This window comes from Mastigoproctus giganteus, chromosome 3, assembly GCF_048544385.1.
Source record: "Mastigoproctus giganteus isolate SK-2022 chromosome 3, ASM4854438v1, whole genome shotgun sequence".
In the NCBI taxonomy this organism is placed as follows: domain Eukaryota; kingdom Metazoa; phylum Arthropoda; class Arachnida; order Uropygi; family Thelyphonidae; genus Mastigoproctus; species Mastigoproctus giganteus.
In genome coordinates, this window is record NC_143577.1 from 86,646,047 (window position 1) to 86,790,225 (window position 144,179).

At 37.6% G+C, this 144,179-nt stretch overlaps 2 protein-coding genes across 2 annotated transcripts; one reads left to right on the forward strand and one right to left on the reverse strand.

The window, feature by feature from the left end:
• Positions 1 to 27,767: 27,767 nt before the first annotated feature.
• On the forward strand, positions 27,768 to 58,454 carry LOC150088131 (stearoyl-CoA desaturase 5-like). Its single transcript, XM_090370583.1, has 5 exons — positions 27,768 to 27,867; positions 31,855 to 32,047; positions 37,063 to 37,193; positions 42,254 to 42,459; positions 57,768 to 58,454. The coding sequence occupies exons 2-5, from the start codon at positions 31,870 to 31,872 to the stop codon at positions 58,195 to 58,197; spliced, it is 945 nt and encodes a 314-aa protein (XP_090226709.1). The 5' UTR covers positions 27,768 to 27,867; positions 31,855 to 31,869; the 3' UTR covers positions 58,198 to 58,454.
• Positions 58,455 to 75,405: 16,951 nt separating this feature from the next.
• LOC150088132 (acyl-CoA desaturase-like) lies at positions 75,406 to 98,460 on the reverse strand. The gene is made up of 5 exons (XM_090369344.1): positions 97,836 to 98,460; positions 93,211 to 93,386; positions 89,840 to 89,970; positions 87,165 to 87,370; positions 75,406 to 76,416 (listed from the first exon to the last, which is right to left on the reverse strand). Exons 2-5 carry the CDS (start codon positions 93,380 to 93,382, stop codon positions 75,993 to 75,995), a joined length of 933 nt encoding a protein of 310 aa, XP_090225470.1. The 5' UTR covers positions 93,383 to 93,386; positions 97,836 to 98,460; the 3' UTR covers positions 75,406 to 75,992.
• Positions 98,461 to 144,179: the final 45,719 nt, after the last annotated feature.

Consider the following 144,179-nt stretch of genomic DNA (forward strand, 5'->3'; position numbering starts at 1 on the left):
TGTAATGCTCACTGGGTTCCAGCCAGATCTCTGTGAAGCAAAGCATATCAAACTCTTTAGATAACAAAATTTTGTCAATGGTTTCAATTGTATTCCTTAAACTGCGGACGTTCTGATAAAGTAGTGTGACCGGGGTGGTCAAAGGAACTCTTTTAATTGTCCGTACTCTCGCCGTTTGGTCCTTTTGAGGGCGGGCTATTTGCCTTAATGTGATTTTGGTAGTGATAGGCATCTTAGTTTGGTGGATTATGTTTTGATGTTGTCGCTCAAGAGGATCTACAGGGAGGCAACTAGGATGTCAAGGTGGCAGGTGAGCATGTACTGAAGCATCTACCTTTGGAATGGATTGATCACTACTGAAGCTATAAGCGAGTCAGCTGTCTTTCCTTCTGGGGACCTTTGCGTTTCTCAGCATGTCATTATGGCGTGCTGCGCTCCTGTAAAAGGGGCGTATAATGGTTCCAACTGGCCACATAGATGGACTTTTGACGTTGCAATGCTGTTCTGAGTCGCATTCAAGCTTGAAGGAGTCATAGCTCCAGTGTTTTGCTGGGAGTTGTTCCACTGCGACATCAATTTGCCACTCATGTGTCAAAGCCGTCGCGATTTGATCGGTTGCGGTCTGAGGGGAGAGTCAAGAGAAGTGTATGCTGCTTTGCGCCCTTCCCGTAGTGCTTACTGCTCTGAGCTGTGAGGTTATGGATGTTCCTATAGAATAGGAGCGGCTTGCTCTTTGTCTGGGAGGGGAGCTGTGTTTTGGCTGATTATTTTCTGTCGAATTTATTCCAGTTGTCGACTGTGTCGTCAAGATCTGGGCCCACGTAATAGACTGATATTGCACCGGTGGTCTGGCAATTGGCATAGTGAGGGTGTTGCCACATTTCTTTGACTAGGGGCCCTGTGGGTTGAGCAGGTGGTCTATTCAGTTTGGGCTGATCAATGGATGAGCTGTGGGCAGGCTGCAATTGTGTTGCATCTTTCTCAGCTACATGAATAAGCTGCATGCTTGTTGTATTGCTCGGATTCGGTTGACTAGACTTAGGCTGATTTTCAGTGGGGACTTCTTTTCCATCTAACTGACAATCTGTATGACTGAGGTTTGAAGAGGAACCTTGAATGCTCATTAGGTGCACAGATTTATATTGTGACCTTTCATTAGGTATCTCAGTTGAGGAATGAAGTGTACGACATTCAGGGCAGCTGTTGCTGCTCTGAGAGGGATGGGAGGCGGTTGTCAGAGAGCGCAATTCCTTCATTTTCTTTTCAATAGTTTGGATTATAGATGATTTAAAGATGACGACTATCGCATGCAATTGGGCTGTCCACTCGGCATCTTGCACTTCAGATAGCTGTGGATGTCCGGCGGTATGGCAGGATACGGGTTCATAGCTGTACCGGTTTGCGACTTGCAGAGAGGTACCCGGTCAATGTTTATGCATACTAGGTATTTATCTGCTTATTCGAATTTATTATGTTATTAATTTTTGCTATTCAAAACCCCACAGCAAAATTTCAAATTCAAACTTCCCCAACCCACATTCTGTTCCATCTCTTTTCGCTTCCAAATCAAATAATATAACCAGCAAACCTGTCTTTATCTAAATTATGGGTGATATCATCAATAGAAATTCTTCACCAGCCTCTCTCCGTTTCCATCGTTTTATTCAGCAACAACAAATTGGTTTACATCATCAGTTTCCTTTCATCTGTCAGCCGTTGCTTTCATTCGCAGTAGCATTCGCATTATAGCGCGCCAATGGAGAAAGTTGATCAAATTCTCCAACCTAAGGTGATACACCTAGTGACTCGTGCATATTAAGTTTATGTTCTCGATAAAATTTAAATGCTTTTGTACCCGTCTGTTTAAAGGTAATACTATTGTCTGACTGGTGGTTAATTTTAATTTGTTTATTATTATTTTTTTCCAACTTTATATCACATGTAACTGTCAAATTTTCAGTTAAGGTAAGCATCATTCGTTTATTCCGTTTTAATTAATTAATTTATTTATTTATTAGGTATAGTTGCATTAAAGTTATAAACAATAATTCACAGCTACGCATAAATACCGCAAAAGATAAGAATCTAGCATTTAAAGTTCCGTCTCCTGTGGTTTTAAATTAATTTAAACCATATCATAATTACCTGTTTATTTTTAATGCCTAACTTTGCCTATTACCTGTTTTCGTGGTTATTTTAAATGTATGCATGCTGTAGATGAACTTTTAAATAACACTGACGATGGGATTAAGCCTGCTTTCATTTACAAAAATTTCTGTAACTATTTCAATTATATAATTCCTTGCATGTCCTTTTGCACAAAACGTGTTGTTTCATCTACTTAAGAAAGCGATCTACATCTATTTATTTAGTTATATCGACTTGTACCTTATATCTGCGGTAAGCGATGTGGTTTAAATTTCATATAAATTAAATGTGGACTTTATTAAGAGTAAATTTTAAATAAACCTAAAGCCCAACTGAAGTTTTGCCTTGAAATTATTACCCACAGCAAGCCGAACATCAACATCATCTGAGAAACTATACTTCTAGCTGTTTATCGAAGTCACCAACTAAGTAGATATCTTTGGGAGCTAGGGCCTGAAAATTCAGTTCTTCAAATCCGTATTCCCTGAGAGCAGCGTAAACTTCAGGCGATTAAATATGCAGAGCGATTAGATGTCATTATTATTTTTAAGAAGAATATGAGTAACTTTGTGTCCTGTAAAACGATTAGGTGTCATTATTGTCTTCAGGAAGAATAATAGCATCTTTGTATCCTGTAGAAACGATTAGACGTCAATATTGAAGACAATATTGACGTCTAATCGTTCACAATTTTTTTTTAATTTCTACGGTATTCTGTTATAGTTTGGATAACACATTTTACGTTATCTAGGCAAGAATAGGAATGGAGTTCTGTTTCAATAGATTATTCCACAATTTGGTTGTTCTGAACCCATTTTCCCTAGAAACAATGTATAAATGTTGGTCATTTAGCCAGAGTAGTCCGCAAAAGCCTATTAAATTTATAATGCAGGAAAAAAAATAATATTGATTTAAAATGAAAAAAAAACTAAACTAATAAAAGTAGAAACCTATACTACTACAATTAATACAACATGAATTCATAAAAATGAATAAGAAACATAAGCAGTTATAAACACAGCTCTTTTGTTTTCCTTGAGTGCGTGATCAGTGATTTGATTGAGCAACCGTAAAACTTATCATTGTTTCTTGCTCCAGGTCTGTCAATTCTTGTTCCATCCGTGATGTTATGATAATATTTTGTTAGAATTCTGGATGGGATATCCATGTAGGTCACTGAAACAGCCAGTGGTGCTCTAAAAGTGCTAGGCAAAAAGTTAGACCAATCTATAAATATTCGCTTTGCCCACAATAAAATCATCAGAAGAATCGATTAACATCATCATAATTAAATCGTCATTTTTCAAATAACATAAACACACAGAGAAGAAAAATAATCAATAAAATGTCTTAATTGAGCATATGTGTGGAGAAGGTAGTATCTCTTTGTCAGCCTTGATTGCAACCAGAACGCTTATCTTTAAAACTCCAGTTATCTGAACTTCGCATCCTTTTTCGGTTCTGTTTAGTTTTCCAGTTCATTTTCACTAGTAATTGTTTTTGTTTTAGCGATTCCACTAGTCCACAGCAATAAGAACAATAGAGCACACATAGAGCAATAAGAATGATAATAGTCACCATCTCATCTGGAATCCATATTAGCTGCTCTCGTGGATAGCGCAGTTGGCAGAATCGCCGTCCTCCCCGCCCTGGCTGGAAAAGACACCAGTCCGAGTCTCGTCGATAACGTGAGGAATTTTTATGAGGCTTTTCACAAGGTGGCTGAGTTAGTCAGTCTCAGCCGAGGGTAGCATGGATTTTTCTACCAGAAACTCCGGTTTTTCGTCCAGCAAAACAGAAAACCGACTACAGACACACGCAATTTATAGACAGTACATACGGAGTAATATGGCCTTAGTCGCTGATGCTCCTGAAACCCCTACTACTACTACTACCATCATAGCTGGCATTAACGTAGCGTTTCAGATGAAAGACTTCCTGTCTCACTAAGATCACAAGAAAAGTAGCAATGAAATTATAAAATGCAGCATCAATCATTATTATATTTTCATTCGCATAAAACTAAATGAATTTCTACGCAACAAAAAGGCGATTCTCAACAAAAAAAAAAAAAGAAAAAAGTTTACAAAATGAGATGTGTGAATACCTCCTAAATTACACCCGATAGTCATTTAAATATTACAGCTCATTTCACGACGTGTTACCAACCGTGAAATGGACGTCATGAGATCACAAACCAGATTCATAGATATGAATCACTCTGTTCTCAGCATAACTTTCCACAAATGCAATGCCCTCGACTGTAGGAGATTTACACATTATGGAGTCAATTGGACTTTGTCTAATATTTTTAGATCGCATTCAAAACGAGCGTTTTGAATGCGATCTAAAAAATTGGATGGACGCGAATGAAACAAAGTGAAGTCCAGAATATTGTGCTAACCATGCTGCATACATCTGACCGAGTGTCTTGGGGCACTGTTCTGTTGAATGTTGCTATAGTTCGGAGGGAACAACAGAAAATTTATGAGTGTTATTTTTAATTTATATTTTATTTTCTTTCACATAACAGTAATTATTATCACTGACTTTTTTTTTCGCGTTTGAGGAAAAAATAGCTGTGAGCTCGGGCTGTATTCCGTATTGATGGAACAAAAACATGCTGATTAACAAAATTGCGGAGTCCACCATAAGTTCAGTTTGCCTTACTCAACTGGAGCAACGTGTATTAAAATCTGAGCGTGCATGCTGTTATGAATTCGAGTAGTATTGCCAAACGCATAAGGCTTAATAATGTGTTAAGCCACTGTTTTGATTTTAAAAAAGTAAGTAAATATTTTTCATTGGAATCGCTTGTGAAATTAGCTCGCGAATTTCACTGAGAAGCCCGGCATAGGATTTCTCTCCATGGCAGTGAAGTAATATTGAACAAATAAAGTAATTTATTTCAGATGGTATAAGTGAAAACTATGCCTGAATCATCGAATGCCATTACAAGTGCAATTCTTGCAAATCCCATGGGCAAATACAGTATTTCTAATATTCCTCAACAAATTTACCAGTTAATTTCTTATTTCAAACGTTTAATTAAAATTTTATTTATACAGTCAAGAAGTTACCAGAACTTTCATAACCATGTTAACATTTAATAATATAAATTGTAACTATGGTACAGGTAGCGATCGGTACCAACAGAAATCAATATCTACCTTTCACAGTATTTTTTTTTTAAATTGAAAAGATCAGAGAAAGGAGCATTTTAAGACCATATCGCACCAATCTGTTTGCATACACCGATTTCCATGCGGGCGGAAAATATCCGTAATAATGGGAAGAAACCCAACCCCCACCACTCGAGACTGGCAAACTAGAGTGGAACACTGTAGTTCCACTTTTCTCCGCAACTGACACAGTTGTGATTGAGAATATTTTCAAATCAACTCTGGCAAATTTCCCATAATTAGCGCTGGTTTTTTTGTTGACTCATAAAGATGCAACAACAACTTAATTATAAAATAAACTTCAGCAAAACCCGTATGCATTTCCGGTACTTTAGAATGACAAACAAGGAGAAAAAGAAAAGTGGAGTCATTCTTGGGGTCTTAGATCTTTTATACGTTGTTTGATAAGTTGGACAATCCAGAATATCGCAGCATCGCAGCACGTGGAGAGCAACTTTATCTAACCCCATTGCCCGTAGTATCTCGTACCCTGCTTTGTAATTAGCACCCTCCTGACACTTTGCCATCCCGGGGTGGTTTCCTTTTGTGAAATAAACAAATAATAATAATATATAGCGAGGTATGACTACATTCGAAGTACCACTGTCGAATGACACGGATTCTATCATCCGAAAAATTTAGGTGGCATGGTGTTTTGAATTTAGAAGCCAGGCGGTTGAATTTTACTCAACATTTGATCAGTTGTATCACCTCAGGTAATTTTGTGATTCTGCGATGCTGAACTTCTCTCTAAGTAACACATCATTCACCCCCGCTGAGATAAATTTTAATCTAAATAACATTAACAGTCTAAGAAGCAGCTTGGGATAAAAAGAATTGGATGGAATGAAAATTAATTACTATAATTAATAACCACTCTTATACCACGTGAAATTAATAATATAGTAGATTAAACTTATAGCAAAATCCTTACATTTAAGGTGACGTCTCAGGCATCTTACAGATACCCATCATCAGAACATGCTGCTGTCAGACTCCTAACTGTCCATACTCTTACATGACTGCTACTAATCCCTTCACTGAAACTGAAGTTAATTTTGCTGTTTTCAAAATGAATAGCTCCAGCTACCCTGGTTTAGACCAGGAATTTTTATTAAAAAGTTTCATACATTTTCGTCCGACCGCTTTACCAACATTATATAATAAATGTTTAACAATGAAGGTCTATTTCATTTAATTTCGAAATTTTAATTTCTAAAATGAATACCTAAATTATCTGATGCAACAGTAATGAAATCATTTAGATTAGTAATGAAATCATTTAGTAATGAAATCTTTTCGTCGACAAATCACTTATCTCTGTCGATCATTACGGCTTTCGCCCATTGCGTGGCACTAAAGAAGCTCTGGATGAGTTTCTCTCACGTGTCCAAGATTATGTCTCCAAATAATCCTTTGCCATGAAAGACTTCCTGTCTCACTAAGATCACAAGAAAAGTAGCAATGAAATCATGAAAGAAACGATGCAGCATCAATCATTATTATATTTTAATTCACATAAAACTAAATGAATTTCTACACAACAAAAAGGCGATCCTCAACGGAAAAAAAAGTTTTTTTGATGCAATGTGTGAATACGCCCTAAATTACATCCGATAGTCATTTAAATATTACAGTTAATTTCATGAGGTGTTGAGTCTCCCCATAAAGAATAATGATTTGTTACCAACCGTGACATGGACGTTATGAGATCACGAAACAGATTCATAGATATGAATTACTCTGTTCTCAGCATAACTTCCCACAAATGCAATGTCCTCGCCTGTAGGAGATCTACCCTACTTCAACTACGCCTTTGATCAACTTTGGTGGCCCAGTTTGTTTGCTCGGTTCGGTTGCGTCAAGCATCTTGTCCATTATCCTAATATAATCTGACTAAAAGCTACTTTGAAGACCGATCTGTTATTGTTCTCTCAGGCTGCAACTCTATCATTAGGTCTGTCAGTCGTAGTTGTCCACAAGTTTTGGTGTTAGGGCTACTCGTCTGGAACCTTGTTCTGGATGAGTGGCTCCTTAGGACTGCTCGTAACATCTCTAAACTGGCGTACGCCGATCATCTCGCCCTGCTTGTAAAAGGATCTCGTTGAATCTGATGCAATTGCTATTATGACCGATTTATCTCAATCGTGTACCGTCAACAAGTTGTCGCTTTTATCAACCAGGATGGTGATGCTAAAGAATCGCGTGATCCTTCCCGCCCTCTGGTAGTTAAACTTTCAAATAAATCATTGTTTTTGGTGACCTTTTATAAATTTCTCGTTTTGATCATCGAGTTCCAAACTCAAATTTATTAAAAATTTGGCATATCTTCGTGAAAAAATTAAAAATTATACATCCCTGCTGATCAGCATTTCCAAAGAGTCTTGGGGTTTGAATCATTGCTCTCTTCATCGCGTGTGTAAAGTTGTATTCGACGACATTTGACTATGGCGCTTGTACCTGGTTTTGGCATGCTCGTGAAGTCAGTATGCAGAATAAGCTGTCTTCTATCGAGCGGTGAACGCTTATGGCGATGTGTCGTGCCTGCAGTACTGTAGCAACCCCTTCCCTGCAGGTCCTTAACGGTTATTTGACCTTTGGTTTACTGTTTATTTTCCGTAGTATTAGTTTTAATATAAGACATGGGACTTCAACTGAATTTTTGAGGCGCCTCCGTAGCCAGGTGGGCAGGAGCAGCAGTGCATAGCACACGCTTCTTGATTAGACCCGGGTTCGAGCCCGTGACCACCAAATACGGAGAATGCGGAAAGATCAGGGAATGCCCACCACATATCCCAGGAGCAATATGGCCCTAGTTGCTAATGCTCCTAAAAACCAAATAAAAAACAAACTGCATTTTTGGATTTTACAGTTACCATTGCAACTGATCCCAAGGTACAAAAGTCAGGTGGCTGGGAGCTTTGATTCGGCGGTGGCAAGATAACTGGAATAACTCCTCTAAGGGACGGACAACTTACAAATTCATTCCAAATGCTCTGTTTGCATCTGTGGAAAATAATTTATTCCAAACTTATTTACGTTATTTCTCATGCCTGACAGAATTTCAGTTATCGGTTGATTCAACTACTGCTCATCTCAGATGCCCAAATTATTCTCTGAATGATTCCTTTCGCCTCAAAGGTGGTACTTGTGCATATGTCCGTTCTGATATTCCCTGTCAGAGACTTGGCAATTCAGAATCTTCTCCCTTTTATCTTCTCTGGCTTAAAATCTCTCTACCTCATTGTGTCAAATTCATCTGTTGTCTCGGCCGATCTCCCAACTCCACTAATCACTTGAAGCTCTTTGACTTCCTCTCTTTGCAACTTGACTTTCTCCAGTCCAACTTTCCTAACAGTGAGGTAATTTTCCTTAGTGATTTGAATGTTCACAACTCCAGCAGCTGGCTTCCGTTTTCTAGTCACACCGACCCAGCAGGTCGAGATGCTGAGGCTTTTGCAATTACTAATGACCTAGCACAGATTGTTCATTTACCTACAAGAATACCGCACAATCCTAATCATACAACCAATACGCTTGATCTTTTTTCTCACAAACAACCCTTCTAAGTACACGGTCGAAGTGAGAGGTCCTTTACGCACTTCAGATCACTACTTGGTGATTGTCTCTTCTCCAATGGAACCTATATCTCATGGCTATTCCCAACCTCGTGTTGTTTGGCATTACAAGAATGCAAAATGCGATGACCTGCGAGACTTCTTTTCTTCTTTTCCTTGGACGGATTACTGTTTCAAAACTTCTGATGTCAACGTTTACTCAGATCGTGTCAGTGAAATTATTCTTGCAGGAATGGAATCCTTTATCCCACACTTCACTTTAAAATCTCGTTCTTTATCTAAACCTTGGTTTTCCAATAAATGTGCTAAGGCTGTTCAAGAGAAGAATGTTGTATATCGTAATTGGCTTGTTTCTAATTCACCAGTTTCATTTTCTGCCTACACCAAAGCTCGCAACAATTGTAAAGCAGTTATTAATCAGTCCAAACTAGAGTTTGAATAGGCTAAGAGTAGAAAACTTGCTTCTTGCCGTAATTGTAGCCTAGCATTCTGGTCTCTTGCCAAAGCTATTGGCCGCAACTTTTGCCCATCTCTGCTCCCACGTCTGTCCAAACCAGATGGTTCTGTTGTCACTTCAGCCAAGGATAAAGCTGACCTGCTAGCATCCCATTTTTCTTCCAGCTCATGTATTAATGATCTTGGTAAAACACCTCCCGCCATTCCCAGCACGCTCCATTCAATGCCTCCTGTGGTCTTCCGTCAAAAGGATATCAGAAGGATTTTGATGAATCTTGATGCTAAGAAAGCTCCAGGTCCTGATGGTATTTCTCCACTTGTTCTCAAAACCTGTGCTCCTGAACTTACTCCTATTCTTTGCTGCCTTTTTTCACTTTCTTATTCCAAAGGTGTTTTTCCTTATGCTTGGAAATTTGCTCATATCCAGCCAGTTCCTAAAAAAGGGTGACAAATCCCTCCCATCCAATTATCGTCCCATTGCAATTACTTCTACTCTTTCTAAAGTAATGGAGAAATCAATTAACCGCCAACTCTTAAACTACCTAGAAACCTTCTGTCTGATCAACGATCGCCCGTATGGATTCCGTCAGTGTCGATCCACTGGTGATATATTGGCTTATATTACCCATTTACGGACAAATCAATAGAAACGTTCGGTGAAACACAAGCAGTTGCTTTTGACATCTCAAAGGTTTTCGATCGTGTTTGACGTAAAGATCTTCTAAACAAGCTTCCATCTTATGATATGCCAACTGTTTTTAGTAATTGGTTATCCAGTTTTCTCTCTGATCGCTCACTGAGGGTGATGGTAGATGGCTATCTGTCTTCTAACTTCTCCACTAATGTCGGTGTCCCCCAAGGTTCAGTTCTTTCCCCCACTCTTTTCCTCTTGTATATCAATGACCTTCTTCCATTGACTGTAAATCCTATCCATAGTTTTGCCGATGATAGCACATTGCATTCAACTTTCCATTTTGAGAAACCTTATCCAGCTCAATCAGCTTCAAGTTCTCGAAAATCTGCTGCCAATTCCTTAAATGCCGATCTTCAGGTAATTCTCCAGTGGGGCAAAGACAACTTAGTTGATTTCAACCCTTCTAAAACTCGGTCTTGTCTTATATCTCGCAAAAAGGATTCTTCTGCTCCTATGCTTATCTTTAGTGACACTCCGATTTCTAGGCAAAATGATATATCTCTTTTGGGGATTACCCTGACTTCTAATCTCTCTTGGCACAAGCACATTACAAATATTGCTTCCTCTGCATCTAAAAAACTTGGTTTTCTCTTTCGCTCTCGGCGTTACTTTTCTTCCAAATAGCTGCTCACTCTGTATAAATCGCAAATCGGCCCTACCATGGAATATTGTTCCCAAAACTGGGGTGGTGCCCCCAAAACCTCTCTCAGGCTTCATGATTCCGTTCAGAAGAGGGCAGTTAGGTTATTAATGATTCATCTCTAACAGAGTCTGTCCACTCGCTGTCTCATAGATGCACTGTTTCTGCTGCATGCCTCTTCTACAGATATTTCCATGGTCACTGTTCTTCTGAATTGGCTTCTATAATTCCCACTCTCTCTTTCAAAACAGTCGGAACACGTGCCACCACCAGCCAACATCCATTTACTGTCCAACTTTAAACCCACAGAACCAACTTTTCATCTTCCTCATTTATTCATTCAACTGCCGTTTTCTGGAACAACCTTCCTTCATACGTTTTTCCTGAAAATTACAGTCTACAGAAGTTCAAGTCTAATGTCAACAAATATCTTCTTTCGTCTTCTCAACCTCCAACCCAAGCACGGTACTAAGTACTATAGGTTCTAATACCTCTCGTGTTTGGGGTTCACATAAAAAAAAAAAAAAAAAAAAAAAAAAAAAAAAATGGGTCAGTAAAAGCCTAACTGGCCGAATTCCGTACAGTACCTCTGTGGATTTGTAGCGATATTGAATATTGGGAACACGTTCTTTTCCATTTTCACCTGTATCCGGATTTACGGCTACCTATTACGTACCTTAATCCTCGTCAGGAAGAAACTCTGTAAAGCTCTAAGGATAACTTTCTACTTCTTCAAGACTTTTCTGCTAAGGTTTTCTTTCACCGCCGGAAACAACTACTGGTCAATGTTGATGCTTTGATTCAACTCAAACCTAATTAACCCTCGTTCGCAGATAATGATGTTGCTGACACTGAGATTATCTACCGAAATATTCGCTTTTTCCCCTTTCCCTCTCCCGAACCTCCCCACCCCCTTTTTTTTTTTTTTTCTTGGCCTTGTACTTGAGGCGGAATTTTCTTGATGCTTGGGTTATGCTTCCTGGGCACGAGATTGTCATCTACTGGTCACGCACTCCACCAATGGATATCCCTTTTTTTAAATGACCTTCTTCCTATTTAGTTTATTTTACTTTTTCTTTTCTTTTTTTTTTTTTTTTTGTTTTTTTTTTTTTTTTTTATACACCCTTATGATATCTTTCAACTGGGTTTGGGCTCTCTGGACAAGAAATAGCTGCTATTCATGTCTTGCATTCAGCCAGTGGATACGGGACTCAGTTTATTTTTTTTTTTGTAATTTCTTTTCTTTTTATTTTATTTTATCATATTTCATGTGAATTTATTTATTTTATTATTATTTTTGAATGATCCCAAATTCGCTTTGAGCAAATCACCTCCTTTTCCCTACTAGCAAAATTCCTGTATATAATTGACAATACCCCATGACCTGCTCTGGCAGCCTGTCTGCACTGTCAGAAAATTTCATATCTGACTGAACAAGTATTCCCAAGTCTTCTTCATTTTCTACCTCCTTAAGTGTAGTACCACACGGTTGGTAAATTACTCTGGGGTTACTTCTACCCATATACAGTACTTTGCATTTCTCAATGTTAAACTTCAGTTGCCACCTCTCAGCCCATCTGCTCAACTTTTCAAGATCCTTTTGCAGTAGCGTACTGTCATCACTGTCATTAACAACTCTGTCATCTAAGTTATTCGTGGTAGATTTTTACGACTTTTATTTGAAATTAATATACATCGCTTTCATGTTGTTTTAAAATTTGAACTATTAAGTTTATATTTACTTTAAAACACCCTTGATCCGAAACTGCTCTTATTTTTTAATAATAGTATATATATATATATATATATATATATATATGGAACTAAGAAAACAACTACAAAACATTGGGCAGTTCCAATCTATTCAATTCGAAAAATTACAAGACTTAATGTACGTTATTCAATTAAAAATTTTGAAATAATAAAAACATAAAAAGGAGATAAAATGATTGTTCGCATAAATGAATTTAAATTATTTGACCAGAAAGATTCAACAGAAAAATAACCACCATTAAATATTGAAGATTACAATAAAATAAAAATTAAACTAATTTATAAAGGTATGGAAAAAGTAGGGAAAATAAAACTCATATAATTGATATCGAGCCATAAAATATGAAACCAAATAAATGTATTAAAAATGGAGACTGTTTAGTCACTTTTTTTGCTAAAACCCAAGTTATTTTCTTAAAAATATATAAATAATTTTAATTTTTCTGAATTTTGTATATTAATTTAGGAAAATAGACCAATTAAGGGAAGTGGTGTTTTTGCCTTTGTTAAAGTGTAGATTGTGCTAGAACCACCATTTTTATACTCACGTGCTAATAATTAGAGACGAAATTCTAGCTTTGAATAAATATCGCAATGTGCCACACCTTTAACTGTTACAACGAAGCAGGTTTTTAATACGTTAGCCATTTTTCCCTACAACGGGAGCAATTTCATTACTAACAGATGACCTTGGATCCTCACGTATATTCCTTGCGGCTATATGTATGTGTGTCATAATGGCATAACGCAAATGAAAATTACTACAACCTTGCAGTAATTTTTAATATAATAGTTTTCTGCCCTTCAGACGAAATTATCAAAGTTCCATCCAGAATGACCTTAGCACTTGTGATTAATATACATATATACAACATATAAATACCTAAATACATATAGACAAATGTATTTGATCAGTGTACTGAGTAGAGTTGCTGAGCTGTCAAGTGTAATTACAATGGAATAAATTAAGAATGCCTGCAAGGTAAAAGCAGATTACCTGGAATTAAATGAAATTAAGATTAACTTTTAAAAAAAAGCATAAAAATAATAAAAATGGTATCTAATGCTGTAGGTCCTAGGACTTTAACTACGTCTTCATATGGTTTGCAGTCAAAACCGTAGGAGCCACAGCAATAGGCAAGGCAGGAGCGGATTAAGGTCGGTTGAGGCCCCGGGAGCAGAAGAAAATATTGGGCCCCTTAAAAAAAAGAGAGAGACAGGGAAAATAAAAATACATGTTAACCATTTTTTTAAATAAATAAAAAATATTATGTACTATTAATGTTTTATTTCCAATAAAATTTGAATATAATATATGTATAATATAATTAATAATAGCATCATAATAATCACAAAGTTTTGAACTAATATGTTCAACTAATTTGTTGGGGTTTTGCGTGAGCACTTCTGAAGTCGGGGCCCAGGGCGCGCCCGCCGTTAAATCCGCCTCTGAGGCAAGGCTCTGTTTCTGTTATGATGTACCCGTACGAAACGTATACATCATAGCCGAACCGACAAAGACCAAAAATGAAGGAATAAAAAGAGTATAATTCAAAAATAAATAAATAAATGAATAAAAATAAAATGCTAAAATAAAACTGATAAATTCTGTCAAAGGAGAAATTGTTAAAAATAAGACCGATAAATTCTGTCAAAGAAAAAAGAGTGAAAGTATGAAAGGAGGCAAAATGCCCAGTTTGAAATTTAAACAAAGTAAACTAAAGATGAAAGAATAAAGTCAAGTTTATTTGACAACTTACTGTAGGATGAGGATCAGACCGGAGACGGTGAAATTAGCAGAATCCATTGTACATATATAAATAGACATATTTAGTACAGTATATAGATCCACTTAGTCTAGTCCAGTAGGTAATGTAGTCAATGATATTCCAATGAGTCCCAAAGACGCTCAGTAACTACAACCCCATTAGAGAAGAAGTTCACTAAATTTCTATGAATCCATCAATTAAAAAGTGCGCATTAATAAAGTTCGGGCTTAACGAAGATGCCACGAGAAAGAAGAATCCAAGTAGTTTAAAAATACTACAATACGATCTAAGCCAGAAGGCCGAGAAGCGATAACGAAGTAGTTTAATTAAATCAATGAAGTTCGAGCGAAATAATGGGTTCACCAAAGATGTGCTCACCATACGAGGTACATATTAGAATACTGTAAACACTATTAGCAGGAAGTCCAGGTAAACTAATTTAAGTCCACCCGTCATCAGCAGTCCATCCAATATATATGCTCACTAAATCAGAATAAAGACCAATTTGGGCGTCATTGTCCACACAGGGTAAGCTCCTACCTACAATTAGAACCGTACGACGCATCCTGGGCCTACCCTGTTAAAATATTGAAATACGTTCTTCTAATGATCAGTCAACCTGATTGTTTTCCAGTCAGCTACAAGATCTCATTACACGATGCCACACTTAATTTCCTTGCGCCTCTATCAGTAACAATATTAACCGTTTTCGAAATAACTGGACGGCAAACTCTTGAAAAGATTTGAAATCAGCCTCTGTTCCTACGAGATGTTGCTCACATCCAGAATTCAAATGCATGTAGACTCAGCGATGAAGTAGATTCAGGATTCAATGTATGTAGAGTCCGCGACGAAGTAGATTCAGGATTCAATGTATGTAGATACGATTATCCTTTTAATAGTCGAATTTTGTGAATATTTACTACCAAAGTGCTGCCTGTCTTAACCATGCTTGACTCTACTGGTCTAACTCTACAATAGCATCTAAGGCTGTTGTTGTTGTCGTCGTTGTAGAGTTTTAGGAGCATCAGCAAATTAGACCATAATGCGCCTATATATATATATTGTGTCTGTAATTTGAGTTATTCTGTGGTTGATTTGTCTGTTTGCTGGACAAAAAACCCGAGTTTCTGGGAGAAAAATTATGCTGTCCGCGCCTGAGACCGGCAAACTCAGCCAGGGTGTGAAAAAGGCCCTTAAAATTATTCACTTCATTGAAGAGTTTCGAACTCGGGTTTTTTCTTCTTGGGGAGGACACGTGGTTATTGAAACTCTGCTACCCACGAGGGCATAAATTATTGGGATGAATAAATTAACATTCTGGGCCACAGCTTTTAAAACAAAGTAAATTCGATGATCTCATGACGGATAAGAACTTTTAAGACTGAAATCCAAAAACATGCTAGCCCCAAGAATAGTCTCTTCATGTTATAGATATCGTGGAAAAGAATTGGTTTCATAAATGCAGGAATTTTTTTGCAGTGATATACTGCAACAACATTCTTGCAGTTATTTATTTATTTATTTATTTTTTTTTTTGGAACAAAATCCTCAAAGAAGTTCTTATTCATAATATAAAGAAGTCTGCATCTATTCCTGTAACCCATTCAGCACACTTAAAAGAAAACTACGAAAATGTTAATGTTCTTTGAAAAATATTCAACACAAATCATGGTAGTTTATCATGTGCAAATTCTAAAGTTATTTGTCTGCTACTTGCCAATAACTTAGTTATACAGATCTGGCGTTCTCTGCTAGTGAGACGGTTGAGCAAGAGTGAAAGAAAAGTGTGTCCACCGGGACACCTGATTCAAAGAACATTAAAGACGAACAATTAGATGATCAAAACAAAATACTATGACCTCTTCCTCTTATAAAGCTAGGTTTAAGAAAACGAAAGAAAGGAATTGTTTCACGTATGTTTCCATTAAATTCCCATCGCTTTCATACAACCAAAGGAATTTTTGTTGAATCTCCAAACTGCAAACCTGTTACGAGACTGTATTTGAGCCATGAACGAAACTGAAAGAGACGCTTGGACTGGCTGAAATGTAGTTCGCAATATTTGGGAAACAAGGAATACTATCCAGAGTATGAGAAGATCGTAGGTGACATGCTGGAGAAGCACCAACTCTTTTTGCACTCTAATCTCAATTATTTCTCAGAAAATTTAAGAACTTCAAGTGAAAAGCAGAGGTAATGATTGAATCAGGATATAAAAAGTATATTCCATCCCCTTGGTACCTTTTCCAAGGTACCAAGGGGATGGAATATCAGTATGAAGGCCGACTACTGCTGGATCCTAAAAAGAGGAACAACCACCGAAACTAGCTGCCTGAGGAAGTCAAATGTCTCAAGTTTAATCCTACTATTATGTATGAAATCCAGTTTATGGCCATTTATTCTTGACAGCACGATGCCTTTGATAGCTCTGTTTATATATTTAAACAAGAAGAACCTCTAATATTTTGGGTTTTTTTTTTTTTTTTTTGTATTTATGTGATGACATTGGTCTACATTTTAAATAAAGATCTCTGATGTTTGACACCAGATAAGAAACCTCCTTAGGTGATGGAGCAAATTTCAATTAACGTTTTCGAAATTTCCATTTAAAATTATAGTTGAGGTTTCTTATCTGGTGTCAAACTTAAAGAGATCTTTTTTTAAAATGTAGACCAATGTCATCATATAACGTGCTTAAAATCTTCCACACTTTCGTCAAGAAATGCTTATCGAAACCTCACCACCTGATGTTCGTGATGTTCTGGGTAGCTATGAGATGAGATTTGTGTTTTTTTTTTTTTGTTTTTTTTTGGGACGGAGGGGGTGCACTCTGAAGATATGAGATAATCTACTCCTACTGACATCATATTTGGTACAATGATATAAATCAATAGTCTAAAAATCTGCAGTTTTGAAAAGAATTTTTGAATAGGCCTAGATATATTCGGTCTGTTTAGAAACTCTTTTTCTTTTTCGAAACAACGAAAGTTATAGTATTAAAATCATTAAGATGTATTGCATCAGGGCGCCTCCGTAGCCAGGTGGGAAGGAGCAGCAGTGCGTGGCACATGCTTCTTGATTAGACCGGGGTTCGAGCCCGTCATCACCAAATACGGAGGATGCGGAAAGGTCAGGGAATGACCACCACATATTCCCGAAGCAATATGGCCTTAGTTGCTAATGCTCCTAAAAACCAAATAACAACACAACAAACACATGTATTGCATATATACGGAAAAACAAGATATTACACTATATCTTATTTCGAGAGTGTGGATTATAAATTCAACACACGATGTAATTGCTTTCGTGTATTATAACAACAACACGCTTTCATCAATTGTTATTGAATTGCATTATATTATCACGATTATTAAAAATATTAAGAATTCCATGTAATGGATAAGGAGGGGGAACATTCATAGGTATTCCCAAACGACAAACAACAAGCAGATTCTGGTTAATTAACTCGAATTTCCCTTGGAAGTTTTATGTTCATTACTTCATGAAAACAGTACTTTACGAAATTTGTCCTTCTATTGTTTTTGTAATGTTGGTCTATGAGATTCTAACGCATCAAAAAATAATAATAATAATAAATAAATAAAATAAACCAGAACTACCACCAATCATATCTTGAATATTTCCCATTGTCTTTCGCATAAAAAATTATTTTGATCTTCGTTTCCAATGCATCAAAATTCTATTAACAGAAATTTGGAACATGGTAAAGTAGCAATCCAGTCAGTTTATTTTGTCTTTTGATAGACCAAACGGCTGTGAGATGAAGGAACTATTTTCTTTTTGTTTACTATAATTAATGTGAAAGTACTTTGCTTTTCTAATTTCAAATAAATAAAAGGTTTACGCAGGCGATATGCAGAAAATGTACAGTACATTTTACGTTGCGTTTTAAACGATTATACAAAATTACTATTCACTATGCAGCACCATGTGGGTTCAGATAATTGCTGCGCTATTGAACAAATAAATCGCATAGAATTCAGATGACCGATGCCTGCTTTTCCACTGTAAGCTTCGGATTGCCAGCCGTGTAAAAATGCGTACATTTTTGGAGTTATTTATTGACTTATTTGTCTTTTGAAAGGCCAAAGATGAGTAATGGAGTGGGGAGAGAACCGAGCTGTAGGGAGAATGTTTCAGCACCATTCAGTAAAATCTTAGCATATTGAACATTTTAACAAACACTTTACTGAAGCAAAAACCCTTTCCTTTAACCCTGATGGTAATCACATTTTTAAGTAATTCCCACATCAGTACATTGTGATCACTGTGACCCAGTGGTTCCTTTATCTGCAAATTCTTAATGCACGAATGCTCACTGCTGATAACCAGATCAAGAGTATTACTTTCTCTGGTTGCTCTGTAACGTGTTGCTGTAGAAAATAATCATCCAGTAAAATCCACAAAAGTTTTGCTGGTGTGCCAGTGACCAACTCATCAGTTACAGCCAATATCTAAGACGTTAAAATCCTCAATTATAAAAAGCTAATAAAATTATTAGAAGGAATTGAAGAGAAAATAATGTATACTCAGCAATAACTAAAAGCAGTAATGCTTCATATTGCGCAATATTGTAACGTGCTGTTCAGATAATGGTTTTTACAACTTCCGGGAAATGATTGACAACAAAGGGAAATCCCTTAACTGTATGACTAATTCTTCCCTGAAATTTGCTGACTGCTAGCTAATAAAAAAATAAAGTAAATTTACTGTTCATAGCCACAGTGAGAGGATTTCACAAAATAGAGAGAACATACAAGGAATACCATTTTAATAGACAAGCGGCCTTGAAACAGTCACTCAAAGCACGTGTCCTTAATGTACCCTCGCGCCTTACTTTGCACGTGTATATTAAGTACATATGCAAAGCCTGTGCAACCAGTCGCCTACGCTGGGGTTATAGAAAACAAATAGGCTAATTAAATTTTATACAAGTTTTTACAGACAGAGCAATAAAAACAGAGCAAACTTTTAAATTGGGTGTTTATTTTATGTGCAAAATTATTGATTTTGGGTAGTAAATTAGTTGAATTAACACTTTTTTTCAGCTTTACAAGATCATCAATCAAAATAAGTTTCACTTAAATAACGAGAAAAATTATTAAAAAAAATCTTAATTACCTAAATTTAATATATCTCATCCATACTGTAATAAAACATGTGATACGAATATAAACTTAAAAAGTTAAATGAAAATAACAAAATCATTTTATAGGAATGCTGAAGAAAAATACAAGAGTTTATTTGAACAGACGGTGAAACTCAAATTTACATAAACACTAAGTGATCACTGAATTATCACCACTCATCTGTAATGGACTATGTCACATAGCTCGCAGTATAAAGACCGAACAACTTCCTACTCGCAGGCGGAGATTGCACGTTGGCTTAATGTGCAGTGTACTCTCGGAACTATGGAAGCAGCTTTTCTGTGTTGCCCGCCATCTATAGATATTGCTCCTCATCTACAGCTATTGCTCCTCATCTTCATTACTTAGAATCTGTACTTCATGCTATTAACCCAGAGCCTCTACCAGTTTTAATGGATGCAAATTCTAAATCTTCTCTATGGTACAGCAAATCTACAGATATAAGAGGACGCCTTTTAGAAGACCTAATTTTATTCCATCAACTGAATGTCATTAACCTTCCAGGCCAGCCTTATACCTTTTCCAACTCCTTAGAACAATCAAATACAGTCATTACATTGTTTGCTACAACCTACTCTCATTTATTCATAGCTGGGAGGTAAATACTGATCTGACTACATCTGACCATAGGATAATCTCTTTCGTATTAGAAAAACAGCTAAAGTTTCGAGGCAACCGCCAAGGAACCTTGTGAGATATTCGCTTCGTAATATTCGTTGGAGCAACTTTGAAATATGAATAATCCAGGATTTTCCTTCAGATGATATTAAAGCTACTTCTGACTATAATCCTGAGGAATTAGCACCTCTCATTCAAAAGAAGGTTCAAAAAACCATTTCTAGATCAACAAGGAAAAAGTTCTTGACCACCAAAACCATACCTTGGTGGTCACAGGAACTCACGATACTAAGACGTAAAGTTTACCGAACAAGAAAAATCTTTCAAAAAGCCCGAAGAAACAACAATATCTTACAATCAGAACTCTCAAGACTGCACCAAGAATTTAAAAATAATAAGAAACCATACGTCAAAACCATAAAAGAATAAGGTGGAATTCTGGAAAAATTTCGCAAAAACTGCTGATAACGAGGATCCATGGGGTTTGATTTACAAAATCTGCAAAAACAAAATAAATTCAGGAGATATCCTTAATACAGTTATAATAAATACTAAAAACTCTTTAAACCGGAACAATTCTGTCAATAAAAAACTAGACAGACTCTTCCCGAAGGTCGATCCAACTCTTGACTCCCCTGTGCAGGCTGAAATCAGAAATTGAAATGAATCGTTTTTCACCTCAGCTTCAAGGTTGCATTTCTCATTGGAGGAATTAAAATCTGCGGTTAATTCAATGAAAAACGACATATGTCCTGGATTTGATCTACTGGAATGTATTTTTCTTAAACGTTTCTATGAGCTACGACCAAATCGCATGCTTCTCTTTAATAAATGCTTAGAATTTTATCTGGAAATCAGCTTTACTGAAAATTTTGGTAAAATTTTCAGTAAAGCTGACTTCCTTCCAGAAAAAAAACCCCCTAAAACTTTACTTCCAAAATCTTACAGGTCAATTGCCTTGCTTTCCCACTTAGGAAAACTACTTGAACGCTTAACCGTTTCAAAATTAATTCACTGCTTGCGGAGATCAATCTAAATTCATCCCTTCAATATGGCTTTACACCAGGCCATGGCTGAAGATGCACTGTTTCAAATGTAAAGGCTCATAGATGAATCTACATGTGTACCATAATTTTATTTATAGACTTCGAAGGTGCTTGCGATACACTATAGTGAGGAAGTGTCCTTCGTTGTCTTAGAGTTGCAAATTGCCCTCCGTTATTATACGTTCTCGTGAAGGACTATTTTAGTAATCGCTCTGTCTTGATACAAACTAAACACCAATCTGTATCCAGACATATTACTCGAGGCTGCCCCCAGGGTCTATTCTTGGACTCGTGTTGTGAAACTTAGTCCTAACTGATTGGCTTCTCCTCAATGACGACTTGACAAATATATATACAATAGCTTACGTCGGTGGCTTATCCATTCTTGTCCACAGAAATTCCAGAATGGATCTAAAAACTTCTGCAAACAATATTCGCTCCAACTATCTAACTGGGCCACTCAAAAGAAGCTCACAGTTTCAGTGACAAAACAAAAACGATGATCTTTAAGGGAAGAATAAATTATGCTAGGCCTCCAGAAGTAAAATATCAAGGAAATTCGCTTCCTTTAGTCTAGCCTTCTCTTCACACTTACAGCATCTCTCTCTAAAAAGATCTATGCTTTTCAGAATTTCTAGGAAAGAATGGGGACTAAAAAACAATACTCTCCGTATCTTGTATGGTACTGTCTTTATCCCAATTGAATCATATGCTTCCTGTATTTGGTTTCAAATGGCCAGCCTTCCAACTGGAAACTGTACAAAGGTCTTTCCTCTTGGCATTGCTACGAACATGCCGTACAGTCTCCAAACCGGCGTTACAAGCTATCGCAGGCGCTTTACCCGCTGACCTTCATGATAATTATAAAGGTCTCTACTATTTGTATTACGAAAGCAAACCTATTACTTAATGACTGTCCATCTGCACCCTCCCAAAGGAAGAAAAAGATAAATGTCGGAACATTCTCACCAACTGTTGGTAATTCATGTAGTCCTTTTCTACTAAATGCATTCTTACTAAGTCATTTATACTTGTCATTTCATTTACCTGTTCCAACATTGTACAGAAATGGTTCTTCCCCATCTGCACATCATACTTAATAACAGGTAACGGACCACTGAATGCGAAGCTCCTGCTTAATCTCACCTCTACAGATTCTTGCTTATGCGGTGGCATCTAGGACTGGCAACAGGTGATTTAGTTTTGCCCAATTCACCAAGACCTTCGGAAACAAATCTCAACTCTTCTCCTGGAAATCAACACAATTTAATTACAAATAAGAAACTTGCGAAATCTTCCAAGAATTTGCAAAATAAATCTTTAACAGATGGCGCCAGCTAACCGGCTTCCCTGATATCCGTACCTTATAACTCAATTGTAATTTCTTATGATATAGTTTCTTGCTCCCCAACAGAACTTATTGATTAACGTTTGTGTTTTTTCCCTACATAGTAAAGAACCTACTATCGTTGACAATATATATTTTTCATTTCTTCATGTGATTCTGGCATCAGTCTGACTGAGTCTTCTGTTTTGACATGTGTCGCCTTTGCCAAGCAGGCTTTACCTTCTAATTTCTCCAACGACTAGACTGCTGATTGCAATCCCCTGACTGAGCTACATGAAGGTTGCTGAATACATTATTGTTTTGAAGCATACCTTGAGAAATGTAAGTCACTGTTTCTTCAATCCGGTCTTTTAACTCAATGGCGTTGTTGACTTTTTTTGAATACATATTGTCCTTTACGTAGCCCTGTTGGCTTATATGATATCTGTAGAAAAGGAGGTCATGGAGTGGGACTATCCTCGCAGCTCCATCGGTTATGAAATTTTTTATTGAGGAAATGGCGCACATACAAGCTCCAGTGTGGAGGTGCCTGATAGAACACATGAGACTATATATTTCAGCTGAGGTGCAGCATACAATTTGAGCATATCTAAATAATTTTCGGATTTCATAGTGTTTTTGTTGAAGAAAAATGGCTCAATCATCTAGTCGAAGGACGGTGCACACCGCATGGTTACCCGCGGCTATCACGTTCGTGTTAACGAACTGAATGGGGATTTTTAGATCCCCATATTTGACACCTGTGTCTGTTAACTTTACCAGACAGGTTGAATGCCTTTTCTTCACTGAAACGACGAGATCCCGGTAGCCATGTTAGCAAGAACGCAAGGTTGTACTGAGTGGAGTGTGCGGGGTTCGAGACCAGCTGTCGGTAGTCGTGGATTTCCTCCTCAGTATCTTGAGTTAGTCAGTCTCAAGGCCGGGTGCTATTAGCACGTTAAATCCAAGGATCCTGACTGTACACATCTTCGTCTATACGGTTGAGAATGCGAACAGCGAATTCCTCTCGTTGGGGTTTGTCGTGTGGCTTAATTTCCTAGACGATTTGTACCTTGCCAGCATAAAGTTTCAATCTCTTGTGAACCACCCTGTGCAACGTTGCTCGCGGTATTTGTAGCTGCAGGCTTACCCAGGGGATAGATCCTGAATTTCCGAAACTTTATCTGTAGATATACTAGACCTACCTGCTCCCTTCTTGTGCTGCACATTGCCAATTTCTTGAAATTGTTTCAACCATCGCCTCATTGATTGTTCCTTAGGTACAAATATCCACCTAAGGAACAATCAATGAGGCGATGAATGAATCAAATTGGCAAATATCTGGAATTCCGGTTGAAACGTCTCTTTATAGTCAAGAGGCGATATCCCACAGCTACAACACGCACATTGTCGCCATTTTAATGCTATACAGGACGTTCACTTTATTTGTGGGATAAAGGAACTGCCAATTGCACGAAAAAAGAACAACTCATTGAGTTGCTTTGATAACTGCAGCAAACCATTTTAAGATACTTATTACAATAAAATTTAAATCGGGCTTCATAATCAGGTGAATAATTTATACACCGTATATACTACTGTACGTATTATATGTAATATATGTAATTATACGACTTAAATAACAAAAAAATATATGTAATATTCAGCATGAACCATATATCAGCTTATGAGAATACATTGGAAATTGCATTTCTTCTCACAGACTGATATATCGATGATGCAAATTAATGCAAACAAAAAAGTAGTGATTGCGTGTAAGTAAGAAGTAATTAGTGATATATCGATGATAAAAATTACTGAACTAGATTCTGTAAATTACTCTACATAATTTGAAAAGTATATTTAAATATCATAAATGATATCATAATATAATATAACTTTAACCTTAATTAAAAAATATGACATGAAATGGAAATCGGGGTTTAAATTGTATAAATTTTCTCTTGGTGTATTTTCATACAATCTGTACGTGTAATAAGTTGCTTCACGGTTTTCGAAACAATCTAACAATCCCAATCTCTAAAAAAACCGGTACTGTTTCGCATGTGATGTGTCATATCTGACGTTTATTTAACCTTGAATATTTTCCACTCATCAGGTTCAGGAAAGCATCCTATTATTATCTTCCAGTTAGTGCAGCAGCGAGAAAAGGTAGTTAATTATTAAGCGAATTGGAGTACAGTACTGAGATTATTTAGTATATCAACTGTTGATATACTAAATTATTTAGTGCATCAACTGTAAATTTCAGTTATTATTATTAACGATTAAGTAATAATACCGTTTTATATTAAAATTTTTGAACGATTTTACTTAGCGTACTGTAAAACCAATCATATAAAGTCCCTTAGTAGCCATTAATTAACTACAATAGAATTCATGGAAGGCAAAGGTTTAGAAAGTTACGAAAAAATGTTTCCTTATAAACATCTAATATAGGTTCAATAATAGACTTTGTAATTTTGTAAAAACAAAATTTAATACATTTATTAAATTTAATGGATATCTCAATACTTAAAACTATTGCAATGATAGCGAAAAGCACTTCTCTTATGTTTTCCCAATCTTTCTTTTGTTGATAAATTAGTGAAGAATTTCTCATACACTACTAGGTTTCCCGTTTTTGCGAGGTTTCTGCAATTATCATAGTCCCTTTATTTCATCGTTGTTCTAAACACGTCTTCAATATGTGTTTGCTAGTTCTAATCTACTCTGGATCCGATACGCCAGCCTCCTCATTATTTTAAGACTTTCGCCTATCGAAATCTCTGCTTTAATCGGAAATTTTCTGATGTTTGGACAAGAAACAAATGCTTGTAAACTAATAATCCTTAAACCCAGTGTTCGTAACCTCTTCGAGCAGAAATTGCTGACGAGTTGAATAGACATTTCTCAACGATACCTACAGATGAAAGCAGTTCGAATCTCTGGGTAAGGAGTCAGATTGCTGTAAAATTACAGATATAATGATCTCGGTGAACACAGGAGATCACGGCTCCTGGGGAAGATGATATATAATCAGTTATAATTAAAAATGTGAGTGTACCACAGCATTGGAATGTTATTCAGAGTATCATTAGACTCTGTGAAGATCCTTTTGGACTGGAAATGTGCTCATATCTTCCACTCCTCAAAATGGTGCTAAAAAGGAGTTGGCTAACTATAAACCAGCGAGTCTGAATTCTGCAGTTAAGGATACGATTCAGTATCGACCCAACAAGAATGGTACCTTGAAGAAATCCCAACAGGGGTTCGATATGGGGGTCATCCCTGATCAACTGGTAAGTTACTATTATCTAGTGATTAAACAGTCGAATGCCGGTAGCAATTTTTATATTATTTTTGTAAAGCTTTTGATAGCGTCACACCGTCCCTGATGGAAGTCTGCTATATGAATCAGAACAAATTGGGATTTTTGGTAAGATCCTGCGTTGGATTTTACCAAAAGTTCTGGGTAAAGGATTTTTGGTGAGATCGGTGAAAGATAGAAGGCAGAATATTTTCATAAATAGTCAGAGTTCAGAGCGGGTTAAATGATATTGTCAAGGTTATCCAAGGAAGGTTTTCAAAGTTTGCAGATGATTTGAAGGCGATAAAGGTGGCTAACAATCCAAGCCAGACTGTGACGTTTCAAAAAGACTCGGATCAGCTGCACACATCTTCCAGTAAAATAGCAAATGTAACCTTCTTGTGGAAGAGCTAAAACTGGTTCAAGACAAAAAAAAAAAAAAAAAGACATGATATGATTCAGACTGATATGACAATTCCCATGCGTTGTAAACACGTGGCTAAGAAGTCACAAGGCGTCCTTCCTCTGATTTACAGGAACTGTGCCAGCAGGGACAAGGACGTCATTATCCCTATATGCAAGTATACAAGGCGATGATTAGACAGCATTCGAAAGACCGCACCTAAAAACTGTGGAACTTCTGGAGAAGGTTCAAAGAACGGAGACCGAATTAGTGATCAGTGCAAATCGATTCACTTATGAAAAAAGATTTAGAAGTCGTTGTATTGTTATTATTTTTTGGCTCATGCTGAAAAAATCCGCTTCCTTGCATTATTTGACCTTTTTAATGCGAGTATTAATAATAATGAAGAGCGAAATAACCGACATGTCTACGATACCATTCAAAAAACTATTCAAAACCTACCATTCAAAAAACAATGAAAAACGATACTTATGAAAAGAATAGGCCGATGCATACAACATTTATATTTATTATTAATGAAATCATTTCCGCAGTTTTGGATGGGTCAGTTGTAAATCTAGGCCCTCCACTGCTAGTCTGCTGGGTTTTTAATTATTGTGAAGGTCCATGGGTGGCTATGAGAAAATTTTACCAATGTTATTTTTCTAAAAGTATCAGGATCCCGGGATGGATTCGGGAAAAATGAAAGATACACGTCATCCAGATGCCAGGAACAGGTGTAAATTTATATTATATTATTAACTTCACTTATATTACTAACTCATCCATTAATAATTTTTTGCTGAAAAAAATAATTAATTTACATAACGTATAAGAGCACCTAAACTGAAAATTTATTTAGATATTTTATCACTATGCAGAAATTTCAGTTTCTTTTCAGTTTTATGATGTTTTATGCTTAAGAAAAAAATCGAAAAGAGTGCTTCATCAGTCTAAATCTCATCTCCATCCCTGTCACGGTGAGAAAAAATTTAAGTGGCTTTTTCTAACTGTGGCCAAATTTTTCAGTCTCGGGTGAGGGCTGCTGTCATATTTGTTCCTGGAACTCGAGTTTTATTTGCAGAAAAATTAAGTAGTGACAACAGAATACTAAAATTTGCGCCCTCTGTGGGAGCACAACCGTTGTAATCACTGTCCACGGGTCCGAATCTCGTCGGTGACGTGAGGAATTTTAATGGGCTCCTTTCTAAACATGGCTAAGTTAGTTAATCTCAGGCGAGGTTTACATCTCTCTCTCTCTCTCTCTCTCTCTCTCTCTCTCTCTCTCTCTCTCTCTCTCTCCACTCCGATAACTATGGTTTTGCCTCCAGGAAACAGCAAACAGCAATCGCTCTAGTTTATTTTGGCGCTTAACATACAACTAGCCACCACCGCACTGGCGAAAATAATGATGCGGATTAGCATAGGTGACTCAGCTCTCTTTAATGGGCTCCTTTCCAAACTGTTCGATCTTCCGAATCCCTAACGAATAAGATACTGTCACAAGTCACGTGTAATTCGTGACGCTTATTAACCTTGAACATTTTCCTCTCATTAGACTTTGGGCACATCCCATTTGCATTTCCCTGTTAACATTCTGGGAGCAACCAGAAGTATTTATAGGTTCGCATGATAAAACAGAACTTATTATCTAAGAGTACCCAAGTAAAGGAGTTACGGTATTTGATAGTTCCAGCATAGTCTACGTGTAATATCTACGAGCCAGATACGTTGAATAATTAGAAGGTAAGTATTAATGGTTACTGCAGTAAAAATGAATTCCTTCATATATTTATATTGTCCATTTATTATTTTTTCATTATTAGATTAATTTATAGTGGACATAGTGTTCTGAACGGGGTGCCAGTGGCTTCCTACAAAATCGCCAGAGAACCGCGAGATTAATTTATAATAAGACTACTGCTATCATAATAGCATTTAGTAATTTGATGAAGACACTTGCTTAACACATTCCAATGTCGTTTTTACAAAGGTCCCCAGAAGTTAACACTTTCCTGCGTTGGAATACATGAAGGTAAATGCGACGAAAATTGAGAAAAAACGTTTTGTCATCATCATCATCATGAACTTGGTCCGGCTTAGGTCTTTTAAGACCTGTTCCGTTGTAGCTCTTGGAGGTGGCCTTGATCTCGCCATCGTTGTCTTGGTCGATCAACATGTTTTGTTATCGATATAATTTCTTATTAATATCAGTTCATTAATAATATTTCTATTTTTATATTAAACACTTCATTAATAAGTTTATAATTTTAGGATCATAGTATGAGTATTTAGTTATCACAATGACAGTCCTTTCATTGCTGATAAATTACGGATAAATTACTACAGACCTACTCATATGATGGAAAATTTATTCTACTGGGTTTATCCGCTATTCATTTTCGCATGGTAACTTCTTTCATCATCATTAAAAACGTGTCTTCTGTATTCGCGTTTGTGCACTGACCACCTCGTTCTTTTTTTTTCTTCTTGTAATGTTTTTCCCTCTCTCTCTCTCTCGTTTCTTTCTCCTTAGCAAATTCCGTTAGTAATTAACAGTTGGAACATATGAAGGAAAATTAAGAACGTCGAAGTTTGTTTTTTTTTTCTCGGAAAACTGTATTCTTGTTCTTACAATACAATAAAACCTTCCGCAGAATGCACATAATTTGTAGACACAATTCACTGATACCACATAGGCACAGTTTCCATTAATAGTGGAAACTGTGCTTAACGTTCAAATTTTATTTGAATGTTAAGTTTTAGTACTTATTTTAGTAAATAGATATTCGAGTGAAAAGCAAAAACAGCAAAAGTAAACTTAGAGCCCAGACATAAAATACGCTGATACTTTAGCTCACAGTTAATCTTATTTACAAGCATAACAATTACACCAAACTCTTTGATAAGCTGGCCAGTCACTGAAGGAAATCGAGCTCGCGAAACACGTCTTGGACGAGTTCCTCTGTGGGGTACATTCCCTAGCTTTTGAGGACGATCTGGTGCTTGTCTTCCAGTCCAACACGACAGCTTTATTAGAAGAGAAAGCCAACGACGCACTGACTAAATTGCAGAACTGGGCCTCCGTCCATCGCCTCACCATCTCAGGCAAACGGCAAAAAAACGAAATCTATTCTGCTCAAGGGAAAGCTACAGCTCCGGAGACCACCTGTTATGAAAATCAGCAATACTATCATCTACCTGTATGAAGAGGTGAAATACCTGGGCTTATAACTGGATGCTAAGCTCATCTTCCACCCCCACCTGAAGTATCTAACCACCAAAATACAGAAATACTCTGCAATGAATAGGCGCAATAGCAGGGCTGACTGGGACTTGAAACACAGAGCTCGCTCACTAATATACAAAGCTATCTTTGTGCCCATCGTCCGCTATGGTCCTGTACCATTTTTTTGAGTATGCTGATCTATGTGAGGAATTGGTAGAATCAGCTAAATGAAGGTTATGAAATCTGGAGAGTCAGAGAGCAAGACAGCTTCTCTGCATTCCACAAGTTCTCCAGTGATCTGTTCAGAAGACAGGCTCTCTCTCTCTGCTATGAGGATATGAGGGCATCTTCACGAACAAGAAATTATGTTAAGTTAAAATGCTCAGAACATTTTTCTTAAACAAATACAAAGCAGAGCAGGCGCAGAGATGCGATACTTCACTCTGACGGGTTGCCTGCCTATTCATTAACTGTGAATTGATAGTGGAGTAATGTGAAATACTTAGCTGTGCCCCTAAACTGGTGTTGATAATGTTAGTTTTCCTGATTGGAAGTTGCTTGTTTTTATTTAGGGAAAATTCGGAGGTTTCCTGCAGCGAAATACGACACTGGAACGAGCAACAGACGGTGTGGACGACGAAAATTATCCACGTCTTACTAGGTTCTCACTCTATAAGCTTATCTTTGGATGGGTGCTTGTAATTTCTTCTGCCGCAGGCGTCACGTAAAACATTTGAAGCTCCTTGTGCCACTAATTACTTATGACTCCGTTTATCACTAGATGCTTGTTGATAAGTTGTTCATTGTGTAACAGGTGTAGCAGAGTTGGAGGGACCCCCTATGCCGCTTGACAATCAACTGGTCTTAGTCAATACTGTGGAGAAAAATTGGGGACTCATTATGCAATTACGTATAAACGCAATTCAATTTTTTTGTGAAGGAAATTTCCCTCTGCAGTATGTTTTTCGCATCATATCCAAGAGATATAAATGAGGAAATTAAAGAATAATGGAACAGAGTGTGCTTTTTCGTGTAAATGGACATGATGAGGTACTTGGTGGGTGTTCACCTCCGCATCTGCCAACAGCACAATAATTAGCTCACTGTGTTCAGTGATTTCTAGGTCGCAACTCTTTTTTCGTTTCACACTGGATTGGATTTATTTCCTAATGCGAAATTTGGAAATGAGAGCGCTGTTCTCTGTACAGTACATGCAATAGCTTCTGAGAAATGTTGAATACGGAATGCTAGGCTTTATGGCTCCAAGTTGTCCAGAATTGAATGTACCACTGTCTTGTGAACTGACTGATAACATCGCACTGTTGCAGGATTCAAGTGGATTTACACACTATGGGCTTTTCATAATACTTCTGATTGTCACCACAGTCAACCCTACCATGACAAACTCTAGAGTGATATCACTGATTTTCTCTTTGAGTGTTATATTCCTGAGCGGAATATAGTCATCACAGAAATATAATTTCTTTTCTTTTCCTTTCGCCGGCTTTTATATGTACGATGTTGTAAATAATTCAGGCCTTGAATGGGTTGAGCACGCTGAATTCTGATGGGATCCTTCCACTTGTTCAGATTACGAACCTAAGGGGGCATAAATTCAAATTAAGAAAAGACAGATGTAGAATAGATGTGCGGAAATTAGTCTTTAGCCAGCGGGTGGTTAATTGCTGGAACAAACTTCCATCTGTCGTTGTGGATGTTGATAAGTTAAATAAATTTGAGGAGGAACTGGACAGGCATTTGGAGGGAATGGTGTGATTTTTTTTTTTTTTTTTTTTTGGCTGATGCTGCATAAGCTCATACACTTGCTTGCTTGCATCACATGCCACTACTACTATATGGCGAAATTGGCTGGGACCATGAATATGACATCCGACAGTAACACTCGTCTTGAAATCGTTCAGCTCTCCTCTACATACCGTAACGAGAGCAACTAACTTGTGTGATTAATTCGGTTTCCATATATACCGATCAGAGTCACTTGTTTATCCAATAGATTATAAGGGCAGAGGAGTCCTGATACTTTTTTTGAGGGTATTCTCTATGTGATAGTAATTTTTGTATGCGTATTGCCCATCTTTCTGCACACCTTTAGCCCTTAATTTCAATTATAAGTTTTGGTAATTGTAAATACGTATTTTTGACTTATCTCAAAATGCATTTCAAACGTTAATTTTAAATTAACGTAATATGCCTGAATTTCATAGCAATTTTTTTCTCTTTGTCCTTGACATCTTTCGTTTTCGTGTGTGTGTACAGCTAATTTGATTCTTTAGTTTTATCGTACATTAAATAAAGATAATTTATTTATAACGCAAGTCGGTACAGATGTGGCATACTTTCTCTTTCATTATGTGATTTAATACTTCTCTTAATAATATTCTATAAGAAAAGGATTGATATTAGTAGTTAATAAATTTTCTTTTAGTAATTCACTACCTCCTTATGCCAATGTTACATTCGAACGTTTCTTTTATCATTTTCAGTAACCTCAGTGTACAATGACTATTCGCACATCAGTTAATCAAGAGGAAATGGAAAATGTTACCAAGGTTTCAAGGGATCAGAGGATCTTGTGGATCCATGTGTTTAAGTTTGTAGCACTCCACATTCTAGCTCTTTACTCAATATACAAGCTTTTTTCCTTCAGCTTCTGCTCATGGAAAACGATAGTATTTGGTGATTATTTTTTCTTTTATTTACTTTTTGTATATAAATGAGAATAAATAAGAATTTTTTGTAACTTTTATTATAATATGATGAGAATTTTTATGCCGAGATATCATTCCCCTTTAGTTATATCAAAGGCTTTTTATGAGCAAATATAAAAACAGCGCTAGCAGCTAAAATTTCCAGTAAGCTTTGCTGTACAACAATGTGTTGGAATCTTCAGGAACACCACTGGGTTATGAGAAACTCCAAATAAATAACAAGTCTGAGATCTGAAATGTATGACATCCGTTGGGATCACAAATTTACCTCGCTCAACTTAATAATCTCTAACGATCATTAATAATACGTACCTTCAAACAGTTTTCAATTTTAATTCTTCAACGTAGTACTTTTGAGTAAGCTTCTATGGAACATACGCTGCCTTATCATTAATATCCAGATACTTGCATACCTACAAAAAAAAAATTATACACAGTTGCTGAAACCTTTAACTTTTCCTTTAATCTCCTTGGAACACTCTCCCACAGTTTTTTTTTTAATATCCTCCAATGTTTTCTGAAATTCGACCTTCAAAGCGGCGACCAATTCAATTGTTTTTAGGCGGTCTTTCCTCAAACCCAGTCGACGCTCCATTTCATCCAGAGGTTCCTCTAGGATAGTGGTCAGGGCTCTGAGATGGCCAGTACTCCTTTTCGACGCACATTGTGTCCATAAGTGTAAATCTTTAACTGTTTAAATTAAAAATAAAAATCTACAATTTCTTAATTCTTTTATGTGTGCATACCTCAACTGTACATGGCCAGACCGTTCGGCAATCTCGCTGAAATAAGCCTGTTAGCTTTTGCTACAATTGCAGGGAAGTGGTATTAAAATCGCAGAGGAAGCCGCTGTCACAACTTGTGAGAAAAGCCTATGAACTCTATTTTCGATGTACAGTCGGAGATCAAGGTATGGACTGCAAAGATTTCGTGTAATTCATGTTCAAGATCATTAACAGGCTGGCTTACAGGCAGTCATAAATCGATGCAATTTGCTGTTCTGGTGATATGGCAGAAACTTCGAGACTACATAAACGATTGTTGCTTTTGCATGACCATATTTCTATTTTTTTGAGAAATCAAAGCATAAAGTAGAGTATTCCAATATACGGTCTGCTCTAAGGCCGGTTCCTCACGATGTTACAATACCAAGGGCACCAGAAACTTATGGACTTGACTATAATTCAGGATCGGGAAAGGGGTTTCCAGAAGCTACAGAACAAAGTGCAGATCCAGACTTTTCAGCTCTTGATACTGCAAAGCCACATCTAATCACTCAGGCAGAATTTGGTCAGAGATTTGGCTCAGTTACTAGGATCGCGTCTTTAGCAGCGGAATCGTCTTGAAAAGGGTGTCACCGTGTCTTTTTTTCTAAAATAGGAAGAGGAAATCTAATATAACGACCTATTACTCCATGGAGGGTGCTTTAGTTTATTATAACAATGTCCAGGAATTCACGAAAGAGTTACATCTGAAGCACATCCGCGAGCATTGAACGCTTTTCATTGATTTATTCAAGTTCAGTTTGCATTATAGAGTTTTACTCTATAATGCAAATATCCATCTATACCATTGGCCCATGCAATTCACATGAAGGAAACATACGAGAACCTATAGGTTCTTTTGCAGAAAATGTGCTATCAAAAATAAAAATTGAATACCTGTTCTAACCTAAAAAAATGACTGGGTTGCAAGGTGGATACACTAAATACTGTTGCTTTTTATGCGAATGGGACAGCCGAGAGAAGGATTACCATTACAGGATAAAAGGAATGGCCAGACCGTTCAGAAAATATACCAAGCCAGAAAAATGTAGCGCATCCTCCTTTGGTGGATAAGTCAGAAATATCTTTGCCTCCATTGCACATAAACTAGGTTTTATAAAAATATTTGTGAAAGTGATGAACAAAAAAGAGAAGAATTTTCCTGTTTGAGGCAAAAGTTTTCTCGAATCAGTGAGTCCAAGAAAAAACAGGGAAATTTTGTGGGTTCTCAAATCAAACTGCTATTCCAAGATAAGGAATTCACTAAAAATATTAATTACTACAGAAATAAGAGCCTAGAGGGCATTTGAAAACGTCTGACAGGACGTTTTAGGCAATGAGAAATCACAAAATTAAGTGAAATTGCGGATGAGATAATTTTAGCGTACGGAGAGTTGGATTGTAACATGTCGTTAAAGCTTCATTTTCTACGTTCCCATTTATACTTTTTTCCTGAAAACTTGGGAGTGATCTCCAATGAACACAGTGAAATGTTTTACCAAAATATTTTTCAAATGGAAAAAAGATACAAGGGAAAATCGAGTCCATATTTATGCACAGACTACTGTTCGAATGGACGATTATAAAAGGCAAAAAATTAAAATATAAATGTCATCACATAAACGTTTTTGTAAATAGAATAAGGTGAATAGATCGCCTGACCAATATTTAGTACTGTTTGTAACATTTTCTTAAAATATATGAAATCTTTTTACTAAAAACTTAATTTTTGACTTTAATCCCTTCTCCCCTAAAACTGGCGGTTGTTAGCGCAATATAGTTGCCATATTTAAATTCAGCAATGTCTACAGCAATCTACAAGAATCACCCTAAACTTCAACAGGGAGCGAAAAAAAAACTTTTTTTCGCTCCCTGTAAAAAAGTAAAAAGTAAAACTTTTTACTTTGTTGTATTTTAGTTTGATTAACGTTACTACGTTGTTTGTACCTGCAATCTTCTTTCTTTCTTTTTTTTTTTTTTTTTTTGCCCATCAGTGTAATGCGTTACTTATGTTCTGGTAGCACCAGAACTCCATGTATATTTTCTGTAAATTGCATGTGTTCTGTGGTCGATTTTTTTGTTTTGTTGGACCAAAAACCCGAGTTTCCGAGAGAAAAAACATGCTCCCCTCTCCTGACATCGAGTAACTCAGCCACGTTATGAAAGAGGCCCATAAAAATTCCTCGCATCATCGACGATGAGATTCGAACTCGGGTATTTTCTATCCTGTGTGGGGAGGAGGGCGATCCTACCAACTGTGCTGCTCACAAGGGCACCTATATCGGCAGAGCAATTCTCTATCTCATACTGCTAGCATTGTGACAAACTAGTTTTAGGACATGAGCATCGAAAATTGGACGAAACAGCCCATACTCTGATCGCAGTCCTACAGAGAACCTCCAGGACTGAATTGGATCATCTGGTGCGTGAGAAGAGAGACAGCCCAAAAAATAGAGCTGAACTGGTCGCTGCTTGAAGACCTAATAGCAGAATATATCACAGGAAGATTTACAAAAACCAGAGGAGCGTATTTCATGGAGATTAGAGGTTGTCATTAAGGTAAAGGTTTCGTCACAAATTTTTAGTTTTCGTTTAAATAAATGTTATTTATAAATGTGCAGGATCCGAATTTTAATGTTAAGCCAGTGTATATATCTGCATGAATTTCTTTAAAGACTGTATGCGATGCAGTTTACATGATAAGACAATGTTATCTGAAGCAACAGGCTGCACGTGCAATAAGTTAACGAAGAGGGCTAAACCACCAGAGATTGTAGTCACTGAGATCAATCATGTTCTAAATGAATAAAGCCACTACGTATAAAAGAGTCGCAGCTACTAAGCCATCAGGAAGCAATTGGAATTGGCATTCTCGTTGATCACATCTTGCAGAACACTTTCCTCATAGGTTTCTGCTTGCCACGGCTATGAAACATATGGACCAAGAACTTGTTAATTTTCGTTACAAAAGCTAGCGCAATTGTTGATGATTATCTTAGTTCCTGATCATAGTGTCCAAGAATGAAAAAAAACAAAACAAAACTGCCATATTAACGCCACCCAAAAACTAACTTATCTGCCCATGTATATTATATCCATAAATTGCGTGTGTCCTTCGGTTGATTTTTTGGTTTTTGCTGGATGAAAAACCCGATTTCCAAGGAAAAATATGTTCTATCTATGCCTGAGACTTACAACTCAACCACCACGGAGTGAAAAGAGCGCATAAAGGTTCCTGGCGTCATTGACGGGATTAGAACCCGGACCTTTTTCACCCGGTGTTTGGAGGACGGTGATTATAACAGCTGTGGTACCCGCGCAGACATATTCCAAGGACAGTCCGCTGCGGTCAGGTTTCAGGTGCCATTAATACAACACTTTACATCTCATGGACAGATAAGACCATCTGTACGATTTGATCAATTCTTCTTTGGCGAGTGAACACTAGCTTCTTTCTTCAAAGATTCACTTCATCTCTCAGTCAAAACACTGTCATTTCTCAGCTCTTCCTGACATAATGGTCCTATATCTTTGCCTCATCTTAGCAGTATTTATTTTCGTGTCCATCCGAAAGTTCCTGCCTATCATGGCCGTTCAACCTCCCTCATACAATTCTCCCATGCTAGGGGACTAAAAACCTGGTACGTAATATTTGATGATGTTGCAATGCTCATTGTCTTCTGACTGCAGTACTTTCTGGATAAAGAGTACTATATATTTAGTTAAATGGCCCTGGAGCACACTTTGAAACGCAATGGTGAAATCCTAGAGAAACAAAAAATCCCACGATAGTAAAACCTGAAACTTCTTCATTCCTAACTCCATCAATTAGTAACTTGCATACGAAAGCCTGAAACAAATGATTTCAGAGTGCAAAATTAGTTGAGATCTACCATGAAGTAGCCACTTTTTTTTATAATATCCCATACATATAAATTCAATCAATCGAGGATGTACTCCAGAGATATTTCTTTATGTATTCATTGTCCAGAAGTACTACATTCAATAGGTGATTGGGCATACACTTCACTTAGTAGGCTTTAGTCTTTTAGATAACAGCCAGTTTCAATCAATAAAACTACTTCATTTAATACCATTTTTAATATATCTTTGTTAATGCTATGCGGATATTGTTTTTAATCTAAAGAAGCTATGAATATTTAATTAAAAAGCTGCGCTGTATAAAAAGCAAACTCCTTAACACTTCCATTTTCTTTAGCTTTTATTTACGCTTTTGGAACGGGCGTTGCAGTTACTGGAGGATCGCACCGTTTATGGGCGCACCGTTCTTACAAAGCTCGTTGGCCATTGCGTCTCTTCTTCATATGCATGCAGAGTGGATCATTTCAAGTAAGTTGACCACCACTATTCTTTGGTGTACTTAAAATATTTTAAAATTTTAAACTAAAAGCGAATAATTTGGTAGATAAATAATTCAAAACACATAAAATGCGTAATTACATAATTATAAAATTAGTTCGGTGCTCTTTCAGTTCCAGATGACCATTCGTAGGCGATTCTTGCAAATTGTGTTTATTTATAATGGTGTATTCTCGCTTTTATCATGTCTGTCTGTCTGCACATAAAGCAATGATTTTCTGGTTGGACAGATTTGGCGGAATGTTTGTATTTGAGGTTTTTAATAATATTTATCATTACGAATTCAATTTTGGTTCACATTACTTCAGGGTTCTCAAACTGTAAGTAACGATCCCACGAGGAGTCGTATTCAACTCAGAGGAGGGTTGAATTTTTTTAAAAATGTTGACTTCTGTTTAAATTTGATTGTTTTTTTTTAAAGTATTTTCAAAGAAACAGTTTTATTTTATGAAGTCGAAAGGTTCTATCATTGTTTTAACTGATAAACAGATAAATATATAATAATTAAAAGTAAGTGGTATATTTATTGCTTGCCTATCATTTCATTTCATTTTTTTACAGATTCATATGATATATAGCATAATATGATATACAGATTCATATGATATATAGCATAATATGATATATAGCATAATATGATATACAGATTCATATGATATATGCAGATAATAAACAGATTCATATGATATGCAGATAATAAACAGATTCATATGATATGCAGATAATAAACAGATTCATATGATATACAGAAATATAAATTGCGGCTCAAGGAATCACAGGACATGCATATGGCACAATGAGCCATATGACATGAATAAGACCATATGTGACGCAAGGAGCCACTAATCTTTCGATATCAACAAGAGATGAAGACAAATAATAATATGGTCACAAGTAACTACATAAATTGCCAATAAGATTAGCCGGTTTACAAAGGAACACAATGATTATTAACTACCAGGTCAATTATACTGCTTATTTCAGCATCTTTTATTGTTACACAGAATTCATGTCAATAGTCTATAAGCCTTCTACTTTCCTCAAGTTCAAGCAGCACTAATCTTCTCTAAAATAATTTCTTGGAAAATTTTGGAAAAGCCTGAAAATCTTCCTCAGTCTTTATTAATTGAGTCTTATCGTCCACAGTCAGATGAGCAACATTAGGACTCGCGAATAAAAATTCATTTCTGAGATCCAAGTACTTGTGACAATAATACAAAACATGGTTCCATGTTTCCAGAGCTGTGCAGTGACACTGCGACCCTTCCGAAACACTAGCTGATTCAGCTTTGCTAAAAGTGAGCCATGACCGGTTAATAAAAACATAGTTTGTAAATTAGGCACAAACCATTTTTCGGGCTGAATATCAAAAATAGAGGGAAAGAACCTACGCGTTATTTCACCTTTATTTGAATTAGCGTTTCAGTTACGTTTGGTCTTATTCATATCATAAGGCTCGTTGTGCCATGTGTATGTCCTGTGATTCCTTCAGCCACAATTTATATTTCTGATTTATATTTCAGTTAGCCCATCTATGATTCCAAAAAGTTATCAAGATATCTAAGATTCGCTTGTCCTTATGCTTAGGATCATTAGCTAAATCCAACTCAAGATTACGAATAATAAAAGGAGTTCCACGCCGAATATTGAAAGTCATTACTCTGTAAATCAGAAAGAGGTCAATTGGCATTTTCCTTGTGACAATCTGTAGCGCATCAGTGGAGACAGTTCTACAAACTAGAGCCATCTTTAAGAGCATCATCCTCTGAATGGAATACAGTTTTCTTATACTGTATATCTATTTTGTTAAATGAACACAGTCTATCCAAGCTGAGATACCATAAGAAACAAAAGGAAGGAAACACAGTCTTAAAGAAGATATAGTGCCCTACCTCTAACACCCCAATCCTTCCTAGTAATTCTAACTATCATGTTAACAAACTTTGAAACCTTTTCAGATAGAAAATTGATAAGGGTGTTTAAAATATAAGACCTTTGTCAATGAAGACGCCAAGATATTTAATATTCTTAACGGATTTTAAATTTTCACAACTAATCAGCACCATGAGGTTCACTACGAACAGATAGGTTCCCCTTTAGCAATAATGTTTTTGTTTTTGACCTGGATATTGTTAATTTATGGCAGTCACACCAAGCATTCAGACCTTTTATTATTTCATTAGATCGTTGTTCAATTTGTAGCCTGAAACTAATATTACCAGGTCATCGGCATATGCAATCATATGAACATGACTATATTCCTTCCGTAACCAATCCTCTAATACCAATTTACACATTAGTGGCCCAAAAACAGATGCCTGCGGACATCCTCGAATAGCAGATCTAGTTACCGAATTCCAACTAAACTTAACTGTAAAAGATCTTTCCTTAAAATAATCCACTATGACGCTATAAAGCTGATGGGAGCATTTTGCGAGGCGAAGCATCAATAACACACTGTCCCAAGAGATATTATCAAAATCCCCTCCAAAATCAACGAAAATGCCAAGAACATATTTTGCATTTGAATCTCGATACAAATTAACCAAAAATATTTAAAGCATCCTCTGCACTACAACGAGAAGCATTTGTTGAAAATAAGAAGATGATTCTCAGGAAACAGCTCAAAGAAACGCTTAATAACTTCCCCTTCAATGAGGTCCATACCAGGACACATGTTATTACGAATTTTGTTAACAGCTGAATTAAGATCTTCCATTGAAAATAATTTCTCTTTAATATTGCTAACACAACCACAATCTAACCGATCAGTACTATCAGAATGCTTCACCTCATCCATATGATGATGAGATCCATTGACTAGGTGATAAAGTATAACATTAATGCTGCCAAGCCAACCAACAGTTTCAGAGTCTCCACAATGCATAATAGAACTTATCACATCCCCAAATGGCCTTAATTTGTGCAAACACAACACTAAACATTACCTCATGTATCCTCATTACCAGCTATTTGCACTAAATCCTAACCCACTCTACTGGTAATCATAGTCCTCTCTACCCACACCAACTAGTTTTTTTAAAGTTGTTCAATATCATAGATTACTTAACATGAATTTGTTTAATTCCTACAAATTTTCGTTAAGGTCCTGCAGAAACCGCCTAACAAACACCTTACTTCATTTGTCACCACAAGATTTTAATTTCAGTAGCACATTGCCAAATGCCGAACTCCTGAGCAACATAATGAACAGACATTTCTTCGTAAGATATCCAACTATTATTCTATCCTGAATACTGAATTGATGAGCGCTTGTAGGAAGATATTCACATGGATTTTTTTAAACTTCTGAGACAGGCTTGACTAATGTCCTATTCCATTATATCGGTAAACTTTCCGATTAACCACTTGCTCATTGTCCTGCATACACGTTTGAATATCTTTATCGTACAAATTATATATGCAATTTTACGTATATATATATATATATATATATATATATATATATATACACGTACAATTGCATATAAATATATACTCACTCGTATATGTATATATATATTGTATACTCACTCGTATATGTACTGTATATATATATATTGTATACTCACTCGTATATGTACTGTATATATATATTGTATACTCACTCGTATATGTATTTCATAGTGAGACGTTATTTCCTGCAATCACAGGAGTAAACTACCAGTATTTTTGAATTACACATTATATGTACTTGAGCTTCGCAGAGTGTCTACATTTTATGTCCCTATCTCTGCTAAAAATAGTGCATTCTGAAGAAGCTGAGTATTTCTCCAATCCAGGCACCCCGGATTTCTTGGAAAATATTGATTTCCAAGTCGTCCATAAATGCAGTTATGTAAATTGCACGAAAAATGTTAATTATATAAAGTATTGCTTAAATGTTTTTAAATATAGAAAACGTAGCCATCTTTCTGTACTTCTTCGGTGTAGTGGGGAATGCATGTCAGTTTATATTACATGCTTTATATATATAGGAGAGGCTGTTTTTACGAACAGATGCCCAGTTACTGTTTGCTACACGCGTGAATTATACTTGCATCTGACATTTAATGTACAAATCGGAAAAGTTCTGATCAAGCCATAAAACAATTGGCAATTGAAGTATGGCTGCTCTTCGTTATTAATAAACCTCATATTATAATTGGAACGTATTCTACAATCTTAGTTATATTTGTGCAAACATTTCTGGTACGCATTATTGCAGGCGGACAAGAAGCACACATATGAACCAATCAACAGGCACACAAAGACATATATTGACGCAGTTGTTATTAGATCAATATGTTGATATTAATCTAATATTGACTTTATATTGATTTCTTGCGACTTAGGTGTCTCAATGAGTCTGTTAAACAAGCCAAACAGTCCACTGAAATTGGTCTTACGGGTAATACAGTACTTCTAATCACTGTTCTTCCCGACCGAGGTGGAAAAAGTCTGTTTGAATCCAGTCAATGAAGCAATGAATTTTTATGGTGTTTTTTTCACAATGTCGTTGAGTTAGTGATCTCAGCTGAGAATTGCATAGTTTTTCTCCTGAAAACTTGCGCTTTTCGTCAAGCAAAGAGAAACAAGACCAAAGAAAACATGCAATTACAAACACAGTATACTGATGTTCATAGCCTTTGTTCTGATGCACCAGTTCTATTTCTATGACTGTTTTCATGGATTGGAGATATTCGACACAATCTTCGAAGACATGCATCCATATCCTTCTAGTATTTGAAACATTGCTAATGTTTTGAATATTACATATTCAAAACATTAGCAACAAGAATGAAATTAACACAATGTTATTAAAAAAATAAGTGAATGAATTATCAATGAAAAAAACAAAAATTATAATACAATCTAAATTATCAATAAATGCAATGCTTTTATAAAATCATTCCAATGGAAATGATGAACATTCCAATGGGAATTTTGAACAGCCTTTTTGTATTTTAAATATATGTTGATGTCATAAAAGTATTTAGTTTTCACATGCAAATACGTATATTGATTAATATATTTACTTTTGTTTATAGCGAGATATTTATGATTGGTGTAGAGACCACCGGGTCCATCATAAATATACCGAAACAGATGCTGATCCACACAACATTAATCGAGGTTTATTTTTTGCTCATATTGGCTGGCTAATGATGAATAAGCATCCAGAGGTAGTAAGGAAAGGAAAAAATATTGATCTGAGTGATCTCTTAAGTGATCCACTTATAAGATTTCAAAGAAGGTTAGTAAACTGTATTTAGGAAGTTTAGTTCATTTTTACTTTATTACCTTAATTTCTTTTTGTGAATATTAATTACTATATTTAATAATCATTCTTATACCACGTGAAATATAGCTTATTAAGCTTATAGCCCAAACCACTATACATTTAAGGTGATGTTTCAGTCATTTTACTGATACCCGTCATTAAACCATGCTGTTAGGGGTAGAAAAATAGAAAATGTCGCAATTTTAATCATATTACAATAATTATTAATTGTGAATTTTAAATCTAAAGTTTTGAAGGTTAAATTTCTGTTTTGGTTACACAGATATTAAAAATAAGTAAATGCATACGGATAAAAATACATAAAGATTCAATTCTTACCCGCTGACAGACTCCTGCTTGCCAATGCTACCAGAACCTGATGTGCATACTGGCAAGAGGTGCTGTCGACAGTTAATTTATAGGTGAGGAATTGTCTGTTAACTAATAGAAATATGCCAAGTTTTTCTATCCTGGAACCAGTGGTGCTTGTTGGAATGGAAGCCTAGGGATTCGTTCCCTCTTCTATTTTCTTGTTAATAAAGGTGGAAATATTGTGGGTTGAATTCGATTCCATGTTTTCTGTTAATTGGTGAGGCTCCGAACGTTTTTATTTTAGCTATTTATTTGAGCTTAATAAATTATATTATTAATTTCACTTGGTATAAGAGTGGGCATTAAATATAGTAATTAATATTCATGGAAAAGAACCAAGTAACGTCCTTCCCTAACTATATAATTTCTTTTCATTAATTGAAAAGAAAAGTCAAAACTTATGAGAATGTTAGTAAAAAGAGAGAGTAATTTAATAACTAATTTTTCACCGCATCCCATTCTTGATACCCTCTTTCGGACATAACACACCGAATTTGACTTCAATATTGATAAGAATTTCCTGTGGTTTTTATTAAATCCTCAGCACATCATTTAATCCCTTTACTTTGAACCTCACTCTCATAACTTGAAGAAGTGTACAGCGGGAAAGATGGAACAGCAGAACCTCTTCAAAAATTGATCATATGGAACTCTTCAAACTGAATGGGAAAAAGCATACGTGTATGTGAACCTAGTGTATTTTACATTTCAACCCAATTTTATATTGCTCCAAAAGGTTATAATTTTCTTATCACACACTCCTCTTAAACACTGAAATACTAAAAATTATTTTGCTGTATTGTTTTGTATTATTGAAGGAAGGTTTTTTGCTTTATATTTTTCCTATTTACGATCATGTGAAAATTCGTCATTTTAAAAGTAATAAACATGGCCATTAATGGTCAAGTAATAAACATGGTCATCTTAAGCGCATAAGAAAATAAATTTTGAAACTGTTATTATTGACAGGCATTTAGGATCAGCATGTTTAAAATTTATGCTTTGTATTTTTTTTTTTCGGACTATTTAACAAAAATTAATGCCTTCTGTGAATTCTATGCTACATAGCTGTTAATAGTTAAAGTTTTACCTGATGTTTATTAATAACTGTCTATTTGACTAATTGATATCTCTTACACGTATAATTATAGATGGCTAAATACAGTATTAACAAGTAAAAAAATTTGTAATCGAATAACAACTCTATGTAAATGAAGTCACCATGATTCACCAGTAATGCTAATTTTTACAGTCACTGAAGAAGTGGTACAGGAAATATCACGAAATATCTGAGTATAATCTGTAAATATTTAAGAAATTAAAGGCAGATTACACTCTACGCAACGTCACGTGCTCATTATTCTCTACGGATTAAATAAAATCCACAAGGGAACTTCGCAACGTTTTCCCTTCATAACCTGAACTGCCCCAGGAGAATTTAGTTTACTGTTTTCGAAGAGGTTAATAATTCTTATAGTGAATAGCCTTTGCCCTATAGAAAGATCAGAGAGAGTTACAAGAATACCGAAAATGTCCTCGTGGGTAGCACATTTGGTATAATCACCGTTCTCCCCACATGGTAGGAAAAAAAAAAAACATGAATTCGAATCCCATCAATGATGCAAGGAATATTTATGGATGTTTTTTATAATGTGGTAAGTCAGTCGGTCTCAGGCGATGGTAAGTAGGATGGTTATTTCTCCTGAAAACTCGAGTTTTTCGTCAAGTAAACAGCAAATCAACCACAGAACACACGCAATTTATCATCAGCAACTTGGGCCATATGGATGGCCTAAGTTGCTGATGAGCGTAAACCACGCAACAACATTTAAACAACAATACAAGGAAGAGTATTAATCACACAGACTTCAGATGATGGTAATGTCGAGATTCTTGTTTAATATAACGATGGCCAATTTGGGATCAGGAACGGAATCATGGACTCATCGAAAGAATGTTTTAAGAAATAGGCTCCTGTATGCACATTAATTCCAGATGGAATTCTTCAGTGACAATTCTTAAGCCCCCGTGACACTTTGATGTCCATGTATATTTAACTTGGATATTTCTATAGGATTTATAACTGTGTTGCCCGTTATATTCGTAAGGTTATTATTGGGAAAAGCTGATTTTACTCATAGTGTTTTCATACAAGTTCTCTCCAGAGCATATATGTATTTAGGGCACTGAGAATCACTGAGGAATGGTTGTGGGCTCTTTTTCTTCTTTTGAAATTAATGCATTTGGATGGTTCAACTTGGTGCCAGAAATTTGTTTTTTTTTTTTTTTTTGATTTGGTAGTTGTTGGCGCATCGGCTTCTGTGGCCATATTGCACATCCCAAGGTTTTTGCAGTATTTTGATCCAAGCCCGAGGCGAGAATCGAACCCGCGACCTTTGGGTTGCCGGGCAGGTACTTTACCCACTCGGCTAGCCCGGTCGGCCCAGAAATTTGTAACAGAAGTCTCATATTTTTGAGATTCACCGTTATTATGCTATATCACCATTTTACTTAAGTATATACATAATTCAATCACACTATTATGACCACTTCCCAATGCAGACATCACACACGACTAGCGAATCATACAGCGCACTTGTCAAGTTCACAAACCCCAAGCATATAAGCTCACCGGGCTAGCCGGGTGGGTAAAGTGCCTGCCTGGCAACCCAAAGGTCGCGGGTCGAATCCAGCCTCGGGCTTGGATCAAAGTACTGCAAAAACCTTTGGGAGGTGCATTATGGCCACAGAAGCCGATGTGCCAACAACTACCAAAAAAAAAAAAAAAAACATATAAGGCTTGATGTTCGGCTTCCTTGAACGCAGTAACAGCCTCTGTCATGGGCAAAGTACGGGACCTATCAGACCAGTAAAAAGGCATGATCATCAGCTATCGGGCTAGGGGCCCAAGCATTTCCGAAACAGTGGACTTTGTGAAATTCTCACATGCTGCAGTGGTGAAAGTGTATGAAGACTGGACGAATGGGACAGTTTTGACAACCTGACGTGCCAATTGTGGAGCCCCATGCGCCACTGATTCCAGAGGTAAACGTCGGCTGAAACGGTTGGTCGGGACCGATCGGCGCACTGCTATTGCTCAACTGGCCGTCCAAATGAACCGTGGGGCCACCAGAAAGGTCTCCAACACGACAAAAAATTAAGATAAATTATGATGGGTAGATGTAAATGATTACATCTACCCATCTACCCATCGGGTAGATGGGTAATGGGTAAACGGGTAGATGTAAATGATTACATCTACCCGTTTATTTATTTATCTGTAAATTGCGTGTGTTCTCTGGTCGATTTGCCTGTTTGCTGGACGAAAAACCCCCAATTTCTTTTTATTATGAACGCTTGGTGACAGCACCCATACTCACGGCCGTTCATCGCAAACAACGACGTCAGTTTGCACAGCAATAACGAGTGGCCGAGTGGCAACGGGTGGCCTTCTCCGATGAGTCACGGTTTCTACTCCACCGAGTGGATGGACGGTGGCGTTATGGTAAGTAAAGTGTAAAGTGTGTTGATGTCAAACGGCACCTGGGGTTTCCCCCATCTCCGCGTTGCCTTCATTGCAGGTGAACCAGTTCACTGGGAAGGCCAGAGATTTAAAAGTGTATGGATATTTTAAATATGTAATGTCCTGTACTGTTATTCTTCTGGCCATTTAGCCGCTGGACCCCTACTGAGGCCCAACGTTGCCCACACTTCGTCCCGTGGAGACAGACCAGGTACACCAGTATTTTAAGTAGGTACTCTGGCAGGTCCTGCTGCCTACTTTCCTGAGATTTCAGCGGCTAGGACCTAAATATATATATATATATATCGATTGCGTTGGGATGTCGCTTGAAATGAATAGACCGAGATTGGGCGAAACTGTAAATTTTGTCGAGTTTAGATTTAATGTGTGGTGCATTCGCCTGTGTGTGAAGATAGAATGGAGGGAAGGCAGAATAGTGGGGGGTAAAGGCAGAAGTATTGGGACGATAGAGAAGATGTCCCCAAATGATCAGTGGGGCATGCCCCTGGTGAGCGTTATAGTATAGTGTATGGTGTATAGTGTGTTTAGGGTCTAACGGCACCAGGGGTTTCCGCCATCTCCGTGTAGTATACATTGTGGAGTGATACAGAACACTGAAGAGGCCAGAGGTTTAAAAGTGTATGGATATTGTGGTGTGAAATGTTTTATACCGTTGTTCATCTGGTCATTTAGCCGTTGGGTCTCAAATGAGACCCATCGTTGCCCGCGCTATACCTCGTGGAGGCAGACCAGGTACACCAGTAGTTTAGAAATTTACTATTTACTCTGGCAGGTCCTGCCACCTAATTTCCTGCGATTTCAGTGGCTAGGACCTAAAAAAAAAAAAAAAAAAAAAGGTGGGGTGATGGACACTAGAAATTGGGTCAGGCCGAAAGAGATATAAGGTATGCGAGGTAGAGTTAATTTTTTTTTTTTTAGTGTCGGGCTTGTGCAATTTTGACAAGGGTGAAACGCTAGTTGCAAGATAGCTAGAGAGGGAAGGGAGACTGAAGACTGGAGGGTAAAAGACAGAAATATGGGGTCAATAGCGCAGATAACTCCAAAAGTCGGTGGGGCAGGCCCATGCCTCACCAGGTGAAGATAGGGGATTCCATTCCATTTCCGTTTATTTACACACACAATTTTATGTACATTCTCATGATATAAACAAACAATTTATATACAAGATTATATACAGTTTTATAGACATTATCATATATATATATATCCATTCTATATAATGGTAGTCAAGGTACTGTGTGTGTTTGCATGTGTGTTCTTATATCGGGGTGGCTCCTAGGCCTTAGCCCATCTCCACCTCTGTACTCTGTTATGGTGCAGAAACTCTGCATAATGGGCCTGAAAAGTGTCAGTGTATGTGTGTTGTTTTGTTGTGGTAGGCTATTATGCCACCAGGGTGCAGCCAAAGTATGGGCAGCTGCTGCCTGGTGCCCATCCCTAGCACCGGGCCTGGGTCAACAGTCCTCCTGTACCGGTGTTATTACCACCGAAAATCTCGCACCCGCCAGAGGGAGTGCAATACTGGCGAGTGCCTAATGTCCCGTCCGTCTGAGTGGTCAAGTCCAGATAATGACTCCAGTTTAAGCCAGCGGTCAGATCCAGGTTAAGTTAATGATTAGTCAGATTGTAGATTTTAGCTGTTAGATTTTTGTTTGGTTGACACATCTAAGGATCTTTATTCTGGATGACGAGTGGCCGGTTTGTAGGAAAATTTCTGCTAAGGTTGGGGGTATGTTCTTCTAGTAAAAAGATCCTGCGCAAACTGCGTTAAGGCTTTATAATTGTCCTCGCTTTCCAGGAGATATTGTACTTGGTTTATTGGGGAGAAACGTATTCTGGTTATTAAGAGGCAGTGGAGGTCTTCGTATAGTTGGCAGTGGTGCGTGAGGTGCTCCTACGTCTCTGGCTGTCCACAGTGGCAGAGAGGGGTGCACTCAAACCGAAACTGGAGAGTTTTGCTCTTATTGCGCCGTGTCCCGTGAGCAGGAAAGATGTCAGCAGTCCCGGTGAAAACCAGTTTGGGCTTTTGGGAACCACTAGTTGATTATCCGGTATGAATCTTCGCGTGACTTCCCCTTTTGTCGAAGTCTTCCAGCGGGTTTGCCAGGCCTGCTTTAGGTGGGTGAGAAGGCGTTTTTTTATCGAGTTTACGATCGTTCGACGGATCACTTGTGTAGTCTAGGCAGGGGATTGTTCTGCCTTTGGATAGTTGATAAAGCAACCCACAGCGGACGATCTCCAGGTCCAGGGGAAGAGCGCCCAAGAAGATCTGGAGGGCGTGGGTTCTTACAGTACAGCAGGCTCTCGAGATTGTCAGTAGGATTGAACGTTGAATGGTCTCTAGCTTCCTTTTGTTTACTGCTGTTATCGCCTTGTGGAACCAGACTCCTGATGCGTATATTATTGCTAGTAAGAAGACTGCCTTATAGAAGAGGGAAAGGGTCCTCTTCTTAAGGCCCCAGTCGCGACGAGTGACTCTAGCTATTAGTGCGGAGTATTTTTTGATTTTGCTTCGGAGGTAAGTAAGATGGGGTGTGAATGACAGATTTTTATCCAGCAGAATACCAAGATATTTAATTTCAGTGGAAAGCTTAATTGTTGTTTCCTGAATCTTTATCTGGGGAGACCCTCTGATCAATATTTACAAATGAAAAGCCTTTTGTGGCAAAGGGAAATTGTGGGAGCGAAGTTAAAAAATATGTAATTAATGATATTGAAATTTCGCAAGATTATTTAATGAAAAAACTTTCGAGCCTACAGACCAGTAAGGCTCCTGGAGTTGATGGAATATACCCTATAATCTTAAGAGAGGCAGCAAGCGAGTGCATTGAACCATTGAGGCTAATTATGCGAGCATCATTAGACTCTGGGGAGATTCCCTTGGATTGGAAAAGTGCAAATGTATCTCCCATACATAAGGGTGGCTCTAAAAGTGAAGTTGGAAATTATCGACCTGTCAGTCTGACTTCAGTAGTAGGGAAAATCATGGAGGCAATGATCAAGGGTGGAATTCAGGATCATTTGGATCGAATTGAAATTCTCAAGGATACTCAGCATGGTTTCGTAAAGGGAAAATCATGTTTAACAAATCTGGTTCGCTATTTCGAAAGGGTCACTCACGAGCTGGATTTAGGGAATAATTTCGACATTGTTTATTTAGATTTCAGCAAAGCTTTTGACTCAGTCCCACATGAGCGGTTGCTTTATAAGCTGGAACAGGTTGGAATCACTGGGAAAATCCTTAGATGGATAGAAGGATGGCTTCAGGGCAGGAGGCAGAGGGTTGTGATAAATGGTTATTCCTCAGATTGGGTTGATGTAAGAAGTGGGGTTCCCCAAGGATCAGTATTAGGACCACTGTTGTTTTTAATTTTCATAAACGACATTGATGAAGGGATAGAGGGCGTGATGTCTAAATTTGCAGATGATGTTAAAATTGGGAGAGTAGTTAATGATCACTGTCAAGCTGAGCTTCTTCAGAGAGACCTAGATAGACTTCAGGAATGGTCAGAAAAATGGCAGCTGTGCTTTAATCCAAAAAAGTGTAAGGTATTACACCTGGGAAACAGTAATCCCAAAAAAACTTATTCACTTGGTGGAGTTCAACTAAAGCCAGTACTGGAGGAAAGGGACTTGGGTGTTACGATACGGTCAGACATGAAATTCTCTGAGCATTGTAAACAGGTTGCAAGGAAGGCCCATGGTGTCCTATCGATGATCTATCGAACTTTTGCAAGTAGAGATAGGGACGTGATAATCCCATTATATAAGGCTTATGTTAGACCACACTTGGAATACTGTGTTCAAGTATGGAGACCGCACCTGAAGAAAGACATCGAGCTTCTTGAAAGGGTGCAAAGAAGGGTAACTCGCCTGGTGAGATCGGCAAAAGGGCGTCCTTATGAAGAAAGACTTCGAATATGTGGGTTGCAGAGTTTGGAAACTAGACACCTTAGAGGAGATTTGATTGAGGTGTTTAAGGCTCTGAGAGGCATCAGTAAAATGAATGAGGACAAAATTTTCAAGATTATAAATGATGCTAGAACTAGGGGACATAAATTCAAGTTACGGGGGGAAATGTTTAGATTGGATTGCAGGAAGTTCTATTTTAGCCAGCGAGTTATAAATTACTGGAATAAGTTGCCTTCATGGGTGGTAGAGGCCGACAGTTTGGGGAAATTCAAAGGTCATCTGGATAGTACTTTCGGGTAAGGGAAGCACATAGGATGATAGGTTTAATTTCCTTTTTATTTTATTTTTTTTATTTATTAATTATTATTATTTAGTTATTTATTTATTATTATTTTTTTTTTTTGTTTTTTCATTGTTTTGTTCGGATTTTTTTTTTTTTTTTTTTTTTTTGGCTGGTGCAGCATAAGCCATAGGCTTTCTTGCACCATGCGGCCGTTACTAATACTAATACTAATACTAATACTAATTGAGAGAACCTTTAAGTAGAATGGAGCAGGTTTTTGTTGGGGATATCTTTAAGTGGTTTTGGGTGGCCCACTCTTGTAGGATATTTATAGCACAGTTTCCAGAGATCTCTAGTTCTGCTCTTGAGTCTGCCGTCAGCATCAGGATCAGGTCATCCGCGTAGGCCTGTGACCTCACATCACCAAGGTCGAGGTTTAGAAAGCTGTCGAGCACCATGTTCCAGAGCAGAGTGGCAAGTACTGAGCCTTGTGGGCATCCTCTGTAGCAGTGGTTTTCAACCGGGGGGCCGCAACAACATTCCAAGGGTGCCGTATAATTTGGGTTTAAGTTACTTACAGTTTTTTTTAAAATTCATATGTTTATTTTATTATAAAAAGGTGTACAATATCTTTTTAATTTTGTGGTGATCTATAATTGATGTTCACTGAGTACCTCTATATAAAGAATAAAATTATATACTGTATATATATAATTTGTATTATGAAATGTAATTTTTATAATTATATTATTGTAATAACTATCATATAACATATATTTTTTTAATATTATATATATATACACACATACATACAGAGAGAGAATCGGATCTAACAGGCAGAAAATTGAGTAGAGGTGCCGCAAAACAAAATAAATTACTTAGGGGTGCCGTTATTAAAAAAATGGTTGAAAACCACTGCTCTATAGACTGGTCATGTGACTGAGCAATACGGAGCACTAACAGTTACTGTTCTGTTTGCGAGATAGGGTTTTATACAATTGAACAAATTAGCTGGTAGTTTTGCTTTCGGGAGTCTGCCGAGGACGCTTGGCCACCAGAGGGAGTCAAACGCCCCGGCAAAATCCACTGAAATGACAAAGAAGTATTTATGGCTGGTAGTGGTAGCTGCTTTGACGATATTCTCTAAGGCGTCCACCGTGGAGCATCCCCTTCTAACGCCGTATTGGTTGTCAGAGTGAAGGCCAGCCTTGGAGTAATGAATTTGTATTCTATTGCTTAGAAGATGTTCTAGGAGTTTGCTTAGTATGGATAGAAGAGCGATGGGCCGGTATGACTCCGGAAGGTCTTGTGGTTTTGTCGGATTCTTGAATAAGCCTTAATTTTGCAGTTCTCCATACTGCTGGGAAGTGGCCTGCTTCAAGGCAATGGTTGAAGAGGTTTAAGATCTCATTTGGGATGGTTTCAACAGCCTTCTTTAAGATCTCGGGCTCCAGCATATCTTCTCCTGGAGATTTCTTGATTTTTATTTTTGCTGCAGCGGTGTCTAGTTCTTCCTTGGTGAAGCAGCCTGTCACTTGGGCCGTGGTGTGTGTGCTGTTTTCCTCACATAGTAGTATTTGCTCTGGGGTGCTTGGTGGCATGTGTTGATGGAACATGGCGTCAAGGATGTTATTTATAGATTCGGACCATGTCTTTGTATACGTGCCTTGTGGCGTCTTGGTGGCTGGGATGACTTCTCCCCAGGGGAGTTTGTTTGTGATTACTGTACTCTGTAGGCCACTCCCCATGGAGCAGAATTTCCAACTGTGGAGACTAGGTGCTCCCAGGAGCGCTTCTTCCTTTGTTTAATCAGGGCTGTGTATTCGTTTCTTACCGTTCGGTACTGCTGCTTGAGATACTCTACTTCCGCTTCAGGCCATGTCAGTCTTGCGCGTTGAAACTTTTTCCGTCGGGTGTAAATCTCCAGTCGCAGTTGTTAGAGCTTTTGGCACCACCAAGGTACGGCTCCAAGAGAAGGTTTCTTCCTTTTAATAGAGTTAATTGAGCTTTCAGTGACTAGGTTTACAATTGCTTTTTGGTGCTGGTCCGTGTCCAGTCCAACTGTGCTGAGAGAGTGGGCGGCCATGATCAGTGAATCCTTAAATTACTGCCAGTTTGCCTTGTCAATTGCAAATCTATGTAGAGTTTGCCTTATAATTGGTTGTCGGCTTACTGATAGATGCAGTTGGAAAGTTATTACACGGTGGTCCGAAGTGGTCCAGCTTTCTCCAACTGTCCAGGATGAAAGGTGTCGTGCAACGGATCTTCTGGCCAGGGTGATATCAATTGTGGCTTCCCACATTGTACTAGAGAAATTCGGAAGGTTATTTGGTTAGTTGAGAATTGAGAAAGAACTGTTTGACAGATATTCTTCTAGTCTTTGTCCGTTGTTTGTGTCTCGTCTATCTTGAGTTTCACTGAACCACGCTGGCGACCTGAAGTTTACGTCTGCGGCAATGATGATTTTCGCAATTGGGAATTCCAGAGAGATGCTTTGTAAGTATCTAATAATCAGGAGAATATCCTCTCCCGGCCGAGAGTAAAGAGAAATTGCGTAAAATTCCTCCAAAGGGGTGATGATATGGGCACAGGCTGCCCAGGGAAGGCAGTAATGTGGTATTTTGGTGACAGTGAGATCAGGGTTGGTTTCTGACCAGAATAGCCGCCCATGGGGTCTCCCCGTCCACTTGAACGATCTTATAAGTCAACGGATACCCTCTGACTGCTTTAATATGCGAATATGGCTCTTGAAGGAAGAGGATATCGAGGTTCTCCTCATCTGCCTTTTTCCTCAACTGCGCTGCAACTGCTTTAGCTCGTTCGGCATTAATTTGTGCAAATTTTACAGTGATAGTATTAAATGGTTTAAGCTAAGTCTCCATAATCGAGACTTAGTTGGCATGTGCTCTTAGCTTTTGTGTAGACAGGGCATTTATTGTCCCGGATGGAATAATCTGCCTGCATTTTCATTGATTTGCAGTTTGCGCAAGTGGGTGGGACTTCTTTTTTAGGGCACGAGTTAAAGTCGTGACCTCTCTCAGCACAGTGTCCACATGTGGGTTGAGCTCGGGTACACATGTGTGCCGTGTGACCAAAACGACAGCACTTGTAGCATTTGAGGGGCAGCCACATGCTCCTTGAAGTGGTGACTGCCCCAATTTATGAACACTATTTTGTTGACTTATTGTTCTCCAGGCTGCGGGGTAAACCTCCACTATCCAGTTGGTAGAATTTCCCACTCTGGAATGTTTTTGAAATTTCTGGAAAACGAGGTCATTTGGTTCAACATTTTTGTCCTTTTCGGTCTCATAAATTATTATGCTGGGCCCCTTTCTTTTCTGGGGTGCAGCTTGTAGGCCAAGTGTTTGTATTTTGGGGTTACTAATGATTTTGTTAGCTTCTTCTTTCGTCTCAGTTTCAATGATGACACCAGTATTATGTGTCTTCCGCACAGATTTAATTTTTGTCATTTTCAGGTCTTCTGCTAAATTTGTGACCACTATATTTTTTACTTCCTCACTTGTGTGAAGAGCTTCTGTAAAAGTAGGTCTAACAATGACCAGATGTGGTTTTTGTAGAAGAGTTTTCCGTTTGGTTGAGTTTCCCGATTCAGTTGTTTGTTCAGCATTTCTGGGAATCCTCAGCGCGTCTGCATAGGTAGGGGCGCGCTGTTGCAATTGATTATCCCTACCGTCAAGATATGCCTCGAGTTTAGCCACTGCCTTCTCGCGTTCGAAGTGCGTTGCAAGTAAAATGGTTTCAAATTTCGTCCATAGGGAAACTATGTCTGCGCGCAGAGCTGTACTGACTCTGCTGTTGGTTGTCTCTAGTGCAGTTCTCAGGTAGAGAACGTGCTCTAAAACGGGACCCTCAGGTAGAGTGGGATCCAGTGGCGTCTCTTCATCATCATTTTCTCGTTGTTGGGAAGGTCACTCTTGTAGTTCCTTTCGTTCACTTTGGGATCTGGTTTCCATTTCTGATTTCGGAAATGATTTCTTATTACGCTTCTTGGAGGCTGGAATAGACCTGGAAACCTCCGTATCATCCCGTAGGCCTACAGTTTGGATAGTTTCAGGAGTAATTTCCTGGCATTCATCAATGGTATTATGGTCTGCAATGGACATAATTTTCGAAATATGGAAAACAGGGATTTCCAGATAATCGGGTCTCCGTTAGTATTCTCCTAAAAAGTAGCAAAATGATGGTTGAAACAAGTCTCTATGATAAATAGGAACCGAGCATTGGGCTGTAGTCTTCTGGTCACGTGGGAAAAATAGGAAAATCTCCAGAAAACACCAAAAAAAGTCTCACCAACGGAATCCTCTTCTAAACTTGTCTAGGGAGAACATAATCCCAGATGTATGAGGCACTTTAAGCACTTAAATTAAACAAAGTATCAGGAGCTCGAATTACCGCGTCTGCATCGGTCGCTGGATTGCGAGGTTCCCCAGTGGGCGTTATAGTCTGGGGAATGTTTTCATGGCATGGCTTGGGTCCGCTGTTCCTCTGGAGTGCACTCTGAACGCAAATGGTTACCTATCGATTGTCGCCGATCAGGTACACCCATACATGTTGACCGTGTTTCCTGGGGCGATGGTATCTATCAGCAAGACAATGCGCCACGCCATGTCGCCAGAATTGTCCCTGAGTGGTTTGAGGAGCACGACGAAGACTTCAAGCTACTCCCTTGGCCACCGAATTCCTCGGATCTTAACCCAATTGAAAGTCTATGGAACCACCTCGATTGACACATCAGACGGATGGATCCTCCACCAAGCAGTTTCCATCATTTGAAATGAGGTTGCAGTATCAAGAACAAGAAAACTGTCAAAAGTGTGTCAAAATCAAGTGTCCAATTAAAAAAAAAAAAAAAATCTCAGTAGTGAATACAGAAACATAGTTTCGCTGTTCTGGGGTGGGGTGGGGGGGGGGTTTCCAGTAAAATCCCACCAACCCGCTGAATGTCTCTGTCAGAAGCACTGCTAAGCCAGTCGTTGGTGCTTTGTTTAGGGTTTGTGTTTATGTTGTATGATCTGGCAACTTGTGAGAGACGTCAATCAGGTGACCTACATATACTTGAGAGAGAGAGGAGAGAGCAGTTCTAAGGATTAAATGACTAAAAGGCGCGTGAAGGAAGGAGAGTTGTAAAGTAACCTTGAACTTGGCCTTTTCTTTCATGCGGAAATATGATACTGTACTTATTCGTTATGGGAAAAAATATTCTAATATTCATCAAATGAAAATTTGCATGTGGAGCGGACTTCTTCATATTCAGCCCTTCACTAGAAGCCTTATAATGATAGTTTTTAAGAATTACTGAGGAAATACACAAACTGCGAGTGAAAAATACGCAGCCTATAGAATTGTGCTGCCTCACACGGGAAGCATCGTGAACAGCGTGATGTAATGTACTAGCCTCAACGCAGCTTCTATTAGAAGAATGTAGTACTTAAACGATCTTAGTTCCTTTTCATGAACACTTAAGCAATGGGATTTCGTCATTGTGTTCATTATCTAATATGTATTCTGTTAATGTATACGCAATTTGATTTGCAGAATGTCGAAGTGAGGATGTAGGATACCGCACGATCTGTCTCAATACTGAGGGAGTTGTTTTTCAAGGTTATCTTGCTGTCCCATCTGATGAGAATTTAAGATAAAAAACATGATATCAGAGGATAACGTGATCTCGTTAATAGCAATAAACTGGTATATGATCATTTGCAGAAACTTTGTTCGTCGTCGATTGCGTGGTACATATGCAGCCAGAAAATTAAGCAATTCTTTTTTGAAAGGTATTTGAAGTAAGAAGACAATATCTACTGTACTTCAAAGATAGAGAGATACTGTTGATTAGTCGAAGTAGGATAAGAAGGATAGAAACGAAGTAGGAATAAACACAGAAACGCGCTTCTTTTCTACTCTTCTTTGATAAGACTGTAATAAAGATCTTCCTTCTTTGTTCATTTAATCCGGTGTTGGTGAGGGCCCCATTTGTCTGGGGCCCTCACCAACACCGGGCCCCATTCAATAGGAAAACTAAAGAAACACATTAATCTGTGTTTCTTTAGTTTTCCTATTGAATAGACCGATAAAAAAACATGATATCAGATAAGTGTAGGAAATATTTCAAACTGGGTAAGAGCATATATTTCTGCTTATTACGTATATAAATCTTATTAAAAACATAATGTATATTTGATACTATAGTTACTTCCATTTTCAGGCTTATTTTGAAATTGATTTCAAATTTGGCGTGTTTTAGAGCTCGCGGTAAATTTGAAACTCTGTATATTGCTTCCTGCAGAATAGCATCCATTTTGAAATAATGCTGGGTTTTGTGTATCATATTTATGTTGTAAAAACGACTAGGATAACACGGTAGATGTTTATTGACCAAGGGGGAGAGGAAAAGACAAGTAACATGGAACAAACAGCGTCGGCGCTTGTCCGGAACCATGCCATTATTCAAGCAAAATACAAAGAGTTGCAAAAACGGTAGCGAGGAACCTGACAGGTCATCGGTTAAAATTTTTATAAGAAAACCGTAAGAAAATCACTTCAAAAACTGTTGTAGTAAAAGTTTGACTCTGCTTAGGAAGATAGAAAAAAAATCATTGATTTAATCATTGATTAACGGTTCACGCCGGACCATTATTTTTGAAAGGTGCCTGTGAGATGCCCCGCCAACGCTACGGGGTTGACTCAAGATAGAGTTTAATAAAAATTGATTGATTCACTGTATAGATTTTGTGCACCTCTTAAGCGCTTAAAAATAGGTTCTCAAATAATAAATAATTTCGTGATCTAAGAGACGAGGAGTTTCGAATGTATTCATGAAGAACAATGAAAGCAAACGGCATGTAAATAAAAAAACAAATGAAATGGCTAATGGAGTAATATTTTACTGCACAATTGTTTAATTTATGCCTTTATATTATCGAAAATTTTTTGGGTAGTAAATGGATGGCCATTGCACAAAACAGAAGGAACTGGAACGTTGCTTGAGAGGCCTTCATCCTGCAGTGGATTGAAAATGGATAATGATTATCGAAAATTTTTACTTGTTTAATATGTATTCTATACTTTTAACAATTGTTTCTAGCATTAATGTATGTAACATCATTTTACTCACTGTTCAACAATTTACAGATTATTGTTTTCTTGCAGATACTACGTGCCACTATCCTTAATATTTGGTATGATCGTGCCTGTTCTCATTCCTCGTTTTTTCTGGGGCGAAAGTATCGAAGCCAGTTTCCTAATTAATTTAGGAAGAATAATAGCCCTTCTGCACATCACGTGGCTTATAAACAGTGCTGCTCATTATTATGGATATCAGCCTTATGACAACAGCAACAACACTAAAGATGATTCTCTAGTGGCGCTTTTTGCCATTGGCGAAGGGTTTCATAACTACCATCATACTTTTCCTTACGATTATGCCACCAGCGAATTTGGGATGAAGGTAAACTTAACAACTGCTTTCATCAATATCATGGCCCTCTTTGGATTAGCATACGACAGGAAGACTGCTTCCTCAGAAGTAGTGGAAAGTGCGAAAAGGAGGATGAAAGAAATAAATGAAAAACAGGAGTGATTTTTTTTTAAAAAATCCATAAAAAAAAAAAAGCTCCAGTGTTTCTCAAACTGGTGATTTTGTAATAGGCGTTCCAATCTTCTTCAATATTCAAAATTGTTCACTACCGTAAGATCCTTGTTTAAGAATCATAATTTTGAAATTGGAAAAAGGACCCTAAAAATGTAAATAAGCGACGCCATTGTCAAACCTTATGATATATACATATCTAATAAACCACCAAATCCAAATGAATTAATGAGAAGTACTATATGTATCCCACGGTGACAAATTATAAATTTTGGAAACAGAAAAGTGCTTTTAAAGAAAATAATAATAAATAATTTTAAAATAACCAAATTTCTCAAAATAAATTGTGTATGGCTCATAAACATACAATGTACTTGTTATTTGATTATAAACTAATCTAATCTGTGTAATTAGACGTGTTGTAACGTTTATAGTTGTATCAACAAGCTTTTTCTGTATTTATGCTTAAATGTTGAAACACTTGTATTGAATATAAAAGTAAAATTCTGTTGAAATGTACGTTTAAAATTCCAGGTATTTAAACTTCACGATGAAGTTACAGCTTTCTTTAACTACCAGTGAAAATCTTGATATTTCACAAAATGTATAGCTTCATATAAAGTATTCCCAAAATGTATTTTCATAAAAATAATTCACAAAATGTATAGTTTCATAAAAATATTTATAAAACGTAGTTTGCATAAACTTATTCAAACATGCTTACTTTTCCTCGTAATGATTTTAATTTTAAAAGCTAAATAAAGAGAGTTGCAATGCAGGAAGGCAGTTTCATCTGACATGAGCAGTCCTATCAGATAAAGTTTCTGTAAACATTTTATGCTATATTTTCTTTTAAAATGATTCCTTCAAAGTGATCCGGCATCTCATACGCTGAAATTTTCCTTACCTTTATATTCATATACACACATGAATATCTTACCTCTGTATACAAGCACACCGCCGACCGGGCTAGCCGGGTGGGTAAAGTGCCTGCCTGGCAACCCAAAGGTCGCGGATTCGAATCCCGCAATGGCTTGGATCAAAGTACTGCAAAAAGCATGGGAGGTGCACTATGGCCACAGAAGCCGATGCGCCAACAACTACAAAAAAAAAAAAAAAAAAAAAAGACAAGCACACCACTGGAGTTCAAAGAATAAAAGAGTATTATCTTTATGTTTTTAAAATGCAAATACGTCGCCTTTACAGCGAGATGTCACAAGGAAATTATGCCAAGGCAGGCTTCGCATAATTTCAATAATTTATCTACGGATACAATAGTTTCAAAGAAACTGAATTTTAAGTCAAACTTCATTCGAGAAATCTCTGGAGAGGACACTATAAGAATCAAAACAGGATTTCTTCCGGTCCCGTCCCCTCCCCTACCTTTACAGAAGAGGCAGTGCGATTGGTTCTGAAATCTTTGGAGCCACGATCAATAGACTGATGCTCTCATTCCCATGAGAATCAGCCTAAACTGGTTTTTTCACTTGTTCTTATCTGTAAGAAACAAGAGCATGCTAGAATCCCGCTATTATCACAGAGGACCACTAATGTGGGAATAATATTATGGTCTAGGAGGCATTATGTTGAATGGTAGCACTGATCTCCACATTTCTGAGAGGGAGGGGAAAAGGAGGGACGAAGAGAGCAACACCTTGAGTGCTTCTAGATATAGAGACGAGCCATATGTGATTATTGGATCCTATGAGCAATTTTAGATGTAATATAAGCTCTGAATTCATTGATGATAATTCTCTTCCATACAGGGATCAGCTGGTATGTGAACTCCTTCAGAATGTGGTATTATTTCAATGGGAATTACTAGTCAAATATCTGTGCCTAAATCGGAATAAGCGCATCCACTATGGTTCAAGGAAACAAATTGGTGCATGTACGGTTCCATCCACAATCCTCCGTGTGCTACAGTGTGCAGGCTTATTTATAATTCTTGTAAACAGAGCAAGGATTGATTGTAAGAGTTATCTGCATAACTCCTACGTTTATGTCTTCTTGTAGATTGCCTTAATTATGCTGAACAGTTTTGCTTAGCATGATCTTGTTGTTTTGATACTAGGGAAAGAGAAGAGAGGGATATCTTTTCAAACTCAATATAATATTGTAACTTTTATTAATATTCAATAAATATTTATAGAATTTTACCATGTACGGCAGACCATAGTGAAGAGTGAGACTTGGGATTGCTTACTTGCCTTAAGTTTCTATGGCGAAAAAGAGGAGTCTGAGCAATGCACCATAAAGATGTGACTTATATTTTGAGCTTTGATCCCTTGGAAACTTGGATTTCTCGTACATCAAGCAATCAAACCCATCGAACAATACGCGCTTCCAGGTACACAATGTAACAGTGTCTCAACGCTGGCACAATTATGTGTAAAAAGTTATCCAGACATATCAGTTTCATATTCACATCATTTCCACTCATTTTAATACTCTCTCAAGTAAAATATGGGCAACAGTAAAAACAAAAACATGTTCCCACCAAATGTTGCCTAGCTTTGCCGCTTGGTGGTACAAGATTTCTATTACTTCATATAATATCATATTTTTCCTTCATACGTCATAGAATATCAACTTTGATTGCAGACACCGATGGTGCATGCATCTGAAAAATTAGGATACTGTGTCTCTTGCGGAGTTTCCGAAACCTTAAAATATTTCTCTGATGAAGCTCGTGAATAGCCCACAAAATTTTAAAAGATTTTTATCCAAACATTTTGTGCTTATACAGAAAAAAAATATTTAACGCTAGTGTCACCACGAATAGAAAACACTAATACGAATGGAAAAACAAGAATATGCAAATGAACATGGATGTATATATTGGGTTTTTTTTTTTTTTTTTTTAGTATTTTTGGTAGACTTGTGTGGTCAAGAGTGTGGTCAAAGATATAATAAATTTCATGTTTGAACTTATTTCTGTGATGGATTCCTTTTTCCCGGTGTTCATTATGCATATACAAAGAGTTATTAAACGTTTTGTGATACTAACGTTAGGAAATTGCAGAAAATTTTTAATTTTTTTTATATGCGTTTTGATAAAGTTGTTGTTGTAGCGTTTTAGGAATGTTAGCAACTCAGGCCATGTTGCTCCCAGTATTGGCTTTAAATCGCGTGTGCTCTGAGGTCGATTTTACCAGTGTTTTTGAGAGCAAAAATGCTACCCTCGCTTGAGACTGACTAACTCAGTCACGTTGTGAAACACGCCCATAAAAGTTCTTAACGTCAACGACGGAACTCGAATTCAGGTTATATATATATATATATATATATATATTCCTCTGGTTGCCAGTAGCGGGAATCGTGTCCTTGTACAATTCTATGAATAAAGAATTTTATTATTATATATACAGGGTGTCTCAAAAATACACGGCATAACTTCAGGAATGAGTTCCTCATATGTAGACAATAAAAATATTTTATATCAACATAGTTCTGGAAATGCTTGGTTCCCGATTTATTAACCGGAATGTTTTATCTCCCGCAGGTGATTTCCTTCATCACATGGTACTGACAGAATCTGGTGGTTTTCCATTCGGACCATGTACTCAAATCAGGAGCAATCGGTGGATAGGTAGAGGTGGACCAACTGCCTGGCCTCCACGCTCACTGATTTAAACCCACTAGATTTCTTCTTCTGGACCATTTAAAGTCATTGGTGTATTCGACTCCGGTAGCTGATGTGGAAACTCTCCGCAATCGAATTGTGGCAGGTTGTGAGACAATGCGAAACATGCCAGGAATTTGGCATCGTCTTCGCGAGTCCATGAGACGTCGATATGAGGCCTGTATTCAGGCAGAAGGTGGACATTTTGAACAATTACTATAAGGGTGATGTGAACAGTTAAATCTCATAGACAGACCTTCAAAACTCGGAAACCAAGCATTTCCGGAACTACGTTGATATAAAATATTTTTATTGTCTACATATGAGGAATTCATTCCCGAAGTTATGCTGTGTATTTTTGAGACACCCTTTATACTGTAAGGTTATAACTCATTGAATGAAGCTGTGTGTGTCAATTTTTATGTTTTCAATACACTTATTAGCACCCATACTGAAATTTCAAAACTTATCATATTTGGTTCTTATAATGCAATGAAAATGCTGAAAAATCTTTGAAGATTTTTTAAACATTATATAAAAATGTTTAAAAAATCGTTTTGAGTCTATTATTTGGTTCTGTGGATTTTCCACGGTTTTGTGAACATGACTGTTAGAAATTCAGTAATAGTAATAATTTCAACCTCTCACAGTATTATGAAAATAATGGAAATGATCTCCACCTGTAATCCTGATGATTGTACCACTGTCTTTCTTGGCTTTGAGTGTTGTCATCTCTATCATTCTAAGAAAGCATGCAAAGAACAACCGCAATATCTTTTGGAATAACAATCAACAGCAGCAGTTGGTATTACAGTGGATACCACTTATTTTGATCACTTTGGGATACAGATTAATTGATAAGAATAACTGATTGATAACAATAGTAAATTGATAACAAAAGTAAATTGATAACAAAAACCGATGAAACAACAATTCAGCTGTTCAGCATTGCTTATTACACTGAGTGGACAGAAATCATCGGATACCAACCTATTAACAGGTAGGCCCACCTTTCGCCCGGATAAGGGCAGTCACATGCCGTGGCATTGAGTCCACTATTTCACGAAAATGTTACACAGGTATTTCCATCCCTGGTTGCCCCACCACTATCCATATTTCCGTCTCATTCCTGGGTGGAGGATCCAAAGCTCGAAAGGACCTTTCCACAGCATCCCAAAGATGCTATTCCGGCAATGGCGTATTCCCCATATACTCTTGATACTGTCGAACGGGGATCTTGCAATTTATTACCACCCGATATCATCCTTCCTTCAAAAGTCAGGCATAATGGTGCCTGACTTTGAAAGAAGGTGGTTTTTATTATCATCCATTTTCGTTGTTTTATTACCATCCATGAGCCGGGCATCCACTATCATCCTTCTTTCAAAGTCGGTTAACTCACGACGTTTATCCGTACTGACATCGAATCACCGTCTACGTGAATACAGTGATGCAGTGTACCTATATACCTGCCAAGCGGTGGGTTTGTCCACTAGTGAGAGTGGTGACATCGTCGCCTTGACCTGGAACCAGGTATCCCATGAATTCTGTCTTTTTAGTGTAATGCAGAGCGGAAATATGTACATGAAAAGGTGAAAGTCAAGCACTTTAAAATACTTTCATTTGACTGTCCACTATTTCTTCGAGAAAGTCATCGTTAAAAGTGAAACTGTCATAATGGTTTTGGTAATCCACAAAAACCGTTAAAAACAAAAGAAGAAAACATTAAAATCAGCAATTAAAAAAAGGAGTTAATGCTCTACTACAAAAAACTAGGAATACAGTAGATACAGTACTTTCTTTCTCACACATTAAGAGCACAGAGAACTATTCAAACTGCCTGAAGAAACAGCAGTAATTGAGACACAGAACGTGTCGGAGTAGAATGTGTGTGTGTTTGTGGACATGTGTTGTGCCTTACGCAAGGCGGCCCCTGAACGTTAGTTCATCTCCGCCATTGTTCTCTGTGATGATATACAAAATTCTGTACAATGGCCAGAAATTAAATGTAGTGTTATGTTTGTGTAGCTGTGTTGTTTAGCTGTTTCTGGCCGCTTTGCTACCAGTAAGCAGCGATCACCAGGAAAGCTGCTTCCCAGTACCCATCCACGCCACGAAAAAGTGTGCCCAACTGCACATACTAAACTTTCCAGCACCCATAGGAATAAGCGTAAGTCCTATGGGTTCAGCAGTCTCCTATAATTATGTACGGTGGTGAATACCACAAAGAGTCTCCCATTCACTGGAGAAAGTGTAATAGCAATGGATCCCAGCAGTTCTCGTACCCAGGAAGCCCAATTCTGGGTACAAGCAGTTTAAAATCTCGTCTCTAATAAACTGGAGACCAGCGAATCCTGTCCCCTAAGAGACTAGCATAAAAAAAAAGAAAGAAAAACTGTTCCCAAGGGACCAGCATAATTAACAATTTTAGGAAAAAAACATTAATGGACAAAGTATTATTGTTTCAAAAAAATAAATAAACTAAATAAATAAGTAAAAATAAAAAAAACGAATACTAATAAATTTAATTAGATAAAATTTTGAAGTAATAAAATAAGAATTATTATTAAAGAAAAAGAAATTTAAAAAAAAAAATTAGCTTTGTTGAGCATAGAAGTCAGTTCAGTAATCCGCGTCGTCTGTTGAAAACCTATGTGGCAAATTCCTGTAGAGCTGAGAAGGCATTTTGATTTGCAGTAAGTTATCTTTCATTTCCAGGAGAGAAATTATGCACTGTACTAGATAATGTTTGTCTTAAATCTTGGTAAACTAGGTAGAAGAATAAGACATGACTCCAATCTTCGGAGGCGCCGCAGAAACAGGTATCTGACGTTGCTAGATTGAATTGAAGAAGACAAGAGTTCAATGAACCATGACCAATTAGAATGTATGATGTAAGAAAGCTTGAGTAGAACTAAAACTAATTACTTTTTGAGATAGTGAATTTAATATCAGGTATAAAACATCTGGTCACTGCTCCTTTGGTCGAGGAATTCCATCTCACTTGCCTTCTTTTATGAAGCTCAGTCCAACATTTCGCTTTTTCATTCTTTGGATCGGCAGTGGGATCATAGGTCAAATCGGAAAAGGTTAGAGGATATCCTTTACGAATACAGTAAACAAAGCCTTTGTACGTAAGATACAGATCCAGAGGTAATAAGCCTGCGATGGCTTGCAAAGATGAGGTTGAAATTGTTCTATAAGTTCTGAGGAGAACTAGCAAAAAGTTCTGTGAAATCATATGCTGGCTGCATATGTAACGATTGGAATAAACACTGTGTAGTATAGAATTCTGAGGTTTTCCTGTTTTAAACTCCAGTCCTGTCCAGAGATTTTGAAGAACATGGCTGTAAAAGTTTTCACTTTTTTGGAAAGATTCTGGATGTGTGGTAAGAATGACAATTTTTCATCAAAAATGATATCAAAATGCTCACGAGTGGCAGAGGTACTCCATTAAGCTTGACAACCGGAGGTCTCTTATGGTATAATTTTCCGTGAAATATCATCATCTTGGTTTTAGATGGTAACACTCTTAATTTATTTTTCAGAGTCCATTCCAGCAAGTTATCGACTACAGAGTTGGTCCGTTGTTCCAATTGGAACCTGGAGTTACCATGTACTAAGATGGAGAGATCGTCGGCAAAGATCTCTGACACGGTCGATGCGCAATCATTTGCGCATCGACCGTGTCAGAGACCGTGACAGCCAATCATCAAGGACGAGGCTCTACACAGGGGACCGAGAATGGACCCCCGGGGACACCCTCGAGAAATAGTTTTAGATAGCGACTGATGTTTGGTGTAGATGTAGACAGTACGTTCAGCAAAGTAACTTTTGAACAAAAGGAAGAGATGTCTAGAACAACGAGCGTCGGAGTAGAAAAACAAATTGGGATGTTATGAAATCGCTTCCACTGCACACGCATGAAGAGTGATAAGCTAAAAAATCGATAACATAAACCGAAGCGCTGATTACAATAAACGTCATGTTTTCTACCTAATCATTCCCATAGATGCATAATCAAAGGAAAGACATATTTTCGATGTTTCAAAAAATTTTTGGAAAATTAAACGGTCATCCTGGATTTTCGCATGTAATGCAGGTATTGAATTTCGACATAAAGGTTTTAGCAGATACCGAAAAATGTTTACTTCAAAGAAAGATTTAGTAAAAGTTTTATTTTCATTGCAAATATTATCTATATTTCAAAAATCAGGCACAAATTATGTAACTTTCTGATTTCATTGTCGAATAGATCTCCATAAACTCTTGATCTGATATTTCCTTTATGGGTGTCGGAAAAGTTATTTCTAATGAAAATAAAAATTAGTTGATCTAGTAACAACTGGAATTATTCGTATTCCTTTGCATTTGATAAAATATGGAAATGTTACCGATAAAACTGTTTGAAACATTCAACGTTTTTGTCAATTATTTGATTCTGTGATGCATTTGACAAGAATACTGGTAATTTCAATTATGTGAATTTAGTGAAAGTTTAAACTTTTTACATTGCAATGTGCCACTTCAACAATCCGGTGCAGTCAGTATGTATAGAACATACTGATAGTACCCAGTTATGAAGTTAATTACGCATTCATTTTTTTTTTCATTTATTGAGTAAAGCAGCCCCTAGCCAAAAAAACATCTGGCAAATCACTCATACATATAGAAATATTATAGTGCAGTATACAATTATTTACAATACAAATTTCACATTCACATTACAAATCAACTATACTGTGCAATGATCATCCCCTCAGCTACAGCACAACAACCTGGCAAGTAAGCTACAGCACAACAACCTGGCAAGTAAGCTACAGCAGAAACCGATGGAGAGACACTATCCACAAATGAGCACAAGCATCACATCCTAGAGATTGATCATCGCCGGTATTATCCAAAAGATAAAAGAGTTCAACGAACAGCCATCTACTAGCAGCCAGAGAGTTCAACAGAGGTTACTCATATTAACCAGCAAAACCAAGCTGGAAGAAGGTGTTATTATATGATCAAAACCAAGAAAAACAATTAAGGCTTCTTGCCAACTGCATTGGTAGGAGCAGAAGTGGACACCCACCCTTTAAGGAAACAAAGTACCAACATCCTGTCCACCTTTGCAAAGAATTTTCTCTGTTCCTATATAAAAATAACATACTGTTATTTTTTATTTAGGAACAGAGAAATATAAACAGAGAAATGATGATGACAGAGAAACATAGAACAGAGCAATGATGATAACCCTCTTCTTTACATGTTCCATGTAAAGAAGAGGGTCATCATCATCATCATCATCATTTGCCATTTTCAATCCACTGCAGAAGAGGGTCATCATCATCATCATTTGCCATTTTCAATCCACTGCAGAAGAGGGTCATCATCATCATCATTTGCCATTTTCAATCCACTGCAGGATGAAGGCCTCTCCAGCAACTTTCCAGTTCCTTCTGTTTTGAGCACTGGCCACCATTTACTACCCAAAAACTCATAAATTTCATCTATCCATCTCCGCCTTTGTCTTCCAGGTTTTCTTCTAGCTCCTCTTGGATACCATTCTGTTATTTTCTTAGTCCATCTGTCATCATGTTTTCGAGCTATGTGTCCTGCCCAAGACCATTCTAGTTCTTTTAGTTCTTTAGTTTTGATAAGAATGTCCTTTACTTGAGTTTGCTGCCTAGTCCATGTGTTTCTCTTCTTATCTAAAAGTCTTATCTTCTTATCTGCAGCAAAACTATGATTGCATTATTCCACTGCTTAGGTGTCACAACTTTTCTAATGCACTTTGTGAAGAGCCTTGCCACTTTTTGTGTTATGTCTCTTCCTCCCAATTTTAACAACTCTACAGTAACTTCATCTTTCCCCGGGGCTTTCTGATTCTTCATTTTTTTCAATGCATGTTCTACCTCATCAGGAGGAATATCGGGTATGATGTATGTGTTGCTAATTTGCAATCCACCTTCCCCACTGCTGGCATCATTCCCTCGCTCCTTGTATAATTCCCTATAATAGTCTTCTGCTATTTGAATTATGCCTTCTCTGCTGTTTATAAGTACACCATCGCTATTCTACAGTTTCAGTATCATTTGTCTTTCTGTATTACTGCTCATAGCTGCTGATTTAAATCCTTTGTTTTCCCTTAATGCTTGTTCTACTTTTCTTGTGTTAAATCTTCTTATGTCCTCTCTGAGTCTCTTTCTAATGGCTTTGCATAACTCAGTATACTCAATTTTCTCCCTGTCAGTGTTTTTGTTGCTTTTCATTTGTCGTCTTCGGTTCATCATGACAAGTGTTTTTTTACTAATTTTTTCTTCTTTAGATTTCTTTTTCCCTATAGGTTTCTTGGGCTTTATCACTTTCAGAAAGTTGTAATATTCCTCGTCAATATCTTGGTCCTGAGCAGTCTGCAGAAGCTCAAACTTGTTTTTAAGTTCCAGTACATACTGCTTTTTCTCCTCTTCTGTTATCTCAAAGACCTTTGTAAAATTTACTAGAGTCAGTTTTTTCCTTTCATTTCCTGCATCTATATGAAGTGTACATCTTATCATTCTGTGATCACTTCCAACATTTGCCTTATTCAGGACGGTAACATCATTCACAATATATCTCCTGTTAGTGAGGATGAAGTCGATTTCATTAGTTGTTAATCCATTTGGACTCTTCCATATCCACTTTCTGTTCACCCTTTTCTTGAAAAAAAGTGTTCATTACTGACAGTCCTTGAGATTCTGCAAATTACACAAGTCTTTCACCTCTTTCATTTCTTTCACCAATTCCAAAATTTCCTATAGTTCCCCTTTCTGCGCTGTTTCATCAATTCATCCATTATTGAACCTTAACTCTTCCACTTGCAAAAGTATATTCCTTCTCACGAAAACTGAATTTGCAAAATTTTGAAAGGCAATAAAATTTCCCTTGTTTTAATAAGTTGTTCAAACCCATCGACCAGACAAGTTACATTATCAACATTATTCAGTAAATCCAAACGCAAATCAGCATATTCCAAACAATTAAACACATGTCCCCATGTTTCCAGATCACCACACGTATAGTTGCATCTTGCTACAACAGGCCTCCGTAGCCGAGTGGTCGGGAGTGCAATAGCACACGCTCTTTGAGTAGACCGGGGTTCAAGCCCCTGACTGCTGAATACGGTCGATCTGCCAACCCGCACTGGACCAGCGTGGCAGATTATGGTCCATTTCCCTCAGCATGAATTGTTGAGGAGGCTTCCATCCTGCAGTGGGTTGATAATAGCTGCACTTTACCTTTTTTTTACGAATCCAAGACTATTCAGTTTAGCAAAAAGTGATCCGTGGCCTGTTAGTAAGAATGTGCAACGTAGATTTGGTACTAACCAGATTGGTTTAATATAATGCATACCATTAACATTAAATTTAATATAATTCATACCATTAACATAAGGGGAAATTTTGAATGTTATTCTACCTTTTTCTGAACAATTCCATCTTTTTTGCCATTTTTGTAAAAGGGCTCCCAAATCCTCTTCTTTTCGTTTCTCAAGTCATTTAAAGTGTTAATTTAAAGTTAATCACACAATATAAGAGATGGCAGATGGCGTGCGACAGTAAACACTAAAGGGCCAACAAGCTTCGAAACGGTTCCGGCTTGGTGGTGTTATCCGTCGAATCGAAGTAAGCGATCATTAAATGAAGTTACGTTTCTTACCAGTAGATGGCACCACCATGGATGTCAAAGGTGTTTCCTTAATGGTTATACAGTACAAAACTATCATTTTTCTTTTTATCTTTAAAGTTTTAAAAGTGTTTTTTTAACAATAAATATTAAAAATAAGTGCTGTAATCGAGGTAAATTATAAATAAGAGTTAATTTCGGAAGGAAAATAAAGACTTATGGTGATTTGATCATTCGAAGGAATGTACCGATATCTGACGGAGCCCAGTGGTCAGGAGCGAGAGTGCATAGCACGCGTTCCTTGAGTGGACCGGGGTTCGAGCCCGTGACTACTAAATACGATAAATATTTGTATTGAAGTATTATTGTAAACTCTACTGACTTGGTTGTCGTGCCGGAGTATAAACAGAAAATTTATTTATTAGAAAATCTTCATTACTCTTCGCACAATCAAAACTTTACCTTCAGCTCAGTTAACTATTTGCAACTCTATAAAACCATGATACAGACTGCTAACAAAGACCAGTTAAATATTATTAGGGAGATAACGACAGCAGTACAATGCAATGATTCGTCAGTTAATAATGGTTTGCTTTGTTTTGTTTTATAGATGGTCCTGGTGGCACAGGAAAGACCTACGTTTATCAGTGAATAATAAACTTTTACCTTGGAAATAACATTCCTGTTAATCCAGTTGCCTGGACTGGCATAGCGGCAGCGTTGCTCTCTAGGGGACGTACAGTTTACAGCTGGTTCGAATTATCTATGACTTTAACCGAATCGTTTGTTTCCTTTCTCAAAATAAATAGTCCAGCATCTGAACTCAATACGTCTGCTCGACTAATACTATGGATGAGGCGCCAATGGCTTCCTGTGATGCTCTCATAGTTGTTAACCGCTTATTACAAGATATCATGAATAACAACGATATGCTTTTCGGTGGCAAAGTTGTTGTTTTGGGAAGAGATTTCCGTCAAGTGCTTCCAGTTGTTCCTCATGGTTCACTGCACTCAATCTTCAGAAATTGTTTAAAATATTCTCATTTGTCGAATTCTTTGAAAATTCACCGTTTATGGCAAATCATGAGCTCTAATCAAGATGAAACAGAATTCACTAATTTTCTGCTTGCAATCGGAAATGGAACGTTTCCCACAGTGCCTGAAACTTTGGACGAAATTGAATTAGATCCTAATCAAATAGTTCATGACAGTTTGATTCCTTTTGTTTAGCCCTAAACTTACTGATGTAAATGCCATTTCGTCGTGTGCTATTCTTGCTTCCAAAAAATGACGAGTGTCAAAGAATCAATTTATAAATTTTACAAAATTTAAAAATTTTACGAATGATGCATGGAGAATCATTAAAATATAAGAGTGTTTACACAATTGTATCTGAAGATCCTGAAGAACTTTTTCGATATCCAACCGAATTCCCGGCGGACAGCCTCAGTTTAAGTGGTTTACCACCAAAAATTTTTGAGTTGAATGTATGAGCAGTTTATTTTACTGCGGAATATGGCAATTTCAGAAGGATTGATCAATGGTACGAGACTTATAGTCAAAGTTATGCATCAGAATTGTTTAGATCTAGAAATAATAACAGAAGAAGAGGAAAACGAGTACTCTTACCACGTGTAGATTTGACTCCATCCGATTCGACTTTGCCATTCTCATTTAAAAGACGGATGTTTCCTATTCGGCTGGCTTTTGTGATGACTATAAAGAAAAGTCAAAGGCAAACGTTTGGTAGAGTCGGAATTTCGCTTACTAACTCTGTGTTTAGTCAAGGCCAGTTATATGTAGCAATGTCTTGGGTCAGATCATTCCAGCATATTAAGATAAGTTTAGCAGAAGGGCCCAAGAACATAAAAATGCCGTTTTCAAAGAAGTATTATAGAGACTGTACTACATTTTGTATGTGTGAAATTTTTAAACAACGTGCACATTTTGAATAATCGGAAAGATGGTGGCACCAAAAAAAATTTATGTTTCCTCTGATACGAGAAATGAGAAAGGATTCGACGCGAACTGGCTTACCTGCTCACGAAAAAAACATGGATTACATTTCTTTAGGACAGCTAGAGAAAAACTCTGCTACCAATTTCGAAATTTTCGCAACAGGTTCCTTTTTAAGACCTGTTATATATAAAGAGAAGGGAAATATTCACCAAACTTGCTTATAATCGGCTGTTGGTTACTTAACTTGTGTAATTGCATTTTCCATAAATATATATAGTGGTAAATACGATTATAGAGGTCATTATTTCCATATCTATTTCCACTTCTTCACAGATCTCTATCAAGTCCGTTATACAAAGCCAGAGCCCTTACGAAAAGGTTGGGCTTTACAATCCCAGCTAGTTCAGCATGTTTTAATATTTTTTTTCTATACTTCCATTTCGACCTTTCTACCCGTTCGTAGAGCTATTAGTGCAATATGAGGGTGATATGAACGTTTCAACTATCCTCATTCTATCGCTATTTTCGTCTTTATTTAACTACGCATTTATCCCATCCCCATCCTCAATTTAACACCTTTCCCTATACCATGTGCTTCTTACTATTTATTTTTACTCTTCTAATCTCCACAAAATTCCAACCAGAAATATTTTTTCCATATTTACTGAAAAATCTACATATATTTCAAAACCTTTTCCCACTCTGAAAACACTTAAGCCTTATCCTTATTTTTACCTTTATAATTTTCATATCATTGACACTGCACTGGGACTATCTCGTCCATACAGTAAAATAATGTGCTATTATATTATATATTCAAAGAACGGCTATATATATATATATATCCGTTCTTTGAATATATTCCACAGCCTGGGGTGTTCATTTGATGCTTTCACTGCATTGGATGATTCGTCATATCATATCACTTTCTGTTACTGCTATAATATCCAACACTTCCGTTTTCTGCACCAATATAGATGTGACTTGCATTTGTTGGGAGACAGCTTCGTCCTATAAGCAGTTACATAACCATGGCAACTCATTCCATGGAGTACTTTTTTGACGATCGTTGGCCCTACTCTTATCTCAGTTTTGCCAAGAGAGTGGACTGTTCCCCTTGAGCGATTTCAGGCTTTTCAGGCTGCACAACATATAAATCGATCCCCCCCCCCCACACACACACATTTGTACAAATATAATAATAGCTGACCGGGCTAGCCGGGTAGGTAAAGCGCCTGCCTGGCAACCCAAAGGTCGCAGGTTCGAATCCCGCCTCAGGCTTGGATCAAAGTACTGCAAAATCCTTGGGAGGCGCATTATGGCCATAGAAGCCGATGCGCCAATAACTACCAAAGAAAAAAATATATATATAATATACAGTGTTCCCCTGGTTTATGAACGTCCGATTTACATTGATGTAAAATTTCGATCTTACAAAAGGAAAAAAACATTGACACCGGATATTTGATCCATGAATTCTTATATCAATCTAAAGAACTTTTCATTTTTCATAAAATAAATATGAACGAAATATTCATAGATTTTTTGTAATGTACTCTGCATTTAACGCATATAACAGTTTAATATATATTGCACTTTCAGCTAAATATAGCACACTATTTTTAAAATAAAATTTTGCCAAAATGTACTGCATACATGGTAAAGTTACAACCAGTATCTTCTGTTAGATAACAGTAATCTACGTTTGAAATTGTTTAATTTAATGGCGGGAAAACTTTTCGGCACTCTTTCCATCGTTTAATTTTTCCAGTGATTAAAATAAACAGACTTTTTGAAAATTTTATTCATGTCCGGTCTTTGGAGGGATGCAGCAAGTGCAATGCACTCGGCTACTTATTGAAAAGCGATCTAAATCTCAACAAAAATCATCCCCATGAGTCCCGGCCAGGAGAACTGCTCCTTTCTGTGCTTTCTCGATTAATATGAGGAATAACGATATTGTATCTGTATAAGGTGAGAAGAGTCTCCCTTAGGTTATTGTACTGCTATTTGATTTGTAGAAGCGAACTGAGGAATTAACCAATGTGAGCATGAGCCAGAAAAGTATTACTTTTTAATTACAACCAGTCTTTATACAAGGTCCCAAAATTTTGGGCTAAACTGCAATGCTTTAGTGATAAGTATACCATCCTCAATTGCAATAGATCTGTAATGTATTTTGCCTAAAGATGTTATTTAAAATCTTATGGTTAAAAAGTCTAATTTTGTTAGCAGCAGCAGATACACCGATGAGCCAAAACATTATGACCAGCGAGTCCTTATGCAAATCGAAGCAACTGCAGGTGAATTAGGGTACGTGCGCGAGTCGGGACACGGTATAAAAAACACCTGATACTGAGCTCCATTAATCAATGTTACACTCTTGTTCTTTAGATGGCAGCGGACGTAAGCGAGTTTGACAAAGGCTAAATTGTAATGGCCAGACGACTGGGTCAGAGCATATCCGAAACGGCACAGCTGGTGGGATGCTCACGATCAGCCGTGGTTAGTACCTACTGAAAGTGGTCCGAGAAGGGGAAACTCACGAACCGCCGACGAGGCGTTGGACGACCACGACTCATCGATGCTCGAGGTGAGCGAAGGCTCTCCCGAATGATATGTGTTAACAGAACGGCGACTGTGGCGCAACTCGCCGATAATTGGAATGCTGGTGACGGGAATAATCTGTAACAACACACAATACATCGAACCCTGCTGAAAATAGGGCTGCATAGCGCAGGCCGCTCCGAATGCCCATGCTAACCACGGGTCAGCGGCGACAGCCTACAATGGGCACGCGAGCATCGAAACTGGACCTTGAATGATTGGAAGAAGGTCGTCTGGTCCGATGAATCACGTTTCCTGTTGCACCATGTGGACGGTCGGGTTGTGTGGCCATTTACCTGGGGAAGTGATGGTGCCTGGATGCACCGTGGGACGAAAACAAGCTGGTGGCGGAGGTGTCATGCTTTGGGCGATGTTCTGCTAGGATACCCTGGATCCAGTCATCCATGTGCCGAGCACTCTGACTCTACTACCTACCTAAACATTAGTGTGGGCAACGTTGGGCCTCAACAGGTATACAGCGGCTAAACGGCCAGATGAACAACAGAACATAACACTATACATATCCATTATCCACATACTTTTAAATCCCTGGCTTTCCCAGCGAACTGGTACATCCACAATGAAAGCAACGCGGGGATGGGGAAAATTCCTGGTGCCATTAGATACAAAATACACTTTTACCTAAACATCATTGCTGGCCAGGTATAACCTTTCATGGCAACGGTCTTCCCCTCTGGCGGTGCCGTCTTTCAGCAGGATAATGCACCATGCCACACCGTTCGGATTGTTCGAGGTTGGTTCGCGGAACGTGAGGAAGACGTACAGGTATTACCCTGGGCTCCAAATGCTCCCAGACATCAATCCCATCAAGCACCTGTGGTTTTTGTTGGAAGAGCAACTTCGATCTGCGGCGTCTCAAACACGGACTTTATAGGAGTTCAAGGATCTGCTGGTTACGTCTTGGTACCAGATACTACAAGAAACATTTAGAAATCTTGTACCGTCCATTTCTCGCCGAGTACAAGCTGTTTTGGCTGAACGTGGAGGACCAACATCATATTAGGTAGGTGGTCATAATGTTTTGGCTCATCGGTGTATATCTTACCTAAATATTATGATTATCCCAGTTGCTATGCATTTTTGGGAATGAGCATTTCATTTTCGAGATCACATCCTCTCGTTCTACTATTATATCAAAGAGAGTATCTTGCTCAATTTATCAGCTTTCGCTTTTTAGGAATGCAAGGTATTCTTATTAAAGATGCTTTTCTCGATAAAATTGCTTCATATTTGAACCGACACCATTGTATATAAATAAAAACTTTGTTGGTGTAATAATGATGTCAATGTTCCAGCCATCGAACTTAGTAATCAAAAAAAGAGACACAAGACAACTTTTAATAATAGAACAGCATTTTAATTACTGATATTTTTTTTCTGTTAGAATTCATAAGAGGAGGAGAAGCATTGATTTTCATCTCACACTCTCCGTGAAACAGCTTTCAATAAAATTAGTCATGTTGCCGATAAATTACAGTATTTGTTTGTTTATGTTTTTACAAAAAAGGACTATATTTGATCGCGATTAAAATTAATATACATATATAGTCGGTGCTTATAAACATACAATACGCCTTAAATATACAATAACATTTGCACAAATGCTCCATCGTGATGAGCAGATCTTTAATTACAATAACTATCTGATCTGTCAACTGTCATCCGAGCACTTAGGCTATCCAACATTTACAAGGATTATTACAGAAGGTGTTATACCGCAATATTCGCATAAGAAACTATTTAATTTCTCAGGTAATTACCTTCCATGGCTGCGTTCTTAAGTTTACAAAAACATTTCGATTGATAAAAATCCTTAGCATAAAAATCAACTAAAGAAATATTCTATCACAATAAAATAAACATTCTCCGTTTTAATATTTAAAACAATATTAAATATTCGTATCCATAATTCTGCTTGGCCTCTAATTGGAATGATCTCCTGTTCTCTCTTTTCGTTTCTTAATGGCATCTTTTGATACAGATTTTCTGTCATATGCTAGACCAAGGAAGGCCATGAAGTCAATGAATGCCGTTGTTAGATTGATTTTAATTCCATATTCGCTGGTGGCGTAATCGTAAGGAAAAGTATGATGATAGTTATGAAATCCTTCTCCTATTGCTCCGAGCGTCACAAATATGTTTTCCCTGGGATTGATAAAACGGTCGTAGGGTTTGCTTCCCCACATATGGGCAGCGCTGTTCACAAGCCAACTAGCATTTAAGATAAGGCAGTAGCGTAGAATGGCTGCTACGAGAAAGGCATTGGTGTATGTCTCACCCCAGTACCACACAGGAATTACAGTTGGCATGACAAAGCAGCAAGTTATAACTAGAGGGATGTAGAAGCTAAAAATAAGAAAATAAATTCAAATAAAAATTAATGAACTGTGAAACTAAATAAAATGAACCATTTTATGGATCTACTTCTAAATACAACAAAATCTTAAAGACATTAAGCTACTATGCTAAAAATACAGTGTTAAGTTAAAAATAGTGTTAAGTTAAGTCAAATTTTTGATGGTTTGGTGTTATACAGTAAATTAATTGGAACTACCAGACATAAATATAACAGGAATCACGACATCTGTATTGAACTAGAAGCAGTGCATTGAATAAACATATATTTTTTAATCTTAACGCTTGCACAGTCTTTGATATACGCAGTCCATATCCCTCCTTCGACTCTGTCCATATCAAATTCCAAAGCAGTTTCAAAAAACATCGTGTTTTTAAACGCAAACTAGTACAGCGCAACAGTTCTTAATATTTTTCTCTTCATGAAACCCCTTGAAGAATAGTTTTTCTAACAGTCCCCTTTTAGAAGTTAAATTTTTAAAACAAAGTAATATTATTAATGTATTAAATAAGTTGAAAACGGCATCTCTAAAATATATAACACATTCAAATGTAAAATCCAAATACAGCTAGTCAGATAGTAATATTTAAATACAATTCTTGAACAATAATCAAAAATGAAAACAAAACCATTTAGCAAAAACTGAAGGTAGTTTTCAGTTTGTGTTAAATAATTTCGTTCTATAGAAGAGAATGATGTTGTCCTAAATGTTGTGTTCCATCAAGTCTTAATTATTAAGGGGCTGCATATTAAAATATCCTAACAAAACTGTTGAGACATTTTAACTTTACAGAAGCATAATCTGAAAATGCTTCTTCGTATATATACGTAGAAAAGGTTAAAAAAAATTAACAGTTTTGTTTTTTGTTTGTTTTTCAAAGCACTGGATATTTTTGCTTCAGACCCAACAAACCGTTCATTAAAGAATTAGTCTTAAACAAAGTTTTCAACGTATATTCAGCTGAAACATCTAATGCGATTTATTTTTAAATGTTTTTATATTTGTAAAAGAATAAGAGAAGTTTACCTCTATAAGATCCGAAGAACATTTCCATATGATATTCTCCAAAAATTAAAATGAATAAAACATTAACTAAAAATAATTAAAATAAATTGAAAAAAATTAAAAATTATTATTCTTTTAAGTAAACCCCAAACACGAGAGGTATTAGAACCTATAGTACTTAGTACTGTGCTTGGGTTGGAGGTTGAGAAGACGAAAGACGATATTTGTTGACATTGGACTTTAACTACTGTAGACTGTAATTTTCAGGAAATACGTATGAAGGAAGGTTGTTCCAGAAAACGGCAGTTGAATGAATAAACGAAGAAGATGAAAAGTTGGTTCTGTGAGTTTGAAGTTGGACAGTAAATGGATGTTGGCTTGTGGCGGCACGTGTTTCGACTGTTTTGAGAGAAAGAGCGGCAATTATAGAAGCCACTTCAGAAGAACAGTGCCCATGGAAGTATCTGAAGAAATGGCAGGCAAACGAAACAGAACGTCTATGAGACAGAGAATAGAGAGAGACTCTGTTAAAGATGAGTCATTATTTAATTTAACTGCCCTCTTCTGAATAGAATCTAGAAGCCTGAGAGAGGTTTTGGGGGCTCTGCCCCAAATGTGGGAACAATATTCCATGGCAGGGCGGATTTGCGATTTGTACAGAGTGAACAGCTGTTTGGAAGAAAAGTAACGCCGAGAGCGAAAGAGAAAACCAAGTTTTTTAGATGGAGAGGAAGCAATATTTGTAATGTGCTTGTGCCAAGAGAGATTAGAAGTCAGGGTAATCCCCAAAAGAGATATATCATTTTGCCTAGAAATCGGAGTGTCACTAAAGATAAGCATAGCAGCAGAAGAATTCTTTTTGCGAGATATAAGACAAGACTGAGTTTTAGAACGGTTTAAATCAACTAAGTTGTCTTTGCCCCACTGGAGAATTACCTGAAGATCGGCATTTAAGGAATTGGTAGCAGATTTTCGAGAAGTTGAAGCTGATTGAGCAGAACAAGGTTTCACAAAATGGAAAGTGGAATGCAATGTGCTATCATCGGCAAAACTATGGATAGGATTTCCAGTCAATGGAAGAAGGTCATTAATATACAAGAGGAAAAGAGAGGGAAAGAACTGAATCTTGCGGGACACCGGCATTAGTGGAGAAGTTAGAAGACAGAGAGCCATCTGCCATCACCCTCAGTGAGCGATCAGAGAGAAAACTGGATAACCAATTACAAAAAACAGTTGGCAAACCATAACATCGAAGCTTGTTTAGAAGATCTTTATGTCAAACACGATCGAAAACCTTTGAGATGTCAAAAGCAACTGCTTGTGTTTCACCGAACGTTTCCATTGAATTTGTCCGTAAATGGGTAACATAAGCCAATATATCACCAGTGAATCGACACTGACCGAATCCATATTGGCGAAAGTTGATCAGACGGAAGATTTCTAGGTAGTTTAAGATTTGGCGGTTAATTGATTTCTCCATTACTTTAGAAAGCGTAGAAGTAATTGCAAAGGGACGATAATTGGATGGGAGGGATTTTTCACCCTTTTTAGGAACTGGCTGGATATGAGCAAATTTCCAAGCAGAAGGAAAAACACATTTGGAATAAGAAAGTGAAAAAAGGTGGCAAAGAACAGGAGTAAGTTCAGGAGCACAGGTTTTGAGAACAAGTGGAGAAATACCATCAGGACCTGGAGCTTTCTTAGCATCGAGATTGGTAAAAATCCTTCTGACGTATTTTTTACGGAAGACCACAGGAGGCATTGAATGGAGCGTGTTGGGAATGGTGGGAGGTGTTTTACCAAGATCATTAATACAGGAGTTGGAAGAAAAATGGGATGCTAGCAGGTCAGCTTTATCCTTGGCTGAAGTGATAACAGAACCATCTGGTTTTGACAGAGGTGAGAACAGAGATGGGCAAAAGTTGCGGCCAATAGCTTTGGCAAGAGACTCGAATGCTTGGCTACCATTAGAGCAAGAAGCAAGTTTTCTACTCTTATCCTGTTAAAAATCTAGTTTGGAGTGATTAATAAGTGCTTTACAATTGTTGCGAGCTTTGATGTAGGCAAAAATGAAACTGAAGAATTGGAAACAAGCCAATTATGATATGAAACATTATTCTCTTGAACAGCCTTAGCACATTTATTGGAAAACGAAGGTTTAGATAAAGGAAGAAATTTTAAAGTGGAGTGTGGAATAAAGGATTTCGTTCCTACAAGAATAATTTCACTGACACGATCTGAGCATCAGAAGTTTTGAAACAGTATTCCGACCAAGGAAAAGAAGAAAATAAATCTCGCAGGTCATCCCGTTTTGCATTCTTGTAATGCCAAACAATACGCGGTTGGGAATAGCCATGAGATAAAGGCTCCACTGGAGAAGAGACAATCACCAAGTTTTGATCTGAGGTGCCTAAAGGACCACTCACTTCGACCATATACTTAGAAGGGTTGTTTGTGATAAAAAGATCAAGCGTGTTGGCTATATGGTTAGAATTGTCCGGTATTCTTGTATATGAATGAACAATCTGTGCAGTGTCATTAGTAATTGCAAAAGCCTCAGCATCTCGACCAGCTGTGTCGATGTGACTAGAAAACGGAAGCCAGCTGGAGTCGTGAACATTAAAATCACCAAGGAAAATTATCTCACTGTTAGGAAAGTTGGACTGGAGAAAGTCAAGTTAATTAATTAAAAAAAGTTTAACGTAAATTTTTAGAAAACTATAAAAAGGATGGAAATCATTTTTAAAAATTTACGTTAAACTTTTTAAAATTAATTTTTATTGCGTTCAATTGATTTTTTAATTGTTTTCAATTTATTTTAATAAATAATAAATAAATAAATAAATAAATATTCATTTATTGCAAATACAGCAAGCCCATCACAGCACATTGCTAGGGGCAGGTAAAAATACAACGGGAATGAATAAAATAATCGAGTATATGTACATAGCAGATTTTATATAGATATTAACAATGCCTAGGAATTTTAGTTATGAATTTGAAAATTGCAGAACAGTTATGAATTTAAAAATTGCAGAACAGTTATGAATTTAAAAATTGCAGAACAGTTATGAATTTAAAAAAGAATTGCAGAACAGGACATTTGGCTTTCAGTTGCAATTACTGGGTTGGATTATTTTTCTTCATTTTATCGGAGATCTGACTCCTGTAGGCTTAAGAGTTGATTAACCTGTTGCAATCAATGTTGTGATGATTTATGAGGTGAAGAGATGCATTGGGGAACATTCTGTCCATTTGTTTGAGCCTGGAGAGGTTGGATTTGAATTGCTGGTTTCTTGAATTTTCCCTGTTGGGGATAGCTATTATATTGGCTAAGTTTGGTGAATCGCATGCAGAGGTGATTAACTTGCAAGAAGCATGACTCCAGACTCGTTGATCATCTGTTGCAGAGGCTTTGTTTTTAGGTTTTTATAAAGCTGTTGCCTGGATATTGTATGGGGAAAACGAAGCTTACTATTGAGCCATCTAAGAACCCAATATTCTAGGGCAAGGAATTTCTTGACGGTTACTTGAGGAGCACCAGACCAGATTTCGGAAGCATAGGACAGAATTGGAAAGATGCATCTTTGAACATGCTTAATGACTGTTTTTCTGTCTTGAATCGCTGCTGTTTCTTGTTTGATTAACCATTTTGCTTTTTGAATTTTTTGAGCAACATTTAATAGTGGGCATTAAAGGAGAGACTTTTATCAAAAACAACTCCAGGGTCTTTGTGAGCGTAAACATTTGGGAATCTGCAATTTTTATTTTTATGTGGTTGGGTTGTTTCTGAAGGGAATAAGTAATTTGAGCAGATTTGCTTGCATTTATATTCAGATTGAGATCTTTCAGGTACTTGATTTCACAAATCTGTGAATTCGCATCATTGATAACTTTGCGAATATCATCACTGGCTTTGGAGATTATAAATAAATTTAAATCATCGGCATATGCCAGTAGATTTGGATTTTCTTGTAGAAGTGGTTGAAGCGATGCTGAAAATATAGTACTGGAGAGAACGGTTCCTTGGGGAATTATTCTCGCCACAACCTCGTTGAGGTTGTGGCGAGAATATTGTCAGTACTAGTGGGGAAGAGGAGAAGTCTGCGATTTAGGCTGTATTGAAGATAGGAAATAATCATTGTGTCAACGAGAAAATGATTTTTTAGTATTTGAAAAGCTTTTTTTCGACATCTGTGTTGTCGAAAGCACCTTTGATGTCAAAATAAAATACATCGCATTGTGCCTTATCTTGAAACGCAGTTTGGATTTAGTTATTTTGCGTTAATGTTTTATTCGTTTTAATTTCTGGAGTGTATCATACGGAAGTGTTCTACGTATCATATTGCGGTAAACATCTTATTCTTTTACAAATATTGAAATCAACGTAGAACATATTGAGCATCATAGCTCTGGTTTATAGTATTAAATATTTTAATATATTAAAGAGAAACTAAACTAACAATGCAAACTACAGAACAGTTTTTGTCAGGAAAGTGCAAAAGATGTCATTTCTAACAAATTTTTTCTTTCAAAAAATAAATGAATACTAGAAAAAATAATTACATAAAACTCACAGTAGATGGGAAACTGATTTCAGGAAATTATTGGGAACAATTTACTAAAATACTAGTTGTGTCGAATAGAATATATCAGATCCTCCAATAAACACTGAAGATTTGTGAAAATGCTTTGCTTACTCCTGTGAACTAAGAGTAATTTCAGGAGATGATTTAAGTATTGCATCATGCAAAAAACTTCTGGGGAATAAAATTAATTTTTTCAGGTTATTTACTTCACTTTTTAAAAGCCTGATCAGGAAAAGTTTTTCTTCTTCGTCTGGTGAATATATTTTCAAAGTAAAATGAACGAATTAATAAAATGAAACCACAATTTCTTTTCCTTTTCCCACAAAACCCATTTACAAGTCCATTACTACTATTATAGCTGATATTTTGTCTTAATCTTAGAATGGTGTGCATCTCTTTCGAAATGAGAATATATTCGAGCCCTTAATATTTATTAATATGGTATTAATATTAATATTAGTATCCATATTTATTAATATGGAGCCCTCAATATGTATTAATATATTTATCAATATTTATTAATGTTACTATTTATTAATAATAATTAATATGGTATTAATAATATAGATAAATAAAATATTATGGGAAGAACTATTAATTTGATAGTAAGTGATTCCTTAAGTCCATTCAGAGAACTTTGACAGAAAAATGATTTCGTATACATTTTAGTGTTTATTTCCTTGCTTTAAGAATCACATGAATAATAGTTTGATTACTGCAGAAACTTCAGCCAACCTCCAAGCACAGCTTATGTAAAAAGCATGAAATTTTGGTAATTATTACTCATTCTTGCGTATAATTGAAATTAAAATCTTTCTTTCAATATTTAGGTCGAACATTCTGATACTGTCAGAGCTAAAAATATTGGTTACTAGCTGTGATATTGGATACTTGATAATAAACAAAATCAATACAGGAATTTATTTGGGCTTCTGAAAAAGTACCATGGGGAAAAATATTACTTGGTACTGTAATATTTATTGCTTTCAGAAGTATCATGCCTTAATTATAATTTATTTAAAATTTTTAATAGTATGAGCTATATTATTATGTAAGTATAATTTATGGGAAATTGAAACTAAACAGTATTTTGTAGATATATTCCATTAGAATATAGTATTCGGCAGATGGCGCCACAAGCAGCATTTTATTCAATTCTCTATGGTTATATATATCTCTAGGAAACCAATTTTGTTTTATTTATTTATTGCTATAAAACAGTGAATTATATAATGACGAGGAATTCAACGCTGGCCAACATGTGCATAAAAGATTGATTTTCTGCAATAAGACACCAATTCTTGTATACAATTTTAATCTTTCTCCCAAATTGTTGAAAGAGTGTTAAAGTGACTTTGTCTGTGTTTTCTTATGGTAAGATTTGCTTGTAGGACAAGCCACTTAAAAATGTTAAATCCCTTACCAATAAACAATGTTTTTAAAGGGGGGCAAACATGTTTTATAATTTTATAAGTTGGTAAAACTTATAAAGTATGTTTTATAATTGCGAGATGTTTTATTTTTAAAACACTGCGAGAAATTATAGTGTGGCGCCATCTGATGAGTACAACGTTTAGTTATTGTCCTTATGAATATACTGTATAGTCATTTCGCTGTAAAGTTTAATAGATTGGTCTCAGTTTTAATTATAGATACGGACTGTTTCAAAAAATGAATAACTAAAATAAGAATATAATATTTAGTATCATAACAAGTACAAACACGAACGTTAGATACAATTGAAAATATTATGTTTAAGTTTATAGCACATAAAATATTGTCACAGATAAAAATGTGTTTACAGCTAAAAGAAAAGAGTCGACATGAAAATGGATAAAGATCTCTAGTGAGTTTTTTTTTCAAATCTAAAAAAAATTGAACTCGGCCTCTTTTTTCAGGAGCGCAGAGTGGGATGCTATGTACCCCTCGCGTCAGGCTAAAAATAACCTCTGGTGCGTGGGATGGTCGGTTTAACATGCTGATTGTTTTGAATAAACTTTTTTTTTGTAGAAATATGGTATTTGTAATTCAGAAAAATTTTCAATACGAAATTTTTTTCAATTTAAAGTAAATTAATACCACAAATAATTTACATAAACGAAAATAGCCAGAACATCGTTTTATTTATGGGAAAAAGGAAATTCAGGATACCAATTAACATTATCATTACTTTCTGAGATCCGCATTAGTATATCACAACTTTAAATTCTATTTCCTATTCTATGTTTGCAGATATAGACTTTTAACCCTATATATGTACGATTTGAAATGGTACAATGTAATGAAGAGTGGTCTGTGTAATGTTTTACTATCACTACTGTATTTTAATCATTACACAACCTTTAGTATTGCGCTAATAGTAATAAATGCTTCTTATCCTTGTTAGCAAAGAAACAAGGATATGAAGAATTTATTAACCTCGTTTTTTTTGTCCATTATCGTAGACAGAGTTTTATGATTCCATTTGTGAAAATCAGTTACACAGTTTGATAAAAATCTACAAAATAGACAAAAAAAAAAAAAAAAAAAAGAGGCAGTACCAGCCAGAGTATTAGATTGGCTTAATAAATATTGAAATTTATCTCCAAAGATTAAAAACCACTGCCCTTTCGTTTGCCCAAGCCACTGTTGTTGACAACAGAACTGAATCCATGAAAACAACCAAGTGTTAGGTTGCTGCTAAAATCTGGGTTCTCTCAAACTTCCAATTGTTTGTTGCACAGAGGCTGTACGCCTTTAGCAAGGAAACTACAAGAAGGTATCGCGTTGTATCCAAATAGAGAGAAGAAATAATACAAATTTTTTGTATTAGTGCAGTGCTCGAACAGTATTTACTGTACTCTTTATGTGGACATTTTGTGAGTTTTAGCTCTCGACAAATTCAGGTTTAACAGAATACTTTTAAATCTGAGAATGTTTCATTATGTGATGTGAACACTACGATCATTCCACGTTTGTCATATTAACAGCAGTTAAACCATAACGTTATGATTTATGATTGCCTCTTAACCAGATATATCATAAAGTGCCATTTAGATAAAATCTACCAGCCAACAGACCTCTATGTTTCCCAGTTCATTTATTATTATTGTTTACTATATTTTATTTATTTCTTTTTTTGAGGTTTCAAAAGAGTAAAATACTAGATGAAAAAAAAATTCTAGAAGATTTTGGGACAAAATTAAAACATATCTAAAAAATACTCAAAAACACTATTTCCCACGATGATTGTTTGGCCAGAGGGTAAAACCTCGTAAAGGACGATGCCAGCTGTATTCCACTAGAAGTGCAGCAAGATCATCTTTTGGTGAAGTGAAGGCTTCAATTTGTGGCGTACCGATTCACAGGATGATAACCAATGATGTAATCATTTGGTGTTATTGTATATAACACTTGTCGTACCTCAACAACCGCTCCAATTATAGTTGCTCATTATTGTGAGGTGACAGCAGCAACAGGCAAATCGATAGTCTCTGGAGTTTGTTGTCAGCTAGGTTTATGCGGAATCTCTTTACATGTAACCTTTAAATGTACATGTAATTCTGTAATTCCATCAGAAAGGTATACATTTAATTGTACACCTTTCTGCGCTGGAAAAACAGACGAATTTTATCGCCTACACTGAATCTTTCTGCGAATACCAGGCATATTTGACTTCAGTCATAATGTTGACGTAATGGCGATCTTCAGTTCGTTGTCCTCAATAGCTGTCGATCATCCTTCACGGGACATATCAAGTGATTCATCTTTTGATTTAAATTTTTTTTAATCATTTTGGGCTGTGCATATCTCATGGGCTTCTTGTGTAGCATCTATGTCTAGCTTATACTCATAAAGTAAACAAGTTCGAATAACTGCAATTGGAGCGACCATTTCTTTTCTGTGTTTAACCGAGCCGTACTTGCGGCTTGCAACACATCAGTCGACTCAGCATCACTTATACTTTCGAGGTATATCACAGATAATCTCCATCTACAGTGGATTCCACACAACTTTTGTCAAAATATCAAAGTTGAAAAACCCTACGATCTTTCTTTGGTCACCTGATACTTCAGTCAATATTATGAAAACATTTTAACCAATTGTAAAGCATTTGAAAGAGAAATTCTTTCAAAACATTGTGGAAAACAAACAGAAGTGCCTCGTGTTGTTCGTTTACTGGCTTGCATGCAGAATTGCACACACTGAACAATCGAAAAATTTTGTTTTCTATCAGGCTCATCCATTCGAAAAATATTGTCGCTTTGATAAACTGTATTCAGGGAGCCACAATAGCCTTAGATGTTCTGAAGTTCCCATCTAAAGTGCTTTTTGTTTTGTTTTTTATTCATTTTGGAACTTGTTATCCCCGACTTGGTCACCTGATATTTCAGTCAATATTATGAAAACAAGTTCACCTATTGTAGCGTATTTGAAACAAAATTCTTTCAAAACATTGTGGAAACAAATAGAAGTGCCTCGTGTTGTTCTGTTACTATAGCATGCATACAGACCGTGGAGGCCTCAAGCGAGGGCTGCGTAGTTTTTTCTCCTGGAACTCAGAATTTTCGTCTAGCAAACATCAAATTGGTTACAGAAAACACACAGTTTAAACATACATTATACGGCGCAATATGGCGCCGTATAATGTATGCGCTTAAGATGCGCTTAAAACTAAGCGCATCTTAAAACTTTCTCTGGTCAAGTGGCTTAAAGCCACTTGACCAGAGAAAATGTGTCCTTCTCAAGAGGACAACATCAATAGCAGCATAGAACTTCCTGAAAAGTGGACTTCGTAAGGGACTAGAACATCAACAATTCTGTAGAAAACACCTGCGAAAGATTAAGATTAATCGAAAGATTAAGAATGAATATTATGCATACCTCGCGTGAGATACCTATTGAAATGGCACTCATCGGTTCCACAGACAGGCACTCTCTGACCGATTTCTAAACCCCATAAAGATTCCCCTCGTCATTGCGTTTTTCTTCAGTATTTGTTATTATGTGTAATGTAACTGTTTTTAAATCCTTATAATAAACATTTTATTGGCTTTGGATTCACTCAGTGCCATCTGTATACATCCTCAATCTCTATACATCCATTTTAAGTGAACTTACCTGTAGTGTAAAGAACTGAAATAAATATGCATAAATAACATACCGTCGTTGATATTTCACTATTGGATCTGCCCATAAATCAGAGAGGTCGACAGTCTTTCCTTTTTCTATCACATCGGGATGCTTTCGAACAAGTAACCACCCTATATGGGAGAAGAAAAATCCCCTCTTGGCATTGTGAGGATCAGCATCGGTTTCAGAATATCTATGATGCACTCTGTGATCTCTTGCCCATTCGAAAATGTCATTCTGAAATAAGAAAGATATATTTAGTGGAAACCATTATGATAAAATTAAGTTTGTTTCTTTAAAAGAAAGGTCATGATATCACATACAATTATACAGGATTATCCAATTAAACTTAAAATGAAGCGCAAGGTAAGGGTTTACCATAAAAACTCTAAATCTTATTCTATGGAATTAACCTAATTATAGGAAATTCTATATGTGATGATCTTAGTGTTAATGCACTCCTCAAGAGACGCCGAAGAAGAAGAATCCATTATACATACAGCGATCAAAGCATCCATGAATTTATCATTTACCGTAGTTTTCACATTTCTCAAACTGAGAATTAAAGCGTTGTCAGTTTAGCCTGTTTTAACACCCATGCATTCTTTACTGATCCCTAACAACGTATCCATGCTTCCCACAAACAGATAACCTCATTCTTAATAACTGTACCTGACAGCCTTGCTCAATTAAAATACGATTAATTAGGCCTAGTAATAATTCCCGAGCATTAGTATTTCAATAACCCAATACGGACTGGTTTAACGAAACCTTTTCTAAGACCGGTTGTCTGAATTATGCAAACTAAGCACAGACCAATATTATCAAATACGTCGTGTTCATTAGCATTGTCAGTGTATCTTGCCTAAAAAAAGGATTTAAACGAAGTAACAAACAACGGACATTGCACTATTCCTGTTCTGTTTTATATATATATATATATATATATATATACGCGGTGAACAAGGTCAACAATGAGCTAAAAAGACATTTGCATGGCTCAACACAAATTGCATACCACCGCCTGCCAATGGGTTGATAACAGAACACAGTTAACAACAGTTAAGTTGTTCTCAATTCCCTAAGCCATACTCCAGCGGATGATTACATAATTTTATTTCCCTAATTAACAAACATCGAATTATCAGAGCACTACGAAGAGGTCATATCTGATATGACCAACCTGACAACAAATCTCCAAACCTAATAGCTGTGCTGCTTGTCGAAAACTACGTGCAGATGGATATGAATATATGATACTCATCAAGAGCAAGCTAAGCAGTTTTCTTTCCAAGATAAAATCATTAAAATCCAAAACTGAACCCTACTCGAAGAAATCCAGCAACTGGAGACTAAAAAATTACTAACAAATTCATCACCATTACAAATGTCCTCTACTATACATCCAATCAATTGAGCAACGATACCAAAAGTCTATGGGACACCTGAAAATATTGGATCGCTCCACTGAATCACACTCTAGTCTTAATAATAAGATATTAGCTGGCACCAAACATGTCTCACGACATGTTGTTTGGTGGCATACAACATATCGTGAGAAAACGGACTCAATGAATGTGGGCAGATAGTGGGACCTGAGCACAGGGCTTGGTATGCGACCGATTTTGAAGTTTCCAAACTTATTGACAGCTCTCTGAAATGTCGCGCTTAAGTCGAAGGCAGTTGACCATACCAATCGTTGAACTGTTCATTTTGACAAGAACTCCAGATTCGATCGTGTTGTTAGAAGGACAACACCAACACGAAAGAATTATCTCAGAAAGTCACTATCTAGAAAAGCAATTGCCAGTGCACATACTGTGCAAATAAAATTGCATCAACAGTGGTTTAGCTGCCGTCTATAAACCTTTTATTCCAAAAAGGATTCTCGCCAACGAGTGAAGTGAAAAACTGACCTCTGAACCATTTTTTATGCATTTGGCGATTGAGAAAAGTTTTTCAGAGACACGTATCACACATTGGCGGAGTGTTCCACAAAGAACACGTGCTGCATTTCAGGGTGATACTGAAGTAAAACCTGATCTGCAAACTGTTGTCTTTTCTTCTGTCCTAGTCCTTTTGTGAACCAGCTTAAAATGGAGTAAATAACAAGTTTATGCATAAAAAATTACAGACCTGACAGAAAGGGTTCTTAACGCATTTTTGTGTAACGTTCCCCAAAATTCTTCCAAGTAAGAACCACCCTTATATTTGAAGTAGAAACCAAGGACCACTTTGAGGTAGAGGTAGAGGCTACGGACTACAAAACATATTAATTTATGAATGCAAATATGTTAATAACTAACTCTTTCTTAACTACAGTGTGCATAGTGTTAGGGTCGGGGGCCACCTGTGGCTTGCTACATCTGCGCCATATGTACACTGTGAAGAAATACAGAAATGTGAAGAATTTCTTAATTACAGTGATATGTGCTCGTACTTAATGTTTATGACTGGTGTAGACTTTCAGTAAAGAATCTGAAAGGTCTCAAAAGTTAATCTCGGGCACCTAATGATCTTATATTTTCTTAGGCAAGTAAGGCGAGTCCAGTCGCAGAGATGTCTTCGAGCCGTTAATAATTCGGTATAAATGGGTTTTTAAAACAGCGAATTTCTAAAATAGCAGTGCACCAAGTTAATATACGAATTTTATATAATACATATTCTTCAATAAATTAATCTAAAAGGTTTCAAAAATACACTCACCTGGAATGCAGTAGTATTAAAAAATGCTAGTATGAGACGCAAAGGCCATTTTGCTTTGTAACTACGATGTGACCATAACCTGTGTGCACCCGCAGTTATACCAAGGCCGGATAATAAATACAATCCAAAAGCTGAAAATAGAGATGTCAGAATTAAATGCACTGTATTGTTATTCTCTTTATTCATTTCATAATATGTATACAAGATACATCATCCTTGAAGTATTAATTATCAGTTTTATCTTATAATAACGAAAATTTCTAAAATTATGAATATATATATATACACTGTGCTGCCACTTTATTAGGTACACCCCTGATGTGCACACAAATGGTTTGTCCCACAACATTGCAAGTCACATGACCACAGTTGTGGATATAAATGCAGCAGAACAACCTTTCTAGTATCAGTTAAGCGTACCAACTGTAGAAAGAAGTGGGAACAGGAGTGATCTAACGGACTTCGAACGTGGCATGGTAGTAGGTGCAAGACGTGCTGGACAAAGCATCTCTGAAACGGCAGTTGTCCTGAACTTTTCACGCACCAGTTTCAAGGGTGTATCGAGAATTGTGCAACGAACAGAAAACATCCTCTCAACGACACTCCTGTGGAAGAAAATCGATTATTAATGAGAGGTCAGAGGAGAATGGCCTGAATCGTGCAAGCAAACAGACGGGCCACAATGTTGCACATCACTTCAGAATACAACCTTGATGCGCATAACAAAATATCGCAACGGACCACTAGTCGCACTTTGTCGCGAATGGGTTACAACAGCCGACGGCCACATCGCGTATCTTTGTTATCAATGAAGAACAAGAGAGCACGCCTCCTGTAGGCACAGCAACATCAGCACTGGACTATCAAGGATTGGAAAACAGTTGCTTGGTCTGACGAGTCGAAGTTCTTGGTGCATCATGTTGATGGAAGGCTCAGAATTTGGCGAAAACATTAATCCATGGACACGTCATGTCTGACGATTACTGTGCAAGGTGGTGTGCGGAATGTTTTCTTAGCACACGTTGGGTCCATTGACGCCCATAGATTCACGTGTGAATGCCACATCGTACCTAAACATCGTTGCTGACCAAGTACATCCGTTCATGTTGACAGTTTATCCTCAGTCAGATGGTTGCTTCCAGCAGGATAATGCGCCGGTGCACAAAGCCCGAATCACTATGGAATGGTTCCAGGAGCATGACAATGACTTTTCTTTACTGCAGTGGACCGCTCAGTCCTCGGATCTCAATCCTATTGAACACCTTTAAGATGTGCTGGAAAGGGCTGTTCGCTGCAGGCCTACACCTTCGTCGAATCTCAAGGAACTGTGTGACACACTCACGTCTGTATGGTATTCCATTTCTGCATAACGTTTTCAGCATGTTGCTCAATCCGTGCCTAGACGAATTCAGGCTGTTTTTAAGGCTAAAGGAGGCTCAACACGCTACTAGGTAGGTGTACCTAATTAAGTGACAGCACAGTGTATATCTGTATATATATATATTCCTTAATTCACCAATTGTTTAAATGTCTACTCAGGCGCAACTGGAAAGCTTCAAGCTAGCCAGTCATAAGGGGATGTAGCCAAATGGCTCAATGCTCATGTCGTTGTCAAGAATTTGAACAAGGTTCCAAGGGTCAGGAGCTGTTACCAGATGGTCAAGGCCTTAGGGTAACATCCTTGAATGGAGAAGGATATCTTCCACTCTTGGCACGAAGGAATATTGATAATACTATCTCTACTGCCTTTGGACCTTATGGTGCCACAACAAAGTATGTGTCTAACTCTACCATTCAAATGAGGTTTGTTCTCATGGACCAATGGGTATCATTGTCACTGGTCTTTTTAATAATTACATCACCAGCATCGCTAAGAGTCTCACGTTATAGTTGAGGGGATTACGGAGAATTATATTAGTATTCCATCTACTGCTTCAATTTGCTTTGTTTTTAGATTCATCATAAAATGCTTTTACATTTCACTTTTGATTAACACGTCATCGTTCACGAACTGTTTTACAGCGAAATTCAAGGGCCCAATGACAAATGTTCGTTAAATCCGTTTCTCACTGTAACCGTCATAACAATTTTCTGAAGTTTCGAATTCAAACTCACTACTATATTAAAGAATAGATTTTTAAATATCTCATAAAGTGAGGTCAATTTTGGCCCAATGAAACCAAGATTAAACAAAGTAAGGTTTCAGATAGCTATTGGAGTGTCTTTCTTTGTCAATCCGACTTGCTCAGCTCAAAATATCGAACATAAAGAATATTAAAAAAATAAATAAATAAAAATCAGTAAAAAAAGCCAAACTACATATCGTAATAGCTCTTTCAGATTCCGGATTCTTCCGGTCGCCGAGGAGTCTCAGATATGCCCCCAGCAGGATGCTCCTACGTTTACAGACAGCAGACACAGGATGATGTACTAGAATTTTCAGTTCATTCTCGCCCAAGCAACAAATTCCTTTTGTTTTTCTGGTTCGTTTTTTTTTTTTTTTTTTTTTTATTTTCCATTAAGTTTGTAATTACCATACGGATCATAAAACTGAAATTTTGTTATTAAAATGCGTTGCTTCTTCCTTATTTATTCATTATAACTGTGATCTTATTACATCTATTCTCCTTATAATGAAGCTGAACTGTATTTTGAAATAAGTAACGATTCATTATAATAAGTAAAAATAAACACGTACAGAGTTTTTTGATTAATCATAAAATGAATTTTAAAAACTCGTAAAAGGTCTGAATTATACCCACTAGATGGCAGCACACGACAATTCGTTGCCTAACTGACTTCCTTGTGTTGCAACAGAAATGGAAGTTCGTTTCCTTCGTGACGAAACGATTCTATTTCAGTTTTTTCATATGAACTTAAACAGTCAATGAGCTCTGAAACCTTTTTGTTACGAAACCAGATCACACAATAACGGGAAACACAATAAATACTTTTCCTGACAAAAAAAAAAAAAAAAAAAAAAAAACAGATCTAAAAGAATTTTAAATTAAGTCATAGCTTATCCCCATATGATGTAGTACAACGATAAAGACGCTTACTTTTGGCTTAAAGTGAATTACTCATAATTTAAGATTTTTCAATTAAAATTAACCAATATTTGCATTTCCTGGTCTTCCCTTGAAAAACAGACCAAGTAGTCTGATACGTTTTGTACTCCCACACCATTCTTTCTAAATCAATGGCAACAGACTTCACCAACATTCTTATACTGTAGTTCGTATTCTTACAAAAACAGCACAGAGCGTAAAGACTCGCAATTAAATACAAAATACAGTTGCAGTGTATTTAATAATGAAGAGGGAAACCTTAAATGAAACTATGATAGTATTTCTGAAAACAATTATACTAACCAAATAGAGTCGTCAGTAACTTTGCTGAAGTGAAGACCAGATATATTCCATACAGGGAAGCCAGATGAAGGTAAATAAATAAAATGACATTTCTCCACACTATTTTTAATGGCGGTGACTCTTTCTTCTCTGTAACCACCGTCTCCGTTGTGGTTGTAGAATGCGTAATCATCCTGCTAACAGATTAATAAATAAATAAATAAATATATATATATTTTTTTTGCGTGTGCGTACGTATATATATATATATATATATATATATATATATATATATATACACACACGCACAAATTGGCTTTATTATTTGTTTTGTTTGTATCCATACCTTACTTTTAATAGCCCGTACCAATGTTTTGCAAACTTTGTGAGTCTGACGGGGTACGCGCTGTATTTTTAAAGATCCAAGGATCTTTAAAGTTGTACAACGTCAGAAATACATATAAAAAAACATGTTTAATTCGCGACCTTGTGGCGGAACATAAATTTTTCTTATCGTGCTGCGTACAGTTGGAAAACATTGCATTGGGCCACTTGTAATTAATTTTTAACTAATATAGAAACAACTCAAATTTATCAGCTAATTTATTTATTGTAATCAATATTATTTATTACCTTAATCTACCGAATATTGTATCGTGCATACCAGCGAGTTTTTCTTGTTTCGTGGGAAAAGCCGAAGCAATGAAGAAAAAACAACAAGACCATTTATTTTCCTTCTTGATATTTAGTAGCTGTGTCAATATTTCTAACAGGGCACTGAATCTAGGTCTACCTCAAGGAGAGTGGTCTCTGCGGGGGAGAGATATAAATTCACTTGGGAAAAGAAAGAAGCATTTTTTATGATAGACTGTTTATGTGAATACGTTAATCAAGTAGGACAGGAAGGAATCCCTGCTATTAAGCCAGTTGGAGCATTTAAGAAGTGCAAACGTCCGTGAATGGATCACAACAGGGATTATTCAATAAATGATCAATAAAAAATGCTTGCAAAAATAAATTTAACACAGCAAACTATTTTTTTTAGCACAAGGTCAGTTATAGTTTGAGATCATAACTGAATAACAAAACGAATAATTAATAAATAATTCGTACAGATTTAATGGAGATCAGTTCGGTAGTCTAAGTAGACAACAGACGTTACCACATCTCGACCATGTATCCCACGTATCCGTGTACTTATTATGCTTCTTTCATAGCAGCATGAAATTCAGCGTGTGTGTTATAACAATGATTTTTTTTTTTTTTCACAAGGACAGTGACACGGTGTTTCAGGAGTGGTAAAGTTGGGATTCATTTGGGATTGAGGGCGATGTTTGACAAGCAGAATTCATCTATTCTGGAACTGTCTCATTCAGTAGTCATGTATATGCAAAGCGATAAGTGACACCAAGAAATAGTGTTCAACTAACAAACACCCTCCACAGTTCCTGTGAAAAATAGCTCAGAAACATCGTTCGGAACTCGACATGGTCGTATATTTCTCTTCGATGACAGACCGAAATATTATCCTAATAAGTGACTTGCCAAGAGGCTTGCTCACAACATTATACGTACAGGATTATGTTACGACTGAAAGTTAACCTGTACCTGGAGCACGCCACTTCGGTAATGGGTAGTTGGTCTCCGCCGAAGGTTCACGATTTTCCCCCCAATAAACTAGTTTTTAGACGCGTTCGTATATGCGTATAGTGTCTATTGTCTTCATCACGTCCGTCCGTCCGCCAGCATGTAATCACTGTTCCCAGTAGACAGATTTTCATGAAGTTTTAAACTTGGTTCTTAGAAAAATTTTTCTAAGCATCCCAAATTTCATTAAATCGGACTAATAGAAATCCAGGAATTAATATTATTATTTTAATTATTTATTATTTTTTTTTTCATGCAGATCACATGGGCTGTCCATAAACCGCACAATATAGATGAAGCACTGATAACGTTTGGTGCAGTGTGATGATTGCGCAGATAAAATGTTCTCAATTCTCCATTTTGGTATAGATTGTTACTTTTTACGTAGTATGTCAACATTGTAAAAAATGTTGACATACTACGATCTGAGGTATGCCTTGTTATTTGCCAAATTTATTAAATTACAGAATATACGTGAACGCTCACATCTGGTGAGTATGGGCTTGGCACACCCAGAGTCTTGAGCCAGATATCATCATTCTTCTCTTTTTTGATGATTCTTTTCTCTCTCCCTCTCTCTCTCTCATGATATTAGGAATTTACTTTTCACTTCTGTCTATCACAGAAAAAGAAAAATACAGTTTATTTAATAAATAAAAATCGAAACGCCTCAAATGTAAGGTAATTCGTATATTACCTAATTTGTTATACCTGTGTGCACGACATATGTTGTACTTGAACAATGACTTTGCGGCCATTCTAAAGTGTTATTCGTTATAGCTGCCAATAGCAGTTAGAACTAGTTTTAAGGCCGGATGTCCTTTCCGACACCAGATTCATTAAGCGTTAGTATTGTCCAACTGCGTAGTTTATGAAGGCTTCGTGTGCATCGTAATTTGGCGGTACCTAAGAAAATATCAGAGCTGCCACTGCCTGAGAATGATCAGCTATGAAATGGCAGAAAGAGACACCTCAGAGAACAGAATATCAGTCACTACAGGGGCAAGGTTCGAACACGTGATTTTCTATTATTTAATCTTCGCAGCTCTTTCAATTTCCACTGATTGGTTAGGATTTTCTCTTTCTTTTGGCCTACCCACTTATTGCGTCACTTTGTTATTACTACATTAGCAATTATAAAAACAAGCGGTTTTCGTATTATGGTTCTTTTATTGTTCAATTCTTGATGCTAATATTTTCTAACGAAGTTAAAATTGAACTTTAGTGTTAAGATATGTCACTCTTAAGCTTTTAACAACGAAGCGAACAAACTTTACACATTATAAGCCTGGCTATTGGTCCGTCTTCCCCATTTTTCACTCACTTTCATAATCCTCTGCGCGTACTCAACGCACTTCATGTTGAGATTTAATTACAGGATGTCCTTTTATAATTTAAACTGGCAAAATGAGCCGCTATAAATATAAGCTCATCCATCCAATGGCGATTGCACACAAACGTCTATTTATCCAAACAATTTGCTCTCCTCTGCATTTACAAGTGCTATTTTTCAATATTTTCATAAATATTGACTCTAATTTCATATTTTTTTCCCAATATTCATTTCAATTAGCTCATATGGGTACTAAATACGGCGTGGTGCTTATATTATTTCTTCTTTGAAAATTCAACTGACTTTATGTGATCGCCCTTGAATTTAAGCAGAAAATTAATTTATTTTTAAGTACTTGCTAGGAATTCAAAAATTCCCGGTCAATCCCGAAGAGGCAATGAACGTTAGAAAACAGTAGTAAGCACCAAACTGCCGAAGGTACACATGTGGTTATCCTCCATAAGGTTTAAATGCGGTCCTGTTACGTAAAATTTAAAGACTTATGTGAAAGAACAACTCTTGTACCGTAGGTCTGAAGACACATTTCAGTTGAATCCTGAAGCGTTGTCAGAATATCTTGTATTAAGTTAGCTTGCACTGAGAGGATTTCATTTTAGTAAACAACCTATACAACCTCAAACGTGTTGGAAGAGTGTACGTTATCAACTACGGCATTTTAATTAATTTATTTAAGATGGCAATAAGACTGCAGCTGTAATTTGGCAACTATCAACCCGGTGTCTTTGAAGATCTTTCAGTCTACAAAAAAAGTGGCTGATTATTAAACAGCTTTGGCTGTATTTAAGTAGAAATTCGCTGCACGTGAAAATCGATTAATCTTGCATTCCACATTTCTATACTCAAATATAATACAGCAAAAATAATTACATTCTGTAATATAATTAAATAATTAAATTCACCCATCTATAAAGTTAGAAATTTATTCTCTGAATTTGAACAAAATCAAATTTTTATTATTCATTTTCTTTCCAACTTCCGAAAGCGTTAAATTTAGTAGTACTGTATTATAGTAGAAACAGAAATAATTATTTAACAGAATCACGTATTTTCCCTAAACATAACTACATAAAAAAAACAAAGAGATTGAATTGTTATTTCCTCTATATAAGGCTTGGACAGATGTGTGGCTGGTCGATTGCTTGCTTGCAGATCATATTGAGTATCCGAATCCACACGATGTCACAAGAAATAAAATTCTAGGCCCAGAGTTAGCTAAGCAACCTTATCTGTACGCAACAACAACAACGTTAGCCGTTCCCTTGCCATATGGCTTTTCAAACAACATTCGTTGACTAATAATGGCCACAGAACAAACTGGAGTACATCAAAATCCCATTCAAGAAATAATAAATACACTGTGCTGACACAGTTTACGTCAATCGCTAATTCTGAATTTAAAATTAATTGCGAATGTATAGAGTAATGTACATTTCTTATACATTAACTAAAATTAAATAACATAGATTCGTGCTTACGTAATATACACAAAATAACAATCATTTCTAACAGATAGAAATTTCCATTTTCTACTCAAATTATCAGCTTTAGTTTTCTGTCATAGAACAAGTCAAAAATACAAACTAAACAATCGAAGTTCCCTAAAAGAAAGAATATCGTAATAGAAATATTAAATTTAAAAATTTACCTTTCACCGGCTTTACCACACGAACCTCTTTTCTCCAAATACTATTTCTGAATCTTCTTTTATAATGCTGTTCTTCAATACCTTGAGTCGAACTAAAAACTCAATTAGAATTGGAGCGATCCTTGACTAACTTCGATAGATCGCTTGTCCGTTAATATTCATGAAGTCGGCACATATAACGGTTAATCAGCTGTACTGGCAAAGACCTTGGCGGTTGTTTTGATAGGGAACGAAGCAAACTCCTTTTATACCCTTCTGCTCAGACGGTGGCCTTAACAATAAACGGAAGAGAACGCAAGTGCGCGGTACTTAGAAAGAGATAACATCATCTTCACTTTCTCGTGGCGAAGGATCCGCTGTCTACCACGTGCAGACTTAGTGCACTTGGCCTGTAGCTTATTCCGATCAGAGAACGTCGGGAGCACGAGTCGTGCGGGAGCAGTGGCGTGATATATACGCCGTAGCGTAGGGGTGGCGTGATAGCGTGAATCAGCTTAGCACACGTTAGCGGATAAAACTCTTTGTTGGATGATGAAAGTCTGCGCAACCAACTTACTCCAGCTTTTATAATGCGAAGCCATACATCTAGCACATGATCTCGTCCTCATGAACCGCAAACAGCAAAAGAGAAAATAATGCGTTGGCCTGCTTCTAACACAAATATGACGCAAGAATTTTTATTTATTTTTTTTTCCAAAATATAATTTAATGACGCAATACAGTGAACTAATATACGTTCATTCGGAGTCGGTCGAATTTAATTCTTTTCGAAAAATATCCATCTCGTTGACCTACTTTACCTGCTCGATCTCATGACCGCTTTGTGGTCCATAAGGTTACACTGAAAGCAAGTTTTAGCCCACCGCGTTCTACATTTTCGGTTGTTAATATACCGATCTTTGGAGTAGTGGAAACGTAGCTCACAAACTGAACTCTTTTGCAACTTACACACGATACCAATATGGAAAATGTGAAAGTGCCAGCATTGTCCGACAAATTAATGTCATCGTGTGCGCTGACGTTCATGAGTAGGCGGCGGACGGTCGTTTCTATTCTTGTAACTGCCGTGAGAAGTTCAAGGTCACGGAGACGCACTAAATTGATCTATTGAGGTTTCTTCATCCTAAAGAAACGAGAAAATATTCTCATTCTCACCACTAATATCAAGACTGCCGAGTTAACAATCGTTGTACAAGATATATATATATATATATATATATATAATATTGAAGATAATAATAGAAAATAATAGAAAGGGTAAATCAATCAAATAATACCATTCAGGGATTTAGGAAAACGCTAAGGATTTTAAAAAATAATAATAATAAAAAAAAAAAATATATATATATATATATATATTATCGCTTTTTACCCACAATCCAGATGACTTCAACTGGGGCCAATCACCCAGGCTGAAAGCAAAAAACGACAAGTTCTCCGTTTCTGTAATGATCAATATATGCTAAGTAATTTAAATCTAAACCAAATATAAACCAAATATAGTAATTCAAAATGGATAAGAAATTTTAGAATCAAAAGTAAGAAAATATAAGTTAATTATAAATAAATTATAAATGTAAGCATATATTAATCATCGTTGACCCGACAGAGAACGTAATTTAATGATTACAATAAGATTAAATATATAATACATACTACATATTCACCGTATCCAGGACATAATATAGTAACGATAATAGTCGTCAAGATAATATGTGGTGCCCCCTGTGTGATGGATATGGTAAAAATAAATAAAAATAAATAATTAATTAATTAAGCAGTCAAATTTAAGTTAACGCAAAGAGAAACATGCAGATAGTAAGAAGAAAAACTAAAGCAGTGGGAATAATAGAACCTGAACTCCATAAAGGCGAAAAATAGTGGTATAGATAAGAAATAGTTTCTCCTACGTCCTCGGATTGCCCTAATAATTTCGGAGAAATAAAAATAAAGAGTGTAGGACAGCTTAAAGACAATACAAGATATAAGTTGTGGCTCGGGTATGCCCGGGATCGCAAACTCGTTACTATAGTAGGACCCTGAGCTGAATTTGCATGTTACCTCAGCGTCAACTTAAGTAAACTTAAATGAATTTAATTTTGTAAAAAAAAAAAATAATAAAATAATATACACTGTAATCTGTAATTTGCAAGCCGGTGAGTACAAGTAATAATTAATAGTTCTGATACCATAGCAAATTACCTGGATCTTCATATAGAAATATTCCATAATAACATAGACATAAACGTATATGATAAAAGAGACGCATTTAATTTCAATGTAATCGGCCTTACAAACTGGAGATCTAATATATCAAAATTGGTTCATGCTAATATCATTTTATCTCAATGTCTGAGGATTGCTTATATTTGCAATAATAATAAAAACTGTTCAGCAAACATAATAGCATTGTACAAGTTGATTAATAATAATTTCCCCATTGCTTACCTGAAATACCACTTCAGGAAGTGGTATTTCAGGTAAGCAATGTAATTGTCATACTTAGTGCCATGTTTATATGTACATAGGGGGCTCCTCCGTAGCCAGGTGGGAAGGAGCAGCAGTGCGTAGCACATGCTTCTTGATTAGACCGGGGTTCGAGCCCGTCACCACCAAATACGGAGGATGCGGAAAGGTCAGGGAATGACCACCGCATATTCCCGGAGCAATATGGCCTTAGTTGCTAATGCTTCTAAAAACCAAATAATAACAACAACAACATATGTACATAGGATACACTTTGCTTTCATGGTGTCTTACAGCGTAGAAAACTTGTACCCACCGGCTTGCAAATTACAGTGTATCATTGTTTTTTTTTTTTTTTTTTTACATAGTTAAATTCATTTAAGTTTACTTAAGTTCACGCTGAGATAATATGCAAATTCAGCTCAGGGTTCTACTATAGGAACGGGTTTGCGATCCCGGGCATACCCGAGCCACAACTTATATCTTGTATTGTCTTTAAGCTGTCCTACACTCTTTATTTTTATTTCTTCGAAATTATTAGGACAATCCGAGGACGTTGGAGAAACTATTTCTTATCTGTACCACTATTTTTCGCCTTTATGAAGTTCAGGTTCTATTATTCCTACTCCTTTAGTTTTTCTTCTTACTATCTGCATGTTTCTCTTTGTGTTAACTTAAATTTGATTGGTTAATTAATTAATTATTTATTTTTATTTATTTTTACCATATCCATCACACAGGGGGCACCACATATTATCTTGACGACTATTATCGTTACTGTATTATGTCTTGGATACGGTGAATATGTAGAATGTATTATATATTTAACCTTATTGTATTCATTAAATTACGTTCTCTGTCTGGTCAACGATGATTAATATATGCTTACATTTATAATTTATTTATGATTTACTTATACTTTCTTACTTTTGATTCTAATATTTCTTATCCATTTTTAATTACTATATTTGGTTTATATTTGGTTTAGATTTAAATTACTTAGCATATATTGATCATTACAGAAACAGAGAACTTGTCGTTTTTTGCCTTCAGTCTTTTTGCCTTGAATTCATCTGGATTGTGGGTAAAAAGCGATAATATATATATATATATATATATATATTTTTTTTTTTTAATCCTTAGCGTTTTCCTAAATCCCTGAATATTATTATTTGATTGATTTACCTTTTCTATTATATTCTATTATTATCCTCAAAATTTTATGCTCATTATGGTTGTAATACATGATTGCTCTGCAACTGCATTGACCATAAATATTAGTTAAAGTCGTTATAATTATTAACTTTCTTTTTTTATTACTAATATATATATATATATATATATATATATATATATATATATATATATATATATATAAGAAATAGAAATAATTGATAAAAGACAGAGTAAGATGGGAAAGTTATTAACAGCAACGTGCCAGGCCTAATGGAAGAAGATAAGAGAAAAAGAATATTAAGAACCTGATAAATTAAGTGGAATTAATGGCTGAATTAACAGTCTGAATTATCAAGCCAAATCATATTTACAAAAGCTAGAAAGGAAGTGGTAATTAATGAATATTAAAAAATAATAATAAAACAGAAATAAAATGAAAATGACAATAAATTGGTACATGGATCAGGTATTTCATCAGGGGACTACACCTAATCATGTATCAAAACACTGCATTTCTATATAAACCCATGCTGATGAAGGTAGCATTAAATAATAATATTGTGAAAAAAATATATATATATTAAAACCTCCAGAAACACGAGTAAGATAGCCCCAACACAGTGTGTATATTTTAAGTAAAATTGTTAAATTAAGTTAAGCTAAAAAAAAAATGTAACAGGCAGCAGCATAGAGATTGGAAGTAATACAAGGTATGGGAGGGAAAAGGTAGTAAAAAAAGAGAGATGAAGATAGCGAGAATAAGAAAAAAAGGAATGTCCGAATCGCCCTCGTATTGCACTAATAGTTCAACGGACGGAAAAAGAAAAATAGAAAGTAGAAAGACGTAAAGAGAAGGAAAAGATTTTAAAAGGTACTAGGCAAGCTAGGTGCGTAAGTACCCAACCTCTTAGAGAGGGCCTTGGCTGTGAAGGTGTTAGTAGAAGAGGAAAACTAATACCGCTAGCCTGTGATATATTTTTTGTTAATGTCAAATGTAGAAAAAACAAGTAAAAAGACAAGTGAAAAGAATAAGAAGCAAAATTAAGAAGAAAAATAAAATGAAATACCTTTAAAATTATGTAGCATCAATTAGTAAAATGCATAATAAACATGATTAATAAATAGAATACAAACAGAGAGAGAGCTATGACGACGGTGAAGTTGTTTAGTAGAAAAAAACAATGGAAGCGCTCTATAGTTAAAAGTGAAGAAAAAGGTCCGATTAATAATAATTAAAAATAATTAAAATAAATTAAGAATGGAAATAAAAATGAAAATAGAAATAAAATAAAATAAAGGTAACTTAGAAAGTGAAAAGGCATGAGCATCGTTTAGAATAGAAGTCATATGATGTGATCACTTTCAAAGTGGTGGAAATACCACCATTTAAATATACAACTAAAACCACAACACCATTTAAATATGTATATTTAAATGGTGGTATTTCCACCACTTTGAAAATGATCATATCACATGACTTCTATTCTTATATTAATCATCGTTGACCCGACAGAGAACGTAATTTAATGATTACAATAAGATTAAATATATAATACATACTACATATTCACCGTATCCAGGACATGATATAGTAACGATAATAGTCGTCAAGATAATATGTGGTGCCTCCTATGTGATGAATATGGTAAAAATAAATAAAAATAAATAATTAATTAATTAACCAATCAAATTTAAGTTAACGCAAAGAGAAACATGCAGATAGTAAGAAGAAAAACTAAAGGAGTAGGAATAATAGACCCTGAACTCCATAAAGCCGAAAGATAGTGGTATCGATTAGAAATAGTTTCTCCTACGTCCTCGGATTGCCCTAATAATTTCGGAGAAATAAAAATAAAGAGTGTAGGACAACTTAAAGACAATACAAGTATAAGTTGTGGCTCGGGTATGCCCGGGATCGCAAATCCGTTCCTATAGTAGGACCCTGAGCTGAATTTGTATGTTACCTCAGCGTCAACTTAAGTAAACTTAAATGAATTTAACTACGTAAAAAAAAAAAAAAAAAAAAAAAAGATACACTCTAGTAGTAGCAGTAGTAGTAGTAGTGGCACATGATGCAAGAAAGCAAGTGTAGGAGCTTATGCAGCATCAGCCAAAAAAAAAAAAAAAAAATCACACCATTCCCTCCAAATGCCTGTCCAGTTCCTCCTTAAATTTATTTAACCTATCAACTTCTACAACGACAGATGGAAGTTTGTTCCAGCAATTAACCACCCGCTGGCTAAAGGCAAATTTCCGCACATCTATTCTACATCTGTCCTTTCTTAATTTGAACTTATGTCCCCGTAGGTTGGTAATCTGAACAAGTGGAAGGATCCCATCAGAATTCAGCGTGCTCAACCCATTCAAGGCCTTATAGACCTCAATCAGATCACCGCGCAGGTGCCTAGTCTCCAGCCACTGCAATTTGCAGAACTTAAGCCTCTCTTGGTAAGAGAATCCCTTCATTCCCCTCACCAATCGTGTTGCTCTTCTCTGTACACGCTCAAGCAAATCTACATCCTTCCTAAAATGAGGCCTCCAGACCTGTACGCAGTACTCAAGGCGTGGCCTGACCATTGCCTTATACAGAGGGACAATCACCTCCTTTTCTCTGCAAGCAAAATTCCTATATATCATTGACAAAACCCCATGACCCGCCCTAGCAGCCTGTCTGCACTGCTCAGAAAACTTCATATCTGACTGCACAATTACTCCCAGGTCTTTTTCATTTTCTACCACCTTAAGTGTAGTACCACACAGTTGGTACGTTTCTCTGGGGTTATTTCTACCCATATGCAGTACTTTGCATTTGTCAAGGTTGAACTTCAGTTGCCACTTCTTAGCCCATCTGCCCAAATTATCTAGATCCTGTTGCAGTAGCACACTGCCATTACTGTCATTAACAACCCTGCCAACCTTTGTGTCATCTGCAAACTTCGACATTAAGCCTGATATACCTTCATCAATATCATTGATAAATACACAAAACAACAGTGGACCCAACACCGAACCCTGTGGGACTCCACTAATAACATTAGTCCACGAAGAGCAGCACCCATTGATTACCACCCTCTGTCTTCTCCCACTTAACCATCCTTTTATCCATTGTAGCAACTTACCCTTAATACCATTCTGCTCCAATTTGTACAGTAGTCTTCCATGCGCAACAGTGTCAAAAGCTTTCCTGAAATCCAAGTATATGATATCAAAATTATATTTTGCATCCAGTTCCTTTGTGACCACATCATAATAACCAATCAAATTTGTCAGACAAGACTTTCCCTTAACAAACCCATGCTGTGTCTGAATTATTGCTGCAGTCTTGTCTAGATGATCCTGCAATGCATCTTTAACCAGCGACTCCATTATTTTACCCGGAACAGAAGTTAAACTAACTGGTCTGTAATTACTCGTGTCACCCTTCGATCCACCTTTGTGAATTGGGGACACATTTGCACATCTCCAGTCCGTGGGAACCTCCCCTGAGTCCAAGGATGCTCTCATAATTATGGCTAAGGGTTTGCTTAGTTGCTTTGCCGCCTCCTTTAAAATAACTGGATAGATCCCATCCACCCCAGGTGCCTTTCTTATGTTTAACTCAACAATTTCTCCTCCACTTTGCTCTCAGTTATTACAAAATCATTAAGCACACTGCTACAATTTGATAACCTTCTTCCATTTTCAAATTGTAATAATTCCTCACGTGTGAATGTAGATGCAAAATACTCATTCAGTTTGTTTGCTATCTGAGCAGGATCATCAACAGTCGAACCATCGATGTCAAGTGGTCCAATCATATTCATCCCCTTCCTTTTAGAGTTTATATAAGTAAAGAAATCCTTGCTGTTTTTCTTAGCATCTTTTGCCAAAGATTTCTCGTAATCCGCCTTCGCCTGCCGAACCTCCTTTGTGACCTGATTACAGACTAGCTTATATCTGCCACAGGCTTCTGCGTCACCTGATAATTTATATGCATCCCATGCATTTTTCTTCTCTGTCACGAGTCTCATTAGTTCATTTGATAACCATTTAGGCCTAAACCTTGAACGATATTTCTTAATCGGTATATAAAGTCTAGTAGCTTCCACGATTAATTCTTTGAATGCTTCCCACTTAGAATTTACTGTTTGTAACATCGTCAGTTGATCCCACTGTACAGAATTTAAAAACTGTCTGAGACCACTGTACTCCCCTTTACGGAAGCAAAAACCCTTTCCTTTACCCCTGACGGTAGTTACCTCTTTGAGTAAATCCCACTTCAGCACACTGTGATCACTGCCACCTAGTGGTTCCTTTATCTGCAAATTCTTAATACACGAATGATCACTGCTGATAACCAGATCAAGAGTGTTACTTTCTCTGGTTGCCTCTCGAACATGCTGCTGCAGAAAACAATCATCCAATAACTCCACAAAAGTCTGACTAGTGTGTGAGTGACCAATCCACAAGTTCCAGTCAATATCTGGGAAGTTAAAATCCCCCATTATAAGATTTGAAATTTGAAATCCGGTGGGTACGAGTTTTCTACGGCGTAAGACAACAAGAAAGCAAAGTGTATCCTATATACATATATACATGGCACTAAATATGACATTATATTGAACCAATGGGTTCAGAGAACAAAGTTTTGATATTAATTATGCTTATCGCTTTCCTGAAGTGGTATTTCAGGTAACCGATGGGCAAATTATTATTAATCAACTTGTTGTACAATGCTATTATGTTTGCTGAACAGTTTTTATTATTATTGCAAATATAAGCAATCCTCAGACATTGGGATAAAATGATATTAGCATGAACTGATTTTGATATATTAGATCTCCAGTTTGTAAGGCTGACCACATTGAAATTAAATGCGTCTCTTTTATCATATACGTTTACGTCTATGTTATTATGGAATATTTCTATATGAAGATCCAGGTAATTTGCTATGGTATCAGAAGTATTAATTATTACTTATACCCACCGGCTTGCAAATTACAGTGTATATATATATATTTTTTTTTTTTTTTACAAAATTAAATTCATTTAAGTTTACTTAAGTTGACGCTGAGGTAACATGTAAATTCAGCTCAGGGTCCTACTGTAGGAACGGGTTTGCGATCCTGGGCATACCCGAGCCACAACTTATATCTTGTATTGTCTTTAAGCTGTCCTACACTCTTTATTTTTATTTCTTCGAAATGATTAGGGCAATCCGAGGACGTAGGAGAAACTATTTCTTATCTATACCACTATTTTTCGCCTTTATGGAGTTCATGTTCTATTATTCCTACTCCTTTAGTTTTTCTTCTTACTATCTGCATGTTTCTCTTTGCGTTAACTTAAATTTGATTGGCTAATTAATTAATTATTTATTTTTATTTATTTTTACCATATCCATCACATAGGAGGCACCACATATTATCTTGACGACTATTATCGTTACTATATCATGTCCTGGATACGGTGAATATGTAGTATGTATTATATATTTAATCTTATTGTAATCATTAAATTACGTTCTCTGTCGGGTCAACGATGATTAATATAAGAATAGAAGTCATATGATGTGATCACTTTTCAAGTGGCGGAAATACCACCATTTAAATATACATATTTAAATGGTGTTGTGGTTTTAGTTGTATATTTAAATGGTGGTATTACACCACTTTGAAAGTGATCGCATCATATGACTTCTATTCTAAACAATGCTCATGCCTTTTCACTTTCTAAGTTACCTTTATTTTATTTTATTTCAATTTCATTTTTATTTCCATTCTTGATTTATTTTAATTATTTTTAATTATATTAATCGAACCTTTTTCCTCACTTTTAACTATAGAGTGCTTCCATTGTTTTTTCTACTAAACAACTTGACCGTCGTCAATGTTTATTATGCATTTTACTAATTGATGCTACATAATTTTAAAGGTATTTAATTTTATTTTTCTTCTTAATTTTGCTTCTTATTCTTTTCACTTGTCTCTTTACTTGTTTTTTCTACATCTGACATTAACAAAAGAATATATCACAGGCTAGCGGTATTAGTTTTCCTCTTCTACTAACACCTTCACAGCCAAGGCCCTCTCTAAGAGGTTGGGTACTTACGCACCTAGCTTGCCTAGTATCTTTTAAAATCTTTTCCTTCTCTTTACGTCTTTCTACTTTTTATTTTTCTTTTTCCGGCCGTTGAACTATTAGTGCAATACGAGGGCGATTCGGACATTCCTTTTTTTCTTATTCTCGCTATCTTCGTCTCTCTTTTTTTACTACCTTTTCCCTCCCATACCTTGTATTACTTCCCATTTCTATGCTGCTGCCTGTTACATTTTTTTTTTTTTTTAGCTTAACTTAATTTAACAGTTTTACTTAAAATATACACACTGCGTTGGGGCTACCTTACTCATGTTTCTGGAGGTTTTAATATTTTGGTACATGATCAGGTGTAGTCCCCTGATGAAATACCTGATCCACGTACCAATTTATTGTCATTTTCATTTTATTTCTGTTTTATTATTATTTTTTAATATTCATTAATTACCACTTCCTTTCTAGCTTTTGTAAATATGATTTGGCTTGAAAATTCAGCCTGTTAATTCAGCCATTAATTCCACTTAATTTATTAGATTTTTAACATTCATTTTCTCTTTCTTATTCCATTAGGCCTGGCACGTTGTTGTTAATAACTTTCCCATCTTACTATGTCTTTTATCAATTATTTATATTTCTTATTTTATATTTGTATCCTGTTCTGTAGCCTTGCGCATCCAGGTACATCTATTTTCTTATTTTCTTCTTTTCTCTTCTATTTTTCCTTATTTCCTTTTCTTTCTTCATTTCTTACCTTTTTTATATATATATACATATCCTAGGAGGGCTTTCTACAAATTTTTGATGGGGGAACAAAGGTATGTCTAACACGTGGAACGATTGTGAAAATATGGCGAAAATAGAACGTATAAGACTCGCATTCCGACTACCTCTAAGTAGCTATAGTCGTGAAGGAGTAGTAAAATAAAATAAAATGCAATTTTAGAGCATAGTACCTTAAATAACAAGTTTTTGAATAATAATGGCTATTTTATGTGTAATGTGCAGTGAGTTAGGTAGAGGTTAATGCAAATGAATTACAATTAATACCACAGATATATATATATATATATATATATATATATATATATATATATATATATATATATATATATATATATATATATATAATTCGTAAATAAAATAATAATCATAAACCAAGCTACATATTATCGTATCAAGAAGCCACAACATGACCATGGTTTATGGAAGTACAAACTTCCAGATTAGCCAGACAGTTTAGTGCAACTTTTAGATGACCTTTAACAATTTGATCAATTTTTAGATGATCTACTATTTTGTTATTGTGGCTGTGGCTACTCTATGTATTCTTTGAGGCTGCGATATTTGTAGTGTTCCCAGTGGTTGGCTGGTGGTTTGCTTAATTTTTATTTTATTTTTTATTTATTTTATTATTATTATTATTATTATTATTATTATTATTATTGCTCTTATATTATTTCTCTCTGCTTGGGTGTTCCAGCTCGTGACGGGTATTGCTACCAAGTACACAGGATGGTTTGTTGTTATGTCTGGTGTTACTGTTGGTCGAGGAACCCTCTGGCTATCCTACAGGTGTTCAGGATTGCTACTTTCTGGAGTTCCTTGTAGGTGTTCGCTGGGAGACCTATTGCTATGTAGAATCTTTTAGTTCTAGGCTGTTATGTAGGGTCTTTAGTCCTAGGCTGCTATATAGGGTCTTTAGTCCTAGGCTGTTATGTAAGGCCTTTGGCACCATATCTGTGGTTAACACGCTGATCGGGATGGTCGTCACTTGTTGCATATGCCACATCCCTTTGATCTCCTGTCTTAGTTTCATGTACTTCCTGAATTTTCCCTCATGGGTTTTCTGCAGGTTGCCAGTGTTGGGTACCGCTATGTCAATCAGATAGGTAGCCTTTCTTTCTTGTCCACAAGCGTTATGTCCGGTCTGTTGTGTGGGATTGTTTATCCGTTGTCGCGGTCCCAGTACAGCTTGTAGGTTCGGGTCTCTAGTACTGCCTGGGGTTCGTACTTGTAGCACGGTACACTTTCTTCGACCAACTGGTATTTCCTTGCTAGCTTCTGGTGTATTATCCTGACTACCTGGTCTTGTCTACGTGTGTACTCAGTCTGGGTGATCACCTTGCATCCCGCTGTGATGTGTTGTATCGTTTCTGAGGCCAGGTGACATCGTCGACATGTGTCATCGAACACTCCGGGCTCCTTGGCGATGTATTTTCTATAGTTCCTGGTGTTGATTACCTGGTCTTGGACTGCGAGCATGAATCCTTCAGTCTCGGGGAAGAGCGTCCTGCTATTGAGCCATGCATTAGAAGCAATTTTATCTATGTGATTTTGAGTTTTTATTATTATGAATGTGAGTTTTTATTATTACGAATACACTACAGAGTTCCCAGTAGTTGGCTAGTAGTCTTCTTATATTGTATTTATATTTAATGAGTGTATATTTTATTATTATTCAGTTTATTTTTATATGTTTGTGTAGTGTATTATTCTGAGGAGGCGCTGTGTTCACTGTTCTTCTGCTGTAGTCAAGATAAGTTTGCAGCTTGCATTTTTTTTTTTTTTATTTACTTTGCTTTGCTTCTCTTCTTTATATATTATGTCCACCAAATATTCCTATATTAAATAAACATTAGATATATGCTATGTTTGGTTAGGCTATTTGATATTTGTCTTGCCCTATATTTACAGCTAAATCGAACTTGGTGTTTCTATGATTTAGCAATCTTATGCCCTGATTATAAGCCTATAGGGATTTTATTTTATTTTATTATTTTCTGCATACTAATCTGCTTTTTAAATATCTATTATTTTGCATATATTGATTCCCCTTTTACTAATACTACATATTTTGGATACGCGCACTATCATAATACTGTATAATATGTATTACACCGGTGCTTTCACTGCTAAGCATCTGAAACACATTTTAATGGAAATTTCGAAATCTAGTTGAAATTTGTCCTGTTATGCCAGAAATTTATTTATTAAATAAAGTAAACAAAAAAACGAAAATATTGGTGAAGGCGCTTGCAGCTGATTTTTTACTTCTCCGGATTTTACAAATAGGTTATAGCAATATGAAAATACAGATAAAATATATAACAGCACACATATCGAAGGCTAGATCCTCTTGTCAAGCCTAGATGATCACAAACTGGACTTATTTTACACAACACTGTATTAAACCAGTTCCTTCTTGACTTCCTTAGGCAGCTAGTTTCAGTGGCTGTTCCTCTTTTTAGCATCCGACATTAGTTGGCCATCATATCCCTCTTGGTACCTTTTTTCCATAGTTTTATATCCTGATGGAATCGTTACCTCTATTTTTCACTTAAACTTTCTAATTTTTCTGGGAAATAACTGAGATACACGTGCATCAATTGTACCTTAAACACTCATATTGCAGCTTAGTTTGCTGAACTTCTCCAGTATGAAACTCACGATCGATTCATAGGCTGGATGTATGTTTTTCCCAAACAAAAAAAAAAAAAAAAAAAATTGCTTACTACAGTTTTAAAGACACACCAAGTGTCTTATTCTATAAGGCTGTCTTTATACCTATCTTCACGTATGGATAGGTATAAAGGCCTCAGGAATCTGGTTAACCAAAGCTGTTATGGCCTCCAACAGGAAAATACTAGATACCATTCAGCGGTCCATTCTGCTTGTTATTACCCACTCCTGCTATACGGTCAGCACCCACGCCCATCAGATTCTGGCAGGTGCTCTGCCCCTTGATTTCGAAGTGATAAGAAGGGGATTGCTATACCAGCTCTCAAGAACAGTTTCACATACCATCCTCAAATACACAACCAACCTGGCTAATGGACATAAGGAAGAGAAGCAACGCCTACTTAACCACCTGCATCAGGAGTGGTAGAGTAGGTGGTCTAACTCTACAAAGGATGAAATCACCCGGAAATTCTTGCCGAATGTAAACATGATCTTCCCCAGACTTCCCCATTGGTTCTCACCGGGTTTGTACACAACTTACCTACTTACTGGCCATGGGTCCATTAAAACTAAGCTAACATCACCGGGCATCATTGAAGATCCATCTTTTGCATGTGGGGGGCTGGAAATCTGGCATCATCTTATGTACGATTTTCCCCTGTACGAGGACCTTCATTCTATATTAATCACCAAAATCATGTACTTACCCAGAAATCAGGAATTCCACCTACTGGACACTATACAGGAGTATACAGCATTTACGATTTTTTCCCAGGAGCTCTTTGCAAGACGAAGAAACAATCCTATCAACCATCCTAGAACATACATGCCGATGAGCAATCGCTGAATACTGAATAATATGCATCCAACTACTGATATCGAGACCTACCAATTGTGACAAACACCTGGATGCGATTTTAGTTACATCACCTTGATGTGACTAAAACCCTTAAACAAGACACACACTGAGAATCTCCAATTGTTACAAATACCTGGACATGACTAAACCACTGAGTGGACTTGGTCTCCCAACCGTGACCGGCACATCTTCAATTGCGACAGTTAGTTGGACATGACTAAACCACAGAAAAGGACCTTGCCTCTTGACCATGATTTGTGTGCCAAGTGGCAATCAATACCAGACTCTCTTGTCTGGTAACTTTTTATTCCCATTCCCTTCCACCACTCACCTAGTGGAGTTTACTCCACCGAATAATTTTGAGGATGCCTTCCTTGCGCCTCAATATTTCTTATTATCTCCCCCACTTGACTTTCATATTGTCCAATTTCTATCTGTTTTTTTTTTTTTTTTATAGGTCCTGTCACTGAATGCTCAGGCAATTAGGTGGAAGGACCTGCTAGAGAATAATAATTGGCAGTCCGGCTTACCTCCTAGCGGTGTGCACGGGCAACGTGGGGTCCCATTAGGGGTCCTGCGGCCAAATTCCAGACCACAACAACAGAATACTTCTCATATACAACACACAATACTTTTGTCTGGCTTTTACAGAGTAATGTATACTTCAAAAAGAGTACTTATGGCGCAATTCTGGAACACCACCAGTGGCGCCCCTCCCCAAACACTATGTCTCTTTCAATTTGATTCAAGGATTGTTCAAATAAAGAGTATAGCAACAGCTTGCGTATTTCAGGTTTTAATTTAGTGCAAACATATTTAAAACAATTTCTTTCTTTATTCAGGGCTTGGACTAACTGTTTCATTAAACCTAGCTTTATATTTAAGTAATAATAATAATAATAATATGTTTCGATCCACTAGTGGCTAGTCTTTAATGTTCTTTGAACGTTTGTCAGCAAACATCTTAGTGGACACACTTTCCTTTCCCAATGTTCACTTTTTGCTCGACTATCCGACTAGTACAGAAAGTAATTTTTGCGTAACTACATGTTGGCTGAGTAGCAAACCAATAACTTTAAAATCTCCACACTAGCCAATCATGATCGTTGTACTGATATTTTTTCAAAAAAAGCTTAATATTTTCGTAGTTTTTTTAAGGGGGCCCAAATGGGCTACAGGAATGGGTTCATATTTGATTCCATTAAGAAGGATAACTCCTTTGAGGGGTTGCTTCGATGAGTCAATAAATAGCCTCCACTGTGTTGGTCGCCATAGAATTAAAAAAAAAAGTTCATAACTGTAGGAATTTCGTAGAAATATAGTGCATTAAGCCTTCTTTGGAAAATTGGAAAAACCATTTCTTTTTTGAGATGTCTGTACCATGAAAAGACTTTTTCCTGGACAGATTCTTGGATTTCAATCTTTACCCGAAAATATCTGCAGATCCTGAGAGTATCTTTCAATCTCTCACGAGACAATCAGTTCATATTGTGTAAACGCTGTGGTTCAGGGTTGTGAATTTGTTTGTCACAACTTATATCATCCTCTATGCCACAAATATCAGATTCAGAATATGAAATAATATATTTAAGAACAATTGGTGGAGGTGGTAGTAGTAGTAGTAGCGGCATGTGATGCAAGAAAGCAAGTGTATGAGCTTATGCAACATCAGCCAAAAAAAATCACACCATTCCCTCCAAATGCCTGTCCACTTCCTCCTTAAATTTATTTAACCTATCAACTTCCACAACGACAGATGGAAGTTTGTTCCAGCAATTAAGTACCCGCTGGCTAAAGGCAAATTTCTGCACATATATTTTACATCTGTCCTTTCTTAATTTGAATTTATGCTCCCTTAGGTTCGTAATCTGAACAAGTGGAATGATCCCATCAGAATTCAGCGTGTTCAACCCATTCAAGGCCTTATAGACCTCAATCACATCACCGCGCAGGTGCCTAGTCTCCAGCCACTGCAATTTGCAGAACTTAAGCCTCTCTTGGTAAGAGGATCCCTTCATTCCCCTCACCAATCTTGTTGCCCTTCTCTGTACACGCTCAAGCAAATCGACATCCTTCCTAAAATGAGGCGTACAGACCTGTACGCAGTACTCAAGGTGTGGCCTGACCATTGATACAGAGGTACAATCACCTCCTTTTCCCTCCTAGCAAAATTCCTATATATCATTGACAAAACCCCATGACCTGCCCTGGCAGCCTGTCTGCATTGCTCAGAAAACTTGATATCTGACTGCACAATTACTCTCAGGTCTTTTTCATTTTCTACCACCTTAAGTGCAGTACCACACAGTTGGTACTTTTCTCTCGGGTTACTTCTACCCATATGCAGTACTTTTGCATTTGGTCCAGCAGTTCAGGTGCATGTTCAGTTGTAGGCCTCACAACTGAAGAATGTTATTGGTTATGCATTGCTCTGCTTGTTATTCACGTTATGACCTGCTACATTAACGGAACAAATTTAGCAGTCATTAATATGATCCCGAAGTTCCTTCCACACCACGGTAATGGCAAATATTAGAGCTTTCTTTTCCATGAATTTTGAAATCATAAAATCCGATGAAGTATTTCTCAGAAGTATTTCTCTTAGCACATATTGCCCATAATGCTTATGGTTCGCGACTTTTTTATTATCTGCATCGAGAGCGTGGACTCTTCGTAGTTGTAGATTTAGTGGAAACCTGCCGGACCGATGGAGCCACTGTACAAAGCGATGGGCCAGATTTCAGGAGACCAAGGGAATTAATCCAATTATCCGCTTAGTATTGATTTTATAGTGATAAACGTTTAATGAATTATTCCTGCAACACTTCTGATATTTTTCAACAGGGCCTTGCAGAATTTAGATATTGATATTTTTCAACAGGGCCTTGCAGAATTTAGATATTACAATTGAATAATCGCTGTAAATGTGAACTGCTCTGTCCTTGCAAGATGGACTGCCCTATAAGTCCAGCTTAGAGAAAAAAATGGTCTATCATTTGCCATTGTTTGTTATAATTTCTTGATTCTGTCAAGGAAATTATCTTATAAAAGTTCTTAAGCAATAAAACCTTTCCGAGAAAATTTTAATATTTATTGTGGCACTGACATTAAAGCATTTTGTCCTTTTGTGTGACCTGAAGAATTTAAGGTATTTATTGAGTTGATTGCTTTGTGGAATGTCATTAGAAGCTACTTATGCAGCTTCAAAGATAATAAGAGGACGATTTGTATGATAAGGAACTGGTGGATATCATTATTTATATATCTACACCCCTAGCATAAACGCAGTACAGTGGCTGAAACTGAATAAACAAAAAAAGAAATATCTATGTGTGCATCATGCACCCTTTTATTCCAAATTTTACTTTTTTTATTCCAAATTATATATTTTATTCCAAATTATAGAAATAACAAAGAAAGATAGAATTCTAATCTTATCTTGCATTACTGCTCTTCGTCTTTCGGATTACAATCATATATCAGGTTCTACAGAAAAACTTATTTGCAGCGATCACCAATTCGGTTTTCGACGTATTATTATTGTTGCTTTCCGCTTAGTGATTTTATAATGACTTTGAAAAGTAACTAACCAAACGTAGTCATAGTAGTCCTTTGCATCCGGAATATGTGCTATATCAATTTCTCGAGTACACTGAGTACTGAGTATAACGCGTAGATCTCATATATTCTTCTAATTTTTCATTCCATAAACCGACAAACCATCCTTAGAACACACAGCAGCAGACTTATCAAGTATAGGATTAAAAATGGAAACCGAATAACTGTAAAACAAAGTGCAATGCGTTACCATACGGTAAATGAATAAACAACTGCTTTTTAAAAACAGTTGTTTAATGCAATGAGTCAGCTTCCACAGATAACGGATTGACATTAGAAAAACGTCTGAATTCGGGCATTTGCGAAATGAGTGGACGCATTCCCACAGCACCTAGGAGAGGCGTCACTGGCCTGGACAGCATATATAGTGACGAAACCTACAGTGCCTGTCAGTTCTTCAGTACGAAGCCGTGCAATGGGGAAAGGAAGGAGTTTGGACAGGGAATGTTTTGCGACCCTAGATAGAAGAGGGCCAACATCTCAGCAACCGCACGCATTGTCGGCTGTTCGAAGACTGCCGTACCGAGAAAGTGTGGCATGGTATGTATGTCCAAAGAGGGACATACAACTACCCACCCTACCAGGACAGGGAGATCATCACTACGTTGACATTCTAGAGGAATGGTGCTTGGCACTTGGTGTCCGAGAACAGACTATTCACGCTCCCTCAATTAACGGTAGACTACAAACCTATGTTTGTAGTCTACCGTTAGCTGGATGGTGTGCTCGGACAAACGTTTCCGAGCACGCCATCCAGCTTACGATCATTAGGATAGGCTCCGGAATAAGCAAACTGTTCATGTGCCCATGTTGATCGACCATCCCTTCCGCCTGCGGTGCGTACAGGAGCACGGTTCCTGGACATTGGATTACTGGAAAAGAATCACCTGGTCTGATGAATTAAAGTTTCAGCTTTATCATACCGATGGATGGCGAGCAGGCGATAAGCTGCAACCAAACAATACAGTTGGCGAAAACAGGCCGGCGGTAGTATCATGTGTTTGGGGATTTTTCACGGATATCACTGGGTTCTTTCATTCCCATTGAACATGCTGTCACCACCAGACCCTACTTGTTTTGGACAGTGTCTGGTTCAGTATGGATATGGTTACTTCATACTTGCTGACTAATCATGGTTCAATGAACATGAAATTATCTAAATTTAGGTTGTCAACAACAGATCTATGTCAGTGTGGAGAGGTTGAAGACTGGCAACATGTACTGTATTCATGCCCAAACATACAGATGCTAGGGCCACGCTTAGGGAACAGTGCCTAATCTTTCCACTGGTAAAGAGTCAGTGTTGGTGCAGGATGCAGTGATAATTACCGAGCGCTGCAGTCTTTTGCAAAAGAAGCTTTTATGAGAAGACTTGTACACTCTGAGATGACAGCAGTTATTCACGCCTCTGACCCGAATCCAACTTGACATTCAATTTGATGTTTAGACGAACTGTCTGGCTGTGTTCTCACCAGTTTATAAAACAATAGATTTTGCTGTAGATGAGTAAATCTCAACTTTTTTTTAATACGTGGCGTATTAAAAAAGAGAGAGGGGGGGAGAGAGAGAGAGAGAATCTCTCTTTTTCTCTGTGTCGCTTTTTTTTAATACGCCGCGGGAACCCCCCCCTCTCTCTCTCTCTCTCCCTTTTTTTCTTTTCCTCTCGAGTGAGCCCCCAGAGGAATCTGGCCCACCTTTTGGCAACATCAGATGGGTCCGAGTCTCGAATTAAGTCATCACGAGCACTTTTGCGACTAGTCAACCTTCACGTGGTGCGGACGAGTACCCAGAATCATCTGTCCAGGTGACTGATGCTTCTGGGTAGCCAAGTGGCCAGAACAGAACAACAGAACATACACAGAATACACACAAACCTCCGTCACACACATATAAAACACATGTCCACACTTGTTTATGTCAAAATTTTGCTCTACATGGTGACCGTGTATCCAGATGGCACTGGATTCTTTCAACAAGACAACATCCCATATCACAAGGTCCGCATTGTGCAGGAATGGTTCAAGAATCATGTCCAAGCATTTCATATGCTACCTGGCCGCAAAATTCTCCCTATATTAATCCCATTGAATATTTTTGTGAGATGCAGTGGAACGCAGCATTCACCAAACCACGCCACTGCCTCACTCCGTTCCCGAATTCCTAGGTGTCCTTCTGCCCAGTTTGTCCAAAATACCTCAGGACACCTTTCGCGGTCTCGTAGGGCCGAGAAAGGCCCTACGAGACCGCGAAACCTCTACGAGACTACGAAACCTCTTCTCGTGTTTGTATCTGAGAAACTATCTCTGTGTCACTTAAACGCAGTCCAATAATTGGGATAACTTATTCCGAAAGTACATGTGGTTGCACATTTCTGTGCTCTGCATTTTTAATTCGTAGTTTGTATATTTCGCTCAGTAATGCTTAGTAATTCTTAATTTATTGCACGAGAATTCTCCTGAAGAGCTAAACAAAAGGAACTCTATTCCACGTATAAGTTTTTATCAGTAAGTATTTAAAAATATAATAGAATATTTCCAATAAATTATATTACATTATGAGTACAATAATGTAACACATTTCGTGACAAGTAAGTATTACACTATCACGTAGAATACAAGGCCGAGGTCAAGGTTTCGTACAAACTTTCAAGGGAAAAAAGCAGACAAAATAATATAAGTTGCTCAGACAGCCACTGCCCTTGAAGCACTTTATTAATTCTCTAATCGTTAGAGCTGCTGTAATTTTAGTGAATGCATGTTACTTGATTGAGCTCTTTCTTATGTTGCTAGCTTTCCAACATCAGCAAAACGAGAAAAAATGCAAGATCTACGTAATTTTCAGTATGGAAACGGAAATTCATATTTTAAAAGAATCGAAACGGAACAAAGAAAAAATGGCAATGCCCAACATGTCGGACAACGAGCGACGATAAAACTACCCCTAGGAAGAGAGAAGCACCCTTCTGTATCCTCAATTATTAATTCTTTCTAAATAGAGAAAATAATAATAAAAAAAAATGGATGACAACTCGATAAATCATCCGGAAAATTTCTTCCGGCAAAGGTTTTGGAAGCATACATCAGAAAAACCCAGTCGCAGTCCATTGCGTGCATTTAACTTATTTCTAATTCTTTCTATACTGGCAACCTGTCAGTACAGATAGAATCGGAAATAAGATTTGTCTTTCAGACCACCTAGAAACCACAAAAGATTCTTTCATAATCAAAATTTCCATTTTTTTTTTTTTTTTTTTTAAATAACCTGCTGAACAGATTTGAGAAATCAGAAATCTAAGATTACTATGCTGTCTCTAGAAGCTTTCTGAGCGAGACTGATTTATATTTAAACTTGCATTTTATAACTGATTTCGGAAAACGAACAACTTCTGGATTAAAATGCGGTCATCCAACAGAGACTGAATGCAGCAAAGGCCAAATTACATGGCCTCAAGCAGTTCATCAGTGAAGTTGGAACACCATCTAGCCTGCTAAACTTCATGTAACCCATACTTTTTCACCCTCCCTCCCTCCCCTACATAGCACCACCAGTGGGTTAACTAACAGTCTGGACTTCCCCAGCAAAAATTAGATCATGTCTGATCATTGACAGCCTTGGATATTTCTGACCAAGAGATATCAATGAGGATTTCATCCATTTAAATACATGCTAAACGTTAAATTTGAATTGTCCTCCAGAAGAGAGGCGTCACCTGCCAACACTTGAAACGGGATACTTCATTTTCGTCCTCAAACCCACAGCATCCATACCCGTAGGTGGAAGATGACACTCCTGTTGCAGAGAGAATTTAAGTCCAGTTGAACTGCCTTCTACCCTCACTCAGATGTTCTTTGAACGGGATGCAGTTGTTCAAACCCTGAGTGGTAGAAGCATTTTATGCTCAAAAAGCATCTTTCCATCACAGGGTAAGAAAAAGCCCGAATGCAGTCTGGGCACTAATCGCAACTCTCAGATGAAGAGACTAGAAGACATCTATAACACAAATACGATACAAATAAACAAAATAAAAGATATTTGTATCACGACTTGGTACTACGACACAAGCTGATTGTATCAAGGGAAGATTAGGAAAAAGAGTACAATATACTGTTCGAGACATGGAAACATGGCACTCGACCAATGCTTCTTTCGTACACTGGTGTGCAAAATTTTTTAAGGACCAGTCAGGTTTTCACCTGTAACTTCTCATAGGAATGGCCTTGGATATGGGAAAAGCATACCGAAGGAACCACGTGAGGTACAGAAATGACGAAGGAAACAACACCGACATAACAACGGAAACAAAACGGTACAGAGGGACTTTATTAAAAAATGGCAACATAGCACTGGCTGCCATGATATAGATGCATCACTGCCAAAGATGGAATAAAGGGAAGAGGTGGTCCTCAGTAGGAGATATGGCTACCCCTAATGTCGATGCAGACTTTGCACCGCCTCTCCATACTTAAACAATGTTGTTGATAAGTTGTTGCGGTAACATCGTCCATTGCTCTGTCAGCGCCATCTTCAGCTGGTGAACATTTTCGGGTGGGTGTGGACGTGCCGCTAGGCGTCTCCCCAGAACGTCCCATATGTGCTCGATGGGATTTAGATCGCAACGGGCAGGCCAATCCATATGAACAATGACCTCGCTTTCCAAAAGAATATCAACAGCTACAGTGCGAAGGGTGTGGCGTTATCATCCATAAACAAAAACTCGGGGCCAATGGCACCTCGGAACAGACGCACATGGGGAAGGATTACTTCAGTACAGTAGCATACACCAGTTACAGTTACAGTACCGCATTCCAGTATCTGGAGTTGTGTACTGGGAAGTACACAACTCGTTTGGGAAGGCGTTATCCAAGATAACGCCTTCCCAGAGGAGAACACCTCGACTGCCATATCGATCCCTTTCAGTGATGTTTGCGGGGTGATACCGTGTGCCAACCTCTCGCCAGATTAGCTGACGTCGAGAATCGCTGCTGAGACTGTATCTACTCTCATCAGTAAAGAGTACCTTAAGTAAAGATCACCGCGCAGGTGTTACCGTTTAGAAATAATGTTGGTCCTTAAGTTTTGCACACCAGTATAGTTGCTTATCCTAGTAATTTAGGCGTGTTGTTTTAGTTTTGAAACGCTGCTGGTTCAGAACTGTCATTGAATTGAATTCAATGTAAAACCAGTTTCTTGCAGTATCATTTTTTAACAGGCTTGTGATATTATTTAATCAGTTACATTCGAAATTCTTTGATAATTTTAATAAGTAGTTATTAAGAGATTTTAAAAATTGATTTCTTTTAATTGTTTTTATATTAAAAGTGACCCAGTTCATATATCCGATATAAAATAGGAATATGTATATGTATGTAAAATAAGAAAATAGGTATATGCAATAAAACTTGCTAAGAGAGAGAGAGAGAAATAGTTGTAGTAGTAGTAGTAGTAGTGGCATGTGATGCAAGAAAACAAGTGTATCAGCTTATACAGCATCAGCCAAAAAAAAAAAAAAAAAAAATCACACCATTCCCTCCAAATGCCTGTCCAGTTCCTCCTTAAATTTATTCAACCTATCAACTTCCACAACGACAGATGGAAGTTTGTTCTAGCAATTAACCACCCGCTGGCTAAAGGCAAATTTCCGCACATCTATTCTACATCTGTCTTTTCTTAATTTGAATTTATGCCCCCTTAGGTTCGTAATCTTAACAAGTGGAAGGATCCCATTAGAATTCAGCGTGCTCAACCCATTCAAGGCCTTATACACTTTAATCAGATCACCGCGCAGGTGCCTAGTGTCCAGCCACTGCAATTTTCAGAACTTAAGCCTCTCTTGGTAAGAGGATCCCTTCATTCCCCTCACCAATATTGTTGCCCTTCTCTGTACACGCTCAAGTAAATCGACATCCTTCCTAAATTGAGGCTTCCAGAACTGTACGCAGTACTCAAGGCGTGGCCTGACCATTGCCTTATACAGAGGGACAATCATCTCCTTCTCCCTGCTAGCAAAATTCCTATATATAATTTTACAAAACCCCATGACCTGCACTGGCAGCCTGTCTGCATTGCTCAGAAAACTTGATATCTGACTGCACAATTACTCCCAGGTCTTTTTCATTTTCTACCACCTTAAGTGTAGTACCACACAGTTGGTACGTTTCTCTGGGGTTACTTCTACCCATATGCAGTACTTTGCATTTGTCAAGGTAAAACTTCTGTTGCCACTTCTTAGCCCATCTGCCCAAATTATCTAGATCCTGTTGCAGTAGCACACTGCCATTACTGTCATTAACAGTCCTGCCAACCTTTGTATCATCTGCAAACTTCGACATTAAGCCTGATATACCTTCATCGATATCATTGATAAATATACAAAACAACAGTGGACCTAACACCGAACCCTGTGGGACACCACTAATAACATTAGTCCACGAAGAGCAACACCCATTGATTACCACCCTCTGTCTTCCTCCACTTAACCATACTTTTATCCATTGTAGCAACTTACCCTTAATACCATTCTGCTCCAATTTGTACAATAGTCTTCCATGCGCAACAGTGTCAAAAGCTTTCCTGAAATCCAAATATATGATATTAAAATTATTTTTTGCATCCAGTTCCTTTGTAACCACATCATAATATCCTATCAAATTTGTCAGACAAGACTTTCCCTTAACAAACCCATGCTGTGTCTGAATTATTGCTGCAGTCTTGTCTAGATGATCCTGCAATTCATCTTTAACCAGTGACTCCATTATTTTACCCGGAACAGAAGTTAAACTAACTGGTCTGTAATTACTCATGTTACCCTTCGAATCCCCTTTGTTAATTGGAGATACATTTGCACATCTCCAGTCAGTGGGAACCTCCCCTGAGCCCAAGGATGCTCTCATAATTATGGCTAAGGGTTTGCTTAGTTGCTTTGCCGCCTTCTTTAATATAACTGGATAGATTCCATCCATCCCAGGTGCTTTTCTTATGTTTAACATCGACAATTTCTCCTTCACTTTGCTTTCAGTTATTACAAAATCATTAAGTATCCTGCTACAATTTGATAACCTTCTGCCATTTTCAAACCTTAATAATTCCTCATGTGTGAATGTAGATGCAAAATACTCATTCAGTTTGTTTGCTATCTGAGCAGGATCATCAATTGTCGAACCATCGATGTCAAGTGGACCAATCAGATTCATTCCCTTCCTTTTAGAGTTTATATAAATAAAGAAATCCTTGCTGTTTTTCTTAGCATCTTTTGCCAAGGATTTCTCGTAATCTGCCTTCGGCTGCCTAACCTCCTTTGTGATCTGATTACAGACAAGCTTATATCTGCCATAGGCTTCTTGAGTCGATTGATAATTTATATGCATCCCATGCATTTTTCTTCTCTGTGACGAGTCTTATTAGTTCATTAGATAACCATTTAGGCCTAAACCTTGAACAATATTTCTTAATAGGTATGAAACTTTTAGTAGCATCCACGATTAATTCCTTGAATGCTTCCCACTTAGAATTTACTGTTGGTAACATCGTCAGTTTATCCCACTGTACAGAATTTAAAAACTGTCGGAGACCACTGTACTCACCTTTACGGAAGCAAAAACCCTTTCCTTTACCCCTGATGGTAATTAAATCTTTAAGTAAATCCCACATCAGTACACTGTGATCACTGCCACCTAGCGGTTCCTTTATCTGCAAATTCTTAATACACGAATGATCACTGCTGATAACCAGATCAAGAGTATTACTTTCTCTGGTTGCCTCTCGAACATGCTGCCGCAGAAATCAATCATCCAATAAATCCATAAAAGTCTGACTAGTGTGTGAGTGACCAACCCACAAGTTCCAGTCAATATCTGGGAAGTAAAAATCCCCCATTATAAGACATTCCGATTTACTAGCTCACTCTATTTCTCTGTACAATTGTTCATTGTACTCATTCGAGTCATTAGGCCTATAACACACTCCTACTCTTATTTTGGCTTTCGCAGTACTTATGTCACACCAATACAGCGTGATGATCGCCAACCTCCAATAGGAGACAGCATCAAAAGAAGAATAAAAAACTCAAACGAATAAATTATATTTTATATCGATGCTTCAGTCATGTATTTACAATTTTATTCTATAATAATAATAAAAAGTTAGGATTAACAAAAGAACCTTGAAAAGACCTTGAAACTTATAAGAGAGAGAGACAGAGAGAAAGGTTTTGTACCCAAAAGAAAAGCCCAGCATTTCGTGGATGAGAATATCTGAGATATGAATTATGATTATGGTGACTTGATTACAGCCACTGTATCTACTATTTGGATATGAACGAGAATGTTTTCCTACAGCGTATCGATATGTCATAATATAACCAATAGGTCAGTCATCATATAACGATAGTTCTCCCCGATGAACGCCTAAGAATAAATCCTATTATAAATCTAGAAGTATCCACCGGAGCTGCCCGCAGGGTTCGGTCCTGGGACCCTTCCTATGGAACGTCGTCTTGGACAGCTTCCTCGTCTCGCACCTTGGAGAAGTATATGCTCAAGCATTTGCCGATGACCTCATTCTCTCCGTCTAGGCGAACTCAAAGGCAAAACTAGAAGAATCTGCAAACCTGGTCTTGGAGCTACTGCAGAACTGGGCAAAACAGAATCACCTGAGAATATCACCAGAAAAAACCAACTCAGCCTTGCTGAAAGGGAACTTGGACCTACGATGGCCTCCTAAAATTAAGATAAACCAGACAACAATAAAATTCTCCAAACAACTCAAGTATCTAGGGGTCATCCTATACTAGAACCTATCCTTCAAAGACCACCTAAAAAAAATCCGAACCAAGATTAGGAAATCTGCTGCCCTCCTTGCTAGAGTGGCTCGAAGGGACTGGGGCCTTGGCGAGCGTACGCCACATATCTTCTACAAAGCCATATTCATACCTATCATCACATATGCCTCTGGCGTATGGTATCACAAGGCTACTACCGCAGTCAACCGACGTATCATCGACTCAACACAAAGATCGATTCTACTATTTACTTCTCGTGCCTGCAGCACGGTGAGCACCCACACTTTACAGGTCCTGACTGGAGTTCTCCCCCTTGATCTGGAGATTGTGGGCAAAGGATTACTTTACCATATGGCAAAGGGCACCTCAAGGACTTATCTTGGACATACAATTGACCCAGCAAATAACCGCACCGCTGAAAAGAAGAGGCTCTACGCTCACCTGCTGCAGGTGTGGCAAGAGAGATGGACAAACTCCCATACAGGGGAGATAATTAGAAAGTTTATACCTGACGGCGGCAGGGTCTACCCTAAGTTCCCAACGTGGTTCTCGCCTGGACTCCATGCGGCATACCTTCTCACCGGACATGGCGCCATCAATGCCAAACTTTTCCTTTTGGGAATTGAAGAGGACCCTACCTGTGTTTGCGGCGGTCTGAAGAGCTGGCAACATCTAATGTATGATTGCCAGCTTTATGACGACCTCCGCAACATCCTAATAACAAAGATCCTATATTGTCCTAGAGGACGGGAGCACAACATACTGGATACAAAACAAGAGTACCTGGCTTTCTCCTGCTAAGCCCAAGAGCTCTTCGCAAGAAGACGAGTGCTCGCTACAATGGAGCACAACTGAACCTTATACATGACAACCAGGAATAACAACTGAACCTACTTAATAAAGGACAAGAACTGACTTGATTAAACTGGACGGGACCTGGTCCCATGAGTGATATCACAAATAGGAACACTAAGACCACTGAAGACCAACTGCAGCTTGCTGCTGGCCATCTTGGCTCTCAAACCATGCTTCCTTGCATGGTCCTATCTTTTCCCCTTTCCCCCAGCAGGGGAGGGGACAGTATTTTCCGTCCTCTCACCTCCTTGCCACTCCTCTCTTCGTCTGGTGGGGCATGGGCCTGCCCCACTGATTATCTGGGTTCGCCTTCTCTATCGTCCCCATATTTCTGTCTTTCCCCCCAAGCCTTCTGTCTCCCCCCACTCTACCTAATACGCAAGTGTATACCCACATAGTTTAAAATTTAATAATGACTAAATTTAATTGCGTTCACACTAAACTCATTTGGCCTTTCTACTCAATTTTATTAACCTCCGCTGAGCGAAAATTTTATTTTATTTTATTATATACATATATTTATATATATATATATTTTTTATTATTATTATTTTATTTTTTATTTATTTATTATTTATTTTTTTAAGGTCCTAGCCACTGAAAAATCAGGAAATTAGGTGGCAGGACCTGCCAGAGTAAATATTTTAATACTAGTGTACGTGGTCTGCCTCCACGAGGCATAGTGTGGACAACGTTGGTCCCCAGCAGGGGTCTAGCGGCTAAATGGCCAGAAGAACAACGATACACAACACTACATTCATACAATATCCATACGCGCTTAAATCTCTGGCCTTTACATTGAACTGTTACACCCACAATGAAAGCAACGCGGAGATGGGGGAAACCCCTGGTGCCGTTAGACACGAACACACTATACACTATAAATTCTATTATAAATCTTTCAGTGCATTCTTGAAACCGTATCCTATCATCCTTCACAAAACCTATAATACCAAAAATTAGACATCCCAAATTATCCAAAGAGTTTCTTCCCATCCCAATTGTCTGCTTTCTTATGAAGGTCTTTGAAAAGTTGAAACACCCAGCCACAGCCGAACATTGTTTCTGCTCCCACTTGCTCCACATTCATGCAGTTCTACAGCAGAGATCCGCCACGTTTATTATTTACTGGATTATATTCTACATATACCCAATTATAACTTTAAATTACAAGTTATTTTCTTACTCTTTAGAGTCCACAATGTGTTGATCCTAATATTTATCAGGTTACGATTTGTATACTGTATAAAAGTTCTATTTTAATTATTGTGGCGGCTGTAAAATAAGCACTTGCTAATTTTTCTAATTTAATTATGAATACAATAATTATTATTATAAAAAATAAAAAATATGGAAAAATTATAGTTAAATTAAGAAAGTTATAAACGCTCTTTATTTAATTATGGTTGCTTCACAGTATAAACCAGAGAAGATTCTGTAATTTTCGTATCGTAGTCTCCTATTCATAAAACGGTTGACATCACTGTATATTTAGCTATCAAAGTTTGTGTATAGTTAAAAAGATCCGAACGAAACATCTTAAGGAAAGTATTTTCATCGTGACTCATCTGAAGGCTGTTTGCCTGGACTTCTCCATTTAAACTTCAAACCTTGAATCAGAATCACCCGACAGGATGTTTGCCACATTGTAGCTGTACCCATCTGTGTTTTAGATTCATCAATGGAGATAAATGTTCAAGTGGTTGTTATCGTGTGTGTGTGCGCGTGTGTATGATCAAATCCAGCCGAAAATCACATGCAGATGACTAAATTAAGAAAGAAGAAATACAGTGGTAATACTTGGCTTTTTGCAGTTCCAATCTGTTTAAATTAGTCAGTGGAAATAAATGCTCCAGTGGTTGTCAGCACGTGTGTGACCCTATCCAACGGAAAATCACATGCAGATGACAAAGGTTTTACTGAAGGAAGACGTACAGCAGTAACATTTGGCATTTTTATCTACAGGGTTGTTAAAATTAAAGTATCCCTATGTAGAGGGCTCTGGAGCGAGTTCTAAGGCTTGTACTGAAGAGAAATTTGAACAACAGGTACAATGAAGAATGTGCTCGCTATTTATTTGAAAAAAAAAATTACTTAAAAAAATTTTCACTGTATGGCGTGTAACTATGTTAGTTACGATTATGTAAATAACTTGCAGCTGCAATGCAGCTGCAGCTATCATAGAATTCTGGCGTCAGAAGCGCATAAGACACAGATGGCCTATGACTGTTTGTGCTGTCCGCAAAATGATTGCGAAAGTTGAAGGGACAGGACATCTTGGTGTTCAACCAGGTAGAGGTTGAAAACGAATGGACTCCTCTCGTGTTGAAGATGTGGCTATGGCTGTCGTGGATTTATCGAGTCAATCTCCATGTGGTAGCGCAAGTGTGCCAGCTGTTTCTCGTGAAATGGACATGCCGTATTCCCCTATAAGGCTAGTAATGAGTCAGATGTGGCGGTACTATCCTTACAAGTTGCACATGCTACAGCAGCTAAAGCATAGAGATGCAGATATTCGTTTCACATACGCACTTCAGTTTCTGGCACGAATGACAGTGGATATCATTTGGCCATGGAACATCCTTTGTAGTGATGAAGCCCACTTCTGCTTAAATGGACAAGTGAATACGCACAACTGTCGCATTAGGGCAACAATAAACCCTCGAGTTATCCAAGAGGTCCGTTGCATTCTCCAAAAGTGACAGATTTACAGCCACATTCATGATTGGGCCATATTTTTTTGATTTGATATGATAAAGATTTTATATCTTTGCGATGTTATGAAATGTTGGCAAATTTCCCAACAGCAGAGCTGCAACAATGTGGGTGCCTTCAGGATACCATATTCAAATAAGACGGTGCGCCACCCCACATCCACTGTTGCGTCCAAAGATTGGCAAGGCAACACTTTACAGACGAACGGGTCATCAAACATCTTGGCCACCCCGATCATCTGACCTCACCCCATGCTACTTCTGGTTGTGGGGTTTTTTGAAGAACCAGGTGTATCGGGAAGGATGTCAAACTCTAACAGATCTGAAGGACAGCATTAGACGTCATGTGTTGGCTATTCCAGATTACATGTTACGTTCTGCTGTAGAAAATGCGGTTCTTCGAATGGAAACTGTTGTTGATCAAAATGGAGGACACATTGAACAATTGTAGCGCTGTTCAATTGATTTTGTAGTTCCCGTCGCGAACTAGCTGTAGTTCCCGAACATATTATTATTATTATTATTATTATTATTATTATTATTATTATTATTATCTGTTTATTTCCATAAGGAAACCACCCCGGGACGGCAAAGTGCCAGGAGACTGAAAAGCAGGGACCCGTGGTCCTCTGATGCATTCATGTCCTTCGAGTAAAGGGATCTAAAGTGTTGCATGCGTCGGTTTGGATCCTGGACGCGGCGCTATTATTTATTCAGCTGGAGGACACTTTGAGTAATATTTGTCCGTCATACATATATAAATGGTATAATACAGTAAACAATTATTAACAATAAAAATTTCACATTACAAATCAACTATACTGTGCAATGGGCATTCCATCGGCTACAGCAGGAACTGATGAAGAGACAAAGTCCACTGATGAGCACAAGCACCACTTCCTAGAGACTGATCGTCACAATGTTTTCTTTAAAAAACAATTATTTTAATTTAAAAAAAAGCGTTTACATTACAAAGTCGCAGTAAAATCGTGTTTAGCTATTAGGCTAAACTAGCGCTTTGTGGTGCCGATGATTGTCCTAATGGATAAAAACATGATTTTGATGTGAATACGATTTTAATTGCAGGCAATTTCTTTATTGCAGGCAGTGATTGGTTACACGATTGCCTGATGCAATAATACCCACAACAGCGACAATTCTAGTGGTTTAACATTAAATAACTTATACAAGAAGAATTACTTAAAACATATATTAGGACATAAAACGTATAATTACATATTTTATATACAAAATTAATATTAACATGTGAAATGAAGACACATGAAAGGACGATGACAGTCACTCGGTTGAAGACGAAAGCTGATCCCTGATGATGCGTCTTCTGTACGATTTGTCCTCTATGAACCTTTTGTAGTCCACATCTATCTCCTGGACGTCGTGGAGCATCTCCATGGGCAGGAATCTATGCCCTATTCTGAGCCTCCACGCCACAGACTGCAGAGAGGGGAGGGCTCTTAGGGGTTTTGGGGGGATCCTCCAATTGCACCTCTACCAAACATTTGGCGTGTTGACTTCACTCGCTATCATTTTAATTGACACAAGCAAGCGGGAGGGCAAATATCCGTTTGGAGACTTTTTGTGTAATTTAGAAGTTGGGTGATATCTGAAGTATGTATGAGTGGTGGCAGTTTATGCTTGAAGAGGACCCACCGAAGAAGCCAGTACTCATCAGATGCAATGGGTTTTAGCGTGGTTTTCGTTGCCGACGCCCAGATTTCTGACCAGTAGTTGATGGCTAGCTGCAGAAACCGGTATATGTATTGGAGCGTGTACTCAGGCTTTGTGACATGAAGGAGGTGTTGTTTGGCAAGCCATCTTGCTCTGCAGACCTTGTTGTGATTGTCTGCAACATGGTGTTTGAAACTGAGTTTAGGGTCAAATATAACGCCGAGATCTTTGTGCTTGATGACTTGGGTGATGGGGGTTCCGTGGATTTCCAGATTTAGTTGCGTTGGGTTTGATTTGAGGGAAAATACCATTTGTGCAGATTTTTTTGGATTTATCTTAATAGAGAACTGTGCCAAGTATGTAATCAGATTCTTGAGGCTGTTGATAATATTTCCAGAATCAGGTCGGGCGGTCCCGTTGATCCGATAGAGGAGCTTCAAGTCATCTGCATAACTGATAAATTCTGTTTGCTGACACAGGAATGGGTGGATGGCAGCCGTAAAGAGGAGCCCTGAGAGAACTCCGCCCGGGGTACACCTACACAAACTTTCCTTGTGAAAGATTTTTTATTCACAGTCAAGTGAAGAACCCTGGTCGTAAGTAGCGACTTCAAGAATTCCAGTATATTGCCTTTTATCTGATATCCATCCTCAAAAAGTTGCAGGAGGGGCTGGATGTCTATGCTGTCGAATACAGACTGGATATCCAGATAAACAATTGCCATCTCAGCCCTATCTTGTAAAGCCCCCAGAATAGTGTTGGTGGTTTATAATAGGTTTGCAATGGTGGATCTGCGTTTCAAGGCGTAGTGAATGTATCGTGATTCACATGGCAGAACCTGGTTGGTTAGGATGGGGAAAAGTGACTTCTCCATGACTTTGAGGAGACATGAGGCTTTCATTATTGGCCTGAATTGTGACATTGATGTCGCTCCTTGTGTTTTGGGTATTGGTCGGACAATATATTGATTCCAGGCTGTTGGCAAACTTTGCATTTTGAGGATTCCATTGAAGATACCTAGGAGTGCATCAATGATGAAAATACTAACGCCCTTAAGAATGAATTGTGGGACCCCATCATATCCAGTGCAAGACGTTGGTGGGATATCATTGATGGCCTGGAGAAGCTCTCTTTTTGTGATGATGATGGAATCATCATCACAAAAGGACATCTAGCTGACAACTGCTGTGAATGCTCTTAAGGTCTGACGCTGACTTTGTCTTAAAATACATGCATGCCAACAAATGCAGACACTTTCTGAAAAAAATACTATAAATATACCTACGTGATAAATGCATATTTATCATTTTGATAACTTTCATTTTCACATCTCTAGACAGTTCTTATTGTCATGCCAGTAGATTCGATGAACATTCTTTATCCATTTAAGTAATTCTACAAAGAAATAGGTGAACCTATTTGGTATAACGATTATAATACTAAGGTTCAGTTATTGTCAGGAGTATTCCATATTGTTTTACCTGTAAGAGGTTGTTTAAATAATTGTAGTAGTAAATTTTTCAGAAGAAAAGACAAACATAATTATAACATTATGAAATAATACTGAAAGATCTAGATAAAGTAGTTATTAAACTTCGTAATCATATTTATTCTTTCAACTAATGATCAAGTACTCAAATCCCATGGTGGATGAAGAGCCCAGGCGCTGAACAAAAACACAGAACCCATGAATCCTGATAATTGAAACTTATTTCTAGGACTCCAAACACTTTCCATACCACAAAACATAGGCAATATCTCAGATAAAATCACTTCGGCAAAGAGATAGCGAAAAGAAATAACGACCAACGCTTCATTTCCTGATAATTCACTCAATTAGTGAAAAGTTGGCAACATCATTCCTCCCTATCCAGAAGGGTTGAGCATATCTTCTAAATCGGTGAAACGGCTTTCCTCGTTAAGACCAGAAGTGACAAAGATTCAGAACAGTTCCTCCGGGTAACGTGTATCGGGGAATGATCATCACAGTTATCCCCCACAAGCAGTGGCGCGTTATATACTCTCAAGGGGCCCAAGGCAAAATGGAATTTGGTGTCTCCATCAAAAAAAAAAAAAAATAAAAATAACACGAAAACAACATTTTTCGTTTTATTGTAACAAAAACAAATTGACAAAGAACTAACATAAAATTATCTAAATTGGTAAAACCATTTTTGAAAAAATAAAATAATTTGGAAATTAATCTTCAAGTAAATTTCATTGAACTGGGCAGGTAGAAAGTTGAGTTTCCGATAAAAATATTTAAAAAAGCAAGCTCTTATATTAGGATCACCTGGCAATTTCTTACATGAACCCGTATTTCTGTAAATTATTTGCCGGAAATCATTTTACTGCATCGCAAGGGTTGTGGGCCACACCTTCCTGCACTCGAGGGGCTCTTTTTGTTTCGAGGATAGATTAAAAGCCCCGAGAACATGCCACGCTCAGTTAATACTTGGAAAACCTTGGCACAGCCTACAAAAATCTCACCAAACGCTGTGTGCTCTCCTCAAATTATAAATTGTTCCATCGGAATTTGAACCTAAGAACCATATGTAGAAATCTGATTATGGTTTTCAGAAGAAAACCGAGGGCAGAATCGATTGTGAAAGCTAAGACAATTAGCTTATATTATATCTCTTAAAATAAATCAACATATCATACATTACTGGCTAGATTATGCGACATTGGCATATTTTGCTAAACGTAACCCCCTCTACATTTAATAACTGTGACATGATGTGAAACCATGATGGTTATTTTCGAAATATACGCATAAAAATTGGTTAAGAATAGCTTTTAAGTTCTTGGAGGTAAAAATCGTGTTGCCTAGTGATAATTAGAGGTGGAATGATAGGTGCCGACTCACAAAAAAAAAAAAAAAAAAAAAGAGAGAATCGGGCATGAAACAAAGAATAAAAAACTGCAATAAAAGTAAACAACTAAATGGTAGATTTCTAGACGTATTCCTCTACAAACCACTTTAGAAGTAGTTGCAGTAATCCTTGCTCTTGGCACAATACTTACTCTTGTATCCGTATATATCTCACTAAATCAGAACTGCTCGATAACTGAGCTAAATGATCTTATCCTACAACTACCCTCTCCTTTCTGCATGTTTTGTGATTTTAATGCGCATCACCAGTTATGGCGATCTTTACGGACAGACAACCGAGGACGCACGATAGAGGCCTTTCTTGTAAAGCATAATCTCACACTGCTTAACACAGGCTCCCACACCTCTGTCCATTTTCCAACAGGCGCAACCTCTGCTATAGGCCTGTCGATATACTCAACCACGTTATTTCTAGACTTCGATTGTAGAGTTTGAGACAACCCATTAAAATACTTACCATTTTCTTATAATCTCTGTGCTCTGCACAAGGAGAAACTTATCACTAAGCGGTAGAACTAAATGGAAATTCTTCAAAGCTGATTGGAATAAATATACATCCAGCATTACACTGGATGATGATATTATTCAGCATCGCTCCGTAGATAACGCCGTTAAACACATCACAGAACAAATGTTGGCAGCTGCTGCTACTACCATTCCTCAAACTTCAAATAAAGGATCCAAACACAAAAAAATACTGGTGGACTTCAGCATGTACCACTGCTAAAAGAGAAAATAACAAGGCATGGAATCAGTTTCGAAAGAATCCAACCACTGTCAATCTCATTATCTTACTGGTAAGTTTCCATCAATTCTTTCCCCTATCATCGTGAATAAAGGACAGGAGATAACTCTTCCTGAGGATATTGCAAACATCCTCTCGGAATGTTTTGCTCACCATTCTGTCTCAAGGGCATATAATCCAACTTTCCTAAAAGCCAAACGAATAGCTGAAAAATATAAAATAAATTTCGGAACGAAGTCAGAGCTCTCTTACAAAGAACCACTAACCATGTATGAATTAGAAGAGCCTTTAAAAAAATCAGCCAATAGTGCACCTGGTCCAAACGACATATACTACTTAACGTTAAAGAATCTGAATGAGAGAAATCGTTATTCTCTTTAAAACATTTCAATCGAATATTTGTCTCAAATTACTTTCCCATTTCCTAGCGACATTCTGTAGTTCTATCCATTCGAAAACAAGAAAATGACCAATCAGATGCGCATAATTATAGACAAATCTCACTTACTAGCTGCTTGGGTAAGACTCTGAAAAAATGGTACTCAGTTGCATCACTTGGTATCTGGAAACTCAAACTGCTATGAACAACGATCAATTAGTTTGGATTTCGTAAAAACAGATCTACCCTAGACCTTATGATAAAGGCTGAGACAAATGTGCGAAATGCATTCATAAAGAGCGAATATTTGGTCATGGTGAGTTTAGATATAAAGAAAGCCTTTGAAACCACGTGGCGTCATGGCATCGTTCGTGACCTATACTGCCTTCTTCACCTGTATAAAACCATAATCCGATCCAGAATAGATTATGGTGCACCCGTATATGACTCAGCTAGAAAATCAGTTTTACAATCCATCAATGCCATTCAACACCATGCACTTAGAATAGCTCTAGTTGCCTTTCGAACGACTCCAGTCCATACTCTGTATATTGATGCTCATGAACCTCCATTATCCTTTCGGAGACGGATGCTGCTGCTTACGTACGCAGCCAAACTTCGGAGTCTACCCTCACATCCCATCTGGCCGTAACTCTTTAACCCGTATTTCCTAAATTTTTACAGCAATAAACCAAATGAAAAATGGAGCTGCTGGAATCAGATTGAAGGATGCTGCGCAGAATTGGAATGTCCTTCTAGACAATATCCACCCGGATACCAGAGAAACGGAGCCGCCATGGTCCACATTCAAACCTTTATGTGATGACTGCTTTCAGAAGTCAGGAAAACAGGCGCAGGAGAATCAAAATATACAGCAGCTACATTCAGCCCATGCATCAGCAAACACACACGGTCTGCAAATATATACTGATGGATCCAAACTCACACAGGCGTAGGTGCTGCAGTGGTGTTCTTTCCGCTTGTGCTATCTTTGAAAAACTTTTCCCTAGTTTCAGTATTTACACCGCTCAACTCCATGCAATACAAAATGGCCATTTAACACGTCAACAACAGGTCTAATGAAGAAATAATAATCTGTACAGATTCCTTGAGCGTAATAACTTCTTTACAAGGTAAGTTTCTGAACTCTCGTCCTATTTTGAAAGAAATCAGAGCACAGTTAATCAATCTCACAGAATACAACACAGGGGTAAGGTTTTTCTGGATTCCTGGGAATGCTGAAATCCAGGGAAACGAGAAATCAGATCAAGCAGCAAAAAGTCCAGTCAATCCCGTGTCTTCACTTGCCCCGATTCCTTATATGGACTCCAAACTCATCATAAAACAATTACGTATTGACCAATGGGCATCAGTATGGCAGCAACAGATCCACAATAAACTCTTCCAAATAAAGAAAAAGCCACAATACTGAAAATCTAGTTCACGATTAAACAGACGAGAAGAGGCAGTCCTTGCAAAGACACGCACTGGGTACACCTATGTTACCCACCTTCACTTGTTGACAGGTTATCAACCTCCTCACTGTTGTGATTGTCCCCCATGTACTGCCCTGCGAGCAATAAGACTGCCCGGGTGCACAGTGTATTAAAAGTGATTTCTATAGCGCTTAATTGAGATAGAGACAGTACTGTCCCAAGACTTCCTTTTTTTATTTTGTGGACAGCTGTGACTGCTCTGAGGCTCTCACATCCACGTTGTCCGAGGTGGGCGCCCAGACTTGGCCTCGACGGCTAAGAAGAGCCTAAATGTTGGTTAACAGTTCAATTGCCAGTGAAGTGCGGGATATTGGAACCGTTAATCCGAGTATTCCGCGCCCTTTTTGGGTTGCGGATAACTTGTGTTTTGGCTAAAGAACTTGTTGCTATATTGCGACGACGATATTTGTAATTGCTCCTAAGGAGTAAGTATATTTGTTGTTTAGTTTAGCAATCTTCGATTGCTAAACTAAACGTCTACGTAAACGTCTATGGGTATTAGGCCTAGTTGGAAGAGCTTCTCGTTCAATGAGCCATGCCCAGTGACTAGGAACGATGTCTCAAGAGTTAGAGAGAGCCACTTCTGTGCCGACTTAGAAGAGGGGAAAGTCACATCCGGCAGGAATCTCCTTGTAACTGCTCCCTTGGTGGAAGTGTCCCATCTTGTCTGCCAGATATTTATCATCTCATTGTAACAGCGTGTTTTCTCTGCCTTAGGGTCAGTGTTCAGGTTTAGCTCAATGTCTATGATCTTGGTTGGAATTTTCTTGTTGATTCTAAAGGTCAGGCCACGGAAAGTTACACACAAGTCCAGTGAAAGGGTCCCAGCTAAGACGTGGATAGCAGCAGTGGATACTGTCCTGCATACCCTATGGGTAGCCAGAAGCATTGCCCGTTGTATAGAGCCTAATTTGCCTATCATATTAACCAATCTAGCTCGGTGGAACCAAGCACCTGCAGCATACGTCACGATCGGAAGGAAGACGGCTTTATAGTACAGCTGAAGCAACCGCTTGGACAGGCCCCATTCATTCCTGGTGATTCTGATGATTGAGCCTGAAAATTTTTTCACATTGGAGCTGAGATGGATGGGGTGGGGGTGAAAGCTTAATTTGTGATCCAGAACCACCCCTAGCACAGTGGTCTGTGTGACAATGGGAAGTTGTACCCCAGAGACTTTAACTTGCGGAGGCCGCCTGAGGTCCAGCTTATTTTTAAACAGCATCATTTTAGTCTTGCTTGGGTTTATCCGTAGTTTATTTAGTGCAGCCCAGGAAGAGAGGTCGTCAAGGAACCAATTAGCATTGTCTTCTATGGCTTTGCGAGAGCGGCCGGACACCACTATCGTGAGATCGTCCGCAAAAGCAACAATCTTGGTATTAGCAAAGGAGCGGGAAAGCCAGTCTTGTAGGATCATATTCCACACGCGGGGTCCCAGGACTGAGCTCTGAGGGCACCCCCGGGTGATTGGCCTGGAGACGTGATGGTATTTTGACTTTAGAATTACTGTTCTATCTGAAAAGTAGCTTTGAAAAAGTCTATAGAGATGGCTGGAACAGAAGGCTGTCCTGAGGCGTGCCAGAGCACTGTCCCACCAGACAGTGTCAAACGCGCCCTCGAAGTCAATGAAGATGGCAAATTCAAATTTTGCTTCAGTTTTCTATGTGCAGAACAAGATCAAAGAGAGCCTCCTCACAGGATCGTCCTGGAGTGAAACCATACTGGCAGGGGGAGAGGAGATTCTGTGCTTGAAAGAGAGCTGTGGTCCTGAGTGCCATAAGCCGCTCCAGTATTTTTCCAAAGTTTGCAAGTAGCGCAATTGGACGGTTAGAGCGCGGGTCAGTAGGGTTTTTATGCTACTTCTTAATTAGTCTCAGTAGCGAGATCTTCCAGTCCACAGGAAAATATCCCTCATGAAGACATTTGTTGTACAGTAAGAGTATATATTCTGGTCGAAGCTTGTGAAGACGGAGGATGAAACTGTATTCAATGAGATCTAATCCTGGACATTTTTGGATGTTAATATTTTGGAGAACTGCTGATAATTCTTCCAAGGTGAATGGCTCTGTGGTTTCATCTGATTCATAACTGTTGTTTGCAGTACGAATGGCAGTATGCTCAGACAAGTCCTGAGCAATAGCACTTTTTCGGTGCTAGGAAAGTTGTTGGGGCGCCTGATGATGATTACAATTGTAGCGAAATATGAGACTATGGGGCTTGGCTCGCCAAGGCAGTACGGCTTCAGACGAGGAAAGTCTATTGAAGATGCCATATCTGATGCCATAAGATGTGTGCGAGTCAGTGATAGCAAATACGTGTTAGGCGTATTTGTTGACTACAGAAGTGCTTTTGATTCTCTCTGGTGGGAGAGTATTTTGGCAAGATTGAGGGTTATGAACTGCCCGCATAACCTCTATAAACTGATGCGAAGCTATTTCTCAGACAGAAGGATTGTTGTCAGGAATAAGTTCACCTCCGTAGTACGGCGGATTGAAAGGGGAGCATCTCAGGGCTCGATACTCTGCCCTGCGGTGTGGAACAATGTCCTTGACGAAGCGCTTAATGATGAATGGGGAAATGCTGAGATATTTGCCTATAGATGATGTGCTATTGCTAGTTCAAGGAAACTCAAGATTAGTGATTGAGCAGGAGGCTGAACAAGCAATACAGAGGCTGGATGTGTGGGCAGTTATAAACAAATTAGCGATATCGGCAGACAAGTCTGTGATAATGCTGCTCAAAGGAAAGCTGAGTGCCAATAAAAATCCTACGGTGAGATTGAGGGGGTGTCCTCTGAGGTACCAGTTCCATGTGAAATATCTTGGAATTATGATGGGCGAAAGGCTTAGCTTCGTGCTCCATGCAAAATATGTGCGCGAAAAAGTGAAGAATATCTCCGGCAGGATCGAGAGGATAGTTCGCCACGGGTGGGGTCTGAGAGGTAAAGCTCTCAGACTACTTTACCACTGCGTCTTTGAGCCAATTATTACGTATGGTTGTGGGGCATGGCGCGAGGCTGTTAATCACTGCTTCGTGCGAAGGCACTTGAGTGCCGCACAGAGACTGGCAGTGCTGTCTTTGACGAGGGCCTGCCGAACGGTGTCCAGTGAAGCGTTGCAGGTGTTATCAGGGAAGCTTCCCATAGATCTGGTTGTAGCTAAGCGGTTCCTGTTGTTCAACACTAAAAGAAATCAACGGGTAGAACTTTTTGGGTTAAATTGTTGTCCTGGGCAGGGACGTAATTATGGAGTTCTTGATGTAAGGAGAGAGGATAAACGATTGCTAAGAGAACTGACCCAGATCTGGCAAGTTCGCTTGACAAATTCAGAGGTAGGCAGGGTGACGCATAAATTTATTCCTTCGGTGGAGACTCGGAGGTTGCAGGAAAGATGGCCACATCTGGGATTCCACCAGACAATGGTGGTGACTGGGCACGGACGTGGGGTTCGTTTGGAACAGTTCGGTTTAATTCAGCAAGATAAATGTGCCTGTGGGCTAGCGGAAGACAGTGAGAACATTATGTGGTATTTCCCAAGATATGATGGGCCTAGAAATAGATTCCGACAAAGGATCGGAGGTACAGTTGATCTGCATGAGATCTTCGAGGACCTAGGTTTTTATAAGGCTCTTTTGCTTTACATTGATGAAGTTTTTAGAATAAGGGATGTTTAAGTAGCTAATGTGTGTACATAGAAATGTGATGTTTTATAGTGATGAAATTGTATATAGGTAGAGTTTTTTAATGCACCTTTAGGGAAGCCTAAGTTGTATATAGGAAAGGTTCTTAGTATGTTCTTAAGGAAGTATCTCTTTAAAATGGCTTTATGGCAAAATTTACTATGGAAGTTTTTATTCATGAAAATAGATAGAAATAGATAAAACCCACCTCCACGCAGTAGGGGCGGAAACCCCTATCACAAAAGCTGGTGGAGGGGGCTAAGTGGTCCAAGAGTATATATGTATAGAATAATCTGTTATCTTTTAGTTAAACGTGTTGATGAGCTTTTGCTCAAGGAACACAATAGATTATAAATGATGATTTCCCCCCTGTACTGCCCCTCGAGCAATAAGATTGCCCTGGTGCACAGTGTATTAAAAGTGATTTCTATAGTGCTTATTTGAGATAGAGACAATACTATTCCGAGACTTCCTTTTTTTATTTTGTGGACAGCAGTGACTGCTCTGAGGCTCTCCCATCCACGTTTGGCGGGGTAGGCGCCCAGGCTTGGCCTGGGCGGCTAAGAAGATCCTAACTGTTGGTTAACAGTTAAATTTTCAGTGTAGTGCGGGATATTGGAAACGTTAATCCGAGTATTTCCGCGCCCTTTCTGGGTTGCGGATAACTGGTGTTTTGGCTAAAGAACTTGTTGCTGTATTGCGACGAGTTTGTAATTGCTCCTAAGGAGTAAGTATATTTGTTGTTTTGTTTAGCAATCTGCGATTGCTGTATATTGAGTGTATATTTATTGAGTTAAATTGTGTTTGTATTAGCTCCTCATGGCTGCACATCCTGAAGGGAAGCCTGGCACTTCTGGAGATGAAGAAGAAAATGTTGTGGAGCAGAACGTGACCTCGTCTCCACCTAGATTGAGACCATTGGCAGATCCTCTCCAAAGATTGGAGGATTAGGAGCAGGAGTCCTCCATGGACGATTACAGTGATGCAAACGCACGCATGGACATGGAACAACGTGCAGGGATAAAAAGGTCAAGAGTTGACAGTGGTGAGAAGATAGCAGATGTGGGTGCCTTGTCATTTAACGATAATAAGAATGCAAGAAAACAGCTGCACGAGTTCCTTTTTAAGGAAAGTAACAAAGTGAGCCGTTTAGCAATGAACTCGATTCTCGACATGTGGGACCTACTGGACTCTAAGGCGCTTAAGGTGAATGAGGCAAACAAGTTACTCAGAGTTCGGCTGCAAGAACGAGATGTTGTGCGACAGGTCCAGGAATTAATTGCGGAGGTAGTAAATGGAGGTGGAGCTATTACACCTCAAAATGAAAAAGCAAGACATGTGGTTTTATTAAGGCAGACCACAAAAAGTTCAAAACGAGCGAGGAGGTTCGAAGCGAAGTTCTTAAGTCAGTAAGCCCCCAGTTAATGGAAATGAAAGTGAAACGTTTTCGCACAATTCGCGATAAAGTTGTCGTGCTGGAACTTGACTCAAAGGAAGACTTAGCTAGGGTTACAAACTGTGTCGAGATAAAGAAATGTGGGATGAAGTGTGAGATCCCAAGAAAACAAGGAAATAGAATAATTATTTATGACGTGGAGGGAAGCTTAGAAAAAGTTGAATTCCTGGAACAAGTCTATATAAGGAATGTGCAAGAAGCTGGGATTTCGAAAGAGCAATTTTTGAAAGATACAGTAGTGAGATATGTTGCCAGGGTCTATGATTCAGAGGCTAAAAATTGGATCCTCGAGATCGCAGAGCCAGTGAGAAAATGTTTGATGCGGAGAGATCGTCTATACGTCCATTGGAGCTCGCAGAGAGTGCGAGACATCGCATTCTTAACAAAGTGCTTTAGGTGGCTAGCATTTGGGCACATCTCTAGAAATTGAAAAGCCAAGCTAACCTGTGGGCATTGTGCGGGAGAGGGTCACCTCTTCAAGGACTGCTCTCGGAAAAAAGATCCCCCGAGATGTGCTAACTCTAAGCGAAAGGGATTGGGGGCTGACCATAGTATTCGGAGCAAAGATTGCCAGAATACAAGAAATATATCGAATTCATAAAAACGAAACCGTTAAATGGATAGTACAACTAAAAATAAAGCAGTTGCAAAATTAAAAGTTATCCAAATTAATGGTCAGCGTTCCCCCAAGTAGCTTCGCAGTTGGCGCAGAAGACACGAGAAGAGGATTGTGATCTCCTCCTAGTACAGGAGCCCTATAGGGTAAAAGAGGGTATAAAAGGATACCCAGTAAGTTATAGGATTGCGCAACATGAGAATTGCCAGGCTGCTGTGATTATATGCAATCCCGACCTTGCAATTACTAAGATACAAAGTCTTTCATTCTCACATGGAATTATTGGCCCGATTGGGCGAATATTCCTAGTGAGTTTGTACTGTCAGTTCCAAGAGACCCCTGAGCTGTACCTGAGGTACATAGATACAGTGTGCAGTGAGCTCTCAGGGAAGCAGATTATACTTGGCGTGGACTCCAACGCAGGCTCTGTACTGAAGTATAGCAATGAGACCAATGCCAGGGGCATCCTCTTTGAGGATTACTAGCCTGGCTAGTAATAGCCTGGATGTTGCGAAACGGTCGCACAACCTGAGCAGCTTTTCGACCGCTAATGGTGAATCCAATATTGATGTAACATTACGTAGTGTATCAGCCATAGAAGGGGTGCAGGATTGGTGTGTACGGGAGGAGTGGTCGACAAGCGACCACCGGGCTATAACATTTGATATAACAAGCAGAACACAGAGCTTGGTGGAGGATGTGCCAAGTAGGCTTGTTAGGAAGTCTGTGAACTGGCAAGTATTCTCGACTTGTATCCACAAACGAATGCAGGAAGGGAAAGCTGATTTTATTGATAACAAAACAGATTTTAAAGCGAATTTCTTGACTTGGGCTCTGAGAGGAGCTTCATGCAGATCGATGGTTGGGGACCAAGACGATCTCGATCGGTGCCCTGGTGGAGTGTGGGCCTCAGATGCTTACGAAGGCAAATTAATAGGGTGCGAGATGGTAGGACGGAGATGGTAGCCATATATCACAGAGTGTACAAAGATCTGAGGAACAGGTATGTGAATGAAATTAGGAAAGCAAAGCAAAAATCCTGGGAGTACTTTGTACACATAGAAGGGAATCGGGACCCTTGGGGTTTCCCGTAAAAATTAGTTCTGGAACGGCTAAGGATGGAGACGGTTACCTTCTCAATTCGTACTGCGGACTCTGAAACGAGAACATGGGAAGAGTCGATTGAGGCAGAGCTGGACGCCCTGTTTCTACCTGATAATGCACAAGAGGACACACCGAGCCGGGCTTGCATCAGGAGAGCAAATGTCGAATATCTCGGACAAGGTATGGAAGTCGCCTTTACAGTGGAGGAGCTGCAAGTGGCACTAAAGGAAAGAAAAAATAAAAAGGCCCCAGGCGAAAACGAAATTTTTGCTTAGACACTTAAGAAGAAATGTTTTGAAAAGTACGCTTGTTCCTTGATGAAGGTTTACAATGAGTGTCTGGCGGAGGCAGTTTTTCCAGCTTGCTGGAAGTCTGCCTTGGTGAGAATCCTGCTAAAGAACGGCGATAAGGATACATCGAACCCCAGGCCATATAGACCAATAGCACTTCTTTTGGTGTTAGGAAAGTTGTTGGGGCGCCTGATGTTGATTAGAATTCTAGCGAAATATGAGACTATGGGGCTTGGCTCGCCAAGGCAGTACGGCTTCAGACGAGGAAAGTCTATTGAGGATGCCATATCTGATGCCATAAGATGCGTGCGAGTCAGTGATTGCAAATATGTGTTAGGCGTATTTGTTGATTTCAAAGGAACCTTTGATTCTCTCTGGTGGGAAAGTATTTTGGCAAGATTGAGGGTTATGAAGTGCCCGCATAGCCTGTATAAACTGATGCGAAGCTATTTCTCAGACAGAAGGATTATAGCCAGGAACAAATACACCTGCATAGTACAGAGGATTGAAAGAGGAGCACCTCAGTGCTCGATACTGGGCCCTGCGGTGTGGAACATTGTCCTTGATGAAGCTCTTAATGATGAATGGGGAAATGCTGAGATATTTGCCTATGCAGATGATATGCTATTGCTAGTTCAAGGAATCTCAAGATTAGTGATTGAGCAGGAGGCCGAACAAGCAATACAGAGGCTGAATATGTGGGCAGTTATAAAAAAATTAGCGATATCGGCAGACAAGTCTGTGATAATGCTGCTCAAAGGAAAGCTGAGTGCCAATAGAAATCCCACGGTGAGATTGAGGGGGTGTCCTCTGAGGTACCAGTTCCATGTGAAATATCTTGGAATTATGATGGGCGAAAGGCTTAGCTTCGTGCTTCATGCAAAATATGTGCGCGAAAAAGTGAAGAGGATCTCCGGCAGGATCGAGAGGATAGTTCGCCGCGAGTGGGGTCTGAGAGGTAAAGCTCTCAGACTACTTTACCACTGGAGCTAATTATTACATACGGCTGTGGGGCATGGGGCGAGGCTGTTAATCACTGCTTCGTGCGAAGGAACTTGAGTTCCGCACAGAGACTAGCAGTACTGTCTTTGACGAGGGCCTGCCGAACTGTGTCCAGTGACGCGTTGCAGGTGTTATCAGGGAAGCTTCCCATAGATCTGGCTGTAGCTAAGCGGTTCCTGTTGTTCAACCCTAACAGGAATCAACGAGTAGAACATTTTGGGCTAAGTTCTTGTCCTGAGCTGGGACGTGATTATGGAGTCATTGATGTAAGGAGAGAGGAGAAATGGTCACTAAGAGAATTGACCCAGATCTGGCAAGTTCGATGGACAAATTCAGATGTAAGCAGGGTTACGCATAAATTTATTCCTTCGGTGGAGACTCGAAGGTTGCAGGAAAGGTGGCCGCATCTGGGAGTTCACCAGACAATGGTGGTGACTGGGCATGGACTTGGGGTTCGTTTGAAACAGTTCCTATTGATACAGCAAGATAAATGTGCCCCTGTGGGCTAGCGGAAGACAGTGAGCACATTGTGTGGCATTGCCCGAAATATAATGGCCCGGAAATAGATTCCGACAAACCATCGGAGGTACAGTTGATCTGCATGAGATCTTCTTGGACCTAGCTTTTTATAAGGCTTTTTTGCTTTACATTGATGTAGTTTTTAGAATAAGGGGTGTTTTGAGTAGCTAATGTTGTGTAAATAGAAGTGTGATGTTTACACAACATTAGCTACTTAAAACATCCTTTATTCTAAAAACTTCATCAATGTAAAGCAAAAATGCCTTATAAAAACCTACGTCCTCGAAGATCTCATGCAGGTAAATAGTGATGAAATTGTATATAGTTCGAATTTTTAGTGCTGCTTTAGGGAAGCCTAATTTGTATGTAGGAAAGGTTCTTAGAATGTTTTTAAGGAAATATCTTTTTAAAATGGCTTATGGCAAAATTTACTATGGAAGTTTTTTATTCATGAGAATAGATAGTAGAGGACCCAA

Coding starts and splice junctions, on each gene's coding strand:
- LOC150088131 (XM_090370583.1), top strand. CDS start 31,870: ATGACTATTCGCACATCAGTTAATCAAGAGGAAATGGAAAATGTTACC. Junction 32,048..37,062: donor ATGGAAAACGATAGTATTTG/GTGATTATTTTT, acceptor CATTTTCTTTAG/CTTTTATTTACGCTTTTGGA. Junction 37,194..42,253: donor TGCAGAGTGGATCATTTCAA/GTAAGTTGACCA, acceptor TTTTGTTTATAG/CGAGATATTTATGATTGGTG.
- LOC150088132 (XM_090369344.1), bottom strand. CDS start 93,382: ATGATTACGCATTCTACAACCACAACGGAGACGGTGGTTACAGAGAAG. Junction 87,371..89,839: donor TTAATACTACTGCATTCCAG/GTGAGTGTATTT, acceptor TTCTTATTTCAG/AATGACATTTTCGAATGGGC. Junction 76,417..87,164: donor ATAGTGAAATATCAACGACG/GTATGTTATTTA, acceptor TCTTATTTTTAG/CTTCTACATCCCTCTAGTTA.